The sequence below is a fragment of the Chiloscyllium plagiosum genome, unplaced genomic scaffold (assembly GCF_037043375.1).
Source record: "Chiloscyllium plagiosum isolate Xiang-an unplaced genomic scaffold, Cpla_swu_hap1 HiC_scaffold_3, whole genome shotgun sequence".
Lineage (NCBI taxonomy): Eukaryota > Metazoa > Chordata > Chondrichthyes > Orectolobiformes > Hemiscylliidae > Chiloscyllium > Chiloscyllium plagiosum.
The window spans coordinates 59,425,945-59,567,907 of NW_028270141.1; the positions used below are offsets into that span (position 1 = coordinate 59,425,945).

Consider the following 141,963-nt stretch of genomic DNA (forward strand, 5'->3'; position numbering starts at 1 on the left):
GACCGGGCGTGGGCGCTGGTTCGAGCCGGGCCAGAGTATTGCGACCCGGTAGGCCCATTCCACCCTTACCTGGCCTGATCCAGCTTGCAGATTTAAAAGCTGTGGCAGCTACTGCTCCAGGAATGCTGTAAGCTGGCCTTCCTCTTCCCGTTCGGGAAGGCCCAGCAAACGAATATTTTTTCGACGACCTCGATCGTCATATGATTTTCCAAGGTCGGACTCGCTGCTCGAGAGTCCGGACCTGATCCACAGCCGATTGAGCGGTAGTTTCGGAGGTCGCGGCCTTTAACTCCGCCCCTCCGACTCGGCGCTCGATTTCTTGGATTTCTCGGTCATGCTTCTGCAGCGCGGCCGAGAGCGAGTCCCAACGATTTCTGGATTCTGCAATAAAGGCATCGATCTTCGAATCCAGCTTGGAAATCATTTCTGCAAGGCTTGTTACTGTAGGTAAGTTCCCCGGGGCGGCTGTGGGCGCCTCTGGTGCAGCTGGAGAGGGTGGGGGAGGGGTTCCTGCTTGCTGAGAGCTGCGGGCTCCCTTCCCTTTAGTCATTTTTACTTAGGATTAAATTGTTTAAATGTAATATTACACAACTAATTAAATTACACAACTATTATAAATGATTTGGTGAGCGTGGTAGGGGGTGGGTGACCCACTGTACCCAAGTCTTGGGAGGAGCACTATAGACTCAGACTTGCTGGGTCGCCGCCATCTTGGATCCCCCCAATTCTTTTTTATTCATTATTTTTAACCTATTCATTATAAAAACAAATTTCTACATTTTGCTACATTTATCAAACACATATAGATTACCATAGTGTGAAAAATTTGGTTTGTTTCTCTTGCTTAGAATGTTTTCAGCCATTTCTGGTATGGGCTTTACAAGAAAATACAAAGAAAATTGTATTACAGCTTTCCAATGTGAAGATAGAAGGGCTTAAGTATCATCAAGATAGTAGATGACTATTAACAATTGTTAAATGAGAAGATGATTACAAAACGAGATTTGAATCTGTGGTGGGTCATTACAGCTTTGACTGTCAACTCTTGCTGGTTGAGAAAATTGCATCGGGTCATTAGTCATCCTCTCTTCTTTAACCAAACAAGACTTTTTTTTATTCTGAATTGGCGCCAAAACAGCTCAGTGCCAAAGTAATGAGCGCCAAAACAGTTTAGAGCCAAATTGGCGGGGCCAAATGATCGGCGCCGACTATAACTATTCATGTTATGCACTAACCATCTGACCAAATAATCTGAGGGAATCACTGAAAATGAATAGCTAAAGATACCGCATCTCTTACTACAATCATGGAAAGGTTCAGCTGATTGGGCTGGAAACCACAAAGAGAACTGAGGACAACTTTGTTTGCATCATTTGGCTACTTGTCAAGCTTTCCCAACTGAAGTTCAGCTAGAGTCAGCTTCAGGAAAAAAAGCCGATGTTGCATTGAAACACCAAGAAGTGTAGCTCTAATTCACATTTGTGTATTCACTATGAATTGTTGATCATAATATTATACATTATAAAAAGGGGAGTTATTTATAAATAACGCTCTTAAATCAGTGCAATCAAGTTTCTGGCTTGTTAATTTTTCATAGATGTTCTTCAGAGGACAAATGTGTCATCTCTGCTTGCATTATATAGTTTAATATCCTGTTTCAGTTGGAGCTGACAGATTATCACTGTTCTATGTAACATCTCAACCCATTTACAAGCACAGCTACTGACGTCAGCCCGTGCTACTGGATGTTATATAAACCCTTTGAGATTCTCTGGAGTTAAAGTGCCAGCAATCAGCTGCTGCCAATGATCATTCTCTCCAACTAAATAAGCCTTTACTGTTCCCTATCTTCAGGTAAGTGAGCATCTACTCTTCTTGTGTTCTTTTTGTCTCAACAACTGCAAGCAAACTTGTATTAGAGTTCCACCAGTTTTGAGATTATTATTCAACATGTCTTTTAAGAGGGAGGGGCAACACGGTGGCTCAGTGGTTAGCACTGCTGCCTCACAGCACCAGGGCCCCAGGTTCGATTCCAACCTCGGACGACTGTCTATGTGGAGTTTGCACATTCTCCCCATGTCTACATGGGTTTCCTTCCACAGTCCAGTGATGTGCAGGTTAGGTGAATTGGTCATGCTAAATTACCCCATAGTGTTAGGTGCATTAGTCAGAGGAAAATGGGTCTGGGTGGGTTGCTCTTCGGAGGATCGGTGTGGATTGGTTGGGCCAAAGGGCCTGTTTCCACACTCTAGGAATCTAATCAAATCTAAAAAGTGGTATTTTAAACTTAGCTCATAATCGCTTTGAATTTCTGTAATTTTACATTTAGGAAGTGCATTTACTCCTATCAAGCCAGAGTTTAATTTAACGGTGGCTATGCTGAAATTAGTCAGCAACCAGCAACAGGTGTCTGAACAACACCCTGGGCATGTTGCACAATCCTGCCATTAGTACTTCTTATTCCATTAACTGAATATCAACCTTACACCCTGTAACATTCTTTTCATGAAAAGTCCAAAGCAATTTCTGATATTCAGCAACCCAAACATTTTGCCTTTTAGGGTAAACTCACAACATGTTTCTTGATTTTGATAACTTGTCCAGTTTCTTCATTGAAGGGCAGCAATCCCGAATACATTTGAAATATTAACAGAAATAAGGCAAAATTGCCAACCTCATTTTCAGATTCCTGTTCTCAATGACAGATACCAACTCATTGGGCACAGCAAACATGCATCACTTCACATTTGAAGGTTTGTCCGGACTGACCCAGTAGACAACTTGGTTTCAAATCTGATTTTAATGGACTTTATTGATAGATCAGCAAAGGTTTGCTAGTCCAGTACATCATTGTTCAAAGTAATATGCATTAGTAGTTATTCCACAAAGTGGGGACAAAGAAAGCCAAATTAAATCCAGACTGCTGTGAGAGAGAACTTCAGTTCTCCTGGCGATCTCATTCCACAATACTGTATGACAATGGAGCTGTTTTATAAAATATTTTCATCTAAATGGGTGGTAAACTTTGTAACCATATTGTATGGCAATGATGAAGAACCTGAGAGTGCTGCCTATTCTAGAGAGAGAAAATGGTGGATGCAGGTACAGTTAGAATATTTAAAAGACATTTGGATAAGTTCATGAATAGAAAAAATTTAGATGGATATGGACTAAGCACAGACAGGTGGAACTAATTTAGTTTGGGAACATGGTCGGCTTGGACTGATTGGACTGAAAGGTCTGCTTTCATGCTGTATGACTTTATGACTGGGTTGAAATTGGGTTGGATATTGTTTGTAATTTTCTATGAATTGGTGAGTTCCCACAGCTGGCAGACTTTTCAGATTTGTAGAAAGTTATGCTCCCAAATGTGTCCATTAAATCTGTACCAGCTCTTTCAAAGATGAAGCCAGTTAATTCCACTCTTACTCTCCCCACATTGCTGCATTCTTTCCTCCTCCTAATTCCTCTTTGATGGCTATTATTGAATCTATCTATTCACGTTGTCTGGCAGAGCACTGCGTTCCAAATCCTATCCACTGGTTCTTGGAGTGTGTTTCCTCATGATGCCTCTGGTTCTTTTCCTAATCATCTTCAATCTGTGCCTGCTGGATTTCAACAATTAAAGGTGTAGTTTCTCCTCATTTTAGATTAGATTACTTACAGTGTGGAAACAGGCCCTTCAACCCAACAAGTCCACACCGACCCGCCGAAGCGCAACACACCTAGACCTATTCCCCTACATTTACCTCTTCACCTGACACTACGGGCAATTTAGCATGGCCAGTTCACCTAACCTGCACATTTTTGACTGGGAGGAAACCGGAGCACCCACACTGACACGGGGAGATTGTGCACACAGTTAGTCGCCTGAGGCAGGAATTGAACCTGGGTTTCTGGTGCTGTGAGGCAGCCGTGCCCCAGTTACCTGAACCCTTTATCCTGGATCCAGATAATTGGTTAATAGCAGCAACTCAACTTACTTTGAAGATGGTTTCTTTTTTTCTCTCATTGTCCCAAAGTTAAAGTAATACTTGTATTTTCTAATCAAGTAGCTTTAAGGGCATATTTTACAATGATGAAGCAAAACTGCAAAGAGCATGATATATAATTACGTGAGTAGTACGTTTCTAAAAGATTGAATTTAGTTTCCGGACTGACTAAATCTCTTAGTTATAGAAATAGAAAGTGGGTCATTAACGCCAGTGCTTCACCAGAGGCTCACTGGTGACGACACATCTGAAAACGGACCTTCCAGCTCAGTGAGCAAACTTACATCCAGAGAAGTTAGTGTTTGGCTCGAAGGTTGCAAATATCCGAACATATTTTCAGCTTGCAGTTCTTCATCACTCACTATCAAGAATGAAAGGGTTACAATTGTCTGGTTTAAAGTCACTAACTCATTATGGTATCCTGTTTCCCCATTTTAAAGAAAATGAAAATGCTAATTGATTTATTAAATATAAATTAAATTAAATATATTTTACACCATGTACTATTTATCCTTTTTGGTATTGACTAAATAAGTAGCAGTATGCACATACTCAGCAATTCACTTTTTTTTTGAGCCTTTGGTATCTGAGAACAGAAACGAAAGAGATCGGAATACTTTTATTATGATAACAAAACTGATATCTTAGGAAATGAGACCGTTTGCTAAAGGTTCGTATAAATAACTCTGTTTTATTACAAACGCATGTTGTTAGCAAATGGTAAGTGACTGGACACTAATTCACATTAATCATATTGATATATTGCAATATTACAGCTAGACTATCCATTTACATTACTGCAATGTGCTTTTCATGTTAAATTCGAGTAAGATGGACAGCTGAGCTGTCATAAACCTCCATCAGTTTCTACAATCAGCAAGACATCAAAATAGTATAGTGCGTATAGAGAGGTGGTCATACTGCAGACTTAGACTCTGCAGGCAGGAAGGGAATGGGTGACCACCAGGCAGAGCAGGAAGGCTAAGCAGGCAGTGCAGGAATCTGCTGTGGCTATTCCCCTGCAAAACAGATATACCGTTTTGGATATTGTTGAGGGAGTCGGCTCTCAGGGAATAGTAGCAGTAGCCAAATTCTTGGCACCATGATTGGCTCTGCTGCAGAGGGAGGGAGAAATAGGCATAGAAATGTTATAGTTATAGAGGATTCAATTGTAAAGGGAATAGATAGGCATTTCTGTGACCAGAAATGAGAATCCAGGATAACGTGTTGCCTCCCTGGTACTACGATCCTGGATGCGATTTCAGGGCATTCTGGTGGGTGAGGGCAAACAATCTGTGGTCGTGGTACAACATAGGGAAAAAAAAGAGATGAGTGCCTAAAAGCAAAATATAAAGAACCAGGAAGAAAGTGGAAAGACGACCTCAAAAGTAGTTATCTCAGTGCCATGAGCTAGTCAAAATAGGGACAGCAGAATATATAGAATGAACATATGGCTGAAAAGATGGTGTGAGGAGGAGGGTTTCAGATTTGTGGGGTACTGGGACTTGTTCTAGGGGAGGTAGGAGCTGTACAAACTGGATGGGTTACACCTGGGCAGAATGGGTTACACCTGGGAAGGAATGATGTCCTTCAGGGGGCTACTTGGTACAGTGGTTGGGGAGGGTCTAAACTAGTATAGCAGGAGGATGGAGACCAGAGGAGTAGGCCAGTAGATGCAGAAATTGAGGGACAGGTAGAAAACAAGGCAAACATGACTAAGAACAAGATCAGGCAGGGAAACACTGCTGAAAAGAGCAGGGAGGGGTGGTCTGAAATGCAAGTTGTGTAATAGGCAGGGTGGATGAACTTAGAGCTTTGGTACAGAGACTTGGCTGAAAGAGGGATAGGACTGGCAGCTGAATGTCCCAGGATTTAGACAATAGACAATAGGTGCAGGAGTAGGCCATTCAACCCTTTGAGCCAGTCTCACCATTCATTATGATCATGGATGATCATCCACAATCAGTATCCTGTTCCTGCCTTACCCCATAAGGAGAAAGTGAGGACTGCAGGTGCTGGAGGCCAGAGTTGAAAAATGTGATGCTGGAAAAACACAGCAGGTCAGGCAGCATCCGAGGAGGAGGAGAATCGACGTTTCGGGCATAAGCCCTTCTTCAGGATTACCCCATACCCCTTGATTCCTCTATCTTGAAGAGCTCTATCCATCTCTTTCTTGAAAGTATCCAGAGACTTGGCCTCCACTGTCTTCTTGGGGCAGAGCATTCCATATATCCACCACTCTCTGGGTGAAGAAGTTTCTCCTCAACTCTGTTCTAAATGGCCTAGAGGTTTTGGTGTGATAGAAAGGGATGTAAAAAGAGTGTTGCATTACTAGTAAAGGAGTATCTCTCAGCTATACTGAGGAAGGAATAATCAGATGACTCGTGCAGGGAGGCAATATTGGTAGAACCTAGGAATAGGAAAGGTGAAATTACAATAATGGCAGTACACCACAGGCCTCTCAACAGCCAATGGGAGATAGTGGAGAGAATGTGTAAACAGATTTTGGAAAGATGTAAAAACAGCAGGGTTGTTGTTGTGGGTGATTTTAACTTCCCCTATGTTGACTGGGATTCACTTCGGACTACGGCTTGGAAGAGGCCATTTGTAAGGACCATTCAGGAGGATTTCTTGACACAATATGTAAACAGTCCAACCAGCGAAGTGGTTATACTGGACCTGGTTTTGGGAAGTGAGCCTGGCCAGGTGAGTGAAGTTTCAGTGAGAGAGCATTTCAGGAGTAGTGACCATAGTACTGTGAGATTTAAGATACTCATGGATAGGGATAACTGCAGTCCTCGGGCGAAGGTACTAAATTGGGGAAGGCAAACTACAACAATATTAGGCAGGAACTGGAGAATTTTGATTGGAGGTGGCTGTTTGAGGGTAAATCCACATTGGACACGTGGGTGTATTTCAAATGGCAATTGATACTTGTTCAGGAGCAGCATGTTCCTGCAAGAATGAAGGATAGATATGGCAAGTTACTTGACCTTTGGATGATCAGGTTTATTATGACCTGAGTCAAAAAGGAAAAGAAAGCATAGGAGAATGATCCCAGGGAAGGGAGTGTTGAATTTCTAAGCCAAGTTTCTACTGAAAAGGAAGAAGTGTTATGCATTTTAAGAAGTATTAAGATAGCTAAGTCCTCAGGTCCTGATGAGGTCTTTCCCAGAATACTGAGGGAGGCAAGAGAACAAATTGCTGGAGCATTGAGAGACATCTCTGTATCCATTTGGCTACAGGTGAGGTCTCAGAGAACTGGAGAATATCCAATGTTGTCCCATTGTTTAAGAAGGGTAGAGGGATAATCCGGGAAATTACAGGTCTATGACCCTGGCATCAGTGGTAGGGAAATTATTGGAAAAAATTCTCAGGGACAAGATATATACAAACAAATGGACTTATTAGCAATCGACAGTATGGTTTTGTGTGTCACTAACTTGATCATGTTTTGAGGAGGTGATGAAGATGATTGAGGAAAAAGCAGTTTATTTGACAAGATCCCTCATTGCAGACTGGTACAAAAGGTGAAGTAGCATGGTATCAGAAGTGAGCTGGCAAGATGGATACAGAACTAGCTTAGTCATAGGAGACAGAGGGTAGCAGGGGTAGGATGCTGTTTGGAATGGACGATTGAGAGTAGTGGGACTGGGACCTTTGCTGTTCGTCGTCTACATAAGTTTGCAGACAGTACAAAGATTGGTGGGATTGTGCATAGTGAGAAGGATTGTCAGAGGATATAATCTTGGAGGAGAAAGTGAGGACTGCAGATGCTGGAGATCAGAGCTGAAAATGTGTTGCTGGAAAAGCGCAGCAGGTCAGGCAGCGTCCAAGGAACAGGAGAATCGACGTTTCGGGCATAAGCCCTTCTTCAGGAAAGGGCTGAAGAAGGGCTTATGTCCGAAACGTCGATTCTCCTGTTCCTTGGATGTTGCCTGACCTGCTGTGCTTTTCCAGCAACACATTTTCAGCAGTGTCAGAGGATATAGATCAGTTGGAGGCATAGGCAGAAAAATGGCAGTTGGAGCTTAATCCAAACAAGTGTGAGGTGATGCATTTTGGAAGATCAAATACAGTAGAAATTATACAGTGAATGGCAGAACTCTTAGCATTCATTTGCAGAGAAATCTGGGTGTGCAGGTCCACAGGTCACTGAAGGCAGCAGCGCAGATAGACAAGGTAGTGTTGCCTTCATTGGAATGGCATTGACTATAATGATATGTAAGTTATGCTACAGCTTTATAGAATTTTGGTTAGACCACTTGGAATATTGCGTACAGTTCTGGTCACCACACTACCAGAAGGATGTGGATGGTTTGGTTTACCAAGGTGTTGCCTGGTATGGGTGATTTTAGCTATGAAGAAAAATTAGATAGACTGGGTTTATTTTCACTGGAACACAGGAGGTTGAGGGACGACCTGATAGAAGTTTGTGAATGCCATGGGTAGAGTAGAAAATATGAGGCTTTTTCCCAGGGTGGAGGGGTCAGTTACTAGGGGACACGGGTTCAGGATGTAAGGGAGTGAAGTTTAAAAGAGATATGGGAGGCAAGTTTTTCACACAATTGGTGGTGACTGCCTGATGTGAGCTGTCAGAGAAGGTAGCAGAAGCAGACACAATAGCAGCATTCAAGAAATGCCTGGACAAATACATGAATAGGAAGGAATAGAGGTATATGAATCTATAAGTGAGGACAGTTTTAATATGGAAGGGCAAAATGTTTCGGCACAGGCTTGGAGGATCGAAAGGCCTGCTCCTGTCCTGTATTGTTCTTTGTTCTGATGATGATACATGTCCAAATATTCTTTCTCCCAGTCCCAACTGTTCACCTTTTATCTATCTGTATATCAATTAATCAATCAACTACGATCATCTATTGTCCTTCTAACCTTTCTTACTTCTTGGCATGGTGGCTCAGTGGTTAGCACTGCTGCCTCACAGTGCCAAGGACCCAGGTTTGATTCCAGCCTTGGGCGACTGTCTGTGTGGAGTTTGCACACTCTCCCCGTGTCTGCATGGGTTTCCTCCGGGTGCCCGGGTTTCCTCCGGGTGCCCCAGTTTCCTCCCACAGTCCAAAGATGTGCAGGTCAGGTGAGTTGGCCATTCTAAATTGCCCATAGTGTTAGGTGTATTAATTAGGGGTAAATATGGGGAATGGGTCAGGGTGGGTTACTCTTCAGAGGCTCACTGTGGACTTGTTGGGCTGAATGGCCTGTTTCTACATTGTAGGGAATCTAGTCTAATCTAAAAAAAATTTAATACTGAAATTTAAACATTTTTTTAACAACAGCTGAACAACCTTGACAAATTTAATAATGAAAAAGAATTGAAATGTCAATTCATAGAATCACAGAATGTTTACAGCACAGAAGGTCATTCAGCCCATTGTGTGCATCTAACATCTCAGGAACATAGTCCCACTCCCCATCCTCTCATTGTAGCTATGCAATTTCTTTTCTCTACAGTGTTTATGCAATCTGGATTAAGACCACAAGGTCATAAGATATAGGAGCAAACTTAGCCCTTTCAGCCCATTAAGTCAACTCTCCTATCTGCTATAATGTTTCAGATTTGATTTTGATTTGATTTAAGCTTTTTTGTCATGTAAAGAAGGACAGGAGTACAGTGAAAATTGTACAATATCGCCACACACAGTGCCATCTTAGGTACAAAAGTACTGAGGTACAAAGTAGTAACATAGATCAACAAAGTTAAAAGTGAAACATGACAGTTTTTCCTATTATTAAGTAGAAAAATAAAGAAATAAAGGTAAAACTTCAACAGTCTTTCTTTTCTTTTTATAGATATTTTTATTAGAAATTTAACATTTTTACAAGTTTACAAAAATAAACAAAACTCTCAGATATAAACATTGATATACAATTAGCTCAAATATACAATAACCAAAATTTGACAAAAAAAAACAAAAAAACAAAACAACAAAAAAAACGAAAAGAAAAAAAACACAAACAAACAAAACTCAACTCTCTACTAATCTAACCTACAACTAACCAGGGTGTATATTTAAGTCTCTTACATGCTCGGGATGTGTTAACATCAGATATGATAAAACCCGTATTCGTGCGGGATTCCTCCCCCGAGGGGCCGCGGACCAGCCAGGTCTGTAGTCTCAATTAAATAAAAGCCCTTGTTAGGATAGCCGAAATATCTGTATTTATGTAATTCAAAAAGGGCTGCCATATTTTATAAAATAATTCGGTCTTTCGGTGCACCATATTTGTAAGGAAGTCAAGGGGAATACATTCCATAATTAGTCTGTGCCAATTTGAAAGTCCAGGGGGGCCCTCCGCCACCCAGTTCATCAAAATATTTTTCCTTGCACAGAAAGAAAGAATAGAAAATAGTCTCTTCCCGTACGTGTCCAGGGAGGGAAAGTTCGAAAAGCCCAAGAGGAGAGATACAGGGTCCACTTTTATTTCCGTTCCTAAAATTTCTGTCAGGGTGCTTGCTACTTTAGTCCAATATCTACGGATCTTATGACAGGTCCATAAGCAATGTACAAGAGTGCCCACCTCTATTTTGCATTTAGGACACATTGGAGATGCTCCTGCCTTAAATTTTGCCAATCGAACCGGTGCTATATGGGCCCTATGAAGTATCTTCAGCTGGATAGCCTGGGTTCTGTTACAAATAGTAATTCTTCTAGCATTTTCCCAGATATCATTCCACGTTTCTGTGGAGATTTCTAGTCCCAGATCCTGATCCCATGTTTTAAGCAGATTATCCATATCTCCCGATACTTCATCATGTAGCAAATGATAAATATTACTGACGGAAGATACCCCCACTGGTCGTAGGACACTACATTCTCTATCGGATTTATAAAGACTATCTAATAACGTAGTCTTCTTCTGTATAAAATCTCGAATTTGGAAGTATCGAAAGAGGTCTCCATTGGGTAATCCGAATTTCTGACGCAGCTGTCCGAAAGACATCAGGACCCCATCTTTAAATAAATCCCCGAGACATGAGATACCCCTGGATCTCCAGAGTTTAAAAGTGGCATCTGTTAACCCCGGTTGGAATCCCCATGCTCCCACTATTGGTGCATAGGGGGATGTTTTATGTGAATTACCCTCATTTTGCCGCATTATATTCCAAGCCTTGATTGTATTCAGTATTATAGGGTTTTTACAGTGATCTGTAATGATTTTCCTCTTGTCTGAGAATAAAAGGTTAATAAGTGGGTATTTTACTTGAGAAGCCTCGATGTCCAACCAGATTGATTGTGGATCAGACAAGACCCAATCAGCTATATAACTTAATAGGGAACTTAATTGATATTTCCTAAAATCTGGGAAGTCCAATCCACCCCTTGCCTGTGGAAGCTGTAGCTTCTTCAGCTTAATAAGGGGCCGCCTATGGTTCCAGATAAAGGAACTCAGCCAGCCATATAATTTACATAAAGCTGTCCTTGGCAGCATCACCGGAAGCATTCTCATAGGATATAGGAGACGGGGCAGGATATTCATTTTGATTAGTGCTATTCTACCCAACCAGGAAATTGGCAGGTCTCCCCATCGCTGGAGGTCCTGCCTTATCCTTTCCAATAAATACACAAAATTAGCCTTATACAACTGACCAAATACTGGGGTAATAAAAATGCCTAAATATAAGAAACCCTCCAGGGACCAGCGAAAGGGAAAAAGGGAACCGTCCGCTAAGCGGGGTATCACAGCAAGGCCACCCATTGGCATAGCCTCCGATTTTGAAAAGTTAATTTTATAGCCTGAGAATGCACTAAATGTATTAATAACTTGGATTAAACGAGGTACGGACATCAAAGGGTTACTGAGGAATAGAAGAACATCATCTGCATAAAGGGTAATTTTATGTTTACCTGTACCAATCCTTGGGGCCACTATATTAGGATCAGCTCGTATAGCTTCTGCTAGTGGTTCAATTATTAGCGTGAATAACAATGGCGAGAGGGGACATCCCTGACGGCAGCCCCTACCCACACTGAAGCTATCCGAGCCTAATCCATTGGTAACCACAACTGCTTTGGGATCACTATACAATGTTGAGATCCATTTGGTAAACACCTGTCCAACACCAAACCTCTCCAATGTGTAAAACAAATATGACCATTCGACCCTATCAAATGCCTTTTCCGCGTCTAATGAAACCACTACTCCTGGTATCTTTCCCTGATGACAAGCTTGAATCATATTCAGAGCCCTTCTAACATTATTGGATGATCTACGGCCCTTAATAAACCCCGTCTGATCCTCCTTTATAATATGTGGCAGTATCCTTTCTAATCACAGTGCTAGCGTTTTAGAGAAGATTTTAAAATCTACATTTAGCAAGGATATTGGTCTGTATGATGTACAATCTTCTGGGTCCTTTCCTTTTTTAAGGATAAGAGAGATATTTGCCTCTTTCAGCGAAGGCGGGAGACAGCCCTGACTATATGCATAGTTATACATATCCATAAGTGGACCAACCAGTATTTCTGTAAATTCTTTATAGAATTCAGCTTGAAAGCCATCTGGGCCCGGCGTCTTACCATTTTGAAGGTGCCTAATTGCATCAACTATTTCTTGGGGTGTAAGAGGAGCATTTAGGCCCGATACTTGTTCCGGAGTTAGGTCTGGAAAAGTCAAATTTTTTAAAAATGACTGCATCCTCTTCGTCCTATCTTCACAATCCTGTGATTTATATAACTCAGAATAGAATTTTCTAAAGGTCGCATTAATCTTTTTATGATCATGAGTCAAAATACCCGTACTTTCCTTGATAGACATAATAGTCTGAGGGGCCTTTTTTTTCTTTGCAAGAAATGCTAAGTATCTACCCGGTTTGTCGCCATATTCATATAACCTTTGCTTTGCAAATAATATTTCCCTCTTAGCCGTTTGAGTAAGTGTAGTATTTAGAGCTGTCCTAAGGGCTGTAATCCTTTGCAATTTAATAATAGAGGGTCTATCAGTGTATGCTGTTTCAGCCGCTTTTAAGCGGGCTTCAAGCAGACGCTGTTGTTCTCCCTTTAATTTCTTCTGGGTCGCTGAGTAGGAGATGATCAAGCCTCGCGTGTAAGCTTTGATGGTCTCCCACATCATTGACGGGTTGCTAGCTGTACCTGAATTAATTTCTAAAAAAGTTTTAAATTCTTGAGAGAAGTACTTTACAAATTTACTATCTTTCATTAAGAAGGGGTCCATACGCCAATGCCGAGGGGATGTCCCAATGTTCCTCGCCTTAGTTTCCATATATACAGCAGCGTGGTCAGAAATTGCTATATTACCTATTTTACAGGATGATATGGAATTTAAAAAAATTGAGGGGGCAAAAAACATATCAATTCTGGTGTGACATTTATGTGGATTAGAGTAGAAAGAAAAATCTCTACCCTGTGGATGAAGACATCTCCATACATCTACTAATCCTAATTCTTTGTTCAGATCCATCAATTGTCTAGATCTGGGAGATACTCCTGCAGTACTCTTGGGAATCCTGTCTATTTCCGGATCCATAATACAATTAAAGTCTCCCCCTATAATTATATGACGGGCATCAAAAGCCATCAATTTTGAGAAGGCTTCCGTTATAAATTTAAAGGGGTGTGCCGGGGGGCAGTACAAATTTAAAATCCCATATTCCTCTCCGTTTATGAGAGCTTTAATCAAGATATATCGTCCAGATTCGTCTTTTATCTGCTTTAGGATTTTGAAAGGGAAATTCTTCCGAACAAGAATAACAACTCCCCTGCTTTTTGAGCTAAAAGAAGAAAAAAAGGCCTGATCAAATCCGCCCTGTCGTAATTTCAAGTGTTCTTTATCTGACAGATGCGTCTCCTGTAGGAGAGCTATATCAACTCTTTCCTTCTTAAGATTTGATAATATTTTCTTCCTTTTAAGTGGCGAATTACTCCCTTTGACATTCCAGGTGCACCACTTAACCGATTGATCAACCATAATCCTCTGGGCCAATCCGAGACCCCTCGGGAGGGGGAACCCTATCCAGAACATCCCGGGCATGGAACATGTAAAATTTACAAAAATAGACCCTCTTTAATACACCCACAACAATACAGTAAAAAACTATTTCTAAATAAAAAAAATATAAAACGTATCTAAGTGGAGACTTTCCCCCTTGTTCCCAGGGGGCATCACTTCCTCTCCAAAAATCCCTCATATCCTCTCCCAACCAATGCCCCACCCTTGACCCAGGCACTCCTCAATAAAGTGAGGAAAATTCAAATATAATACAAAGCTAGAGTTAACAGTGAGCACCCCACCCCCACCCATACCAACACCTGGGTATATTTGGTAATGTTAATACCATATATAAACATATAACTATAAAATTACCAGTTCAACAAATAATAATTAAATATGATAATACAAAATAACGAAGGGAAAAACAACCCCGCTCCTAAAGACAGAGGTAAAATCGAATAAGGTAACCACCTCCCCCCACCAACATTAACCAAATCCCCCAGCTTATATATACATATATATACATACACATACATATATATATATATACATACATACACACACACACACACACATATACATACATCCCTCATATATACATAAAATAATAACAGAAAACAACTCCAAGGGGGGGGGGGGGGTGAAAATCAAATCCCTCTCCCCACCCCCCATAATAATGTTAAGCAATAGGGTAAGAAAAAAAAAAGGGAGGGGGATATAAACCAAAACGGGGGGGGGGGGGGGGGGGGGTGAAGGCAGACCAACATCCATTATGTCCTACAGTTTATCTAAGAGAGTCCAAGAATTCCTTAGCCTTTTCTGGTGATCCAAAGTTATATACAGATCCTTCATGGTTAAAGCGTAACATCGCTGGGTAGCGTAAGGAGTACTGTACATTTAAGTCCCTTAAACGCTTCTTCGCCTCGTCGAATGCCTTCCTCTTTCGAACCAGAGCCGGGGAAAAGTCCTGAAATAGCATGATCTTGGATCCTTTGTAGATCATAGCTTGGGGGTCTTTTCCGAGATTTCTAGAGGCTTCTAGGAGTATCTGCCTCTCCCTGTAGCTCTGCAGCCGGAACAGGACCGGGCGTGGGCGCTGGTTCGAGCCGGGCCCGCGTATTGCTACCCGGTAGGCTCATTCCACCCTTACCTGGCCTGATCCAGCTTGCAGATTTAAAAGTTGTGGCAGCCACTGCTCCAGGAAAGCTGTAAGCTGGCCTTCCTCTTCCCGTTTGGGAAGGCCCAGCAAACGAATATTTTTTCGGCGACCTCGATTATCGAGGTCGTCAATATGATTTTCCAAGGTCCGGACTCGCTGCTCGAGAGTCCGGACCTGATCCACGGCCGATTGAGCGGTTGTCTCCGAGGTCGCGGCCTTTAGCTCCGCCCCTCCGACTCGGCGTTGAATTTCTTCAATTTCACGGTCGTGCTTCTGCAGCGCGGCCGAGAGCGACTCCCAACGATTCCTGGATTCGACGATAAAGGCATCGATCTTCGAGTCAAGCTTGGAAAGCATTTCTGCAAGGCTTGCTACTGTAGGTATGTCCCCCGGGGCGGCTGTGGACGCCTCTGCTGCAGCTGGAGAGTGTGGGGGAGGGGTTCCTGCTTGCTGAGAGCTGCGGGCTCCCTTCCCTTTAGTCATTTTAACTTAGGATAAAGTTGCTTAAATGTAATATTACACAACTAATTGAGTTACTAAACTATTAAAAATGATTTATAAATGATTTGGTGAGCTTGGTAGGGGGTAGGTGACCCACTGTGCCCAAGTCTTGGGAGGAGCACTATAGACTCAGTCTTACTGGGTCGCCGCCATCTTGGATCCCCCCAACAGTCTTTCTTAAATGCACTCCCTGAAAGGACTCAGTCTCCTCCGTTTTGGCCCACTCTTCTCAACTCCATTCTCCTGCCTTCTCCCCATAACCTTTCTAACCAAGAACCTGCCTAGCTCTGTTTTAAGTACACTCAATGGCTTGGCCTCCAAAGCCTCTGATGCAATGAGTTCCACAGATTAACTACCCTCTGGCTGAAGAAATTCCTCCTCAACTCGGTTATAAAGAGTCGTACCTTCACTTTGAAGCTGTGCACCCAGGCCCTACTCTCTCCTACTAATGGAAACATCTCCACATTCATTGTATCCAGGCCTCTCAGTACTCTAGGTTGTAATGAGATGCCCAATCATCTTTCCAAACTCCATCAAGTACAGACATAGAGCCATCAAACCAGTTCTTATTCAAGCCCTTCATCCTCAAGATCATTCTTGTAAACCTTCTCTGGCCCCCTTCTAAGGCCAACACTCCCTTCCTTAGATAGAGAACTCAACGTTGCTCACAATTGCAGCCTGATCAAAGGCTTATTTGGCTCTGCAGTAGATCTCTGCTCTTGTATTCTAACCCTCTCAAAATGAATGCTAACATTACATTTGTGTTCCTAATTGAACATTCATGTTAAATCTGGAAATCCAGCTAGATCATGTCCAATGACTCGCCTTTATCTAACTTGCCCATTACCTCCTCAAAGAATTCTGATAGACTTGTCTGGCATAACCTCCCCTTGACGAAGCCATGCTGACTTAGACCTATTTTACCATGCACATCCAAGTACACCGCAATCTCATTCTTAATAATAGATTCTAAAATCATACCAATGGTCACGATCAGGCGAACCAGCCTATAATTTCCCATTTCTGTCTCCCAACTTCTTAAACAGAGATATTATATTAACCACTTTTCAGGTCTCCAGTGATACCTAAAATATCATTGCCAATGATGTACAATTTCAGCAACTATCCCCTTCAGAACTCTAGGGTATATGCTATCTAGTCTGCATGATTTATCCACCTTCAGATCTTTCAGTTTCTCCAGTATCTTCTCATCAGTGATGGTCACTGCACTCACCTTTGCCTCTGACTCTCTTGAAATTCTGGTATGCAACTGGTGACTTCCACCATGAAGATTGAGTCAAAGTACTTATTCAGTTCCTCCATCGATTTTTCATTCCTAATTACAATAGATCCAACCTCATTTTCCAGTAGTCCTATGTTCACTCTTGCTTCTCCCTTATCTTTTAGTTATAGAAAATAGAACATTACAGTGCAGTACAGGCCCTTCTGCCATCGATATTGCGCTGATCTGTGAAATCAATCTGAAGTTCATCTAACCTACACTATACCATTTTCATCAATATGACTATCCAATGACCATTTAAAAGCCCTTAAAGTTGGCGAGTCTACTACTGTTGCAGGTAGTGCGTTCCATGCCCCAACTGCTCTCTGAGTAAAGAAACTACCTCTGACATCTGTCCTATATCTATCACCCCTCAGTTTAAAGCTATGCCCCCTCATGTTAGCCATCACCATTCAAGGAAAAAGGCTTTCACTGTTTACGCTATCTAAGCCTCTGATTATCTTACATATCTCAATTAAGTCACCTATCAACCTTCTTCTCTCCAACGAAAACAGCCTCAGTTCCCTGAGCCTTTCCTCATAAGACCTTCCCTCCATATCAGGCAACATCCTAGTAAATCTCTTCTGAACCCTCTCCAAAGTTTTCACATCCTTCCGATAATATGGCGAGCAGAACTGTACACAATACTCCAAGTGTGGCCGCAGCAGAGTTTTGTACAGCTGCAGCATGACCTCATGGTTCCAAAACACAATTCCTCTACTAATAAAAGCTAACACACCATATGCCTTTTTAACAACCCTTGGGTGGCAACTTTCAGGGATTTATGCACATGAACATCGAAATCTCTCTGCTCATCTACACTACCATTAGCCCAGTACTCTGCATTCCTGTTGCTTTCTCCAAAGTGAATCACACACTTTTCTGCATTAAATTCCATGTGCCACCTCTCAGCCCAGCTCTGCAGCTTATCTATATCCCTCTGTGATTTATCACATCCTTCTGTAATATCCATAACTCTACCGACATTAGCGTCATCTGCAAATTTAATAACCCATTCTTCTACGCCCTCATCCAGGTCGTTTAAAAAATGGCAAACAACAGAGGACCCAAAACAGATCCTTACAGTACACCACAAGTAACGGTTATCCAGGAGGAACATTTCCCATCAAGCACCACAGCTAGCCAATATCTTCTTTCAGTAGTCTTCTTTCAGCTAGCCAATGTCTGATCCAAACCACTAAATCTCACTCAATCCCATGCTTCCCTATTTTGTGCAATAGCCTACTGTGGGGATCCTTATCAAATGCCTTACTGAAATCCCTATATGCCACATTAACCACTTCACCCTCATCCACCTGTTGATCACTTTGAGGAGAAAGTGAGGTCTGCAGATGCTGGAGATCAGAGCTGGAAATGTGTCGCTGGAAAAGCGCAGCAGGTCAGGCAGCATCCAGGGAACAGGAGAATCGACGTTTCGGGCATAAGCCCTTCTTCAGGAAAAAAGGGCTTATGCCCGAAACGTCGATTCTCCTGTTCCCTGGATGCTGCCTGACCTGCTGCGCTTTTCCAGCAACACATTTCCAGCTCCACCTGTTGATCACCTTGTCAAAAAACTCAACAAGGTTTGTAAGGCATGATCTAACCTTCACAAACCATGTTGACTATAATTTATCTAAAATAAAATTTAATTTTTTTATATTACTAACTAGATGATACTCATATTTTAGGTTCACCCCCTCCCCTTATTGGTTTTTTTCCCGTCTGCTGATTTTTAAAGACTTCCAAATCCTTTGACTTCCCACTAATCTTAATCACTTTGTATGTTTTTTTTTGCTTTAATGCTTTTCCTGACTTCCCTTGTCAACCATGGTTGCCATGTCCTCCAGTTAGCATGTTTCTTTTTTCTTGGTATGAATTTCTGCTGTATGCCCCCAGATTACCTCATGCCTTTGTAGCTACCTTTACTCAATTGTAATGCCATTACATCAGACAGGCTCTCCCAGTCAAACTGCAGAGTAAATTCTATCACATTATGGTCCCTGACACCTTGGGGTTCCTTCACCTTAAACTCCCTAATCAAGTCTGCCTCGTTACACACCATCAAATCCAGAATTGCCCGGGTTCAATTCCCGCCTCAGGCGACTGACTGTGTGGAGTTTGCACGTTCTCCCCGTGTCTGCGTGGGTTTCCTCCGGGTGCTCCGGTTTCCTCCCACAATCCAAAGGATGTGCAGGTCAGGTGAATTGGCCATGCTAAATTGCCCGTAGTGTTAGGTTAGGGATAAATGTAGGGGTAGGGGTATGGGTGGGTTGCGCTTCGGCGGGGCGGTGTGGACTTGTTGGGCCGAAGGGCCTGTTTCCACACTGTAAGTAATCTAATCTAATCTAATCTAATTACCCCAGAACCTCCTTCCAATCTCCTTCACCATCTTTCCTATCAGGCTCCCATTCCAATCAACTCTGACCAACTCGGCCCTCATGCCTTTGTAGCTACCTTTACTCAATTGTAATGCCATTACATCAGACAGGCTCTCCCAGTCAAACTGCAGAGTAAATTCTATCACATTATGGTCCCTGACACCTTGGGGTTCCTTCACCTTAAACTCCCTAATCAAGTCTGCCTCGTTACACACCATCAAATCCAGAATTGCCAGTTTCCTAGTGGGCCCTATTGCAAGCCACTCCAAAAAAAAATCTCTCGGACATTCCACGAGCTCCTTTCTTGGAGATTCAGTACCAACCTGCTTTTCCAAGTTCACCATGGAAGTTCCTCAATTATTATAATAGTGCTTTTCTTGCATAGAACATAGAAACAGTGCAGAACAGGAATGGACTCTTCAGGCCACTGTCACTGTGTGAATCATGATGCTGTTCTAAACTAATCCCATCTGCCTGCACATGACTCGTATTCCACTATTCCCTGCCTATTCATGTGTCAAGTAAATGGATCTTGAACATGACTTTTCTATCTCATGACTTATTTTTGCCCCACATCCTGACTACTGCAAGGAAACTTGTACATAACACCCATCAGGATCTTTTTCCCTTTAGGGTTCCTCAACTCTATCTACACTGATTCTATACCTTCTGATCCTGTGTAGCTGCTTGGTATCAATTTAATTTCAGTTCTTACTAACAGGGCAACCCTGCCCCTCTGCCCAACTGCCTGTCCTTTCTATAAGATGTGTATCCTTGGGTGTTTAGTTCTCAATCCTGATCACCTTGCAGCCACGTCTCTGTGATGCCCACAACTGGCTATATCCACCAATTTTGATTTGTGGTACAAGCTCATTACTTTGATTTGTATACTGCACGCACCTTGTCTTTGATTCTCATAATTGTTCTGTATCTGCTCTGCCTGAAGTTAGATTTCTTTCCCTTTCCATACTTATGTTCTATCATAGCTACTCACTGAATAGCAAAGGTTTACCTTACATTAGATTTAGTTCTTTTCTTTAATTCGTCTTTAATTGCTTCTTAACAAATCCATCAGTGGAAACAGTTCCTTCCTATTTTCCCTGTATAGATCTCTCAGGACACTATTATCAAGTATTATCTCAACATTCTCTTCTCTAAGGAGAATAACTCCACATTCTTTAATCTATCTGCATAACTATGTTTTATTTTAAATCACAGACAGTTGAAGCCTGGAATAATGAACTGTATTTAGATAGAGATGTGTGCATCTGTACAAGAGTATTCCATTCATTTCATATGTTGAAAATCACACAATTATTCCTTTTCAGTAAAGTTGGTACATGACTCAATTTACAATGATAATAAGGCTGCAGATAAATCATTTTACATGTCAGTTTTAACTTCATTCATCTACACTTCTGAAGTCCAAACTAAAACAATTCAAGATAAGACCATCTACCAGTACCTTTTCAATACAAGATGGTGCTCCAAATTTACCTGGGTGATGCAGAACCATATAGAATGGGAGGTTGAATCCCTGGTCAATATTAAGTTTAAGTAGCTCTTCTGAGTATCGATACTACTCCAGTATCGATACTGGCATTGAGGGTGATTTGGAGGTTTGGATTAGGAATTGGCTGGCTGGAAGAAGACAGAGGGTGGTAGTTGATGGTAAAGGTTCATCTTGGAGTGCAGTTACTAGCGATGTTCTGCAAGGATCTGTTTCGGGACCATTGCTGTTTGTCATTTTTATAAATGACTGGAGGAGGGGCTAGAAGGTTGGGTGAGCAAGTTTGCGGATGATACGAAAGTCGGTGGAGTTGTTGACGTGAGGAAGGATGTGTCAGGTTACAGCGGGATATAGATAAGTTGCAGAGCTGGGCAGAAAGGTGGCAAATGGAGTTCAATGTAGGTAAGTGTGAGGTGATTCACTTTGGTAAGAGTAACACGAAGATGGGGTACTGGGCTAATGGTCGGATACTTGGTAGTGTGGATGAGCAGAGGGATCTTGTGTCCATGTACACAGATCTCTCAAAGTTGCCACCCAGGTAAATAGTGCAGTGAAGAAGGCATATGGCGTACTGGCTTTTATTGGTAGAGGAATTGAGTTCCGGAGCCCTGAGGTCATGTTGCAGTTGTATAAGACTCTGATGCGGCCGCATCTGGAGTATTGTGTGCAGTTTTGGTCGCCATGCTATAGGAAGGATGTGGAGGCACTGGAACGGTTGCAGAGGAGGTTTACCAGGATGTTGCCTGGTATGGTAGGAAGATCGTATGAGGAAAGGCTGAGGCACTTGGGGCTGTATTCATTGGAGAAAAGAAGGTTTAGGGGTGACTTGATAGAGGTGTACAAGGGTTTAGATAGGGTTGACCATGAGAACCTTTTTCCACGTATGGAGTCAGCTATTACGAGGGGGCATAGCTTTAAATTAAGGGGTGGTAGGTATAGGACAGATGTTAGGGGTAGATTCTTTACTCAGCGAGTCGTGAGTTCATGGAATGCCCTGCCAGTAGCAGTGGTGGACTCTCCCTCTTTATGGGCATTTAAACGGGCATTGGATAGGCATATGGAGGATAGTGGGCTAGTGTAGGTTAGGTGGGCTTGGATCGGCGCAACATCGAGGGCCAAAGGGCCTGTACTGCGCTGTATTTTTCTATGTTCTATGTACTACTGTAAGTTGGCATATTTTTAGTGAAAACTAAATGGTTCTATATTTGAAATTAGAGGGTGGCGTGATATTTAACATTTTCATAGATCTGAGTACAATAGACGGACCCAAGGTACATTTAGAAAAAAATGCTTTAAATAGATGGAGTGATACATTTTGGAAAACTTTGTAATTTGAGTTGAGCACCATGTGGCTTTGTAATAAGACAATTTTAGATGCTGGTAAACAATGAGAGAACTGATTGTATACAAGCCAACTGATTCTGACATTGAATATATACAAAAATTATTTCATTATTGATGGAAAGCAATAGATGTTTGAGAAAGTATTGTGTTATATTGATAACTGAATACAATTTCCAAGAACCTCTTTCCTCAAACTGGCTCTTCAGTGCAGCTTGTTCTGTTTTATGCAACCATTTTTAAATGTGTATCAAAAACAGAAATTGCTGACAGCAAGTCTGGCAGAATCTGTGGAGAGAAATCAAAGTTCACGTTTTGGGTGATCCGTCAGAACTAGGTCTGAGGAAGGATCGCTGGAACCGAAGCTTTAATAGCAATTTTTGCTTTGTTTCTGATTTCCAACATCCACAGTTCTTTCAGTTTTTATTTTTAAATGTGTTATACTTAAATGTGACAAGCTTCAAACTGGTACTAACATTTAAATTAAAAGTGAATATAAGGAAATGAAGATGTTATCATTAATGTTAACTTGAATCCAGATTTATGGGGAGAACGCATCATAGCGATTGTCAATTTCTTAATTGTATAAGTTTCATTTGAGCTAGCAAAGTTCCAAGGCAACAATTATGTACTCAGAGGATTGTTTCTACTTGTAAGTAGACCTCCATAGTTGTCATTAAGTTGTCCATTACATGTACTGTTTTTGATGCCTGCATCAACTGGTTTTCAAGCAGCATCAGAGCTTATAAGAATCTAAAAATGTAATTCTCTAGGCTATGTTTCATATAAATATTTGATTTAAAATATATAAATTCTTTACATAAATATCAATGACCAATGTGGAAATATATATTTTCATTCAAAATCTAAGAAAAATATATGAAGCAACCACAAAAGGAAATATACAACAATATCATGATGTACATCAGCAACACAATTTTGTTCGTTAATCACTGATGCTATAGGATGAGTTTTACAGGGAGGCATATTCTTCTCTACTTCATACACCCACATTCTTTGTCCAACCTACTCCCCACTTTCCCTGGCAGCCCCAGTCAAAAAGTCAGTCAACACCTCATCAACTTTGAAATGGATAGCTCTGCAGTGAGAATAGGCTTGGTGAAGCTTTACTGACAAGTGAAAATAATATTTCCATTCCTCAAGCACAAGAAGTGTTGCCCTCAAGACTTGGAAAAAATCTGATTAGCTGGCTGCTAATTAATTCCAACAATGCCAGAATCATAATCTTTTTCTGATGCCTGGATATACCTAGAAGACCCAGTTTTGTTTTCTGTTTTCTGTCACCCAGCCAATCTCTTATTCATGCAAAAAGCTAAAAGAACTGCGGATGCTTGTAAAGCAGAAACGAGGATAAACGATAGGTGGGTAGAGCTCACAGAGAGAGAAACACAGTTGGTCAGACAATGGAGTAGATAACGATCTGGCTAGGAAGGTGAATAGCTGTTAATGGAGACTGGTAGTGGCTAACAATGGATCGTGTGTGATTACTGTGATTACAAGACCTGGTGTGTGGGAGTGGGGGCAAGGACATAGGGAGAGTTCAAGCCCTAAAGTAGTTAAAATCAGTATTAAGTCCAGAAGGCTGTAGGGTCCCCAAGTGGAAAATGAAGTATTGTTCTTTCACTGGTGTGTTGAAGTGGCAGGTGACTAGAAGTTCAGGGTCATTTTTTTGTGGGTAGAATTTGGGTGTTCTATGAAGCTCAGTCTACACTTCATTTCCCCAGTGTAGAGGAGACCACATTGTGAGTAACGAATGCAGTAGACTAGACTGTATGAAGTAATGCTTTACATGGAAGTTATGTTTGAGCTCTGTGATACTGAGGAAGGCAGTAAATGGGCAAGTTTTACACCTTCAGCGATTGTAGGGTAAGGTGCCATGGGGCTGTTGGGAGAGAAGGAAGACTGGACCAGGAGGGAATAGTCCCTGTGGAAGGCTCATAAGGGATGGGAGGGAAATATTTGTTCAGTGGTGGCATCTCACTTGAGGTGGTAGAAATAATGTTGAATGATTTTCTGGATGTGAATGGTGGTGGGATGATAGATAAGGACAAGGGGGGAACCCTATCATTGTTGTGGGAGAGAAGGGAGGAGGTGAGGGCCAAAACGCAGGAGAACAGTTGGACTCAGTTGAGGGCACTGTCAACAATGGTGCTGGGGAAACTTCGGTTGAGGAAGATGGTAGACATTTCGAAGGCTTCCTTGTCAAAGTTGGCATCGTTGGGACATATGCAATGGAGACAGAGGAACTGGGAGAATGGAATAGAGTCTTTACAGGAAGCAGGGTACAAGGATGTATAGTCAAAGTAACTGCAGGAGTCACTTGGTTTATAGTGGATATTAGTGGCCAGTCTATCCCCAGCAGTTGAAGCAGAGATGTCTAGGGAGGGAAGGGTGACATCAGAGATGGACCATGTGAAAGTGAGCGCTGGGTGGAAAATGGAAGTGAAATCAATAAACTTTCCAATTCCGGATGATAGAGGGAAGCAGCACCCATGATATCATCAATATATTGGAGAGAGAGTTGTTGGTGGGGTCTACAAACCCCACAAGGATCCAGGCATAAGTGGGGGCCATTCGGGTACCCACGACCACCCCACTGTCCTAAAGAAAATGAGAGGAGTTAAAAGAGAAGTCGTTGAAGGTGAAGATGGTCTTGGCCAAGAGGAGGATGGTGGCAACGGTTCAGGCCTTTGTTCCGGGAAGAAGTGGAGAGCCCTGAGACCATGCTGCAGGGGATGGGCATGTAAAGGAATTGCACGTCCATGGTAAAGAGGAGGCAGCTGGACTCTGCAACTGGAAATTCCGAAACTGGCATAAAACGTCAGAGGAATCGTGGATGTAAGTGGGTAGGGACTGAACCAGGAGAGAGGAGACAGTGTCAGGGCAGGAAAAGGTGAATTCTATGGGCAGTAGCAGGCAGAAACAATAAGTCTGCCCAGGCAGTCCTGCTAATGAATGTTTGAAAGGAGATAAGCGAGCTGTGCAGAGTTGAAATGCTGTCAGTTTGGAGGTAGTTGGAGGGGAAGTCACCAGATGAAGTGAGGTTAGTGACCGTAGTTGATACAATGGCCTGCTATTCCATGGTTGGGTAATGGTCCGGGGGGATAGGAATAAGTATTTGAGAGATGGTACTCAGCCTCTGCAATGTAGAGGTCAGTACACCACACTAGACCACCACTACCCTTATCAGCAGGCTTAATAACAAAGTCAGGGTTGGTCTAAATGTACGAAGTGCAGTCAGTTGTGGGGTAGATAGATAAGTTGGATTGGGTTAGGCCAGCACAAACATCGAGGTGACTAATACCACATCAACAGTACCCAATGAACAGGTTGAGTGTAGGTAGAAAGCCAGAGGAAGGGGTCCAGGTGGAGGGGGAGAGTGTTGGAGGTTGGCATGGGGATCTGTGGGATTTGGAGAGGACTCTTGTCCAAAAATAGGCACAGAGACAAAGGGGACAGAAGTAGAGTTCGACGTCATGCGATGCACAAAATTCATTGAGGTGGGGATGCAGAGGGATAAAACTGAGACCTTTGCTGAGCGCAGAGTGTTCAGCATCGGAAAGCGGAAGGTTACGAGGCCTGGTGAATACATGACAGGAGTGGGGTTGGGAGAGGGGACAGAGCCAGAGGGAAGGGGAGGACACGAAGGTTCCAGCGGACCAAGGGTATCTCTGAGTTGTTGCATCTTGTGTGTCCTGATACCTAAAAGCAAAAGTTTCTTGTTAGCATTTTGGATGAGCCAGAGGATGATTTGGAACTGCGGAGAGATGCAACCCTGAGCCATCTTGATGCAATGCTGTTGGAGAGAGAGGTGGACAGTATGCATATGTCGCTACATGGCACTGAGTGTGGATGTGACAAGGGCAGCTGTGTGGAACGTTGAACATGACAGAGATATCAATGATCCTGAGTGGATACAAAACATAAAAGATGAAACTTGAGTTGGTATCCACATAGAATCATAGAGATGTACAGCATGGAAACACACCCTTCGGTCCAACTCGTCCATGCCGACCAGATATCCCAACCCAATCTAGTCCCACCTGCCAGCACCTGGCCCATATCCCTCCAAACCCTTCCTATTCATATACGCATCCAAATGCTTCTTAAATGTTGCAATTGTACCAGCCTCCTCCACTTCCTCTGGCACCTCATTCCATACCCGTACCACCCTCTGTGTGAAAACGTTGCCCGTTAGATCTCTTTTATATCTTTCCCCTCTCACCCGAAACCTATGCCCTCTAGTTCTGGACTCCCTGACCCCAGGGAAAAGACTTTGCCTATTTACCCTATCCATGCCCCTCATAATTTTGTAAACCTCTATAAGGTCACCCCTCAGCCTCCGACGCTCCAGGGAAAACAGCCCCACCCTGTTCAGCCTCTCCCTATAGCTCAAATCCTCAATCCCTGGCAACATCCTTGTAAATCTTTTCTGAACCCTTTCAAGTTTCACAACATCTTTCCGATAGGAAGGAGACCGGAATTGCACGCAATATTCCAACAGTAGCCTAACCAATGTCCTGTATAGCCGAAACATGACCTCCCAAGTCCTATGCTCAATACTCTGACTAATAACGGAAAGCATACCAAATGCCTTCTTCACTATCCTATCTACCTGCGACTCCACTTTCAAGGAGCTATGAACCTGCACTCCAAGGTCTCTTTGTTCAGCAACACTGCATAGGACCTTACCATTAAGTGTATAAGTCCTGCTAAGATTTGCTTTCCCAAAATGCAGCACCTTGCATTAATCTGAATTAAACTCCATCTGCCACTTCTCAGCCCATTGGCCCATCTGGTCAAGATCCTGTTGTAATCTGAGGTAACCGTCTTCGCAGTCCACTACACCTCCAATTTTGGTGTCATCTGCAAACTTACTAACTGTACCTCTTATGCTCGCACCCAAATCATTTATATAAATGACAAAAGGTAGAAGATCCGGCACCGATTCTTGTGGCACTCCACTGGTCACAGGCCTCCAGTCTGAAAAATAACCCTCCACCACCACCACACTCTGTCTTCTACCTTTGAGCCAGTTCTGTATCCAAATAGCTAGTTCTCCCTGTAATCCATGAGATCTAACCTTGCTAATCAGTCTCCCACGGGGAACCTTGCCAAACGCCTTACCGAAGTCCATATAGATCACATCTACCGCTCTGCCCTCATCAATCCTCTTTGCTACTTCTCCAAAAAACTCAATCAAGTTTGTGGGCGGCACGGTGGCAGAGTGGTTAGCACTGCTGCCTCACAGCGCCAGAGACCCGGGTTCAATTCCCGCCTCAGGCGACTGACTGTGTGGAGTTTGCACATTCTCCCCGTGTCTGCGTGGGTTTCCTCCGGGTGCTCCGGTTTCCTCCCACAGTCCAAAGATGTGCAGGTCAGGTGAATTGGCCATGCTAAATTGTCCGTAGTGTTAGGTAAGGGGTAAATGTAGGGGTGTGGGTGGCTTGCGCTTTGGCGGGTCGATGTGGACTTGTTGGGCCAAAGGGCCTGTTTCCACACTGTAAAGTAATCTAATCTAAAAAAAAAGTTTGTGAGACATGACTTCCCACGCATAAAGCCATATTGACCATCCCTAATCAGTCCTTGCCATGTATACATGTATACCCTGTCCCTCAGGATTCCCTCCAACAACTTGTCCACCAACGAGGTCAGGCTCACCGGTCTATAGTTCCCTGGCTTGTCTTTACCGCCCTTCTTAAACACGTTTGCCAACCTCCAGTCTTCCGTCACCTCACCTGTGACTATTGATGATACAAATATCTCAGCAAGAGGCCCAACAATCACTTCTCTAGTTTCCCACAGAGTTCTCGGGTACGCCTGATCAGGTCCTGGGGAATTATCCACCTTTACCAGTTTCAAGATATCCAGCACTTCCTCCTCTGTAACCTGGACATTTTGCAAGATGTCACCATCTATTTCCCTACAGTCTATATCTTCCATATCCTTTTCCACAGTAAATACTAATGTAAAATACTCATTTAGTATCTCCCTCATTTTCTGTGGCTCCACACAAAGGCCACCTTGCTGATCTTTGAGGGGCCCTATTTTCTCCCTAGTTACCCTTTTGTCCTTAACATATGATTATATAACTAACACAAAAACCCTGTGGATTCTCCTTAATTCTATTTGCCAAAGCTATCTCATGTCCCCTTTCTGCCCTCCTGATTTCCCTCTTAAGTATACTCCTACTTCCTTTATACTCTTCTAAGGATTCATTCGATCTATCTTGTCTATACCTGACATATGCTTCCTTCTTTTTCTTAACCAAATCCTCAATTTCTTTAGTCATCCAGCATTCCCTATACCCAACAGCCTTTCCTTTCACCCTGACAGGTGGGCGGCATGGTGGCACAATGGTTAGCACTGTTGCCTCACAGCGCCAGAGACCCGGGTTCAATTCCCGCCTCAGGCGACTGACTGTGTGGAGTTTGCACGTTCTCCCCGTGTCTGCGTGGGTTTCCTCCGGGTGCTCCGGTTTCCTCCCACAGTCCAAAGATGTGCAGGTCAGGTGAATTGGCCATGCTAAATTGCCCGTAGTGTTAGGTGAAAGGGTAAATGTAGGGGTATGGGTGGGTTACGCTTCAGCGGGTCGGTGTGGATTTGTTGGACCGAAGGGCCTGTTTCCACACTGTAATGTAATGTAATCTAATACTTTCTCTGGATTCTCGTTATCTCATTTCTGAAGGCTTCCCATTTTCCAGCCATCCCTTTGCCTCCGAACATCTGCCCCCAATCAGCTTTCGAACGTTCTTGCCTAATACCGTCAAAATTGGCCTTCCTCCAATTTAGAACTTCAACTTTTAGATCTTGTCTATCCTTTTCCATCACTATTTTAAATCTAATTGAATTATGGTCGCTGGCCCCAAAGTGCTCCCCCCCACTGACACCTCCGTCACCTGCCCAGCTTTATTTCCCAAGAGTAGGTCAAGTTTTGCACCTTCTCTAGTACTGAATCAGAAAATTGCCTTGTACGCACTTAACAAATCACTCTCCATCTAAACCTTTAACACTGTGGCAGTCCCAGTCTATGTTTGGAAAGTTAAAATCCCATACCATAACCACCTTATTATTCCTCCAGATAGCTGAGATCTCCTTACAAGTTTGTTTCTCAATTTCCCTTTGACTATTAGGGGGTCGATAATACAATCCCAATAAGGTGATCATTCCTTTCTTATTTCTCAGTTCCACCCAAATAACTTCCCTGGATGTATTTCCGGGAATATCCTCCCTCAGCACAGCTGTAATGCTACCCCTTATCAAAAATGCAACTCCCCCTCCTCTCTTGCCTCCCTTTCTATCCTTCCTGTAGCATTTGTATCCTGGAACATTAAGCTGCCAGTCCTGCCCATCCCTGAGCCATGTTTCTTTAACTGCTATGATATCCCAGTCCCATGTTCCTAACAATGCCCTGAGTTTTCTGCCTTCCCTGTTAGGCCCCTTGCATTGAAATAAATACAGTTTAATTTATTAGTCATACCTTGTCCCTGATGGCCCTGACTGTTTGACTCGCTTCTGTTCTCAACTGTACCCGTCTCAGATTTGGGGGGAATCTGAGCCAGAGGCTGTCATTGATAAATGTTATGTGGCTGTGGAAACAGGTTTTAGCAAATACCTGGTCTAAAACCAAGAGTGACAGGAAAATTAATGTCAGAAGACAAGAAGAAAGATTGGAATGGAAATCCCGTCAGACAGAGGACCAGAACCTCTTCAAGATGGGCATGTCAAGAAGAGAAGTGGCAGTGAGTTAAATACTAAATAAAAACTGAAAGAACTAAAGATGCGTAAAACAAAAACTAAAACAGAAATTGCTGGAGGAGGGAATCCTGAGGGACAGGATGTACATGTACTTGGAAAGGAAAGAACTGATTAGAGACAGTCAACATGGCTTTGTGCATGGAAAATCATGTCTCACAAACTTGATTGAGTTTTTTGAAAAACTAACAAAGAGGATTGATGAGGGCAGAGCAGTAGATGTGATCTATATGGATTCGGTAAGGTGTTCAACAATGTTCCCCATGGGAGACTGGTTAGCAAGGTTAGATCTCATTGAATACAGGGAGAACTAACCATTTGGATTTGGAACTGGCTGAAAGGTAGAAGATAGAGAGTGGAGGGTTGTTTTTCCAACTGGAGGCCTGTGACCAGTGGAGTGCCATGAGGATCAGTGCTGGGTCCACTACTTTTTTTGGAATATTGCGTGCAATTCTGATCCCCTTCCTATCAGAATTTACAAGAATGTTGCCAGTGTTGGAGGATTTGATTAGATTAGATTATTTACAGTGTGGAAACAGGCCCTTCGGCCCAACAAGTCCACACCGCCCCGCCGATGCGCAAACCACCCATACCCATACATTTACCCCTTACCTAACACTACGGGCAATTTTAGCACAGCCAATTCATCTGAATGGCACATCTTTGGACTGTGGGAGGAAACCGGAGCACCCGGAGGAAACCCACTCCAACACGGGGAGAACGTGCAAACTCCACACAGTCAGTCGCCTGAGGCGGGAATTGAACCCGGGTCTCTGGCACTGTGAGGCAGCAGTGCTAACCACTGTGCCACCGTGCCGCCATCTATAGGGAGAGGCTGAATAGGCCGGGGCTGTTTTCCCCACAGCATCAGGGACTGAGGGGTGACCTTAGAGGTTTATAAAATCATGAGGGGCATGGATAGGATAAATAGACAAAATCTTTTCCCTGGGATGGGGGAGTGCAGAACTAGAGGGCCTAGATTTACGGTGAGATGGGAAAGGTATAGAAGGAACTTAAGGAGCAAACTTTTCTTGCAGAGGGTGGTATGTGTATGGAATGAGCTGCCAGAGGAAATAATGGAGGTTGGTACAATTGCAACATTTAAAAGGCATGTGGATGGAGTTTGGAGGGAAATGGGCCAAGTGCTGGCAGGTGGGACTAGTTTGGGTTGGACCGAAGGATCCATTTCCATGCTGTACATCTCTATGACCCTATAATTAAGTTGGCAGCATCTGTGCAGAGAAATCAGAGTTAACATTTTGGGTCCAGTGACATTTCGTCAGATCTGGTTGTAGCTCAGAAAATGTGTGTTTTTATGCAGAAGATAGGGTGTGGGGAGGGGGTAACGAGTAACAATGGGTGGGGATAAGCCCAAAGAGAGAAAAACGCAGTTGGACAGACAAAGGAGTGGATAATAATCTGGTTAGGAGGGTGAATAGCTGCTAATGGAGACTGTGATTAGCTAACAATGGATTGTGTGTAATAGCAAACTACATGATTACAAGTCGAGATGTGTAGTGCTGAAAAGCACAGAGAGTCAGGCAGAGGAGGAGAACTTCTTCAAGGTAGGCATCCTTGGAAGAGGCTTCGCAGTGTGGTGCTTTTTCAGCACTACACTCCCGATTCTGATCTCCAGCATCTGCAGTCCTCACTTTCTCCTAGTTGATTACAAGGCCTGGTGAAGGACGGGTAAGACCTTAAAGTAATTGAACTCAATATTAAGTCCAGAAGGCTGCAGGTCCCCAAGTGGAAAATGAGATATTGTTCTTCTCGCTTACACTGACCTTTGCTGTAGCACTGCAGCAAGCCTGAGACAAAGATATTGGCCAGGGAACAAGTTGGTGTATTGGAGTGGCAGGCGACTGAAAGTGCAGGCAGAATATAGGTGTTCTGTGAAGCGGTCACCCAGTCTACGTTTCATTTCTCCAATGTAGAGGAGATCGCATTGTGAGCAGTGAATGCAGTAGACTAGATTTTGTGCAGTATGTGCTCATGTTTTAACTCCCAGTTTGAAAGGGATGAGAGTAGGTCTAAGACTAGCATTTTGAACACTAATTTTGAACACTTATCTCCTTGCCTAGTATCCCAGTTCCTTTCAGCTGGCTCAACTTTCATGCCAATATGGTTTTATTACCTACTACCTACTTATTGTACAAAGCACATACTTCTGCTTTGTACAATAACCGTGGGCGGCACGGTTATTGTACAAAGCAGAAGTATGCACGGTGGCACAGTGGTTAGCACTGCTGCCTCACAGCGCCAGAGACCCGGGTTCAATTCCCGCCTCAGGCGACTCTCTGTGTGGAGTTTGCACATTCTCCCTGTGTCTGCGTGGGTTTCTTCTGGGTGCTCCGGTTTCCTCCCACAATCCAAAATGTGCAGGTTAGGTGAATTGGCCATGCTAAATTGCCCGTAGTGTTAGGTGAAAGGGTAAATGTAGGGGAATGGGTCTGGGTGATTTGTGCTTTGGGCGGGTTGGTGTGGACTTGTTGGGCCGAAAGGCCTGTTTCCACACTGTAAGTAATCTAAACTTTGTATATGCAACCTTGTCAAATACCTTCTGGAAATCAGATGCAGTATATCAACAAGCTTCCTGTAATCCATGGTTTATGTTGCTTCAAAGAAACCTATTTTCTGCCTTCCTCCCTTTTTGAATAGAGAAGTCTGAATGTCATGATGGCTCAGTGGGTAGCAGCGATGCTTTCAGTATCAGGGACCTGGATTTGATTCCTCATCCCGTATGAGTCTGTAGAATTTTGTACATTCTCCTTGTGTCTGCATAGATTTCTGTTTGGTGGTCGGGTTTCCTCCTACAGTCAAAAGATGTGTAGGTCAGGTGGATTGTCCATGCTAAATTGCTCCTTAGTGTCCAGAGTTGTGCAGGCTAGGTGGGTTAGCCATGTCTGCCACTGCAACTCCAGCAATTTATCTCCTTGCCTAGTATCTCAGTTCCTTTCAGCTGGCTCAACTTTCATGCCAATATGTTTGTTCTTATTAGTGTTCAAAATGCTAGTCTTAGACCTACTCTTCTCCCTTTCAAACTGGGAGTTAAATTCAATAATATCGTGGCCTCTGTTGTCTAGAGGTGGTTTTACCAGTTTACTAATTGTTAATTAAACCTGTCTCATTGTACAATACCAAGTCCAATGTCATCTGCTGTCTGCTTGGATCCACAGCATACTCTTCCAAGAAACTATCTCGAAGGCAGTCTATGAACTTTTCATTGACAATCTGAATTTACTCGCTATGTTAATGAAGTATGTTGATTAAATATTTTGATTAAAATCACCAGTGATTATTGCTGTTCCTTTATCACAAGCACCCAATATGCCTCCTTGTATACTTCATCCTGTGGTTAGAGGGCTGGAAGCACATTCCTACTAGTGATTCCTTTCCTTACTATTCCTCATCTCCACCCAAACTGTCTGCAACCTGATCTCCTAAACCAAAGTCAACTCTAACTATTGCATCTTTGATTAAGAATGCTACTACCTTTATCTAGCTTCCTATTTAATTGAATATCATATACCCCTCAATATGCGTGAGCAATCCTTGTCATCCTGCAACCACATCTCTGTAATGGTTACCAGGTATATATTCACTTCAGTGTGAGCTATTAAATTAATTACTTTGTATGATTGCTGGTTGCAGTCAGACAGAGTATTTAGTTTTGTCTTTTTATTATCCTTGTAACATCACAAGAGTAAAAGGTAAGACTAAAACTGAACCCTTGTGCAGGTTCATAGCTCCTTGAAAGTGGAGTCGCGGGTAGATAGGATAGTGAAGAAGGCGTTTGGTATGCTTTCATTTATTGGTCAGAGTATTGAGTACAGGGGTTGGGAGGTCATGTTGCGGCTGTACAGGACATTGGTTAGGCCACTGTTGGAATATTGCATGCAATTCTGGTCTCCTTCCTATAGGAAAGATGTTGTGAAACTTGAAAGGGTTCAGACTTACAAGGATGTCACCAGGGTTGGAGGATTTGAGCTATAAGGAGAAGCTGAACAGGCTGGGGCTGTTTTCCCTGGAGCCTTGGAAGCTGAGGGGTGATCTTATAGAAAATACAAAATTATGAGAGGCATGGATAAGATAAATAGACAAAGTCTTTTCCCTGGAGTGGGCGAGTCCAGAACTAGAGGGGAAAGGTTTAGGGTAAGAAGGGAAGGATATAAAAGAGACCCAAAGAGCAACGTTTTCACACAGAGGGTGGTACGTGTATGGAATGAACTGCCAGAGGAAGTGATGGAGACTAGTACAATTACAACATTTAAAAGGCATTTGGATGGGTATATGAATAGGAAGGGTTTGGAGAGATATGGGCCGGGTGCTGGCAGGTGGGACTAGATTGGGTTGGGATATCTGGTCGGCATGGACGAGTTGGACTGAAGGGTCTGTTTCCATGCTGTACATCTCTATGACTCTGTGACTATCTGCAAAATGCAAAGTTTATTGCAAATAGACACAGTGAGAGTTCCTGCTTCGCTAAGCTAGACCTGTTAAACTTGTTTATTTTGTAAAGGAAAGGAGATGCTTTCTTGAGACCCAAATTTCAAGTAAACAGAAAGACTGCAAGTTTTACTGACAGGAAACACTGCCGCTGCTTCTTGTGAATATTGAAGAAAGAGAAATGCATAAGCACTGTTGGGTAGACAAACAGACAGAAAACAAGAGTAGCTCTGCCATCTGAAGCCCAGAACAAGTCACAATCTGAAGATCAAGTAAGAATTGTTAAATACGATCACTGATAAGAATAGAGTGGCATCATTTAATTATTTTTGAGTTCAGGCAATGCTATTTTTAGCAAATCAAATAAAAAATGAACATCAGCTGAACTTTGCAATCAGTGGTGAAGTATTGAAATACTGGGAAAGAGAAAATCTCATTACGAAAGAGATAGTAAACAAACATTTTGTGTAGAAAAATATAGACGATATAGTCTAGCGTCAAATTTTAACAAATATTTGGAATACGTTTTTCAAGATAAAACTCATGAGCTTTTAAAAATCTATACATTTATCAAGAAGATTTGTTAATATATATAGGTTTTCAAAAGGTGATTTATAAAAAGCTTATTATTTAAGTAAACTTCAGGGCGTAAAAAGGAAATGTATACAAAGAGCGAGGATGGAAAGTTGGTGAAAAAATATGGTTAGGATTAATAGGAATTGTTCAGAATAGAAGGGATTAGGAATGGTGTTCTTTGGACGTCATTAAATTCTAATTAATCATTAATTGATATGCATTAGCCATAATATTGACATATCGTTTTGTAGGATTCAGTACTAGGGGCATAGCATTCTTTAGCAAAGCAAAAAAGTTCATTTTCTAAAAACAATAAAGATAAAGTCACCAGATGAGATGAAGAGATTAAGGAGGAGAGTCCATTATGTTAACTTCAATCCATTGGATGTCTGTTAGATGTCACTGATTGTAAACCAGCCATCCAGCCTGGATTCCTGAAGAAGGGCTTATGCCCGAAACGTCGATTCTCCTGTTCCCTGGATGCTGCCTGACCTGCTGCGCTTTTCCAGCAACACATTTCCAGATCCAGCCAACTGAGCAAACAGATCGCCCATTAGGTAGGAAGCTTTTGGTGCTCCATTTTAGGAAAGTCCTTAGGTTATAAATGACACAGGCTCACCCATAATGAAAACAACAACAACCTGAAATTTCATATCAGCAGCACAGTGAGGGTGCTTATGGCGAGCCACAAGGTAAGTCTATCAGAAATTTAGCAATCTCTCTGGTGAGAATTCCACCAACATCAATGGAGAGTGGAACAACAACTTGCTGCATTCTTCTTAACTGGGCATTTCCAGCATGGAGAAGCAGTGATGTCATCAGGCTGCCAAACAACCAATCTCAACTGAGGAATTTTCACAAATACCCTCAACCACCCAAGCAGTAAACAAAAAGCAGTAAAATAAAAACTTTTTTATTACATAGAAGAGGATCTATATTTTCTTGTCTACACCTAGAATTTCTGGAGCTAAACAGTTCTGAGGCTGACATTCCTGTCTTCTGAAAGAAATGTGTTTTGCCTATGGACTGTGCTCAGAGATGTTGGTATGGGGTATCCAAGATTGAGGTCTGGAAGACCAAACTGTAAACTGGTGTTGACATGCACCTTCTCTTTCAAGTCAAGACTTCTACACATAGTTATTAATTTGTGAATGGGAGAATAGGAGATTACATAGGAGGTGAGATTAATTAATAAATGAGTGATAAAGAGTAATATTCCATGTGAATAGGCATCTCACAACTCGCAAGTGAGAAACTCATTTCAATGTCCAGGAATCTGATTTCAATATCCAGGACCTTGTTGGAAAATACAACATTTTGGTTTTGATGTTGAGAATGGCCTTCCATAGAATCCATACAGTGTGATTTGGCCCAAAAAGTCCATGCTGACCCTCTTAAGAATATCGCACACAGACCCATCCCTCTCCCTTTTCCCTGTAAGCCTACATTTCCCATGGCGAATGCACCTAACCGACACATTCATGAACACAATAGGCAATTTAGCATAGCCAATCCACCGAACTTGCACATCTTTGGACCATGTGAGGAAATCGGAGCAATGGGCAAAACCCATGCAGACACAGGGAGAGCATGCAAACTCCACACAGAAAGTTGCTCAAGGGTGGAACTGAACCCAGGTCCCTGGTGCTGTGAGGTAACAGTGCTAACCACTGAGCCACCATGCCACCTTGCTTGACATCTCACCCAAATTTCTCACCCACATCATTCAGGCTGGGGTGATTCCACACAAAATATGCCCATGTTAATATAGTATATGACTTGAGAGACAAACCTGAAGCATAACACATGCTTGAGGAGCAACATCTCACTTTAGGCAATTTACAGACTCCAAGCCTCTATCTGTATTTGTGGAATTCAATATTATGATATTACAATCTCTGCTCCTGCACCCTCTCCCTCCCCACCATGACCCTGTATTATTTTGGTCTTGTTTACTCTTCTCTCAGAAGAGAGTACCCATTTTGTCCCTTTTTGTGCCTTCATTTGTGCCAATTTTACATCTTTAGTTCTCTTTCACCTCAATTAAAAACCACATTGTCTTTTGCACTGGAACTCCACAGAATCATAGAATCCCTACAGTGTGGAAGCAGGCCATTTGGCCCAACTAGTCCACACCGACCCTCTGAAAGAGTATCCCACCAAGACCCATCCCCTAACCCTATTGCCATCTGTTCCCCTCTGTCTTCCTCTGCCTCTGTCAAAAAATGTACAAAATACCATTTTACAATCCCTTTCAGTTCTGAGGAAGAGTCAGAGTGGCCTCCAAACACTAACTCTATTTCTTTCTCCACAGATGCTGCCACCCTACCCCATAATTTTCTGTTTGTTTCAGATTTCCAGTATTCACAATATTTTGCTTTTTATACAACCTGGAATTGGTTATGTTCCATCAATTTTATAGAGTTGACTGGCTATGCTTGTCCGCTCCCTGGCCTAAAGTGTTTATATTTTTGAATGTACTGGTGATTATTTTCATGACATGTCTTTAAAACCAACAGATTGTAAATTGTAAACAATGTGATCTTAAATTGGTATTACAGGTTGGTGGTACATTCTATGCATAGTATTACTGCATTACTTTGTCCTGCCTTTCCTTAGCAACAATTTAATTGTTCTTTAAACAAAATGTTCATGAATCTTTTTTCTGGTATAAGCCCACTTATTGCTATGTGAAATGGCTTCAACATCACAATTTGTCAAGTACCTCTGGTTTGACAATTCAGTGCCATAACCACTAGACCTCTCTAAACCATCCTAGCTTTTCTTTTAAATAGCTTTGACTAGTTTCTTGACTCTCCATGGTTTACATGTTTTCCCACTTCATTGTGTCAAAATATGAAAAGATACAAAAAGATACTGGCCTTACACTATAATTATGCTGGTTTTTCTTTACTGCTGTAATTTGTTGCATCAATTGCAAACTCTTCTAATACTCAAAATTGTTTCCAGTTCAACTGTTAATCATTTTCATCTTATTAATACTAAACATTTTGGCATCCTTTTTATCTTTATAGATGTCGTACAGTGCATTTATATGAACTCAATTTGTTTGTATTTTTCAAATTTCCAGCTGTCATCTAATTTCTTGTAGACTCTTGGTATTTTCCCCAACTTGACTTGCTTTTTAAATACTCTTCAAGCTTAACTGTGAAGTTAAGTAGTTTGCATTGCCAAGATTAAATGTAGGATTCTGAAACTTTGTACACAGTTTTATATTTTCTTAGATGAATAAGCTTAATGAGGAGCTGTTCTTCTCAGTGACATTGTTGGATAAGAATAGGCCCAGCTCTGCCACTATGATGGCTTTGCAGTCACTCACCAACGATATTCTTTCAATCAGCAATGTCTGGAATCTATACAAAGATATCTATGTCACATACATAAGTGGCTAACATAAATTTATAATGATCATATGAGAACCACTACAATGCATAAATTGATAACATAACTGTTAACATAGTTTGTAGTCTGTCATGATATTTAAACTTTGAAATAAAGAGAATCGGGATTTCTGTAATTTGACAAGATTTGACCTTTACAAATCAACATTCCAACTTTCATTACTAACTTGCTACTGGATTTAGTGAGGTGTGTGGGATTACAAGACATACGTTATCTCTTAATAGAGCTGCAAAAGATAAAGAAATAGTTCCCGAGAGGTGCTTGGAAGGTTCATTTATCCTAACAGTGCTTGTAGTACTTTGCAAAAATTCCCAATGTGTGTTATTGGATCAGACAAACAACCCTAATGAATGACAGCCGCTGCCCAGGTTGATAGATTTGATTGACCCATGACTACAGTGAGTCAAGGTCTTTCTTATCACTCCACCATCACTACCTCACAATTATGTATCTGTAGTATTAAATAATGCAGCCCACTGCTCTCAAACTTTTATCATACTTGCAGTGATGATTAATGCAAATATTACAGCCCGTCCTTCCTATAGATGTTAGCATCTGCAGAATATATGTAAATTTTTCCAACATTGCACAATTTGGTTCCTTCATAACCTTCTGACAAGTTTGTCCAATACAGGTAGTTCTTCTGTGATGCAGTGGTTGCATTCTTGTGCAAAGCCACATTATAGAAAAATGGCACTTTAGACACAGCGCTTAAGGTGTTGGTGATATAATTGTATGACAGCCAATACACATTTTAAAAATTTGCCATTTAGAAACAGCGTCCCCAAATCGTCAATTGTATTACATAGAGTTTTCTTTGTGGCTTTCCCTTGATATTGCTATTAAAACCTCTGGATATTTCCACGAATGTTTTGTGAAATTTACTTCAGGATATTGTTTGTGTGTTTTGACTTAACGTTTTAGTGCAAAATGTGCTCAAGGAGACTTTTACAAGACAAATTCAATATTTTACATTGATTTATAAAATAGTTATATATTTAAATATACAATTGCCTTTTATATGTTTTTGCAATTGCATTCAATTCATTTGAAAGAATTTCTACTGAGATTATAAGTTGATATATGTTATCCAAGTCAGCTCTTTTTTTTCCACTCTTTTATGGTGATGGCCATTTTATGTATTATTGAAGGATGGAAAGACAGTGAATCAAAATTAAGTGTCATGAAAAATAGTCTAAAAACATGTTACTCGATATCTGAAAGAAAATTATGATTTGTGTTAGGTGAATCCCCTTCATCAAACCTGGCCCTAATGAAGGGTCCTACTCAAAACCTATTGTTTCTTTTCTGCTGTAAATTTTTTGTTTTTCATTTGTTTGTTTTACTTTGTCATAGAAGTAATTATAAATTTAATCATGTAAATATTATGCTTTGGTCCTGTCTTGTAAACAATGCAAGCATTTTCCATAGATGGAGTGTATACACACAAATCCTTACAACTCCCGTGAGTGTTAAAAATTCTGTCATGTCAGCATGTACTTAGGACAATGGGTATACATTGAAAATCAATGCTATCTAAAGTGGATTGCAAAAAATGAATGCAGTGAACATGGTATTTTTAAATTCCATACTCTTAAAGAATATGCACATTTAAACAAAATGATTGCAAACAGTTAAATCAACATAGTCAAAATTACATTTATTGGCAAACCGATGAGTATAGTTTGCAAGTTTTATTTTGGCAGAGAACAAAAAGTTGATTCTAAAACATCTCACTTAATTTATAGGCAGTGAATTTTCTCCTACTTACAAATTTGCCAAGACGTAATTGTAATCACGAACAGAAAATGCTGATAGCATAAAAATTCCTTACAAACATACATATAAATCAGTAACTGAAGTATTGCATTCCTGCCTCTTCTGCCTACTTCACTGTTAAGTAAAATCATTGCTGATCTGATTAATGCACTTCTAGGCTTACCTAGAATCTACCTACTCTCTTTCTGTGGAATCAGAGCTCCAAAGAGTCACAATCCTCTGATTAGATTAGATTCCCTACAGTGTGGAAACAGGCCCTTTGGCGAAAACCGGTCCACACCAACCCTCCGAAGAGTAACTCACCCAGACCCATTTCCCCTCTGGCTAAAGTACCTTACGCTATGGGCAATTTAGCATGGCCAATTCACCTGACTTGCACACCTTTGGACTGTGGGAGGAAACTGGAGCACCCGGAGGAAACCCATGCAGACACAGGGAGAATGTGCAAACTCCACACGGACAGTCGCCCGAGGCTGGAATCGAACCTGGATGCTGTAAGACAGCAGTACTAACCACTGAGCCACCGTTCCCACCGTGTGGGGTGAATTTGTATTTACTCTGTGAGTAAATAATTTCTCCACACATTCACCCTTACAGACACACACACATGCATCCTCTCACAGACTTAAGACACTCTACATTCACATACACGCACATATACACTCTCTCACACTCACAACCCCCCACCCCAGACAGACACACACACACAAACACGACCCACATGCATACATATACGTTTGTGGGGTGAATTTGTACTTGCAGAATTACATTGTACTTTGCTCAAAAACTGCAAGAATTCATGTAAGACTCTGTTATCTCACTTTTTAGATTAGAATTAGTCTAAACATTATGGCACAGAGAACACGGGGGCTAACATCTTCAACATAATATCTGGCTAACACCAATTGTTACAGTTAACCTGCTAATGTAACTTTTTTAAAAAAAAGGTTTTGTGATTTACACATGAAAGAAGTGAAACTATCATGGTACTCGAACAGATGAAAGACTCAACAAACAATCAATGTATAATTTCAGTTACATCACACTGTAAACTTTTGCTATAAATTGTGTCCTCCACAACCACCTGATGAAGGAGCGGCGCTCTGAAAGCTAGTACTTCCAATTATACCGGTTGGACTATAACCTGGTGTTGTGATTTTTAACTTTGTACACCCCAATCCAACACCGGCATCTCCAAATCATAATTTCTCCTTATTCATCTTAAAGGATTACCCCTGCTTTTCAAATGGTGCCCCTAAATCTCCCATAAGTGAAAACATCCTCTTCATATCCACCCAATCAAGACCCTCAAGATCTTATATGTTTCATTCAAGTGGCCTCTCATTCTTCAGCAGACACAAGCCTAACTTTTCCAATTTTTTCCTCATAATACCTAGAATCCAACCATTCTAGGTATTAGTTGTCTTTGAACTGTTTAGTGCAGTCAGGATGCATGGGTTAGCTCTCTAGTACAAAACATACCTTATGGCATAGTAATAGTGTGTATTAGAATAAAAGATCATTCCTCATTTCAGCTTGGCTCGTGAAGTCCATAATTAATTATATAACCAATCAAAGGTAACAAAGTACTAATAAGGTATGAGTAAGCAGCAGAAAACAACCCAAGCAAGTCGATCATTTCTTTCCATCAGCCGTACACTAACCAAGAAGCATCTGAAACCAACAAAGTTTTCAGATATTTATAATATTACTGTTAGCTATCATCTTACTTCTTAGTCCAAGGTATTACTCCATTTTTTATTCCACATGCTTTACAGTGGAATATTAAAATAAGTTACAAGTTGCAATAAAATGCAATTAAATGTGTGATATTCTTGACCATTAAAACAAGGTGTTGCTTTACTCGATTTTTTTGTCGCATCAGGTTGTGTTTAATTTAAATTCTTATGCCTTTATTTGCAGATCACCATCCAGCATGACACCAACTCCTCTGATTTTCCTTTCAGCCTGTTTACTACTTGGCACTCGCACCCTTCCAGCTGTTTGTCGTGCTGTAGATCTGAGTGTCTTCGACAAAATTTATGATCCTAATATCAACACAGCTACTAATGAAGAGAATGACCAATCCCTTTCCTACATCCTGAAGGAAAAGTTACTCCAATCTTTTGAGAAAAATCCCAAGTACATGCTGATGTACTCCCACCTACCTCCAGGTTACCTGCAGATGTTGAAAGATATCTTTGCTAAAGAAGCCGGTCGTTTCCTTCGTGAACCTTCCTTAAATGCAGAAAACCTCATGCCCACCCAAGAAATTGACCAAGATATGGTAGCAGCCTTCGCAGGACGCTCCAAGAGGCCCGTTGACCCACCCAATTCCTTGGATCTCACATTTCATATCTTGAGGGAAATGATTGAAATTGCCAAGAATGAAAATCAATGGATGCAGGCAGATAACAATCGTAAAATTATGGAGACAATTGGGAAGTGATGAATTTAGAATCTGTAATAAGCTCATTCTGTCATCAAATTAAGAGTTTATGCTTTGATATTCATCACATGGATTCCCTCAAAGTCACTAAAAGATGCACTAACCAAATCTGTCTCATGAAACTCCTGTAAATCTGAAAGTAATGTTCAATTCAAACTTACCAAATAAATAGAATATTCATGAAATAATTGCTCATCATGAAATAATTTTGTCATTTATATTTTGTAATAAAAATGATTTTAAAATATTATTTTGATTCAACACTTTGTTTAGTCTGAAAAAACTGTATAATGGTTGTAAAGGGACTGAGGTCATTGAGCTGCATTTCTGGATTCTGTTACATGATTATGTTTAAACAATAAATTCAAAACTAGATGTTTTACAAATAGCTGATAGTTTGATTACTATCTGAATTTAGAATTGGAGCAGAATTAATAAAGTACAAATTAGAAATTGTCTTGTGGATAATACCTTCCAAGTTCACTTTGTACACACAAATATGGAAAATAGATTCTTTTAGATTTGGGGAGGTTAAATTGATATTACTTCATTCATTGGCCTTTTTTATAACATATATTCTAGTTCTAACATGAACAATATTAAATATGCTTTACTTCTGCAAAGAAGAATCCTCCAATAAATTATTCTTAATATTCATAAGCTAAATACAGTGTGTATTTTATGTTGGCTACTACCAGATATATTTCAAAAGGCCTGCATCAAAATACATTGTGATGCAAAGACTTTATTTAATCTATTTTCTAATCAACCTGTTCAGCGATGTTATTACACACCTCTAGAAGAGGTGGAACTTGAACCTGGGCCTTCTGTTCCAGGAGTAGGGAATGCTACAAGAGGGCCCCATGATGTGGAATCTGTCTCAAATGTGCTTTTCATCCTTTCACATCCATCTGTATCATTTCCAATTTTATTAAATGTGCTGCCAACTTATGTATTTTAACACTATCGATATTATAGAATCCCTACAGTGTGGAAGCAGGACATTCAGCCCATTGAGTCTAGATTGCCTCTCCAAAGGGCATCTCACTCAGACTCTTCCCCCCCACCCCCCCACATCCTTGTAACCCTGCATTTCCCAAAGTTAATCCGCCTATCCTGCCATCCTTGGACACTATGGGCAATTTAGTATGGCCGATTCCCCCCAATCTGCACATTTTTGTGACCGTGGGAGGAAACTGGAGCATTCTGAGTAAACCCATGCAGACAGCTTTAAGTGGAACTGTTATAAATTTTACAATATTTGAATTAACGTTTAATTTACGATGCAGCAGACCCTGTAAAATAGTGGATCCAAACCTTAACTGTTTTTTCACGTTGTATTTGATCAATATCTTCCTCTAGTGCATGGCATTCAGTTTACACTTCAGAATTATAATCATTATACATAATCTATGGAAAATGGTTAAAGAAAGTAGGTTGTGTAAAATTTCATAAATGATGGGGATGTTATGTGTGTGTGTGTGTGTATATATATTAGAGAGAGAGACAGAGAGAAAACAGTTGCAAAATAGGTATAATAATACCTTGTGCGTCACACATAAAACATTCATTAGAATGCTAACCTATATTTTAGAAAATAAATTCATATATATTTTAGAAACTGCACTTAAAATAGATTATAAATTTGAGTCACTGTTTCAAAACTGCAATTAATAATTAATCAATGATGATATAAATAAAACAAAGTAAAACTTGTATTCAGAATGCAAGAATTTTAATTACCGGTTCATCATTAAATGACATAGCTGCTTCTTGATTCTGTGGCTTCCATTCCAAGAACAATTCACTCAAGTGTAGAATCCAGACATTGTGGAAACAGGTCCTTCAGCTCAACAAGTCCACACCAACCCTCCAAAGAGTATCCCACCCTATTACTCTACATTTACCCCTGACTAATGCACCTAACCTACATGTCCTTGAACACTATAGGTGATTTAGCATGGCCAAAGCACATCTTTGGATTGTGGGAGGAAACCGGAGCACCTGGAGGAAACCCAGGTGTAAACACGGGGAGAATGTGCAAACACCACACAGACAATCACCCGAGGCTGGAATCAAACCAGAGTCCATGGTGCTGAGGCAGCAGTTCTAACCACTGAGCCACTGTGCCATCCCTGTGTATAAAATTTTAAAACGAAATATTATCATCAATCAACATTGAAGAAGAGTTATATTGTCAGATATATGCAAACAGTAAAATGAAAATTGACTTAATTTGCAGTCAATGACAAACTAAAGTGACAAAAACTGTATTACATGAGATATAATCAATTTAATGACTGTAACCAATGATCCATACTGTTTTGAAGATTTCAGTTATTGCTTTGCCAGTCATTATGTCTGTATTTACAAGAAGTTCTGTAATTTAAAATAATTTCAGCGAAGGACCAACATAGTAATATCATTCAGAACTATCACATTTGCTCCTGTCCATCTTCATCCCATAAACAACATAATGGCAAGGTCAGTGAAGCAGTAATGATTTAAAAGAATCCTTCTTTCCGCGGAATCATCTTCTGTTTTACTTTTCTTTATGAATTTCTTATCTTGCTACTTTTCTATAATGCCATGTCAAGAATCATTTGTAGTTTGTTTGCCTCTTGACCAAAGGGGGATGAAACTCCATAATTTTACTATACATTTGTACTTTATTTTACACATGTCAATCTGCAATAAAATGGCAACAAATTAGTTTAACAAATTATAATGAAGGAAATAACAACATTCAACTATAAAATAAAACAAATAATTGCTGGAGAAACTCAGCAGGTCTGATGGCATCTGTGGAGAGAAACAGAGTGTACATTTTGGATCCAGTGATTCTTCATCAGAACTTCTAATGAAGCTTTACTTGACCTGAAATGTTGACTCTGTATTATCTTCACAGATGCTGCCGGAACTAGTGAGTTTCTCCAGCAATTTCTGTTTTTGCATTCAGCCATAATGTAGCTGTTTAAAAATTCTAAGCTAGCTGAATTATGCACAGGCTTTTACAAGCATAGTAGCCAAATATTTTTTCAAAGGCCCAACATTATAATAGGAACACATTAATATCTTTCTAACATTTAAAGCTATATCTAAACTTTATTACACGACTTAAAAAAACAGAAGTATTTGTCAAATTGCGAAGCTGCAAAACTGTTAATTTCTTCACATAGTTATGATCAGCAAACAAAACTGTGAATAAATAACTTTACTGCTAACTGGCAAATATCAATCTTCATTCAGAACCTAAACAATAAATTATTTTTGAATAAATCATTTCCTAGCATCCATCTGTAAGTCGTTTCATGAGTTTTGTCCTCTTTTTCTTCATTTATTTTCAATGTTGATCTGTGGGTAAGAAGAATAAAATATTACATACTTGTACTTGTTCTTGTTGTTAGAAGGCCAGTGAATCTCAAAACTTTTGCCTTGATGAAATAATTTAGAGTCTGATAAGGAGACAGTTAGGGTGTATGCTGTAAGATTATAAACTAAGAAAGAAATAAAGCTGCAATTTAAATTCTTGTGAAAAGGTTAATTGCAATGTAGATAGAGATATTAACGTTACGGAATAAAGAGAGAATTGATAATTTTTAATTAACCTGTTCAAAGATATTATTACATACCTCTGGTTCAGGTGGGAATGTAACTTGGCCTCCTGGCTCAAAGGTATGGAGACTATCATTGAACCACAAGAACCCCTAATAAAGACAGAATAGATATATCTCCTAATCAGAATCTAGATTAGAGTGGTGCTGGAAAAGCACAACAGGTCAGGCAGCATCCGAGGAGCAAGAAAATCGACATTTCGGGCAAAAGTCCTTCATCATTCCTGATGAAGAGCTTTTGCCCGAAACATCGATTTTCCTGCTCTTCGGATTCTGCCTGACCTGTTGTGCTTTTCCAGCACCACTGTAATCTAGATTCTGATTTCCAGCACCTGCAGTCCTCACTTTTGCCTATTTTTCTTGATCAGCCTGTGTAGAGATGTTACTATACACCTCTGCAGCAGGTATGAATTGAACCTGGGACTCTTGGCTCAGATAAAAAAAATCTTGTGTTTTCAAATAAACCTATTGGACAATAACCGGATCTCGTGTGATTTTTGACCTTGTCCAACCTAGTACAACACCGGCACCTCCACATGTTGGCTTAGAGATAGGGACGTGACCATTGTACCACGAGACCCCAATAGAGAGTAATAGCTGATATAATTGTTCACAGGACTGTATTGAAGATACAAACAAGCAAACAATAAAACTTTTGAAAACTTAATTATTTATTGAATGACTCAAAAAATGTCATTTTGAACGTTAACTTAGGAGATACACTTTCTTACTTTAATGTCTGCATAAGGCCCTAAAATAGAACTCTGGATCAGGATTTGGATCAGAAAAAACTTTACAGTTGAGAAGCTACTGATTCAAAAAGAGTTTCAGAGGTCTGTTGTTTTTGAACATTGACGATCATCAACATCAATCAGAAAACAGATAGCCTATGTATGAGGCAAAAAGAAGTAGATAGCTAAAGAGTTAGATTACAAAAATGGAGATCCATGTTTTACTTTCAAACTTCAAGTTTTGAAGAGTAGAGTAAGAACATGTGGGAAGAATGAAAACTGCAATAATATACTATCTAAGATTCTCTAATCATCAAAAGCACTTTAAGGGCAACAAACTACAAGGAAGTGCAGATACTACTATTTGGCCATACTGTGAATCACAATGAGGCAAATTACAGTCTTTCTGTGACCAGATTCAGTCAGTTGATGTGGAAAATACTAAAGAGTTATATTCTGAACAGCATGACAAAATCTTGCTGAATGTGCAGTAAGAGTTCTAAGCAAATTAACTGCACCCAGTTCGTTCCAGCATATTACACAAGTGAGACATATAAATGCACATGTTATTAGATTAGATTACTTACAGTGTGGAAACAGGCCATTCGGACCAACAGGTCCACACCGCCCTGCCGAAGCGCAACCCACCCATACCCCTACATTTACCCTTTACCTAACACTACGGGCAATTTAGCATGGCCAATTCACCTGACCTGCACATCTTTGGACTGTGGGAGGAAATCGGAACACCCGGAGGAAACCCACGCAGACACAGGGAGAACGTGCAAACTCCACACAGTCAGTCGCCTGAGGTGGGAATTGAACCTGGGTCTCTGGCGCTGTGAGGCAGCAGTGCTAACCACTGTGCCACCGTGCAGTCCTAGACAACGTAGTGATATTGTAAGGGCAACATATTCTCCCTCAGAATCTCAGAGATTGAGTAAGGGATTAAGCTAACATCTGTTTTTTAGCAGGTATTTTGCCATTCAGGAAGCATGTGTGGTCATTCTAGTTAAACCTTGGGAGAGGGTCTTATAATTGAGGTCAAGCACTTCTCTCACTTATTTGCAGACTGCAGGATTGATTATATATGTCAGAATACAGGTCAGTAACGCTTCCTTATCAATAATTATCTTATACCTGATGCTGATCATTGCCATTCAAAATGTTAGGCCTGTTCCAGCAGAATGCAATGGAGTGGGTAATTCACCTACAAAAACAAAAGAGAGACAACTGGTCAGTTGCAAATAGAATTTTAGGTGTGATTTTAAAAAGGAGATGACATGCAATTTAGATACTGGTCAAAGGATTTTCAGTTTGCAATTTATTTTAATGGACCTGTTATGTTTAAGAATTGTTTGTTCCACCACATCTATTATGCTGAAAGTTTGTGCGAAAGGACAAACTACAATGTACACTTATCAGATATTTAGGATTCAAAGACAAACACTCTGTTTCTTCGAATGATTTTGCTAAAAGTTACATGTGTGTCGCTTCACCAAATTAGACTTTAGTTGATGGTATAGTATCTTAATGAAAATTTTTCAAGTTTCTTTGTCTATTTACGAGACTTTCAGATCTTTCTAAGCAATTTTTTGGTGGTTGATTTCATTTAGCCATTACTTTGGGGATGCAGATGTTGGAAAAATAATGACTTTTTCAAGCTGTTTTGACAAGAAGAAATAACTTTGACCGGGTGAATGTCACAGCATTCTTCTGGACTCCAGTTTGCTGATAATGGAGGCAATGTATGAGAATATACACATTTAAGCTGGTAAAATTAGTTTTCATTCATATTTATAAAATAGAAAATAATCCTAATTGGATATCAAAAAGTAACAGTTGTAGCTACTGAATGTGCCAAATCACTAGAATGGCAAGGTCCACACAGCACCTGTTTGTGGAATTCATCAATTATATCATTGAAGTGTTTTAACTTTACACAAAATGTTATGTTGGGTAATCTCTCACTCAATCTATGTTGTAAAAACAACTTCACTTCGGGGGAAGAGATTTCAGTTTAATCAATGGTGTAGTACCTTAATGGTGGTCCTTCAATTGTTAGACATTGAACTTCAAGTTTCTGGTTTTGCAAGGCTTTCAATATCCAGCACATTATTTCACAGAGAGACAGGAACTAATTTCAAAATAATTTATATTCTCTACCAGTTTAAAAAAAAACCTCTTGTACATTACTCATGTGATGAAGTGACAACTTGAAAGTACAAGGAGCGCTTATTACATGCATAGATCAGTTTAAAGAAGCTAATCACTTGTAAAACTGAAGTATCTCTGTAGGAATTCTATGATTATATCTTAATAACACTATCAAGTATTGAGATATCTGAAAACCCACCCCAATAAGTGAGCTTCAATAATTTCATCGCTGAGTGGTCATAATTGTAATATTCTTCTTTTCTGGCAGTTTGTTTGCATCAACAAGTATCAAGTTTGGTGGTTTTAAATAAAATTCATCTGTGTGGTCCTTCCAATTCCGGAAAGTCAACAAATAAGTATTGATATTCAGCTAACTTACATAATTTGATGTAACTATTACATAATCATATTACATTGATTTTTGTCAAAAGCCCTGATTCTTATAGCCTGAGGTCTAATGATTGGAAATAAGATGAAAATAATGAAGAAGAAGCTGGAGACTCAATTGTTACCACTTCTAATTGCTCACCATCAGTTGTCTCTCCATCTTCTTCTGCTCCTCCACCTTCCTCTATCTCTTCTTCCTCTACTTCTTCCTCTTCTTCTCCCTGGTAATCTGTACAATAAACATAAAAGGAATTCATTAAAAAGCTCAGACTTGATGCATTCAGATCATTAACGCCAACTTCTGAGTTCACATGAGTCACAAGCATTACCGGCTACTATGGTGTCTTAAATTGTAATGTATTTACAAGCAAAGTCAAACAAATCTGTTTCAAAATTAGGAAGCTTGAGACTACCATTCTGAAAAATTTCACTCAAAAGTATATCTGCTTGAAATGTTTCTTGCATTAACCCAAACCATGTTATAGCCACAGAAATTTCAGCAGCTAGGAATAGGCTTAGAAATAGGAATACTGGTCCAGCCAGCAACATCCATATCTGGGAGTTATAGAGATGTACAGCACAAAAATTGACCCTTTGGTCCAACTCGTCCACGCCAGCCAAATATCCTAAATTAATCTAGTCCCATTTGCCAGCACTTGGCCCAGACCCCTCTAAATCCTTTCTAATCATGTATTCATTCAGATGCATTTTAAATGTTGTAATTGTACCAGCTTCCACCACTTCCTCTGATAGTTCATTCAACACACAGAAAAAAGTGCTGAGATGTGACACAATGGCTCTATGGTTAGCACTGCTGCCTCACAGCACAAGGGACCCAGGTTCAATTCCAGCCTCAGATGATTAGCTGTCTTAAGTTTCCATATTCTTCAAGTGTCTGCATGGGTTTCCTTCTGATGCTGCAGTTTCTTTCCGCAGTTAAAAGATACACAGAATAGGTGGGGCGGCACGGTGGCACAGTGGTTAGCACTGCTGCCTCACAGCGCCAGAGATCTGGGTTCAATTCCCGCCTCAGGCGTCTGACTGTGTGGAGTTTGCACATTCTCCCCGTGTCTGCGTGGGTTTCCTCCGGGTGCTCCGGTTTCCTCCCACAGTCCAAAGATGTGCAGGTCAGGTGAATTGGACATGCTAAATTGCCCATAGTGTTAGGTGGGGTATGGGTGGGTTGTGCTTCGGTGGGTCAGTGTGGACTTGTTGGGCTGAAGGGCCTGTTTCCACACGGTAAGTAATCTAAATTGGGCGGCATGGTGGCACTGCTGCCTCACAGCGCCTGAGACCCGGGTTCAATTCCCGCCTCAGGCAACTCTCTGTGTGGGTTTCCTCCAGGTGTTCCGGTAAGTAATCTAATCTAAAAAAAAGGTGGATGAGCCATGGTAAATGCTGGGTTATGGGGATAGGGTAAGTGGCTGTGCTTGTGTGGGATGCTGTCTGGAGAGTTAGTGCATACTTGATGGGCTGAAAAGCCTTTTCTTAAGGGGCCCTATGCCATCAATCTCTACAAGTAATATTTGTTATAGTTTTCTGTCTCCAGGTCAAATCTTTTTTTGGGATAGTTGCACCAAGTTAACTTTGTGGCTTGAATTTGTGCTTAGGTATATTATCTTCAAGGACATGATGATCTGGATGACTGACCTCCTCACGGTAGTTTTGGAGCTCCTTGAGGTCTCTCTGTTGTACAATAATGTTGTCCAAAATGTGACAATCTTTAGGTGCACTCATTTTCTTTTCAGTTGGAATATTGTTGGAATATTGTGATTGTGCTGGTGAATCAAACTCACCATACACATAGAAATAAATGGTTATTGGAGTTCAGCAATGCTACAGGCTTGGAAATTATTAAAGATTATAAATTTGCCCTGATGTGGTATTCCTCTGATGATCCTGCTTAAAATATTGTTCTTTAACCTCATCTGTCTGTGTCATTGCTTATGCATGGAATGGTTATGTGTTAAAAGCTAATCTCTAGCAAGAGTGTTCAAATTGAGTCAGTTTATGATTCTTTTGGAATTGAGTTCAACTTAGGATGAAAACACTTTACTATTGTTTGAAACTTCCTTGATATCAAAGACCAAATTATATTATGGGACTGGTAAATCTGAGGACTGGTATAAGAATTTGGAAAAATGAGCTCCAACATATCAACAGGGAAGTTTAAATTCAGTTATTTAGATAAATTTAAAACTTGCATCACTATGTACTTACCAGACTGTTGTAAAACCTAACTAGTTCACCAACAGCATTTAGGAAAATAAACGCGCCACATTAACTCAGTTTTGGAGACTTCAGACTGACAGCATGTCAGTCTTATTATCTTCTGAAGTTAGCTATTCCATTATCAAGATAGCGGTTGACAATATTCTCAAGGATAATTAAGGAAGGGCAATTCACTTTGCTAGTGATGCCCACATCCCTAATAACAAATAAAAGGGGATAGTCTGGACAGCTGGTTTGTGATGTAAAGTGAAACCAATAGCATGGGTTCAATTCTCACACAGTCTAAGGTCACCACAAAAGGTCCCACTTTCTTGATCTCACCCCTCTTTTGAGAAATGCTGACCCACAGGTTGAACTTGCCACCAGCCATCTCTCCCTAACAAGTCCGCAGCCCTCTGAGACCATGGTGACGTTATGTTTTGAATAATGACAATTTTTAAGTAGTAGTAGAGTCAGAGTCCTTAGGGCATGGAGAAAGGTCCTTGGGCCCAAACTGGTCCATATCAATCAAAATGTCCATCCACGCAAACTCAACTTTCCCTGCACTTTGCCCATATCCTTCTAAACATTTCTCAACCATGTATTTGTCCAAATGCCTTTTAAATATCTTAATGTACCCACCTGGCTGTTCATTACATATGCATATCACCCTGTGAAAAAAGCTGCCCCTCAGGTTCCCTTTTATACTTTCCCCTCTAACCGTAAACCAACGCTCTCTAGTCCTCAAGTTCCCAACCCTGGGAAAAAGATTGAGTGAATTCACCCTATCCATGCCTCTCATGATCTTACACACTTCCATACAATGCTCCCTCAGTCTCCTATACTCGAAAGAAAGAAGTCCTACCTTGTCCAACCTCTCCCTATAACTGAGACTGTTGAGTCTCAACATTCTTGTAAATTTCTTCTGCACTCTTTCCAGTTTAATAACATCCTTCCTACATCAAGGTAACCAAAACCGAACACAATACTCCAAGTGCAGCCACACCAACGTCCTTTACAACTACAACGGAACTTCCCAACTTCTATACTTGGTGCCTTGTCTATGAAGACCAGTGTGCCAAAAGCGTTCTTCACTGCCCTGCCTACCTGTGACTCCACTTTCAGAGAACCGTGCACCTGAACTTTAAGATCCCTCTGTTCCACTACATTCCTTCAGGCCTGAGCCATTCACTATGAAATCCCTACCTTGATTTGACTTTCCAAAATGCAAGATGTCACTCTTGAGCTGAAAATGTGTTGCTGGAAAAGCGCAGCAGGTCAGGCAGCATCCGGGGAACAGGAGAATCGACGTTTCGGGCATAAGCCCTTCTTCATTCCTGAAGAAGGGCTTATGCCCGAAACGTCGATTCTCCTGTTCCCTGGATGCTGCCTGACCTGCTGCGCTTTTCCAGCAACACATTTTCAGCTCTGATCTCCAGCATCTGCAGACCTCACTTTCTCCTCAAAGATGTCACACTTACCTATATTAAACTCCATTTGCCATTTTTCAACCCACTTCCCCAGCTTATCAAGATCCTGCTGCAATTTCTGATAATCTTCCTCACTGTCCATGATACCGTCTATTTTAGTGTCACCTGCAAACTTACTAATCATGCCTTGTACATTCTCATCCAAATCACTGATATAGATAACAACAGCAATGGTCCCAGCACCATCCCTTGAGGTACACTAGTCACACGGCTCCAGTCAAGCATCCTTCCAACTTTACCCTCTGCTTCCTACCATCAAGCCAATTTTGTATCCAATTTGCCAACTCCCCCTGGATTCCATGCAATCTAACCTTCCAGAGTAGCCAAGCATGTGGAACCTTATCAAAGGCCTTCCTGAAATTCATATAGACTATGTCTACAGCCCTGCCCTCATCAACCTTCCTGGTCACTTCATCAAAGAAATCAACAAATGATCTCCCACGCACAAAGCCACACTGACTTCTCCTAATCAAACCCTGTCTTTCCAAATGCATGTACATCTTATCCCTCAGAAACTTCTCAACTACCTCACCTGTTAAGCTTACTAATCTATAGTTCCCAGGTTTTTCTTTGTAGCCCTTCTGGATTAAGGGCAAAACTTTCACTACCCTCCAGTCTTCCGGGACTGATTAACGATGATGTAAATATATCAGCCAGGGTTCCCACAATTTCTTCTCGAGCCTCTTGCAGGATTCTTCGATGTATCTGGTCAGGACCTGGAGATTTATCTACCTTCATACATTCCAACACCTGTGATATGGACTGCCCCCAAGATATCAACACTAACTTCACAAGTTCCCAAGTCTTCATCTCCTTCTCCACAGTAAACACAAAGGATAAATATCCATTGAGGACCTCGCCCAACTCCTACAGTTCCATGCATACATGTACATTTTTGTCCTTGAGGGGTCCTATTCTCTCTCTAGTTACTCTTTTTCCTTTAATATACTTAAAGAACCTCTTTGGATTCATCCTAGTCTTCCCAGCCAAGGCTATTTCAAGCCCCCTTTTCGCCCTCCTAATTTCCTTCTTCAGTAAACTCCTGTATCTCCTATATACCTCCAGAGATTCCCTCAATCCAACCTACCTGTAGCTGAGCCATGCCTCCCACTTTTTTCTGATCAGCGCCTAAATATCTCTTATCATCCGAAATTTCCTATTTCTGCCAACCTTGCCTTCACCCCCACTGGAAAATATAGACCTTGAACTCTAGCTATTTCACTTTTAAAGGTCTCCCACTTGCCGGAGATCCCTGTGGTGCAAACAAACTACAGAGGAACCTAGATTCTCCGATCGAGATGGGCGGGCACTATTTCGTTCGGATAATTGATTATTCGGTTAATTGATTTCCTCTGGGGCTCGGAGTTTTCTGTGAGGTCTGCTCCCCATTCAGGAGACTAGGCTGCAGCACACCGAGTGCAAGCTCCAGGCCCCTGCGCTGTTCAACACCACTCCCCCCACCAGCCCCCACCCCACCCCCAACCCCCACCTACCCTCTAACCTGACCCCCAACCCCCACCTGCCCCCTACCTGACTCCAAATCCCGCCTGCCCCCCCAACCCTGTCCACCCCCAGCCCACCCGCCTCAATCCCACACCCCCATCCACTCCCATCCACACCCCCTCCCTGTGTAGAACTTCAGGGAAAGTGCTGAGGGAGAGAGAGAGGGAGGGAGGTCAGTCATTTGTAGACGGTGCCTAGACTGTCCAGGACTTTTCTTGGCAGCATTGCAGTGAGCCAAGTTTGTTTTTAATCATTGTGCCCGTAAACAAAACATACAATCAGGGTTGAAACAGCTCTTTGATGTAATGTTTCTATCGAGACCTTGAGATCTGCTTCAGATAATCCAAAATTTGGATAATTGATATTTGGATAATCGAGGTTCCTCTGTATTCCAATCAATCCCTACAAGGGAAGAGGCAGACAGTGCAGGGACCCCCTGTGGCCGTTCCCCTCAACAATGAGTATACCATTTTGGATACTGTTGGAGGGAAGGACCTACCAGGGGAAACCCACAGCAGCCTTGTATTGAGCCTGGCTCTGTGGCTCAGAAGGAAAGAGAATAGGAGAGTAATAATGATACAAGATTCAATCATAAGAAGAATATACTGGAGAATCTGTTGTCGTGAGCAAGACTCCCGGCTGATGTGTTGCCTCCTGGGTGCCAGGGTCAGGGATGTCTCTCATCGAGTCCACAGGATTCTTAAGGGGGAGGGGGAGCAGCCAGAAGTTGTGGTACACATCAGTAATAATGACATAGGTAGGGAAAGTGAGGTGGACCTGAAAACAAAAGGGAGTTAAAGTTGGGAGCTGGAAGGCAGGACGAGCAGAGTGGTAATTTTAGGATTGCTACTATGGGAGATTAGAAATATTATTTTTGCAGGTGGGGGAGGGGGTGTAGTGGGGGAAGGGGAAGGGGAAGGGGAACATTATACAAACGGTCGTGGAATTCTTGTAGTAAGTAGCATACTTAAGACTAAGACTTTAATGAATATAGAGGGTCTTTTAAAGAAAATAGTTTTAAGCTAGAAAATAACTTTGAAGGGTTGTAGCTGACCACAAAAAGAAGCAGCAAGGGCATTTCACAATAAAGCTTATAGTATGATAAGAGAAACTGGATAAAAGAACAAGCTGTAACAAACAAGGAACAAAGAATGCAGACAAGGACAGCAGGATGGCCAGATAAGAAGTAATCGGCTAATGATAGGATGGGAAAAGGGAGGCGTGATTCCGCAACTTGTAAACTGAATAAGAATGCCAACAGGCTCTGTTTTCGCACGCTTTTCTGCTTGATTGCAGAAGCATCCGGTCCTTGTAAGGTTGTAATAAATTGTTCTTGTTTCCAAGGCTTTGTCTCAGGCTGATTGATTTGTGAGTGAGTTCTGTTTTTCACACTACCATGTGCCATGTGCAAGTGAAGCTAGGAATAGAGCGTGAGTGCAGATGAACACGTGGCTGCAGGGCTGGAGTAGGAGGGAGGGCTTCAGATATGTGGATCATTGGGATACATTTTGGGGAAGGTAGGACATATACAAGAAAGATAAGTTGCACCTGAACTGGAGGGGCACCTATATCCTGGGTGGGAGGTTTGCTAGAGCTCTTTGGGAGGGTTTAAACTAGATTAACAAGGGTTTGGGAACCTGAGCTACGGATCATATGATGGAGTAGTTAGTGAACAACCAGATACAGCGTGCGGAGAGTCTGTGAGGAGGGGTTGGCACTTGATAGGGCAAAGTTGCAGTCAGTGTGATGGTTTGATGTGCATTTATTTTAATGCAAGTAGTATCAGGAATAAGAGTGACAACCTCAAAGCATGGATCAGTACTTGGAACTATGATGTTGTGGCTTTAATGGAGACTTGGATATCACAGGGGCAGGAATGGTTGTTGGATGCTCTATGGTTAAGATGTTTCAAAAGGAATGGGGGAGGTAAAAGAGGTGGAGGAGTGGCATTGCTAATCAGGGATAATATCACAGCTGCAGAAAGGGAGATTGTAGAGGAGGGTTTGTCTACAGAATCAGTATGGGTGGAAGTCAGAAACAGGAAAGGAGGAATCACTTTATTGGGAGTTTTCTACAGGCCCCCAATGGCAGCAGAGACACTGAGGAGTAGTTAGGGAGGCAGATTTTGGAAATGTACAGAAGTAACAGGGTGACTTTAACTTCCCTAATATTGATTGGAACCTACAAAATAATTTGGATGGAGCAGTTTTTGTCAGGTGTGTCCAGGAAGGTTTCCTGATGCAATATGTAGATAGGCCGACTAGAGGAGAGGCCATATTAGATTTGGTGCTTCGCAACGAACTATGCCAGGTGTCAGATCTCTCGGTGATAGTCATCACAACTCCATGACCTTTACAGTGCTCATGGAGAGGGATAGGAGCATACAGTATGGGAAAGTATTTAATTGGGGGAGGGGGTATTACAATGCTATTAGGCAGGAACTGGGATACCTAAATTGGGAACAGATGTTCTCAGGGAAATGCACAACAGAATTGTGGAGATTGTTTAACAAGCATCTGCTGATAGTGTTGGACAGGTTTGTCCCACTGAGGCAAGGAAGGGATGGTACATTGAAAGAACCTTGGGTGACAAGGGATGTGGAATACTTAGTCAACGGGAAGAAGGAACCTTACTAAGGTTGAGAAGGCAAGGATCAGACAGGGCTTTACAGGGTTACAAGGTAGTCAGGAAGGAACTAAAGAATGGACTTAGGAGGGCTAGAAGGGGGCATGAAAAATTTTAGCAGGTAGGATTAAGGAAATTAAGTAATCTAATCTAATCTAAAGAAGATGGCCAGGGTGAGAGTAGGACTGATTAGGGATAGTGGAGGGAACTTGCACCTGCAGTCAGAGGAAGTATGGGAGGTCCTTACCTTGCTTCAGTATTCACTACTAAGAGGGACCTTGACATTTCTGAGGACAGCATGAAACTGACTGATATGCTAGAATAGGTTGATGTTAAGGAGAATCTGCTGAAAGTTTTGGAAAACATGAGGATAGATCAATCCCCTGGGCCAGATGGGATATGCCCTAGGTTACTACAGAAAGCGAGGGAAGACATTTCTGCACCTTTGGTGATGACCCATGAGTCCTCACTATCCACTGGAGTAGTGCCAGATGATTGGAAGATGGCAAATGTTATTCCGTTATTCAAGAAAGGGAATAGGGATAATCCTGGGAATTACAGACCAGTCAGTCTTACATCAGTGGTGGGCACTGATGTAAGAGGATTAGAGAGGATTTTGAGAGACAGGATTTATGATTACCTGAAAAACCATAGTTGGATTGTAAATACTCAGCAAGGTTTTGTGAGGAGCAAGTCATGCTTCACAAACCTTATTGAATTCTTTGAGGATATGACATGACATGTTGCAGGCGGCATGGTGGCTCAGTGGTTAGCACTGCTGCTTCACAGCACCAGGGACCCGGGTTTGATTCCAGCCTTGGGCAACTGTTTGCATGGAGTTTGCACGTTCTCCTCGTAGCTGTATGGTTTTCCTCCGGGTGCTCCGGTTTCCTCCCACAGTCCAGAAAATGTGCAGGTTAGGTGATTTGGCCATGCTTAAATTACCCGTAGTGTTCAGGGATGTGTAGGTTAGGTGCATTAGTCAGGGGTAAATATAGGGTAAGGGAATGGGCCTGGGTGGGTTACTCTTCAGATGGTACGGTGTGGACTTGTTGCACCGAAGGGCCTGTTTCCACACTGTAGGGATTCTAATTCTAATATATAGAGCAGTGGATATGGCGTACATGGATCTTAGCAAGGTGTTTGATAAGGTTCCCCATGGTAGGCTCATTCAGAAAGTATGGAGGTATGGGATACAGGGAAACCTGTCTGTTTGGATACAGATTTGGCTGGCCCATGGAAGACAGAGGGTGGTGGTCACATTTTCCCATTTGTTGATGTCAGTCCTGAGGTAAATGTCACAATTTGACATGAATAACCTCATAAGTGCCTTTAAAAACAATAAGGAAATTGACTTGTTAAACCCATACGTCATTAATTCTCATTCATCCATTTGTAGAGAATTCACATCAGCACAGGTATGAGCATGTAGCCTATTTAGCATTTCTAAACCTGCCACAACATTTATTCACTCTACATTTTCAAAACAATTAAGGGATAAAATGAGCCCTGGTTCTAATTATCAATACTAAAATCTCTTACTAAAACAAAACTTCTCTTTGTACCTGTCTGGAAATTTATCTTTTGTAGCACCTGTTCAGCTCTTCCAAGATTGACTACAAAATGATCCATGTTTTCGTATCCAGGTTCCGTTCTCTCCAACTGAGCTGCTTTTGAAGTATCAATAACTCTAAGAGAATCAGACAATAAAAATTCACATCAAGTCACATATGTGATTTAACTGAAGATTAAGTAGAGGATTTCTTAATTTTGTTTTTTGCAATTTCCACCTAGGAATATTTGCACTGAGTTTGGAATCATAGCTGTAATTAAAAGGTTACATGCACAAGTGTACATTTCTTTGTGTTATGATTAATAATTCAATTTTTTCATTTTCATATGATTTTTAGAAAAAAGTAAGAACCTGTACTGGGACCTGTACTGGGACCCCTGGTGTATATATACAAATAAATGATTTGGAGATAGTGAGGAGGATTGTCAAAGGATACAGCAGGATATAGAGTCTTGAGTGGAAAAATGGCAGATGTGGTTTGATCTGGACAAATTGAACATGATGCAGTTTGGAAGGTCTAATACAGGAGGGAAGTATATAGTAAATGGCAGAATGTTTAGTAGCTTCAATATACAGAGGGTTCTGGGTGTACAGATCCACAGCTCCCAAAAGTGGCAACACAAGTGGATAAAGTGATCAAGAAGACATGTAGCATGCTTGGCTTCAGGGCAGATAGTATAAACTCTGCTCTCCAGCATCTGCAGCCCTCACTTTCTCCATAAAATTTGGCAAGTCATGTATGAAATTTTAGTTGAGCTACATTTGCAGTATTGTGTACAGTTCTGGTCACCACACTATCAGAAGGATGTGGAGGCTTTGAAGAGACTCTAGAAAGTGTTTACTAGCAAGTTGCCTGGTTTGGACGGTATTAGCTATGAGGAGAGATTGGATAAACTTGGATTGTTCTCATTTGAACTTCAAAGGATAATGGTGGCCTGAAAGAAGTTTACAAAATTTATGTGAGGCATGGGTAGAATGAATAGTCAGAGTCTTTTTCCTCAGGGTAGTAATGTCAATTCATAAGAGAAATAGTTTTAAGATAAAAAGAGGTAACATTAAAGGAGGGGATGTGAAAGGCAAATTTTTTTTTCCCCCCACACACAGGTGGTAAGTGCCTGGAATGAACTGCCAGGGGAGGCAATGGAGGTGGATAGAATAGCAACATTTAAGAGGCATCCTGACAGATGTATGAATAGGCAGGGAATAGAGGGATACGGACTGCATAGAGGCAAAAAGTTTTTGGTTTAGAAAGGCTTCATGTGTCTGCGCAGACTTGTTGGGTCAAAAGGCCTCTTGTGCTGTATTGCTCTTTGTTTACTTTAAACTAATTTTCGAACATATAAATTCTCATCTCATCTTTTCAGGAATAGTGGGGCTTTTGCCCGAAATGTCGATTTTCCTGCTCCTCAGATACTGCCTGAACTGCTGTGCTTTTCCAGCACTACTCTAATCCAGAATCTGGTTTCCAGCATCTGCAGTCATTATTTTTACCCACATTTGGATTGTAGGAAAATACTGATTATCTGTATGTGTTCTCAATGCTTATTGCAATATCCTAAGAGGCAAAGCATTGTATTTCTTTCATTTATGAGAACTTGCCAATATCACTCCTCCTTTTTAACAACATCCATACAAATTAGGTATTGATACAGGGAAATATTCTAATTTGGCACAGTTGTATCAGCAAAGACTGTGAAGGATATTCTAAGATTCCATTCAGTATAGTAAGCTGTCTCTTCCATCTCCAAGAGCAACTAGTTGCAGCACTGAAACCTTTCTAAATGCTTGTTTAAAAATGGTCTACCACTATATCGTGCTTAATCTATAAATTAACACGGTTAGTGTAAGTATATACTTCCATGATGTATTTAAGGACATTTGAAGAAGGAACACTTATTTCTGAGTGACAAGGATCAATGCATACTTCTTGCGTGGGAGAAATGCACACTTTCCATCACAGAGACTAAGCAACAGAGACAAAATTCCCCTTGTCATTAGTATTGTTTTGAAACTGCACCTCATTAGTTCACATGTCTGTGAATTGAAAGAGAAGCGGTGCAAGTAAAGATACGCAAGACTGTGTTACGAACAGAGACAGAGGCACTGTGTGAAAGTGAACAAGTAAGAGGATGTGAGGTGCCTCATTAATAAAAGATCAGAATTTTCACAAAAATAATCCTTGTTGGACCACCATTATAGTAGAAAGAATTTTTAATTAAAATTACATACCTCTTTAAATTGACTTACTTTTTAATTAGCTGCTTTGTATTCTGTGAACAGAAGAAATGTATAAAATGACCAGAATTGTAAATAAAAGCAGGAACAACCACCATATTACAATACTTAAAGAGATATAAAAACAAGCGATACACAAACCTGCAGGAACACTGCCATCTGAGGTTCCTCTGTAAACTGCAGAGCTGTTTCCACAAGTTTGCTGGCTCCCTCCAAGTGATCCCCATGCTGTCTCATCAGAGATCGCACATACTGCACTTTCTCCTCCTGTTCACGCGTAATGCATTGAAGCATTTCTTTTTTCCTCTCTTCTAGAATGGCGTACAGAGAATCAAATTTTTCACAAAGGAGTTGTTTTTGTCTTCTGCTGTTATCCTGCAAACATATGTCATAAACATGACTTTCATACCAGGAACAGACTGATGGAGCCAAATAACAGACAATACAAATAAAGCAATGGACAAAACTGACCTTTAAAACAAAAGCTACGTAAGTTATTCAAAATTGTCTCACATCAGGAAGCATTCCTTGTCCAAAAGGGAGTTATCCAAATTTTATCACTTCACAAATGACACTATGTGAGCAATATCTGAGAGAATAGTCACAGGTGGAATGCTATGTCTCAAATCGTATTGTACAGAACACAGTGATACTTATGCACTTATGCACAATTCTTCTAAACGAATTGGGGTCATTACAAACAAAGATCACAAACGTCTGGGCAAGTTCTTCTGTACACCCATCATGGCTTTGGTGGGAGACTGAATTATACCTCAGGAAAATAGTTTGGTTGTTGCCACTTTTCTGCAGCCTCTGCTAATCTTCTGCAAAACTTACGTTGGAAAACCAGATACCACCTATGGAATTTAAGGCCAAAATATTTGATTATGAATATACAGGAAATACATCAATTAATATTTACTCAAACATTTGGTGCCATTAACAATATAGAGATAGCATAGCCTCCTATATTGCAACAGTGTATGTGGAGCCATTTTACAAATAAACCTTGACATCTAATCTCTCATAGAGTCATAGAAATGTACAACATGGAAACAGACCCTTCGGTTCAACCCGTCCATGCCGACCAGATATCCCAACCCAATCTAGTCCCACCTGCCAGCACCCGGCCCATATCCCTCCAAACCCTTCCTATTCATATACCCATCCAAATGTATCTTAAATGTTGCAATTGTACCAGCCTCCACCACATCCTCTGGCAGCTCATTCCATACATGTACCACCCTCTGCGTGAAAAAGTTGTCCCTTAGGTCTCTTTTATAACTTTCCTGTGGTGGTGGAGGATTGTTTTTCTGACTGGAGGCCTGTGACCAATGGAGTGCCACAAGGATCGGTGCTGGGCCCTCTACTTTTTGTCATTTACATTAATGATTTGAATGTGAGCATAAGAGATACAGTTAGTAAGTTTGCAGATGACACCAAAATTGGAGGTGTGGTGGACAGCGAAGAGGGTTACCTCAGATTACAACAGGATCTGGACCAGATGGGCCAATGGGCTGAGAAGTGGCAGATGGAGTTTAATTCAGATAAATGGAAGGTGCTGCATTTTGGGAAAGAAAATCTTAGCAGGACTTATACACTTAATGGTAAGGTCCTAGGGAGTGTTGATGAACAAAGAGACTTTGGAGTTCATAGCTCCTTGAAAGTGGAGTCGCAGGTAGATAGGATAGTGAAGAAGGTGTTTGGTATGCTTTCCTTTATTGGTCAGAGTATTGAGTACAGGAGTTGGGAGGTTATGTTGCGGCTGTACAGGACATTAGTTAGACCACTGTTGGAATATTGCGTGCAATTCTTGTCTCCTTCTTATCAGAAAGATGTTGTGAAACTTGAAAGGGTTCAGAAAAGATTTACAAGGATGTTGCCAGGTTTGGAGGATTTGAGCTACAGGGAGAGGCTGAACAGGCTGGGGCTGTTTTCCCTGGAGCGTTGGAGGCTGAGAGGTGACCTTATAGAGATTTACAAAATTAAAGGTAAAACAAAAAGGATACAAGAAATACTGTGTTCTATATACTTATATTGTTCTTTAAAATTGGTTGTATAAAAATACTAAAAACAGGTTTTAAGACAATTGGAATGTTTGAGCAAGGAGAAGACAAAAAAGGTTGAAAAGACATTTTAAAACTGAAATTGTAGGAGATTTTGGAATTTCCTTAAAACATAGTATGGAAAATTGTGACATAATGTCATTTTGTGACTTGGGCTCCCACTTTCCTTCTGAAATTAGCAGAGATTAGATTAGATTACTTACAGTGTGGAAACAGGCCCTTCAGCCCAACAAGTCCACATCGACCCGTCGAATCGCAACCCATCCAGACCCATTCCCCTACATTTACCCCTTCACCTAACACTATGGGCAATTTAGCGTGGCCAATCCACCTAACCTGCACATTTTTGGATTGTGGGAGGAAACCCACGCAGACACGGGGAGAATGTGCAAACTCCACACAGAGAGTTGCCTGAGGCGGGAATTGAACCCGGGTCTCTGGCGCTGTGAGGCAGCAGTGCTAACCACTGTGCCACCGTGCCGCCCAAAATAGAACATAAACACTTTCTGTTGATAGCTTTCTTTTAATTTCATTGTACACCATTCCATTGCACCATATTACTCAGTGTGGTTTGGGACATTTCTAAATTTACAGACATAAACTTTGGATGGAGGCTTTGCCTTTGGGAGTCTGGACTTTGACTAGTCAGGCCATCTGTTACCTTCAGAGACAATTTGGAAATAGGAGAATCTAAACTGACTCTGATCACTTGCAACTCCAATGTAAAAACACAACTTAAAACCACCAAGCCAGGATATAGTTGTTTCTGAAATTGGAATTGATAAATAAGTTTATAGAGGTTGCTACTTCAAGCACCCAATGATAAATTTAAATGAAGTTTTAAGGGGCAGGACAGCAGACAATGTTTTTATCGCCTTGGGAAATGTTGAAGAACATATAGAGCTTTATTACTACCTTTGAGTGGCTGGAAGAAGCTGGGTTTAAAGCCAACCTGGGAAAAACCCAGCTGGAAAATGGAAACATTCAATTTTGGGCTATGAGGTATTACAGTATAAACAATAAGCTCCTGCAGTTGAAAGGAGGGTACAGAGAGACTGTCAAGATCTGTGGAAGTCTGAAAGGTAAGACAGGTCATGGGATTATTTAATTATTGTAGGAGCGTGTGAGAATTTCATTAAACAGCTGCACCCATACAACAATTGACAAAAAGAGGTGGGACTGGGAGTTGAAGAAATTGTATCAGTTGTCATTAGTTAATGATTAAATATTCAGTCAAGAGAAGGGATGAACACACACAAGCAAAAAAGTCTTTCAAAAACTTAAAGGGAACATATTAGTTTGAATCTGTAATATTTTTGAAATGTGAAATGTACAAAGGAATTCAGAATCATATCAAAACTAAAACAAAAATAGCTGGAGAAATTCAGCAAGTCCAGCAGCATCTGTGGAGAGAAAGAAAAGTCAATGTTTCAAGTCTAATGACCCTTTTTCAGAAGGAATTTAGGGCATGACATATGAAAACCTGTGATATCCAAATGTGAAGAAAAAAAAACAAACATGCAAGAAATGTATGCAATGTTTGGGAACAAATAGGAGTGTTTGATTTCTATTTTAAGAATATTTTAATTGGACAATAAAAGTTCTAAGACTCCTGAATCAGATAGAATTGGAGCAAAAATTCTGGCTCCCTTAGAGTAAAAGGTAGAAAGAGAGAAAAATAACAACATTGTGAATAGGAATAACTCACTTTAGGTATAGTTACATGAGTTACATTAAGTCAAGCGAATTATGGACTGCTTTGTTTTGGAGGTGTGCATTATTGCAAATTAACCCTTTTTGGTTAACAGAATGGATTTGGCCACCTCTCGAAATGCTGGAAACAACCTGGGAGGATGCACATACCTTCCCCACTTTTGACCTTTCATTAAAGCTCCCCACAGTCAAGAATGCATGACATGATCTTGGGATATCGATGCAAACATGCAAAAGTTAGAATTACACCTGAAGTAACCAACATGAGGGAATGCATTGTGAAAATGCAGTGAAGAATGGGTCTCAGACATGTACATCTTCTCAAAAAATGGTTATCCTAGTCTCAAGACCAAGAAAACATATTATAAATGATCAATGTATATCATCCAAAAAGAAACTGACTTTAAAGCAACCAAAGTGCAACTTGTGAGAGAAGATTAAATGGAAATAATAAGGATTTTGGATTGAAACAATTTAAGGGATAACTAGAGAAAATACTGAAGAACTATTTGGATACAGAACTGGCTCAAAATAAGAAGGCAGAGGGTGGTGTTGGAGGGTTGCTTTTCAGACTGGAGGCCTGTGACCAGAGGTGTGCCACAAGGATTGGTGTAGGGTCCACTGCTCTTTGTCATTTTATAAATGTTTTGGATGTGAATATAAGAGGTCTGGTTTGCAGATGACACTAAAATTGGAGGTGTAGTGAAGAGCGAGGAAGGTTACCCCAGCCTCAGGCGACTGACTGTGTGGAGTTTGCACATTCTCCCCGTGTCTGCGTGGGTTTCCTCCGGGTGCTCCGGTTTCCTCCCACAGTCCAAAGATGTGCAGGGTCAGGTGAATTGGCCATGCTAAATTGCCCGTAGTGTTAGGTAAGGGGTAAATGTAGGGGTATGGGTGGGTTACGCTTCGGCGGGTCGGTGTGGACTTGTTGGGCCGAAGGGCCTGTTTCCACACTGTAAAGTAATCTAATCTAAAGAAAGCATTATCTGAATGGCAAAGTTCCAAAGATTGCAAAGGATATTCAGGAAGAACATTTGAAAGACTTGTAACAAACATAGAAGAAATAATAGAATTGTAACTCATAAAAAAGCTTTGAAAGATCACTAAATTACAAGTAATCAATTCCAATCTAATTAAGGAAAGGCTGTGTTCAGCCATAAAAACAGCAGCTAAAATTATCTTGCAGAAATTAGCTGTTTTGTTAAAATTATTTATAATATTAGCAGGTTTTAGCTAAAGATTATTTAAATAATCTCAGAGATAGACCTCAATGTAATCGTAAAACTTTATAATGAAAGCAGAAAGGAAAAGCATTAAAGAGATACCTGGCATATCTTGTCTCATTAGCTAATTAACAATTGGAGGAATTACAAAATTTTAATATTATGAACTTTATAACAGAATCATCTGTCTTTTATATAATAAGTAGTAATGAAATTTTATCAAGCTAGCAAGAACAATAGAATTCAAGCAGTCTTCAGAGATAAGCAAACCAGGAACATGACGGAAGAAGAACAGCAGTAACTTTGGAATGCAACATAGAAAGATCTAAAGAGATTACAATAATTGTTAAAAGACTTAGAGAACCTAGTATAGGAATGCCCATCATTGATCAGGTATTGGTCCCATAGAGGGGAAGGGGATGGCGCACTAACCACATTGTGTATGATTATCATAATGCAAAATGAATAAAATACTGTTTTTGGCTGTAAAGATCAGAGTGTGTCATCGATCTCTTTTCTGATCTGAGCTGAAGATTAAGAGAACAATTGTGTTCTCATGTCAAAGCCAGAGTCAGGGAAGATCCTTTGGCCCTCTCCCTGCATTAACTGGCTTTCGCTTGAATAAAAGTCCATCATGTGCCTGAATCCAGTCTGCCTCCTGAGTCTTTGTCCCCAGTTGGGGAGTCTCGCTCCTACAGTGAGGAAGTAGAACCCACAAGTGAACAAGCTAAACAATTTGTGGGAGAGCTGTGCAAGTAGCTGCATGAGCTGAAACAGGAGATTTGCAGCTCTTACATGATATAGAGGCAGAGGGAAGAGCAGAACAGGCTGACACATCCATTGTGTTAATGTTAATATGGGATGAAGTTAATGGTTAGGGTTGAACCAGACAGGCCAGGAATCACACATAGGTGTGTGGAACCATACATGGTAATTATAACCATTGGTATGCGCGCCTGTGAGAAGATTAGGGGAAAGAGGCAGGGAAACATTGGGCACAATTGAAGCATTTTATTACTAAATTTTTAAGATAGTCTTGTAGAACTAACTTTAACCAACCAGTGATGACTGCAGAAGTTATTTGTTTGATTTACAGAATGTTGATTCTCACACAGTACTCAGGATTTGTTTTCTTAGCAAAGGGAACAAGGAATAGGACCCAACAAATGCCCATACTTTGGATTAGAGTATGCTACACCACATGTAATGTGGATTGCAGCACCCAACATGGAACACTGAACGTAACAGTAGGAGAGCAATCAACAGTGCTTTGCTGTATAGGTCTACTTCGGGATAGACAGGGAAACAATAATGATTTGACATACATGGATACTTGATGAGCACTCTTTGGAGAGATTAGATCATTTAAGTTCACAAATTTAACTCGATTAATGCATGTTTAGATATAAGGAATATGATTTTGATTACTGGTAATGGACTTGTGCTAATTAACATGATAAGATCTTGTATATAATATTCACCATGAACTTGTAACTGGGTCTTAAACATTTCTGACATTACCCTACACTGATGATCCTCATCTTATACTCAAGTACTGTATACAATCTTAGTGGAGAAGATGTTTCCACTAGTAGGAGAGAATAGGAAATGAGAGCACAGTCTCTGAGTGAAGGGACGATTCTTCAGAACTGAGATGTGGAGGAATTTCTTTAACGAGAGGGTAGTTAATCTGTGGAATTAATTGCTACAGAGGGCTGTGGAGGCTAAGTCATTGAGTGCATTTAAGACAGAGATAGTTAGATTCTTGATTGGTATGAAGAGCAAAGGTTATGGGAAGAAGGCAGGCAAATGGGCTTGAGAAACATATTAGCCATGATCGAATGGTAGGGTGGACTTGATGGGCTGAATGGCCTATTTCTAGTCCTATATCCTATGGTCTGAGAATTTAGGGGTCCAGCATCAATGTTGCCTCCATACCTTTGTGTCATCTGCAAACTCAGCAACAATATTCTCAGTTCCTTCATCCAAATTATTAAAGTAAAACATGAATAGCTGTGGTCCTAACACTGACTCTGTGAAACTCAACCAGTCACCATCTTCCATCCCTAATCTCTGCTTCTGCCAGACAGCCAATGCTCAAACCATGCCACTACTATTGCCCCTAACATTATCTTATCAAACAACTTCATGTGTGGGACCTTGTCAAAAGCTTTCTAGAAATCCAAATTGATCACATCCACTGGCTCTCCTTTGTCCAACATGCTTATTCCTCTCAACGAATTCCAAACAGATTTGTCAGGCATGATCTGCTTTTGATGAAGCTGTGCTGGCTCAGACTATTTTACCATTTACTTCCAAGTACTCTGCAATCTCATTCTCAATAATGGACACTAAAGTCTTAGCAACAACTGAGGTTATGCTAATCGGCCTATAGGTTCCAGTCTTCTGCTTCTCTCACTTCTTAAATAGGAGTGTTACCTTTCCCATTTTCCAGTCCTCTTGGACCCTTCCTGATTCCAGTAACTCCTGAAAGATCACCACCAAAGCATCTACAATCCCCTCAGCTATCTCCTTCAGAATTCTCAGCTGAAGCCTATCTGGTCCAGATGATTTATTAGCCTTCAGACCTTTCAACTTCCCTAGCATCTTCATCTTAGTGATGGCCACTACAGTCACCTCTGTCCTCCCTCCTCACCTCAGACTGTCTGGAAGTGTATGCTGCTAGTGTCTATCATGGTGAAAACTGATGCAAGGTACCTCTTCAGTTCCTCTGCCATTTCTTTGTTGTCTAATACTCCTTCTCCAGCCTCATCTTCCAGTGGTCCAACGTCTACTGTTGCTTCTCTCTTACCTTTTAGATATCTAAAAAAAACGTTTGCAATCTTTTATCACACAAATTTCATCTTCTATCCCCTTTTTGCTTTTTTAGTTATCCTCTGCTGGTTTTTAAAGGTCCTCCAATCCTCTGGCTTCCCACAGATCTGCCCCACTTTGTATGTGTTTTCTATTGTTTTTATGGTGTCCCTGACTTCTCTTGTCAGCCGTAGTTGTCTCATCATGCCTTTAGCATGTTTCTTCTTCCTTGGGATGAATGTCTGCTGTGCGTCCCAAATCACCCCCAGAACTTCCTTCCAACCAACTCCACTGTCTTCCTAACTAGGCTCCCTTTTCAATCAACTCTGGCAAGTTCCTCCTTCATGTCTTTATATTTACCTTTATTCAATAATAATATTGTTACATCTGATTCAAGCTCCTCACTCTCAAATTGTAAGGTGAATTATTATAATGTTATATATATTATATTATGGTCACTGAGGGAATCCTTCACCTTAAGCTCCCTCTCCAAGTCTGCCACATTACACATTACCAAATCCAGAATATCCTGGACCGTGGTGGGCTCTACCACAAGTTGTTCCAAAACTCAATCTTATAGGCATTCTACAAATTCCCTTCCTTGAGATTTGCTACCAACCTGATATTCCCCGTCCACCAGCACGTTAACGTGCCCCATGATTATTGTAATAGTGCCTCTTTTACATGCCTTTTCTACTTTGACTTATTTTCTTCCCCACATCCTGACTACTGCTAGGAGGCCTTTACACAAACCTTATCAGCATATTTTTGCCTTTGCAATTCCTCAACTCTATCCACACAGATTCTATGCCATCTGACTCTATATCACTTCTTGTTATTGACTTAATTTCATTTCTTACTAACAAAGCAACACCAACCCCACTACCCATCTGACTGTCCTTTTGATACACATTCCTGATGAAGAACCTATGCTTGAAACATTGACTCTCCTGCTCCTCAGATGCTGCCTGACCGGCTGAGTTTTTCCAGCAACACACTTTTTGACTCTGTCCTTTTGATAGGTCATGTATCCTTGGATAGTTAGTTCCCTGCTCTGATCACCCTGCAGCCACATCTCTGTGATACCCACAACATTGTGCCTACCAGTTCCATTTGTATTACAACCTCATTTATCTTATTTTGTTTACTGCACGCATTTAAGTACAACACCTTCAGTTCTGTGTTGACTGATTCTCCCTCCATCCCCCTCTCCACCTCCACCCCCATCCCACATTAGTTGTTCCTTTATCTGCAGCCCAGATGAGATATCCTGAACTCAGGCGCCAGCCAGGAACACAGCCTTTGTGACTCTCAATCCTGGTCACAGAGAACAGTGTGTATGCCTCTGACTAAACCATCCGCAACTACAACTTACATTTGTCTTTTCTTCCCCTTCTTGAATGGCTCCCTGTACCATGGCTGCTCATCTTCCAGACAAGCCCCATTCTCATCCATACAGGAAGCAAGAATCTCAAAACTGTTAGACCAGCTCAAGAGTTGAAACTCCTTCAGCATTAACCTGTAGATCCCTCATCCTGCCTGAGTTGATAAAGTGTGGCATTGGAAAAAGCACAGTAGGTCAGGCAGCATCTGAGGAGCAAGAGGATGAAGGGTTAAGCCCGAAGCATCGATCCTCTTGCTCCTCAGATGCTGCCTGATCTGTTCTGCTTTTTCCAATGCCACACTTTATCAACTCTGACTTCTCCAGCATCTACAGTCCTCACTATCTCCCTCTACTTGTAATCATACCCACTGGTAATCATACCCTCCATAAGACCATAAGACATAGGAGTGGAAGTAAGGCCATTCGGCCCATCAAGTCCACTCCGCCATTCAATCATGGCTGATGCGCATTTCAGCTCCACTTACCAGCGTTCTCCCCGTAGCCCTTAATTCCTCTAGACAACAAGAATCTATCAATCTCGGCCTTGAAGACATTTAGCGTCCCGGCTTCCACTGCACTCCGTGGCAATGAATTCCACAGGCCCACCACTCTCTGGCTGAAGAAATGCCTCCGCATTTCTGTTCTGAAATGACCCCCTCTAATTCTAAGGCTGTGTCCACGGGTCCTAGTCTCCTCGTTTAACTGAAACAATTTCCTAGCATCCACCTTTTCCTGTTTCTGACCACTGACCAAATTCAAGGCAGTTAGTCTAAGGTGCATGACTCATTCCTGAAACACAGTGTCCAGGTAACTCTCACTCTCCCAGATGTGTAGCAGCATTCAAAGTTGAGATTCCAGCTCATCAATTCTGAGCCAAAGTTCCTCGACCAACCAACACTTGCGACAGATATAGTCACTATGAAACAAAGTAGGGTCCATCTACTCCCACATCATGCAATTACAACTAATTGCCTGGCACCATCTCTATTTTGATTTCTTAGTTCTTATTTCAATTTTGAGAAATGTTGTACTGGTATTTTAGTTGGGAGTCTGTAAATATTTCTTCTATTTACCTTCAATGTGAAAGTAACCCTATAATAAAGAGTCAAATTAGTAGCTATCACCAACTGATAAATTTACATTTTACCTGTGATGTCACTCTGTTGTGCTGAGTCCCTGATTCTAGGGCTTCAATTTATCCTGTTTAAAAAAAACCTTTCCAGCCATGAGCTTAAAAAAAAAGCAAAAAACACCTCTTCCCGTCTGCACAGAATTCCCACATGGTTTCCAAATTCCCTGAATTATATACTAACTTGGGCTCTGTCTCACTCCAGATGAGATCTCTTCTTCCTGAAGGTGTGAAGTTTATTTATCTTGCTTTCCAACAGGCATTTTTTGAAGGCAGGACTTCATCTCTAAAGAGAACTATTTGTTTGCCAAACAACATAATCGGCAAGCGATAGAGCGAGCTAAGCAAACCCACAAAACATGAATCAGATTCCCCCATATTCAACTGTGGTGGACAATTAAACAATACACTGGAGGAGGAGGGTCCACAAACATCCCCATCACCGTTGACTGAAAAGCCCAACACATCAATGCAAAAGGAAAAGCTAAAACATTCACAGCAATCTTCAGCTAGAAGTGCCAAGTGGATAATCTATTTCAGCCTCCTCTATTGGTCCCCAACATAACAGATACGAGTCTTCAGATAATTCAATTCACTCAAGAAATAGTTGGAGTCATTGGATATTACAAAGGCTATGGGCCCTGACAACATTCTGGCAATAGCACTGAAGACCTATGATCCAGAACTTGCCATTCCCCACCTAAGCACTTCCAGTACGGTTATAACACTAGCATTTACCTGACAATGTGGAAAAGTTGTCAGGCATGTCCTGTACACAAAAAGCAGGGCAAATTTAACCCAGCCAATTACCATCCCATCAGTCTACTCTCAATCATCAGTAATGGAAGGTGTCATCAACAGTCCTATGAAGCAATAGCTGTTCAGCAATAACCTGATCATTGATGCCCAGTTTGGGTTCCATCAAAGCCACTCAGCTCCTGATCTTATTATAGCCTTTGTTCAAACATGGACATGACAGCTGAATTCCAGAGGTGAGTTGAGAGTGACAGGCTTGACATCGAGGCTGTATTCAACTGAGTGTGGTATCAAGGAACTTAAGCAAAACTGGAATCAATGGGAATTGGGGGCAAACTGCCGTTTGGAGTCATAATGAGCACATCAGAAAATGGTTGTAGTTGTTGGAGGTCAGTCATCTCAGCTCGAGGACATCTCCACAGGTGTTCCTCAAAGTAGTACATGTATTTGAAATTTTATATCTTCTGCTCAATGGAAGAAGGTGGAAGAGAGTATCACAAGGATGGGAGCTTTCTTCGATTATGTTGGTTGCTTTCCTGAGGCAGTGGGAATAATAGATGGAGCTTAAAAATGTGTGGCTGGAAAAGCGCAGCAGGTCAGGCAGCATCAAAGGAGCAGGAGAATCCATGTTTCGGGCATAAGCCCTTCTTCAGGAATCTATGCCCGAAACATCGATTCTCCTGCTCCTTTGATGCTGCCTGACCTGCTGCGCTTTTCCAGCAACACATTTTTAAGCTCTGATCCCCAGCATCTGCAGTCCTCACTTTCTCCTAGGAATAATAGATGGAGTCAATAGACAGACAGCTGGCTTGAGAGATGGACTGGGCTATGTTCAGAACTCTGTATAGTTTCTCATGGTATTGAGAGGAGCAGATGCCATACCATGCTGTGATGCAGTGGGAGAAAGTGAGATGCTGGGGATCAGAGTCAAAAAGTGTGGTGCTGGAAAAGCACAGCTAGTCAGGCAGGCAGCATTGAGGAACAGAAGTCTTGAAACGTCAGCTGTCCTGTTCCTCGGGTGATTCCTGACTGGTTGTGCTTTTCCAGCAGCACACTTTTTGACCCATGCTGTGATACATCCAGATAGGATGCTTTCCATTTATGGATTTTTAAATATTGATAAGAACCCTTGTGGAAATGCTAAATTGCCCATAGTGTTCAAGGATGTAGGTTTTCTTTAGCCTCCTAAGGAAGTAGATATGCTGTTGTGTTTCCTTGACCACTTCTTTGACATGGGTTGACCAGGACAGATTGTTGGTGATCATCACTCCAAGGAGCTCTTGGCCATCTCCACCTCAGCATCACTGATGCAGACAGAGGCATGCTCTCCACTCCAGCTCTTTTTTGGATTAGATTAGAGTAGATTCCCTACAGTGCAGAAACAGGCCCTTCGGCCCAACAAGTCCACACCGACCCTCCGAAGAGCAACCCACCCAGACCCATTTCCCTCTGACTGATGCACTTAACACAATGGACAATTTACCATGGCCAATTCTGACCTGCACATCTTTGGACTGTGGGAGGAAACCGGAGCACCCGCAGGAAACCCATGCAGACACGGGGAGAATGTGCAAACTCCACACAGACAGTCACCCAAGGCAGGAATTGGGACCCTGGTGCTGTGAGGCAGCAGTGCTAATCACTGAGCCACCGTGCCACCCCAACAAACTCACACTGACCCTCCGTAGAGTAACCCACCCAGACCCATCTCCCTCTGACTAATGCACCTAACACAATGGACAATTTACTATGGCCAATCCACCCTACCTGCACATCTTTGAACTGTGGGTGGAAACTGGAGCACCCAGAGGAAACTGATGCAGACACGGGGAGAATGTGCAAACTCCACACAGACAGTTGCCCAAGGCTGGAATCGAACCCAGGTACTTGGCACTGTGAGGCTGCAGTGCTAAGCACTGAGCCAGCATTTTGCTGACATTTATAGAGAGATTGTCTTTACACTGTGCTGGTAAGCACTTAATCTCTTTCCTAAATTCTGTCTTGCCGTTATTTGAGATCCAACCTACAGGATGGTGGCAGGGTTGGAGTAGAATTTGGCCACATAGTTGTAAATATATAAGGAGTATAGTAAGGGGTTGTGTACGCAGCCTTGAATGAGATGGAAGTGGCTGACACAACTGTTAGTGCCTGTGCAGATGGACAAACATAGTGAGGTGCTGCAAGAAAGGAAGATGACCTTGCAGCGGGCATGTAGGGTCAGTGGTATGGGAGATTGTCAGAGGTAAGAATGAGTGGGGGAAGATACTGCAGGCAATAGTGAGAATGGTACAGCATGAATCTTGGTCCGAGGTGGTACAGTAGCAAAGATAGAATGAGCACAAGGTTACAGAGAGAGATTGTGATAATTACCTGGCACAGAATAATTGACCTTATTTACAGCATAGTCAGTCATTTCTCCAGATTATTGAGACAGAACTGACCTGGGTGGCAATTTCAAACTAGGCGACCCAAGCATTTGGTGGCATGGCCTCCCCTGCTGGTTCTCCAGGAAGAAGAGTTTTTCCTTCACACCATGCCACAACCAGGACCTCCAGACCTCTATCAGAGATTTGCAGTGAGAATTCTTCTTCCCAGACGTCATCAGAAAATATTCTTGACAAAGCAGGTCAGCTTTGGAATGTCAATGCTTATCCAGGTGCACAGCAGACTTTATGGTATAGATGAAAGGGATATCCATCGTTCGATAGATATACACGGAGTGACAAGTTGTTCTGAAAACAGTAGATGGAACTAGTATTGGACATGACAGATGCCTTGGCAGAGGCACATTTGATTAAAAAAAGCGAGAAATTTCAGGAGGCACCTTCACTGCAACAATTTCTCCAAAAATGTTGACATCAGCCCCATGTGACAGCCTCACCAAATATCCCAGAACCAATTGAATGAATGGTTTGCACTGATAAAAGCACTCTGAGTCATACAGCATGTATTAAGTTTGCTCACTGAGCTGGAAAGTTCATTTTCAGACATTTCGTACTCAGTAACATCATCATTCAACAAACTGTGCTCAGAGAACAAACTTACATACAGATCCTCAACCTGAGCTACAAATCTTCTCAAAACTCGTTAAGTCATACAGCTTGGTAACAGACCCTTCGGTCCAACCTGTCCATGCTGACCAGATTTCCTAAACTGACCCAGTCCAATTTGCCTGCATTTGACCCAAATCCCTCTAAACTTATCCTATTCATGTATCTGTCCAAATGTCTTTTAAATGTCATTGTACTCACCTCTACCACTGCCACTTTAACCCCCCCACCTCCCCCCTCCCACCTATCTTAAATTTATGTCATCTAGTTTTGGACTCCCATACCCTAGGAAAAGACCTTGACAACTCACTTACCTCTTATGATTTTATAAACCTCTATAAGGTCTCCCCTCAGCCTCCTACACTCTAGGGAAAGAAGTCTCAATTTATCAAGCATCTCCTTATAACTCAAACCCTCCAGTCTCGACAATATCCTTGTAAATCTTTTCTGCACCCTTTCCAGTTTGATAACATCCTTCCTATAGCAGGGTGACCAGAATTGTATGCAGAACTCCATAAGAGGCCTCACCAATGTATAGCCACAATATGGCATTCCAACTCCTGTACTCAAAGCTCTGATCAATGAAGGCAAGCATGCCAAATGCCTTCTTCACCACCCTGTGTACCTGTGAAGCCACTTTCAAGAAACTATGTACCTGCACCCCTAGGTCTCTCTGACAACACTTCCCAGGGTCCTATGATTATCTGTGTAAAGTCCTGCACTGGTCTTTATGAACAAAATGCAACACTTCACATTTATCTAAATTAAATTCCATCTGCTACTCCTCAGTCCATTGACCCAACTAATCGTAGTTGATGATCAAGCTCTCATTGTATTCTTACATAAACTTCTTCATTGTCCACTATACCACCAATTTTGGTGACACTGGCAAACTTAGTAACCATGCCTCCCTATATTCTTACCCAAATCATTTATATAAATGACAAGCAACAGTGGCAAGTACTGTTGGTCACAGGTCACTAGTCCGAACAACAACCTACTACCATCATTCCCTGTCTCCTACTTTCAAGCCATTTTTGTATCCTCTGGCTAGCTCTCCCTGGATCCCTGTGATCTAACCTTACTGACCAATCTACCATGTGAAACTATGTTGAATCTTGCTAAAGTCCTTGTCAACAAAGTCTACTGCTCTGCCTTTAATCTATCTTCTCAATCACCTCTTAAAAAAAAATCAATCCAGTTTGTAAGTCACAATTTCTCATGCACAAAGCCATGCTGACTATCCTTATTTGGTCCTTGCCTTTCCAAACGCATCCAAGTTCTCAGAATCTCCTTCAATAAGTTACCCATCACTGTCTATAGCAGGCTCACTAGTCTATAGTTCTCCGGTTTTTCCTTGCCGTATCTCTTTAACAATGACAAAACATTAGCCATTTTCCAATCTTCTGGTACCTCACCCATGAACTCATAGCAACAAAAAAAAACAGGTCTTTTGTGTTGGTATGTTACACAAAAAGCAAAACCTTTGGACATAGGCTTAATGTCCTCAGAAGAGGATCACATTTAAAAGGCAAGTTAGAGCAACAACACCAAGTTGTGGCCTGTCCATATTTCCAGAGATACACAACAACACGGTGGGCGGCACGGTGGCAGTGGGCGGCACGGTGGCAGTGGTTAGCACTGCTACCTCACAGCGCCAGAGACCCGGGTTCAATACCCGCCTCAGGCGACTGACTGTGTGGAGTTTGCACGTTCTCCCCGTGTCTGCGTGGGTTTCCTCCGGGTGCTCCGGTTTCCTCCCACAGTCCAAACATGTGCAGGTCAGGTGAATTGGGCATGCTAAATTGCCCGTAGTGTTAGGTAAGGGGTAAATGTAGGGGTATGGGTGGGTTGCACTTCGGCGGGGCGGTGTGGACTTGTTGGGCCAAAGGGCCTGTTTCCACACTGTAAATAATCTAATCTAAAACAACAAGCTTCTTGAAAAGTAAGGAAGAATGAAGATGGTATATGAAGTTATGCAGGTATGGAACTACATAATTCACACGAAATGTCAGTCATACATCCTATACAGGGATGAAAATGTGTTGCTGGAAAAGCGCAGCAGGTCAGGCAGCATCCAAGGAACAGGAGAATCGACGTTTCGGGCATAAGCCCTTCTTCAGGAATGAGGAAAGTGTGTCCAGCAGGCTAAGATAAAAGGTAGGGAGGAGGAACTTGGGGGAGGGGCTTTGGAAATGTGATAGGTGGAGGAGGTCAAGGTGAGGGTGATAGGCCGGAGTGGGGTGGGGGCGGAGAGGTCAGGAAGATGATTGCAGGTTAGGAAGGCGGTGCTGAGTTCGAGGGATTTGACTGAGACAAGGTGGGGGGAGGGGAAATGAGGAAACTGGAAAAATCCAAGTTCATCCCTTGTGGTTGGAGGGTTCCCAGGCAGAAGATGAGGCGTTCTTCCTCCAACCGTCGTGTTGCCATGGTCTGGCGATGGAGGAGTCCAAGGATCTGCATGTCCTTGGTGGAGTGGGAGGGGGAGTTAAAGGGGGAGGGGGAGGGGGACATTTCCAAAGCCCCTCCCCCAAGTCCCTCCTCCCTACCTTTTATCTTAGCCTGCTGGACACACTTTCCTCATTCCTGAAGAAGGGCTTGTGCCCGAAACGTCAATTCTCCTGTTCCTTGGATGCTGCCTGACCTGCTGCGCTTTTCCAGCAACACATTTTCAGCTCTGATCTCCAGTATCTGCAGCCCTCACTTTCTCTCGAAGATCCTATACAGGGAGCATGGTTACCTGCAGAAATATCTAAAGTGTGCAGTGAGCCTAGATCCTCCTAAGTCGCAACATTGAATGCAGCATTATAGAGGAGATTTGGAAGCCAAGAAACTATTTGATATGCCAATTGTGCTCAAAACACATAAATAAGTTTAGATAATGTAGAAGAAATCTTAATCTCTAGGAGGCCTCCCCACAAGATCTGGAAAGATTATCAATGCCTCTATATGTTATACAGACTCTTAGATTTTTCAATTTCTATTTCTGTGCTAAATGCTTTTGCAACAACTAATCTATTTAGATTTTCACTCGTACTGTATGTAATATTATTTTAGAGAGAAAATTGGTTGCTGTATTACTGCTACTATTAAGGCAATGACTAGGATATAAACCACATGATCAGTCCACTTAGTTCAGCGCGAAGCTTGTTAGCAGGAGCTTGCATACATAGTTATCTATGTATGCAAAGTGTAGTCTAAGCAGTTTGAAAACAAACTGAATACACGTTATTCAATCTGTGTGATTTACAAATAACAAGACGAAAACATGATAGCAGTGAATGGTTAAGGTCTACAATGCAATTCCTGAGAGTATAGTGGAGGCAGTTTCAACTGAGCCATCCAAAAGAGAATTAGATGGTTATTTGAAAAGGAACAATATACAGAGTAACAAGACAAAGCAGGAAAATAGCACTTATTTGGAGAGTTGACACACATATGATCGGGTAACTGGCCTCCTTCTGCATTATAACAATTCTGTGAAGTAGCAATTATGGCTTAAGATCACAGTTCTGAAGGGGTTAATTTTGCAGACTCTTGTCAGTTTCACTCATATTGTACTGACTTGGGTGCAGAATTGAGAAGTTCAGCTAGAGACATTAAGGAAGCTCAGGTAACTCTTATGGGAATGAGGACAGCAGTGCTCTAGAGTTTCTGGTCAAAGTACTACCTGATCAATAATACCTCATAGTGTTGTAGCAATGTTATTACTGTGCTACTATGGAGTTCAACACGCAAGACTGTAAAAGGCCAGACATGCATCATTACACATAGAAGTACCTCAACATATCTTTTATGTTGTCCTTCACATATTATCTCATAAATAAAAAATAATGTAATGTATCCCAGTTTACTCACAAAGTTTAAGGCACAAGAAATGAATTGAAAGGTGCAATGTAATTCTGTTCAGTTAAATAGGCACATAAACTTAACAGTGTAGTGTTTCCAAGATAAACTATTGGACTGTACTGAAATTTAAAACAAACCCTTTTGACTTTTCAAAAATTTGACTATTTTTCTCTCCATACAGATTTATTGGAGCTCTTTACAAGTATAACAATAGTTATTGGATTTTGAATTCCATGACCTTGATCAAAACCTGTGATGAAAAACAAAGATTTGAAATTAGATGCTTTTACAACTGTTACCCAGGGACTTCACTGAAAGGTTCAACTGCACACAAAGGCAGAGGTCAAGATTGTGTTCTGATGTATTACCTTTCTTGGTGGATAAATATATTTACAATCTATGCCTAGTTACACAATTTGACACATAGCTTTTACCCTCACAACCTAGTTAGAGTAAACAATTCCCTGACTAGTAAATGATTTGGAAATTTTCTTTGTTCAAACTTTCTTTGATCATAGCTGAGACTAAAAGTTCACCATCAGAGGAATTATGAATGCAGGTCAACCATGTTGCTAGATTTTTGGATCTAATATACTTTATACCAGGGAAAATTACAGTGGTTATAGATATTGGATATTCTAGGTATTGAGACAAATGTACAAATGATTCATCATGCATTTGTCATACATTTACAAATATATGCAATTGGTATTGTTGTGTTCAGAAGGAGCTATAGAACCCAGAGCACCTGTTCCTTGATTTTTGAATATTGAACATAGTCAGCAACACGTTGTGCTTCAGACTGAGTTGTCAGTCTTATGTTTACCGGCAAGTATGATAGAGAAATAAATCTCAACATTATAATGCAATTTCCCCCATTACAGCAATGACTACAAAGTGCATTGGAAACTTCTGAGATTATGAGAGGGACTAAGTAAATACAACTAGTGGTGGATATAGGCATAGGCTAAGGAAGCCTCAAATTGTGAAGAGTCTCCGAATATGAAAAGTAGACAGAATTTCAGGTTTCTTGGCTGACAATTGGTTGAAAATTTAAGGAGGAAGGAACTTCTTTGTTCTGATAAGATGAAATTATGCTCTTATGGTTACACAACTGTTGCATTAAAATGTTCTGCGTGTATATGAAGCACGATCAGAAACCCTTAACTTACAGCCACCAATCAAGAAATGCAGCACTCAGGTTCCCAGGCGCCTGGTTCTCACACTACAACGTGACGATCAAACTCAAAAACCTGAGACAGCCACACCTTAGAACCATAGAGATGATACAGCACAGAAGGGGGCAATTCAGCCCATCTTCGTACACCAACCCAAAGACACCCAGATACCCTTTCAAATTCCATCGTCCTGTGCACGGCCCATTGTCCTGCAGCTTACAGCACTTTAAAGTGCAGATCCAGGTATGCTTTAAAAGAGGTTAGGATCCCTGCATCCACCATCAACTCAGGCATCAAATTATAGATACTCACTGTACTGTGTGTAAAGAAATGTTTCACCTCTAATCCTTCTGCCATCTAGCTTGAATCTATGACTCCTTGTTTTTGAACTCTCTGCCAAGGGAAACAGGTTCCTCCTGTCTACTCTATCTCTAGTCCTCACAATTTTGTATATCTCAATTACATTACATCAGCCTTCTCTGTTCTAGAGAAAACAATGCTAACTAATCCAATCTCTCCTCATGGCTACAATTCTCCAATCCTGGCAACATTCTAGTAAATCTTCACTGCATTCTCTCCAGAGCAATCACATCCTTCCTGCAATGTGGTAATCAAAACTGCACATCATATTCCAGTGTGGCCTCACCAGTGTTTTATACAGTTTCATAAATATATTTCTACTTTTGTATTCCATACTTCTGTCAATGAAGGAGAACATTTCATGTGCCTTCTTTACAACTTTATCTACCTGTGCTGCTACCAGTAGGGATTAGATTAGATTCCCTACAGTGTGGAAACAGGCCCTTCAACCCAACCAGTCCACACCAACCCTCTGAAGAGTAACCCACCTAGACCCATTTCCCTCTGATTAATGCACCGAACACAATGGGCAGTTTAGCATGGCCAATTCACCTGACCTGCACATCTTTTGGATTGTGGGAGGAAACCCACGCAGACACAGGGAGAATGTGCAAACTCAACACAGACAGTTGCCCGAGACTGGAATTGAACCTGGGACCCTGGTGCTGTGAGGCAGCAGTGCTAACCACTTTGCCACCGTGCCGCCCCAAGATCCTGCACTCCAAGATCTTTCTTCATCTACTTCTCTCAGTATATTCCCATTTATTGTGTATTCCCTTTTACCGTTTGGCCTCCCTAAATGCATTACCTCACACTGATCAAAGTTGAACTCAACATCATTAAGAAATCATTATTTTTCATTTGAATGTATTTTATAATGCAAATAGGATTAGATAGAGATAACCCGAGAGTCATGTGCATCATTCAAAAAGTAGGGTCAAGAAGGTGGGCCTTTCACAGTGACCTCAGCCAGCATAGAATTGAATCCATACTATTAATGTCACTCTGTAGCATAAAACAGCTGTCCAGCCAACTGAGCTAACTGACCCCAAAAGACTTTAATGATCTTGTCAGCAATTTTCTTGGAATTCAAGTTCAAGAGAAATTGAAGGCTCATAGAAAGGCTGCACTTACATATGTGGGTTAACCTTGGAGTTACACCTGCAGGAACAGATGCAAAAGGATCATGAGAAAGGTAAGGTAAAGATGTCATAGTCTTACTAGACTTTAGGGCTGCTGTCTCATTAGAAAGACACAACTGATGATGATTTAATCCGAGGGTCACCATCCCTCAGGCGAGTGGACAGATTGAGAAAGAGAGTCTTTCATAGTAAAATCAGCCAGCGTGAGAATTGCGACTGCAGGGACATTTGTGTCTGGACAGCCCAGGCATATTGAGGACCTTCCTGACAAAGGGTTATTTTAAGTCTAACAGTAACAACTGCTCAGAAGAGCAGTTGAATGAAATTAGGTATGAACTGTGGACAACAATGCTGCCAGGAAATCTGCCTGCGTTAAGCATTATGTGCACTGTAATGATAAACTTTGTAGTTTATAATTTGAGGAAACCACAGTCCAAAAATCATTAAAGAAACTTATAAATTTTATGCAGGTTGTATTGCTGCTTCCATTTAGTAAATGCCATTTAATCTACAACCCTTGTGTTGCTGTAGATTAATATTTTTCATACATATTAATTAAGAAATAATTATTTTCATTTGAATGTATTTTATAATGCAAATATGGTTATTGCAAGAAAAATGTTTTTGTTAGATTCTTTTAGTTGCACATATATATGTGCAAATATAAAGCTTTTATATTTTGATTTTAATTGTCTTATTGTTAGAATAATACATTGTTTTGGTAATGCCTCTTTATCTTAATGTAGGTCAGGGCTGAGCCTGTTATAATGTGGATCTCAGGGCAGCTGGCATTGTGTCATGTACGAGTGCACATTCTGTTTAGAAATAATTCAACAAATTTTCCAGCCAAAATGTGACTAACGAACTGGTCAGTTTACATCATTATGGCGACATTTTTATTAGCAGCCATAGGTACAACTAACTTACTGTAAGAAGAAGAATATTTGCGCATAGGTTCTCTTCTGACTGCTTTGATATCCATTGGTCCCCCAGGAGTTTGAACTGAAGTAAGGCATGCAGGGAGTTGGGACATTGCTCATCATTCTAGTAAGTCTCTGGCTTTGTGTTGCTATGACATTACGATTTCATCTTCCCTACCCATACAGTCAGCACTCAGAAATTTCAAGTGAAATTTTACATCATGACAAGGCAAGCATTTGTTTAAAGCTCTAAGAAAATATTTACCCAGGACAAGGTCTCCCTCTATTGGTAATGAATGGCTTATTTGTTAGCATACTGGGAAACTTTTAAATACACAGATTACAGCATAAGATATCAAAATTTTACACTCACTATTTACTGACACTTAGATATGCTTCGGCAATGCATACTGCTCTGTGTTACAATATGGTATTAGCACTATTGCAGTCTAATTTATTGGTGTAAAGTTTAGTCATTTACATGACACTTTTTTAGCTTGAAGACATCCAAGAAAATCAGTCTGAGACAGGTAAAAGGAATGGATCACTTATAACAAGGCAAGTGAGGATCAGGAACTTAAGTAGGGTCATTAGCTGAAATTTTGGGAGTTATAAGCAATGAGTCTCCAATTGACTAACAACATACATGCTGCTCTATTAGGCATCAGCACTCTCAGCAGCCCCACAACCAATACTGGCACCCCTACCCTCACCGGATCTCTATCCTGGACACCCCCCTCTCCCCCGCCACTAATCCCAGCTTCACTCTTGCCAGTAGACCCCACTGTGAACACCACCCCAGCTCCCGCAGACCTCACTTGAGAGGTCTTGAAAATTTTCAAGCCTTAACATGGCATCCCAGTGACAAAAATATCTGGAATATCCTATATAGAATATCAATTCATTTATCATCCTTTTTGTTCCAGTACAGTTAGTTTGATACCACCTAATTTAATTATTCACTGTCAGCACTGCTTTCAGTTTCTCAGATTTAGCACTAATTCTGAAGAATGTAATATGTTAACACACCAAATAATGAGTAAATACAGATATAACACAAAAAAATTGAAGAATATTAACTAGTTAATTGTATTGATAAACAGATTCATTCATACTAAAGTATGCGGTTGGCATAGATTGAATTTTATATATATATATACAGAGGTCACCTTCGAATACTGTTCTTACTCCACATCAATAAGAACATTCAGGTTGACAAACAATGGTTTTAACTTCATTATAAAAAAGCAGTCCCTGTAGTAACGGAATTTACTGCAGTCTGTATCTCTGTCTATTCGTAAGATTAAGTTTGCAGAGAAATTGTTGGAATATGATACTCAATTGCTCTGATCAACGGGTATTGTACATGGAAGAAAACATAGAATTAAAGTTTGAATGACTGCCTCTGTCCATTTCTGATCCAATAATCACCAACTCACTTCTGCCTGATTTCTTAGTTTAATATTTTTGGCTGACCTTTGATGCTTGACGGGTAAACCCAAATTTATCATCCTAGTCTCATTAGATGAAGCAAAAACTGACTCATGGCTCAGTCAGTTTGATGCTGAAGTATTACAAACAATTCACTTCTGAAATTTCAATTTGTTCCCCAATCTCTTCGAGAGCATTAAAAAACTGCCTTTTCTTTTGGCACCAACCTGGCTCTGACTGTCTTTACTGCTTTGTGGTAAATTTTCTTTAATTCAATCCCAAAGATACGCCCTCCAGTTGCATTAAAAACATTTCATTTGCTGTTTAAAGTGGTATAAATAACGTTAGGAAAGACCAACAACTGACTGATTTTTTGGGGTGTACAGTTTGGACCTTTTAGGGGTTGATAGAAAAGTGCACAATTTTGAAATTTCAGCATATAGGGCCAAATGCAATGGTGATAAGCGGTGTGGAATGGTTGAAATTAAAGTTAAAATAGATAATTCAGACCATATGAAGAAGGCATAATTTTTTTATTATCTGTTCCAATATATTGAAAAAATTTCTTGATTATATGTCTTAAATTTGACCCAGCGGACTGAAGAGTTAAAAGTGCGACCTAATGTGGGAAGACTGAAAGTCAAGTATTTTTTGCAGCTGTTGCAACATATTCCAGTAAAGATAACACAACAATCTGTCACAAATGTTGTGACTACATCGTGAAGCAAACATATACATCTCCAAAAACTCTTTACTTACATGCCAGAAATGCTTGGGAGGATTTAAACTAGTAAGGTGGCGGGGGTGGGACGCAGGGAGATAGTGAGGAAAGAGATCAATCAAAGGCAGTTGTTTGGTACAGCTGAGAACAGAAGTGAGTCAAACAGTCAAGGCAAGCAGGGACAAGGTAGGACTAATAAATTAAACTGCATTTATTTAAATGCAAGGGGGCTAATAGGGAAGGCAGATGAACTCAGGGCATGGTTAGAAACATGGGACTGGGATATCATAGCAATTACAGAAACATGGCTCAGGGATGGGCAGGACTGGCAGCTTAATGTTCCAGAATAGAAATGCTACAGGAAGGATAGAAAGGGAGGCAAGAGAGGAGGGGGAGTGGCATTTTTGATAAGGGATAGCATTTACAGCTGTGCTGAGGGAGGATATTCCCGGAAATACATCCAGGGATGTTATTTGTGTGGAACTAAGAAAGGGCTGATCACCTTATTGGGATTGTATTATTGACCCCCTAATAATCAGAGGGAAATTGAGAAACAAACTTGTAAGGAGATCTCCATTATCTGTAAGAATAATAGGGTAGTTATGGTAGGGATTTTAACTTTCCAAACATCGACTGGAACTGCCATAGTGTTAAGGGTTTAGATGGAGAGGAATTTCTTAAGTGCGTATGAGACAATTTTCTGATTCAGTATGTGGATGTACCTACTAGAGAAGGTGCAAAACCTGACTGGTGAGCCTGACCTCAGTGGTGGGCAAGTTGTTGGAAGGAATCCTGAGGGACAGGATGTACATGTATTTGGAAAGGCAAGGACTGATTAGGGATAGTCAACATGACTTTGTGCGTGGGAAATCATGTCTCATAAACTTGATAGAGTTTTTTGAAGAAGTAACAAAGAAGATTGATGAGGGCAGAGAAGTAGATGTGACCTATATGGACTTCTATAAGGCATTCGGCAAGGTCCCCATGGGAGACTAATTAGCAAGGTTAGATCTCATGAAATACAGGGAGAACTAGCCATTTGGATACAGAACTGGCTCAAAGTTAGAAGACAGAGTGTGGTGGCGCAGGGTTGTTTTTCAGACTGGAGGCCTGTGACCAGTGGAGTGCCACAAGGATCGGTGCTGGGCCCTCTACTTTTTGTCATTTACATAAATGATTTGGATGCGACCATAATAGGGACAGTTAGTATGTTTGCAGATGACACCAAAATTGAAGGTGTAGTGGACAGCGAAGAGGGTTACCTCAGATTACACCAGGAGCTTGACCAGATGGGCCAATGGGCTGAGAAGTGGCAGATGGAGTTTAATTCAGATAAATGCGAGGTGCTGCATTTTGGGAAAGCAAACCCTAGCAGGACTTATACACTTAATGGTAAGGTCCTAGGGAGTGTTGCTGAACAAAGAGACCTTGGAGTGCAGGTTCATAGCTCCTTGAAAGTGGAGTGGCAGGGAGATAGGATAGTGAAGAAGGCATTTGGTATGCTTTCCTTTATTGGTCGGAGTATTGAGTACAGGAGTTGGGAGATCATGTTACGGCTGTACAGGACATTGGTTAGGCCACTGCTGGAATATTGCGTGCAATTCTGGTCATCTTCCTATTGGAAGGATGTTGTGAAACCTGAAATGATTCAGAAAAGATTTACAAGGATGTCGCCAAGGTTGGAGGATTTGAGCTAAAGGAAGAGGCTGAACAGGCTGGGGCTGTTTTCCCTGGAGAGTCAGAGACTGAGGGGTGACCTTATAGAGGTTTATAAAATTATGAGGGGCATGGATAGGATAAATAGTCAAAGTCTATTCCCTGGGGTCAGGAGTCCAGAACTAGAGGGCATAGGTTCATGGTGAGTGGGAAAAGATATAAAAGAAACCTAAGGGGCAACTTGCTCACATAAGGGGTGGTATGTGTATGGAGTGAGCTGCCAGAGGAAGTGGTGTAAGCTAGTACAATTACAACATTTAGAGCCTAGAACATTATAGCGCAGTACAGGTCCTTCGGCCCTCGATGTTGCGCCGACCTGTCATACCAATCTGAAACCCATCTAACCTACACTATTCCATGTATATCCATATGCTTGTCCAATCACGACTTAAATTTACTTAAAGTAGGCGCATCTACTACTGTTGCAGGCAAAGCATTCCATTCCCATACTACTCTCTGAATAAAGAAACTACTTCTGACATCTGTCCTATATCTATCACCCCTCAATTTAAAGCTATGCCCCCTCGTGCTTGCCGTCACCATACTTGGAAAAAGGCTCTCCCCATCCACCCTATCTAACCCTCTGACTATCTTATATGTCTCTATTAAGTCACCTCTCAACCTTCTTCTCTCCAACGAAAACAGCCTCAGGTCCCTCAGCCTTTCCTCAGAAGACCTTCCCTCCATACCAGGCAACATCCTAGTAAATCTCCTCTGCATCCTTTCCAAAACTTCCACATCCTTCTTATAATGCGGTGACCAGAACTGTACACAATACTCCAAGTGTGGCCGCACCAGAATTTTGTACAGCTGTAGCATAATCTCATGTTCCCAGAACTCGATCCCTCTATTAATAAAAGCTAAAACACTGTATGCCTTCTTAACAACCCTGTCAACCTGAGTGGCAACTTTCAAGGATCTGTGTACCTGGACACTGAGATCTCTCTGCTCATTTACACAACCAAGAATCTTACCATTAGCCCAGTACTTTGCATTCCGGTTACTCTGACCAAAGTGAATCACCTCACACTTGTCCGCATTAAACTCCATTTGCCACCTCTCAGCCCAGCTCTGCAGCTTATCTATGTCTCTCTGTAACCTACAACATCCTTTGTCACTATCCACAACTCCACCGACCTTAGTGTCATCTTCAAATTTACTATCCCACCCTTCTACGCCCTCATCCAGGTTGTTTATAAATATGATGAACAGCAGTGGACCCAACACTGACCCTTGCGGTACACCACTAGTAATTGGACTCCAGGATGAACATTTCCCATCAACCACAACCTTCTTTCAGCAAACCAATCACTGATCCAAACTGCTATACCTCCCACAGTCCCATTCCTCCCCATTTTGTACAATAGCCTACTGTGGGGAACCTTATCGGACACCTTGTTGAAATCCATATACACCACATCAACTCGTTTACTCTCATCTACCTGCATCCAGATGGGTATATGAATAGGGAGGGTTTGGAGACACATCGGCCGGATGCTGGCAAGTGGCACTAGATTGGGTTGGGATATCTGGTCAGCATGGACGAGTTGGAACGAAGGATCTGTTTCCGTGTTGTAAATCTCTATGACTGTATAATAAGGGGTAAACATAGGACAAACTCTGAGGGGATAAAATCAACGAGGTAAAAACAATGACTGCAGATGCTGGAAACCAGATTCTGGATTAATGGTGCTGGAAGAGCACAGCAGTTCAGGCAGCATCCAAGAGCTTCGAAATCGACGTTTCGGGAAAAAGCCCTTCATCAGGAATAAAGGCAGTGAGCCTGGAGCGTGGAGTGTCTGAGGGGATACTCTACATTGCACACAAAAAAACAAATATGATTAATTCAGCTTCAAAAGATTTCCTACCAACTGACCATCAGACATTAATGACACAATGGTCATCTCGTCTCATTAAACTTCATAAGGGATCATAATTTCGGGCAGCAGAGTGGCTCATTGGTTAGCTCAAAGCACCAGGGACCCAGGTTCAATTCCAGCCTCAGGTGACTGTGTGGAGTTTCCACATTCTGTGTCTGCATGGGTTTCCTCCGGGTGTTCCAATTTCCTCCCACGGGGCTAGGTGGATTAGCAATGCAAAATGCAGGATTATAGGAATAAAGTAGGGGGTGGATCTGGATGGGATACTGTTCAAAGGCTCAGTGTGGACTCAATGGAACAAATAGCCTGGTTCCACACCAAAGGTATCTTGAAAATCCCTCTCAAGAGCCATTCCAACACAAACCTCTTCAATGACTGCTCCTGTGCTATTCGATCAGCCTCCTTTTTTGAGTTTAATCTACCTTGGACTTCGAACTGTACTTCACTCCTCAGTCACAAACATAATTACAACTCTTCACTGACAGCTACCCGCAATAAGCCAGTCCTGCCTCTGGATATATTTAATTGAATGTCATTCTCACTTAGCTGCATCAAGCAAATACTGCTTTTGAGCATTTCAACATCCACTCTCTCAATTGGACTGACCTATTAACGGTCACAGGCTTCTTCTAAATCTCTCACCCAGCGCAAAGCTGGCAAACTTACCACCCACTTTGCTCCCCAGGACAACTTCTGAATCTTGATCCAACAGGGCTGCAAAGAAAAATCTGGGAACGAAAGACCAGTAAGCCTAAAATCTATGGTAGGTGAGTTACTTGAGAAGTTACTTGAGGGATAAGATATACATGCATTTAGAAGGACAGAGTTTGATTTGCAATAGTCAGCATAGCTTTGTGCGTGGGAGATCATACCTCACAATTTGTTAAGAGTTCTTTGATGAAGTGACCAGGAAGGCTGACGAGGGCAGGGCAACAGCTATCATCTGTACGAATTTCAGTAAGGCCTTCGATAAGATTCCACATGGTAGGCTTCTCTGGAATCCAGGGACAGCTGGCATATTGGATACACAATTGTTTTGATGGTAGGAAGCAGAAGGTAATCGTGGAAGGATTATTGTCAGACCAGAGGCCTGTGGAGTGCCTCAGGAGTCTGTGCTGGGAACATTGCTGTTTGTTAAATATATAAATAATTTGGATGAGAATGCCCAAGGCATGGTCAGTAGATGATAATAAAATAGGAAGTACCATGGACAATGAAGAAGGTTATCAGAAATTGCAGTGGGACTTTGATCAGCTGGAGAAGTGGGTCAAGAAATGACAAATGGAGTTTAATATAGATGTGTGTGTGGTCTTGCATTTTGGCAAGTCAAATCAAGATCTTAAGGAGTGCAGTGGAACAGAGGGATCTTGGTGTTCAGGTTCACAGTTCTCTAAAAATTGGAGTCATGGCGGTGAAGAAGGCTTTTGGCACGTTGGCCTTCATCAGTCAGGGCATTGAGTATAGAAGTTGGGAAGTTATGTTGCAGCTATACAGAACGTTGGTGAGGCCATACTTGGAGCATAGTGTTCAGTATGTCACCTAGCTACAGAAAGGATGTTATTAAATTGGAAAAAGTGCAGAAGAAATTTACAAGGATCTTGCCAGGACTCACAAGTCTGAGTTATAGGGAGAGGTTGAACAAGCCAGGTCTTTTTTCTTTAGAGCCTAGAAGACTGAGAAGTCTCCTTATAGAAGTGCATAAGATCATGAGAGACATGGATAGGGTGAATGCACTCAGTCTTTTTCTCAGGGTTGAGGAATTGAGGACGAGTGGGCATCAGTTTAAGGTCAGAGGGGAAAGAATAAAAGGCTGTTCAGAAGGGCAGGAAAAAGATGGTCTATAATCATCGGGGATTCAATCGTAAGGGGAGTAGATAGGTGGTTCTGTGGATAAAAACGAGACTCTCGAATGGCATGTTGCTTCCCAGGTACACAGGTCAGGGATGTCTCAGATCAGTTGCAGAACATTCTGAAGGGGGGGAGGGTGAACAGCCAGTTGTCATGGTGCATATAGGCACCAATGATATAGGTAAAAAACAGAATAAGGCCCTACAAGCAGAATTTACGGAGTTACGAGCCAAGTTAAAAAGTAGGACCTCAGAGATAGTAATCTCAGGACTGTTACCAATGGCACATGCTGGTCAGAGTAGAAATGAAAGAATTAGCAGGATGAATGCGTGGCTTAAGAGATGGTGCAGGTACAAGGGGTTCAGATTGTTGGGACATTGTGATCAGTTCTGGGGGAAAGTGGACCAATTGGATGGTCTACACCTGGACCGGACTGGAATGAATGTACTTGGGGGTGCTTTTGCTAGCGCTGTTGAGGAGGGTTTGAACTAATGTGGCAGGGGGATGGGAACCAAAAGGGGTGGTGAGTGGACAGTAAGGAGGTAGTAACTAAAGCTGGTAAGGAACTAGATAATGAAGTCAGCGTGACTAAGGGGAAGAGTAGGCAGGGAGCAGATGATGAATGCAAAGGGACTGGTGGTCTGAGGTGCATTTGTTTTAATGCAAGAAATGTAGCAGGTAATGCAGATGAACTTAGGGCTTGGATTAGTACCAGGGAGTATAATGTTCTTGCTATTACTGAGACTTAGTTGAGGAAAGGGCATGATTGGCAACTGTTTCAGCAGCAGGAAGAGCATAAGAGTCAACCAGGGGACTGACCGGGACTAAGGTGAGTCACTGTTTAAAAACTTTCCTTGTGAACAGGAGGAGCACATGCTGAGCAGGAATGGACACGTGACTGCTGAGTAAGTGAAGTAATATATTTGGGCAGTTGCATTAACCAAAACACTACTTAAGTAGTGTCTCCCACCCATCTTCCACCTCCATGCAAAAAAAAGGCTCTGTGCGCCGGATTGATAAGGCAACTAGTTTTTTTCAATTCTTTACTTTTCTACAGTCTCTTTGGGAATTTAGAATAGGGGGAATGGCAGTTAAGGCAGTTGAATGTTCCTCGTGCAGAATATGGGAGGTAAGGGTCACGACTAGTGTCCCTGTTGACATCATCTGTGGGAAGTGCACCCAACTCCAGCTCCTCAAAAACCAGGTTAGGGAACTGGAGCTGGATGAACTTTGGATCATTTGGGAGGCGGAGGCGTCTATTGAGAGGAGTTACAGGGAGATAGTCACACCTCAGGTGCAAGAAAGAGGCAGATGGGTTATTGCCAGGGGACAGAAAGGAAACCGGCAGGCAGTGCAGGGAGTCCCTGTGGCCGTTCCCTTCAATAACAATATACTGTTTTGGATACAGTTGGGGAGGACAACTTACAGGGGTGAGCCATGGGGTACAGGGGTCTGGCACACTGATCGTCCCTATTGCTCAGAAGGGAAGGGGGGAGATGAGCAGAACATTACTCATTGTGGACTCCATAGTTAGGGGGACAGATAGAAGGTTCTGTGGGAACAAGAGAGACTCACAATTGGTGAGTTGCCTCCCAAGTGCCAGGGTTTGAGATGTCTCGGATCATGTTTTCAGGATCCTTGAGGGGGAGTTGGAGCAGCCTCAAGTCATGGTCCACATTGGCACAAATGACACATAGGTAGGAAAAGGGATGGGAATTTCAGGCAGAAATTCAGGGAGCGAGTGTGGAAGTTTAGTGTTCGAACAAGCAGAGTTATCATCTCTGATTTGTTGCACCTGCGACATGCAAGCAAGGCGAGGAATAGGGAGAGAGAGGAGTTGAACACATGGCTACAGGGATGTTGCAGGATGGACAGTTTCAGATACCTGGATAATTGGGGCTCAGTCTGTGGCAGATGGGACCACGACAAATAGGATGGTCTACATCTGAACCAGAGGGGTACAAATATCCTGGCGGGGTGAAATTTGCTAATGCTCTTCAGGAGGGTTTAAACTAATTCATCAGGGGAATGGTAACCTAAATTATAGTTCCAGTGTCCAGGTTGAGAGTAGTGAGGTCAGAAATAAGGTTTCAAGGTTGCAAAAGTTCACCGGAAAGTAGGAAGGTGGTTTGAACTGTGCCTACTTCAATGCCAGGAGCATCCAGAATAAAGTGGATTAACGTGCAGCATGGGACTTCAACGTTGAGGCCATTTCGGAGACATAGATCAGGGACAGGAATGGTTGATGCAGGTTCCGGGAATTAGATGTTTCAGTAAGAACACAGAAGATGGTAAAAGAGGGAGAGCACTTGCATTGTTAGTCAAGTACAGTATTACGGGGGTAGAAGGGACATTTGAGGACTCTTCTACTGAAGTAGTATGGGCTGAGATTAGAAACAGGAAAGGAGAGGTCAACCTGTTGGGAGTTTTCTATAGATCTCCAAATAGTTCCAGAGAGGTAGCGGAAAGTATAGCAAAGATAATATCTTGGTAGGCACGAGAGTAACAGTGTAGTTGTTATGGGAACTTTAACTTTCCAAATATTGACTGGAAATACTATAGTTCAAGTTCTTTAGATGGGTCAGTTTTTGTCCAATGTGTGCAGGATGGTTTCCTAACACAGTATGTAGACAAGCCAATAAGGGGCGACGCCACATTGGATTTGGTACTGGCCAGCTGTTAGATTTGGAGGTAGGTGAGCACTTTGGTGATAGTGACCACAATTCGGTTATGTTCACTTTAGCGATGGAAAGAGATAGGGCAAGAGTTATTGTTGGGGGAATGGCAATTATGATGCAATTAGACAAGATTTAGGATGCATAGGATGGGGAAGGAAACTGCAGGTAATGGGCTCAATTGAAATGTGGAGGTTATTCAAGGAACAGCTATTGCATGTCCTTGATTAGTATGTACCTGTCAGGCAGGGAGGAAGCCATCGAGCGAGGGAGCCCTGGCTTACTAATGAAGTTGAATCTCTTGTCAAGAGGAAGAAGGTGGCTTATGTTAGGATGAAACATGAAGAATCAGTTAGAGCACTTGAGAGTTACAAGTTAGCCAGGAAAAACCTAAAGAGAGAGCTAAAAGGAGCCAGGAAGGGACATGAGATATTGTTGGCAGATAGGATCAAGTAAAACGCTCAAGCTTTTGATAGGTATATCAGGAATAAAAAAATGACGAGAAAGATTAGGGCCAATCAAGGATAGTAGTGGGAAGTTGTGTGTGGAGTTCAAAGAGCACTAAATGAAGATTTTTAGTCAGTATTCACACTGGAAAAAGTCAATGTTATCAAGGAGAATATTGACATATAGGCTACTAGACTAGGCGGGATTGAGGTTCACAAGGAGGAGGTGTTAGCAATTCTGGTGTGAAAGTGTGAAAATAGATAAGTCCCCTGGGCCGGATGGAATTTATCCTCAGATTCTCTGGGAAGCCAAACAGTATATTGCAGAGCCTTTGGCTTTGATCTTTACATCGTCATTGTCTACAGGAATAGTGCCCGAAGCTTGGAGGATAGCAAATGTTGTCCCCTTGTTCAAGAAGGAGAGTAGAGACACCCCTGGTAATTATAGACCAGTGAGCCTTGCTTCAGCTGTGTGTTAAGTGTTGGAAAAGGTTATAAGAGATAGGATTTATAATCATCTAGAGAGGAATAAGTTGATTAGGAATAGTCAACACGGTTTTGTGAAGGGTAGGTCGTGCCTCACAGACTTTATTGAGTTCTTTGAGATGGTGACCAGACAGGTGGATGAGGGTAAAGCAGTTGAGGTAGTGTATGGATTTCAGTAAGGCATTTGATAAGGTTCCCCATGATAAACTATTGTACAAAATACGGAGGCATGGGATTGAGGGTGGTTTATCAGTTTGGATCAAAGATTAGCTAGCTGAAAGAAGACAGAGGGTGGTGGTTGATGGGAAATGTTCACTCTGGAGTTCAGTTACTAGTGGTGCACCACAAGGATCTGTTTTTTAAGTTCACTGCTGTTTGTCATTTTTATACATGACCTAGATGAGGGTGTAGAAGGATGGGTTACTAAATTTGAGGATGACACTAAGGTTGGTGGATAGTGCTGAAGGATGTTGCAGGTTACAGAGGGACATAAATAAGCTGCAGAGCAGGGCTGAGAGTTTAATGTGGAAAAGTGTGAGGTGATTCACATTGGAAGGAGCAACAGGAATAAAGAGTGCTGGGCTAATGGTAAGGTCCTTGGTAGTGTAGATGAGCAGGGGGATCTCAGTGTTCGTGTACCTAGATCCCTGAAAGTTGCCACCCAGGTTGATAGGGTTGTTACGAAGGCATACAGTGTGTTAACTTTTATTGATAGAGGGATTGAGTTTCGAAGCCTAAATATCATGCTGCAGCTGTAGAAAACACTGGATCGGCTGCACTTGGAGTATTGCATACAGTTCTGGTCACTGTGTTATAGGCGTAGAGGAGATTTACTAGGATGTTGCCTGGTACGGACGGAAGGTCTTACAAGGAAAGGCTGAGGAACTTAAGGCTGTTTTGGTTAGAGAGAAGGTTGAGAGGTGACCTAATTGACATGTATAAGATAATCAGAGGGTTAGATAGGATGGACAGTGAGAGTCGTTTTCCTCAGATGGGGATTGCTAGCTTTAAATTGAGAGGTGATAGATACAGGATTGATGTCAGAGGTAGCAGGGGCATGGAATGCTCTGCCTGCAATAATAGTTGACTTGCCAACTTTCAGGACATTTTAAATGGTCATTAAATAAATATATGGATGTAAATGGAATAGTGAAGGATAGATAGGCTTCAGATTGGTTCCACAGGTCAATACAACATTGAATGGCCTGTACTGCACTGTAATGTTCTATGTTCTAAGTATCCCAGGATACTGATGCTTCAGACAGGATAGAGAGGGAGGTAAAAGGGGTGGAGGAGTTGCATTACTGGTCAGAGAGGATCTCACAGCTGTGCTGAAGGAGGCCCTCTGGAGGACTCGAGCAATGAGGCAATATAGGCAGAGCTCAGAAATAGGAAGGGTGCGGTAATAATGTTGGGGATGTACTACAGGCCTCCTAACAGTATTTGTGAGACAGAGGTACAAATATATAAAAAGATTATGGAAAGATATAGGAGCAACAGGGTGGTTGTGACAGGAGATTTTAATTTTCCCAACAATGACTGGGATTCACTTAGTTTTAGAGGCCTAGATGGGGCAGAATTTGTAAGAAGCATCCAGGAGGGTTTTCTAGAGCAGTATGTAAATACTCCAACTCGGAAAGGGGACATATTGGAGCTGGTGTCAGGGAATGAGCCTGGCCAGATGGTTGAAGTTTCAGTAGGGGATTACTTTGGGAATAATGATCACAATTCACTAAGTTTTAGAATACTCATGGCCAAAGACAAGAATGGCCTTAAAGGTAGTGCACTAAATTGGGGGAAGGCCAACTCTACTAAAATTCGGCAGGAGCTGGGGAATGTAGATTGGGAGTAGCTGTTTGAAGGGAAATCCACATTTGATATGTGGGAGGCTGTTAAAGAGAGGTTGATTGGAATGCTGTTCCTGTGAAAATGAGGGATAGAAATGGCAAGATTAGAGAACCATGGATGACAGGTGAAATTATGAGACTAGCCAAGAGGAAGAAGGAAGCATTTATAACGTCTTGGTGACTGAAGACAGACAAAGCCTTGGAAGAAAATCGAGAATATAGGACCAATCTGAAATGAGGAATTAAGAGGGTTAAAAGGGATCATGAGATATCTTGAGCAAACAGGGTTAAGGAAAATCCCAAAGCCTTTTATTCATAAGTAATGAGCTAGAGGGTAACTAGAGAAAGGGTTGGACCACTTAAGGACAAAAGAGGAAAGTTATGCATGGAGCCAGAGAAAATGGGCGCGATTATAACAAATACTTTACATCGGTATTCATCAAGGAGACAGGCATGACTATGTTGAGGTTAGGGATGGATGTTTGATTACTCTAGGTTAATCAACATAAGGAGGGAGGAAGTGTTGGGTATTCTAAAAGGCATTAAGGTGAACAAGGCCCCAGGTCCGCATGTGATATATCCCAGGTTACTGAGGGAAGAGAGAGAGGAAATAGTTGGGGCTTTCCAGATATCTTTGCAGCATCCTTGAACTCGGGTGAGGTTACTGAGGACTGGAGAATTGCTAATGTTGTCCCCTTGTTTAAGGAGGGTAGCAAGGATAATCCAGGTAATTATAGATTCTGAGCCTGACATCAGTCGTAGGAAAGCTGTTGGAGAAGATACTGAGGGATAGGATCTATCCCCATTTGGAAGAAAATGGGCTTTTCAGTGATATGCAATGTGGTTTTTTGCAGGGAAGGCCATGTCTTATCAGCTTAATAGAATTCTTTGAGGAAGTGATAAAGTTGATTGGTGAAGGAAGGGCTGTAGATGTCGTATACATGCACTTAAGTAAGGCATTTGATCAGGTTCCTCATGGTAGGTTGATGGAGAAAGTGAAGTCACATGGGGTCCAGAGTGTACTAGCTAAATGGATGAAGAACTGGCTGGGCAACCAGAGACAGAGAGTTGTAGTGGAATGGAGTTTCTCAAAGTGGAGAACTGTGACCAGTGGTGTTCCACAGCTGGGACCTCTTACATATGTTGCAAACAATAGTGGTTTAGAGGAAGGTCTAGGTGGTCTGATTAGCAAGTTTGCAGATGACACTAAGATTGGTGGAGTAGCAGATAGTGAAGGGGACTGTAGCAAATACAGCAGAATATAGATAGATTAGAGAGTTGGGCAGAGAAACGGCAAATGGAGTTCAATCTGGGCAAATGCAAGGTGATGTATTTTGGAAGATCCAATTCAAAAGCAAACTATACAGTAGATGGAAAAGTCCTGGGGAAAATTGATGTACAGAGAGATGTGGGTGTCCATTGTTCCCTGAAGGTGTCAACACAGGTTAATAGAATGGTCAAGAAGGCATATGGCATGCTTTCCTTTATCGGACAGGGTACATGAGTTAGCAGGTCATGTTACAGTTGTATAAGACTTTTGTTCGGCCATATTTGAAATACTGCATACACTGCTGGTCACCACATAACTAAAAAAATGTGGATGCTTTGGAGAGGGTGCAGAGGAGGTTCACCAGGATATTGCCTAGTACAGAGGGCGCTAGCTATGAAGAGAGGTTGATTAGATTAGGATTATTTTCAATAGAAAGACGGAGTTTGAGGGGGGGTCCTGATTGAGCTCTACAAAATCATGAGAGGTATAGACAGGGAAGAACGCAAGAAGTTTTTTCCCCAGAGTGGGGCACTCAATTCCTAGGCGCACAAGTTCAAAGTGAGAGGGGAAAATTTTAAGGGAGAGATGTGTGGAAAGTTCTTTATACAGAGGTGCCTGGAACGCATTGTCTGTGGAGGTGGTAGAGGCGGGCACAATAGAGTCATTTAAGATGTATCTAGACAGATACATGAACGGGCAGGGAACACAGGGATACAGACCCTTGGAAAATAGGCAACTGGGTTAGATAGAGGATCTGGATCAGTGCAGGCTTATGGGGCTGAAGGGCCTGTTCCTGTGCTGTAATTTTCTTTGTTCTTCGGAACCTGAGGGGTAACTTTTTTTAAAACACAGAGGGTGGTACGCATATGGAATGACCTGCCAGCGGAAGTGATTGAGGCAGGTACATTAATAACATTTAAAAGGCATTTGCCAAATACATGGATAGGAAAGGGTTAGAATGATATGGGCCAAGTACAGTGAAATGAGGTTAGAGTGGATGAACATTTTGGTCAGTATGGAGCAGTTCAGTCCAAAGGGCCTGTCTCCGTGCTGTAGGACTCTATGTCTCTATTTACCTGTTTACTAATCCATAGAATGCACATCTTGAGTTCCAAAAAACACAAAGCAATCTATTTAGTCCTCACTGAGTCCAAAACACAGAATCTGCTTTCCCAGCAGACAGCTCACTGTGACATGCCAACCATGGATTCTACATCCCTTTCCTTCTCAATTAATTGTTTCCTTTAAACTCCTCTTCAGTGATCCTAAACTATCCTGTGTGGTCTATTGAAAATTTTGAAATAAACCCATCTTCTATTGCTGGCACAATTGAATGGTACTAACATTTAGAACCAATCAAATTTTGGAACCTGACTGTATTCTGAACAATAAATCTTCATAGAATGATGGAAATGGATTTCATCATACCATGGAAAAGGACAAAGAGTGAGGAAAATTAATTAGTAAAAACCAACCTCAGTGGGGTAAGGATGTACATGCACTCAATAAATTGGAATCAAAATTTGGCAGGAAAATCTGAATGAAGTGCAACCATCAATGAGGAGGTGTTTCTGACTTAATCAAGCGATATTCCTCAAAAGGGAAGGAAAGACATAGAAAACCAGAGCTCCCTGCTCACAAAAAGCAATAGAAGTTAAGACAAAGAAGAAAAGAAAATGGACTTACGACAATTGAGAATCAAGCTGAAAATAAAAAGATCCAAAGGAGAGATGAAGAAATAAATAAGAAAAGCTGCAGTATCATGAAAAGCGACAGGAGGAATATTAAAAGTCTTCAATAGATAGACCAATATAAAGGATAATAAAAGGAGGAACATGGTCAACTTGGAACTAATACATGGAATACACATGGAAGCGGAGACCATGGCTGAGATATTAAAGGAATACTTTGCACCTGTCTTTACTCAAGGAGGAAGATGCTACCCAACCCTGGTGAAAGATGTGATCATTTTGGCACATGAAAGATTTAAAATTGTGATGAAAGTGGTGTTAGTTAGTATTTCTGTGTTTAAAGTGCATAAGGCACTAAAACCAACAATATACATTCAAAGATACTGAGGGAAGTAATAGTTGAAATTGCAGAAGCAGCAGTCACAGCTATTAAGACCTCTTCAGGCCCAGTGCTAATGCTTGAGGACTGGACAGTTGCAAGCATTATGGTCTTGTGCAAAAACAGGTATCAGGAAAAACCCAGAAAGTATAGGCCAGTCATTTCAGTGGTGGGGAAAGCTTCTAGAAATAATAAAATTATCATTAATTAATTATCTAATTAATGGTCATATGAATAAATGAAGATTACATCGAGAAAGTCAGCATGAATTCCTTAAGAGAAAATCATGTTTAATTAACTTGTTGGAGTTTTTGTGAAGAGGTAACAGAAAATCATAAGGCTAATGCAGTCAATGTGGTTTAATAGATTTCCAAAAAATATGTGATTCAATGTGATAGACTTGTGAGCAGAGTTGTAATTCATGGATTAAAAGGGACAGAAGCAAAATGGATTCTAAACTGGCTGAGTGACAGAAAACAAAGAGTATTGGATAATGGATGATTTTCAGGTTGGAGAAATATTTGTTGCAGAATTCATCAGGGTGAATGCTGAGATTGTTGCATTTTCTTGGTGTATGGGGTTTGCAAAGTTTGCATGTTGATACAATATTAAAAAACATCGTAAACCATGGCGTGGATATTGTAGTACTTCAAAATGGCACAGGCAAGTTAGTGGAATGGTAGACAGGTGGCAGCTGAAGATCAATGCAGAGTTTTTTTTTATTTATTGATTGGATGAACTCATCACTAGCAAGGCCAGTATTTATTGTCCACCCCTAAATTGCTCAGAGGGCAGTTCAGAACCAACCATATTGGAATGGCTGTGGAGTCACATAGAGGCTAGACCAGGTAAGGATGCAGATTTCATTCCTTAAAGATCATTAGTGAACTCAATGGGTTTTCACAACTGTTGACAGTGGTTATTTTCTGGTTGACATGAGACTTTTTCTATTCCAGACTTTTATTTCCATTTGTAAATTGAAATTTCTACAGCTGGTATGATGGGATTCAAACTCATGCCCCAAAACAGTAGCCTGGGACTCAGAATTACTAGTTCAGTGAGGTCACCATTATGCCATACCTCCCTTGTAAAATGTGAACTGATTGACTTTGTTAAAAAGAATGTAGAAAGGGCACAATTTCAAAGGTGGCGTACAGGAGAAGAAAGCTGAAATTGGAAAATGAGGAGGAAGTAAATCGAGGAGAAATTAAATTTAGAGAGGTAGAACTCCAAAAAGAGAGAGAACTGAGGCAACATCATATTGAGAAAGGAAAGCTTAGATTAACTGAAGAAAGGAAACAGCTCAGAGGATAATCCTGTTTTCAAAGAGGGATTTGATTTAACTACAAGTCCACACTTTGTGCTTACGTTTATAGACTTCACAGGACAAAGGAGCAGCACTCCAAAAGCTTGTGATTTCAAATAAACCTGTTGTCATGTGACTTCTGACCTTTAGTATTACTCTGGAGTATGAATCTTGATTTTTGTGCTCAAGGTTTAGAGTGAGACCTGAACCTGGATTCAAGATCAGTGCTTCCAACCGGCATGTACTGAGCTACCAACTCAGAAACAGTGAATTAATTTTGTTCCTATTGTTCAGTGAAGAGAACTTGCTACTTTTACAATTTCTGGCATACGTGCAATTCTGCTTTAATCTAAATTGCGGAATGTGAATATCGTTTGAAAGAGCTAAGCAAGCCATTCATCGAGACAAGTAAATGGTGTAAAGTATTCATCTAATTTTGAAATTCAGGTGCATATTGAAAATTATCAAAACATAACTGTACAATTATCACCTGATTGGTTCAAATAAGCTAGTTACAGTGAGTTGTCTCTAATTTATTTTAATATAAGACAGACTTCACAGCTTTTGTGTTGTGAATATCATGCACACATTTGGAAGATATTTTCTGTTAACTTTTCCAGGTAAGTGAATAAGAAACATATCATTTTACCTCTATCTTAAGAAAATACTCAAATAAACTTAAGTAATTGGTCATTCTTAACAGATTCTTGAGTGAGAGTCTGAATGAAGTTGTACCATCAAGTTTTGTTTTGAAGATAATTATTTTGGTGATATTTTTCCTGAATAAATGAACACGAACTGAAGTAACCTTCTTCTAAATATTCATGTGTTTTTAAAATCAATGTTTTTAAATATATTCTCTACTCTCCATTAATACTGTTACTACTTATTATAGGTTCGTTTAGCTAACACAAAATCAAACAGTAATGACTACAACATTATAGGTCCATGTACAAACCCAGGTTCTAAACTCATTTGCCTTAACTGTTACATATCTGTTATAAGGAATGGGTCCTCAAGGTTCATAATTTCTGGATTACTGCCCAAACCACGTGCAAATTGGCTTAGGGATAAGAAAATTAGGGAAGTAAATGTGTGGTTAAGGAAGTGGTGTAGGAAAGAGGTGTTCCATTTCATGGGACATTGGCATCAGATTTGGAACTGGGGGGGGATCTGTACCGATGGGACGGTCTCCACCTGAACCACTCGTGTTCTAGAGAAAGGATAAATAGGGTGGTCACTAGGACTTTAAACTAGTGAGTCGGGGGAAGGGAAATGGAAAACGACAGGAAGTATGATGGCAAATAAAAAAGTAAGCAGCAGGTTAGCATGTGTGCATGAGGGTTTAAGTACAAGGCAGACTATGAAAGAAGCAAAAAGGAAGGATAACTCAGGAGGTATTATTAGAGATGTTGGAAATCATGAGGGTAAGAAAGCTAGCATAAAGGTAGCATTCGTAGCAAGGTTGATGAGTTAACGGCACATGGTTACAGAATGGTCATGACTGGGAGTTAAATATACAGGGGTACCAGACTATTCAGAAGAATAGACAGGAAGATAAAGGCAGGGGGAGGGGATGTGGTGTAGCTCTGATATTCAAGGATGACGTCAGGGTGGTGATGGGAGATAATATAGGTTCTATGGAGATTGAGGTTTTGAATCCATTTGGGTGGAAATTAGAAATTCTACAAGGAAAAAGTCACTGATAGGCATGGTCTATAGGCCACCAAATAATAACATCACATTGGGGTGGGCAATAAACAAAGAAATAATTAATGCCTGTCAAAATGGTACAGCAATTATCATAGGGTAATTTTAATCTACATGTAGATTGGTCAACTAGCTCAGTCAGGTAACCTTGAGGAGGAGTTCATTGAGTGTATCTGTGATAGCTTTCTTGAACAGTATGTAATAGAATTGATGAAGGAGCAAGCTATCCTAGATCTGGTCCTGTGTAATGAGACAGAAATAATTAATGACCTCTTAGTTCGGGACCCTCTTGGAAGGAGTGATTACAGTATTGTTGAATTTAGAATACAGATGGAAAGTGTGAAGATAATATCCAATACCAGGGTCCTGTGCTTGAACAAGAGGGACTACAATAGAATGTGGGACAACTTGGCTAAAGTGGACTAGAAACTAAGATTTTATGGTGGGAGAGTTGATGAACAGTGGAGGACTTTCAAAGCAATTTTTTCAAAGTGCTCAGCAAACGTATATTTCAGTGAAAAGGAAGGACTGTAAGAAAAGGGATAATCTGCCATGGGTGTCTAAGGAGATAAGGAGGGCTATCAAATTGAAAGAGAAGGCATACAAAGTGGCCAAAAGAAGCAGGAAACTAGAAGATTGGGAAAACTTTAAAGGTCAACAGAAAGCCACAAAAAGAGCTATAAAGAAAAGTAGAATAGATCATGAGAAAAAACTAGCACAGATTATAAAGACAGATAGCAAAAGTTTCTATAAATAAAGAGTGGCTAAAGGAAATGGAAAGTGTGAAGATAATATCCAATACCAGGGTCCTGTGCTTGAACAAGAGGGACTACAATAGAATGTGGGACAACTTGGCTCCTCCTTTAGAGGATGAGAGAGGAATTTAGTTATGGGATATGATGAAATGGTCGAGGCATTGAACAGGTATTTTGTATTGGTCTTCACAGTGGACGATACTAATAACGTGCCAGTAATTGACAAGGAGACAAAGGTCGGTGAGGACCTGGAAACAATCATTATTACAGAGTTGCCTTAGAATTGTGTCCTCCACTATCACCTGATGAAGGAGTGGCGCTCTGAAAGCTATTGTGCTTCCAATTAAACCTGTTGGACTATAACCTGGTGTTGTGTGATTTTTAACTTTGTACACCCCAGTTCGACACTGGCATCTCCAAATTATTGCAGAAGAGGTAGTGTTGGGCAAGCTAATGGAGCTAAGGATTGATAAGTCTCCTGGTCCTGATGGAATGCATCCCAGGGTACTAAAAGAGATGGTGGGAGAAATAGCAGGTGCACTGATGGTAATTTTCCAAAATTCGTTGGACTCTGGGGCAGTCACAGCAGATTGGAAAACAGCAAATGTGATGCCATTATTTAAAAAGGGAGATAGACAAAAGATGGGGAATAATAGACTGATTAGCTTAACCTCTGTAGTGGGAAATATGCTTGAGTCTATTGAATAGCAAGGCATCTCAATAAAAATTGTCCCATTGCACAGACGCAGCATGGGTTTATAAAGGGCCGGTCAAGTTTAACAAACCTTTTGGAATTCTATGAAGACATTACGAGCAAGGTGGACAATGGGGACCCAGTGGATATGGTGTACCTAGATTTCCGAAAGGCCTTCGACAAGGTGCCGCTCAAGACGCTACTGCATAAGGCTGCATGGCATTAGGGGTAAAGTATTAGTGTGGATAGAGGATTGGTTGACTAACAGGAAGGAAATGAGTGTTATTCTGGTTAGCAATCAATGACTAATGGTTGCCTCAGGGATCAGTGTTGGGACTGCAGTTATTACAATTTATATAGATGATTTAGAGTTGGGAACAATGTGTAGGGTGTCAAAGTTTATGGATGATACTAAGATGAGTGGCAGAGCAAAGTGTGCAAAGGACTGCAAAACTTTGCAGAGGAACATAGACACAGTGAGTCAGTGGGCAAAGGTCTGGCAGATGGAATATGATGTCAATAAATTTGAAGTCATCCATTTTGGTAGAAGTAATAGTAAAAAGGATTATTAATTGAATGGTTAAAAGTTGTAGCATGCTGCTATGCAGAGGGACCTGAGTATCCTTGTGAATGAATCATAGAGGGTTAGTCTGCAGGTACAGCAAATAATAAGAAAGGCAAATGGAATTTTGTCCTTCATTGTTAAAGGGATTGAGTTTAAAAGCAGGGAGGTTACATTGCAGCTGTACAAGGTGCCAGTGAGGCCACACCTGCAGTACTGTGTGCAGTTTTGGTTTCCTTACATGACGAAGGACATACTGGCACTGGAGGTGGTACAGAGGAGGTTTATTAGGTTGATTCTGGAGTTGAGGGGGTTCGCTGATGAGCAGAGACTGAGTAGACTGGGATTATATTCATTGGAATTCAGAAGATGAGGTGAGGTCTTATAGAAACACATAAAATTTTGAAGGGAATAGATAAGATAGAAGTAGAGAGGATGTTTCCACTGACAGGTGAAGCTAGGACAAGAGGGCATAGCCTCAAGGTTAGAGAGCGAAGATTTCAGACTGAATTGAGAAGGAACTTCTGCACCCAGAGGGTTGTTAATCTATGGAATTCATTGCCCAGTGAAGTAGTTGACACTACTTCAGTAAACATTTTTAAAGTTAAGGTAGATTTTATTTGAACAATAAAGGAATCAAGGGATACAGTGAGAGGACAGGTAAGTGGATCTGAGTCCACGAAAAGATAAGTCATGATCTTATTGAATGATGGAGAAAGTTCGAAGGGCTGGATGGCCTACTCCTGCTCCTTATGTTCTGACCCTCCGAAGAACATACCACCCAGATGCAGTCCCTATAACCCTGCATTAATCATAGCTAATTCACCAAGCTTACACATCCCTGGACACTACAGGCAATTTAGCATGGACAATCCACCTAAACTGCACATCTTTGGATTGTGGAGGGGACACACAGATATGGGGAGAACATGCAAACTCCACTTAGACAGTCACTCAAGACTGGGATCGAACCTAGATCAGTGGTGCTGTAAGGCAGCAGTGCCAACCACTGTGCCACCGTGCCACCCTTTATTTTTCATTTGTCCTTTCATAAATCAACTTAAAGACTCTCAAATTCCAAAGGTTTGCAAGGAAATGGTTGTAATGACAAATTCAAACAGTATCGTTCTTTACTTATTGACACTATACAGCAACTTGCATTTGTTTAGTGGCTAGAGCATCACCTTCTCAAAGACAACTTGGGTAATAAATGCTGGCCCAGCCAGTGACATCCAATGATAGATTTTTAAAATATTATTAAGCATCTCCATGAGTGTTATCAAAATTTTAGACTAAGCTAAATAAAGAGATATGAGGACAGATTACCAAAATTTGTTTGAAAAGGTGGGCTTTACAGAGAATTTTAAAGAAGTATGACCGATAGGAGTAATGAGAGGGAATTCCAAAGGTTTGGGCCCAGGCAGGTAAAAACATGGCAAACAATAGCCAAGTGAACATAATTTGGCATATGTAAAAATTGGAAAGCTAAAGTCATGAAAAACTGTGGGACTATAGGAGGTTACAGAGACAGAAAGGATCAAGGCCATATTGAGATTTTGAGAAATATGAAATAGAGTTTCCTGGAAAGGAAGCCATTATACTAGGAAACACAGGTGTGATGGAAGGACCAGAGTGAACAACTATTGTAAACTTGGAAGCTTTATTAATTGATGGCACTTCTTCAGTATTAATTAGATGATAACTCAAAGGATCATTATTTCACATCTTTAGTTGTGACGTATTGCTGTCTGTCAACTTACCTCAATGGTTTTACAAATCTCTTCCAGCTGAGTTATGATTGCCTGGATTCTGTCATTTCCTGCCACCAGCATTGCAATACCATCACTGAGCTCAGTCTGCAAAAGAATAGGAAGAGGCTAGAGTATAGGCCATTCTAGTCAGCAAAAGTAACAGAATTGAATAATCTTACAGATAAATTAAGAGCAGAGATTTTTCCTAATGCTCTATTTGAGCTACACCAAAAGTTTGAATCAAAAATAACTGCACTAGCACTGAATTTACACCAGGCCGAGGATCAAACAACCAAGTGCATAGCAACAGGTGTTTCCAACCCGCCAATCAACTATGCCAAGTGTTCACCCTCTCTGTCGATGCTTTTCTCACTCAACAATTTTTTAACCTTTGTTGGTTCCCTGTTCCTAATTGTCTTGTTCAACCTGCTTTTTTAATTAATTAGTTTAATCTGATTTTTGCTTCTCTTTCTCTTTCCCTTTACTGAAGCCATGTGCAATTGCATCTGTCAATCAGCAAAGAGATGAAGGGAGCAGTCTGGAGAGTTAAGAAGTATTTGTTCCAGTAATGAAATCAGACATAGGAAGCATCAGGAATTGGACATTCAGTCCCTCAAGTCTGATTTGCTATTCAAATAGATCATGGCTAATTATATTCTTACCTATGTAGACAAGGTGGAGGGTTGTTTTTCAGACTGGAGGCCTGTGATCAGTGGAGTGCCACAAGGATCGGTGCTGGGTCCTCTACTTTTTGTCATTTACATAAATGATTTGGATGCGAGCGTAAGAGGTACAGTTAGTAAGTTTGCAGATGACACCAAAAGGGGGAGGAGGGAGGAAGGAGGGTGGAGGGAGGGAGGAGGGTGGAAGGGAGGATGGAGGAGGGTGGCGGGAGGTGAGAGGAGAAAGGGGAGGGGGAGAAGGAGGAGGGTGCGGGGATGGAGGGAGGTGGATGGGGAGGGAAGGATGGAGGGAGGAGGGGGAGGGAGAGGGAAGAAAAGGGGCATGTGGGGTGAGGGGGCGTGGAGGGGGAAAGGGGAAATGAGGAAACTGGTGAAATCCACACTGAACCCATATGGTTAGAGGGTCCCAAGATGGAAGATGAGGCGTTCTTCCTCCAGGCGTCAGGTGGCTAGAGTTTGACAGTGAAGAAGGCCAAGGATTTGCATGTCCTTGGCAGAGTGGGAGGGAGAGTTGTTCAGCCACAGGGTGGTAGGGTTGTTTAATGCCCTTATCCCAGAGAATTCTCTGAAATGTTCCGCAAATTGGCATCCTGTCTCTCCAATGTAGAAGACACCACATCGAGAGCAATGGAGACAGTAGGTGACGTGTGTGAAAGTACAAGTTCAATGGTTCATCAACTTCATAAACATCTTCAACTCTGACCTCAAGTTCACTTGGGCGGCACAGTGGCACAGTGGTTAGCAGTGCTGCCTCACAGCGTCAGAGACCCGGGTTCAAATCCTGCCTCAGGTGACTGTCTGTGTGGAGTTTGCACATTCTCCCTGTGTCTGCTTGGGTTTCCTCCCAAAAATGTGCAGGTTAGGTAAATTGGCCATGCTAAATTGCCCATAGTGTTAGGTGAAGGGGTAAATGTAGGGGAATGGGTCTGGGTGGGTTGCGCTTCGGCAGGTTGGTGTGGACTTGTTGGGCCGAAGGGCCTGTTTCCACACTGTAAGTAATCTAAGATCCCATACTCCTGAATCCTCTTCCTGCCATTCATCTGGATCATCTTGGACTCCTCCTTCCCCTTTCTGGACCTCTCCATCTCCATTTCTGGTGACCAACTCAACATGGACATCTACTTGAAACCCACCAACTCCCACAGTTACCTGGACTACACCTCCTCTCACCCTGCCTCCTGTAAAAACGCTATCCCTTACTCCCAATTCCTCCACCTCATCTGGAGGACCAATTCCACCACAGAACATCCCAGATGGCCTCCTTCTTCAGGGACTGCAATTTATCCTCCCAAGTGGTCAACAATTCCCTTCAAAGCATCTCCTCCACTGCCTGCACCACTGACCTTGTAACCCACCCCTCCAATCACAATAAACACAGAACCTCCCAGTCCTCACCTTCCACCCCCATCAACCTATGAGAAAAACGCATCATTATCCGCCATTTGTGCTACCTACAAGCAGACCCCACCTCCAGGGATATATTTCTTGTCCCACCCCATCTGCATTCTGCAGAGACGATTCCCTCCGCAACTTCCATGTCAGGTCCACACTCCCCACCAACCTACCCTCCACTCCCGGCACCTTCCCATGTGACTGCAAGTAATGCAAACCTGCACCCACACCTCACCCCTCACTTCCCTCCAAGGCTCCACATCCGACAGAGATTTACCTCTATCTCCACACATATCATGTGTTCGTTGCTCTCGATGTGGTCTCCTCTACGTTGGGGAGACAGGACGCCAACTTGCAGAACATTTCAGAGAACATCTCTGGGACACACGCATTAAACAACCCCATCGCCCTGTGGCCAATCACTTCAACTTCTCCCTCCCACTCCATCAAGGACATGCAAGTCCTTGGCCTCCTCCATTGCCAAACTCTAGCCACCCATGCATGGAAGAAGTATGCCTCATCTTCTGCTTTGGGACTCTACAAACACACAGGATCAATGTTAATTTCATCAGTTGCCTCATTTCGCCTGTCTCTACCTTATCCCAGTTCCAACACTCCAACTCGGCACTGGCCTCTTGAACTGTCCTACCTGTCCATCTCCCTTCCCACCTATCTGCTCTACCCTCCTCTCTGACCTATCACCATCACCCCCACCTTCATCAACCTATCACATTCCCAGCTACCTTCTCCCCAGTCCCACATCCCCTCCCAATTATCTCTCAGACCCCTTGCCCTCCCCACCCCCATTCCAGAAAAAGAGCTCATGCTAGAAGCGTCAACTCTCCTGCTCCTCAGATGCTGCCTGACCGGCTGTGCTTTTCCAGCAACATACTTTTCAAGTTTGATCTCCAGCATTTGCAGTCCTCACATTCTTCTCATGGTTTGATGAGAGCTTCTATAAGGCAATACATTTCTTTTCTTGTGCTCGAGCCCTCTTGAAACCTTTGCCTTCCTAACTGCCAACTGAATCTGCATGTTATTATTAAGAGAATCCTAAACTGAGACTTCCAAGTCCCTTTGTGCTTCAGATTTCCAAAGTCATTCCTCATTTAGAAAACAGTCTATACCTCTATTTTTCACACCAAAGTTCATTACCTCACATTTTCTCACATTGCATTTCATCTGTCACTTCTTTGCCCATTCCCCTTTCCTGAAAAGTCTTTCTGCAGGTTCCCCACTCCTCAACACTACCTGTCCCTATATTTGTGTCTTCTACAAACTTAGCAACAATGTCCTCAGTTTCTTTGTCCAAATCATTCAACTAAAACATGAATAATTATGGTCTCAACACTGACCCCTGTAGAATTTTAATAGTTACCACTGCCATCCTGAAAAAGACCCCTTTATCCCCATTCTCTCCCTTCTGCCAGTCAGTCAATTCTCTATCCTTGCCAATACCTTGCCCTAAACACCATGGGCTCTTATCATATTGAACAGCCTCCTCTGGCTCACCTTTTCAAAATTCAAGCAAATCACTTCCACAGACTCTCCTTTCAATAGGTAATGAGCAAGTTAGGCAAAGAATTCTAACATTTTTAGGCCTCTTGATGAACTATGCTGACTCAGCTTTACTTTACTATGTAATTCCAAGTACACTGCAATCTCATCCTTAATATGGAACTCTAAAATCTTATCAATGACCAAGGTCATACTAACCAACCTATAGTTTTCTGTCTTCTGCTTCCCTCTTTTCTTAAACAGGGATGTAACATTAGACATTTTTCAATCCTACGGTACTTTCCTGACTCCAGTGATTCCTGAAAGATCTTGACAAGTGCCTCTACAATCTCCTCAGCTATCTCCTACAAAATTCAGGGTCTGGTCCAGGTCATTTATTCACTGTCAGATATTTCAGCTTCCCCAGCAACCTCCCCTAAGTGATGGCCACCTCTACCCACCTGGCTCTTTTGAAGTTCTGGTTTGCTGCTGATGTCCTCCACTGTGAAAGCTGATGCAAAGTACGTATTCAGTTCCCCCATCATGTCTTTGTTCCCCATGGCTCCTCCTTCAGCCTCGTTTTACAACAGTTCAATATCCATTCTTGCCTTTCTCTTACCTTTTAGATACCTAAAGAAAAACTTTTGAAATCTTCTTTTATACTATTAACTTGGTTACTCTCATGTTTCAAGTTCTCTCCCTTATTGCTTTTTAAATTATCCTTTGCTGGTATTTAAAGGGCTTCCCAATCCTTTGGCTTCCAACTAATCTTCACTACATTGTGTATCTTTTCTTTTGCTGTTATGATGTCCCAGACTTCCCTTGTTAGCCATGGCTGCCTCAGCCTCCACTTAGTAAGTTTCTTCTTCCCTGGGGCATATGTATTCTTTAAATGCAAACAAAATATTAATAAGATACCTTTTGACGTTTGTAGACATTTTGAAGAGGTGCCACTTCACAATCTTTGTGCGCACCAAATACTTTGCACATTGAGCAAGTTGGAGCCTCACAAGTCAGGCAGTAAATATTAATCTTTTCCTCTTCATGCTCTTCACACATTAACTGCTGGTCAGATTTGGTATGCAGAGGCCTGAAAGAAATTAAAGTTACGCTATGACTATAATTTTCAGAAATAAGTTGTTTCTCCTGAAATGAATGCACCTCCTCCACCAACACTGACCCACACCCATAATGCAGATGAAACACATGCCCAAACAAATACATCCTCCACTCCCAACTCAACAATTCCAGACCCAACACACATCCCAGACCCAGCCTCCACAGCAGATCCAAATGCTCCCAGCACAACCTCCATCCTACCCCACCCTAACGTACCCCTTTCCTCAGCTCCTTCAACACATATTGGAAGTGGGCGGCACGGTGGCTCAGTGGTTAGCACTGCTGCCTCACAGCACTAGGGACCTGGGTTCGAGTTCCACCTTGGGGGATTGTGTGGAATCTGCACATTTTCCCTGTGACTGCATGGGTTTCCGCCAGGTGCTCTGGTTTCCTTCCATGGTGAATTGGTCATGTTAAATTGCCCATGGTGTTAGGTGCATAGTCAGGGGTAAATACAGAGTACAGGAATGGGCCTGGATGGGTAACTCTTCAGAGGATTGGTGTGTACTTGTTGGACCGAAGGGCCTGTTTCCACATTGTAGGGAATCTTAAAAAAAATCCATCTTCAATTTAACCAGGACCTTTAATCCCAGCATGAACCTCAAAATCTCACTCCTGACACAAATACATCACATTCCCCATCCACATCCTATAATTCTCCAATGTTCCCCATCTCAATTTCTTCTTTCTTCAACAAACAGTCAGACCCAGCTTATTCCCATCTCCACAAACTCAACATAACCCACCCACTCATCCAACCAATAGCTGCCCATACTTCCATTTCCCTCCTTTATTAACACATTCCTCACCACCTCCACCTCAAACAATACACTCTCAATGATCTCCAATGTCACTTGCTCCAATTTTGCCAGAATCGTAACCGTTGCCATTGCATGTACTCATAAAGCACTTCCAATATACATGAAAACATCTCAAATCAATTTTGTGGAAGACAAAGTAAGTTTAGTAAATTAAGGGCAATATGGTGGCACAGTGGTTGGGACTGCTGCTTTACAGCACCAGGGTCTCAAGTTTGAATCCAGCCTGGGTAACTGTGTGGATTTTGTACATTCTCTCCATGCCTGAGTAGGTTTCTTCCAGGTACTCTGGTTTCCTCCCACTATCCGAAGATATGCAGGTTAGATAGTTTAGACATGGTAAAAACCCCAAGCGGGGTTATGGGAGGTGAGGTGGATCTGGGTGGATGGTATTCAGAGGGTCAGTGCAGACTTGATGGGCTGATGGGCCTCTTTCTGCACTATGGATTCTATGAGATAACTTGGTTTAAATTCTGAACAGCATAATTGCAGAAATGATATTTTGGACAGATTTGTAAAGCAAAGTGTCAGAAATTGTTCACTTTGACCAGCAGTTAACTGATTTATAGTTAGTGTATTTTTAAACATGAAAACATTCAAAATCATTAGTATAGAAGTTGGGAGGTCATGCTGCGGCTGTACAGGATATTGGTGAGACCACTTTTGAAATACTGCTGTAATTCTGGTCTCTCTGCTATAGGAAATATGTTGTGAAACCTGAAAGGGTTCAGGAAAAACTTACAAGGATGTTGCCAGGTTTGGAGTTTCTGAGCTGTAGGTAGAGGCTGAAAGGCTGGGGCTATTTTTCCTGGAGCATTGGAAGCTGATCGGTGACCTTAGAGATGTTTGTAAAATCATGAAGGACATGGATAAGGTGACTGGCTAGGGTTTTTTCCCCAGGGTAGGGAAGTCCAAAACTAGAGGGCAAATACATCAGCTCAGTGACACAATAACACACTAAGCCTTAAATTTGAATCCAATGCAATAACGTAATCTGTTATCTGGGTTCTACCTGAAATCAAACTAGATGATCTCAATACAGTTCCTAATGAGTGCAAGTCAATATTCACCCTTAATTTAAAAATCATACAACACCAGGTTATAATCCAACAGGTTTAATTGGAAGCACACTAGCTTTCAGAGTGTCGCTCCTTCATCACAACCGCCTGATGAAGGAGTGGCGCTCTGAAAGCTAGTGTGCTTCCAATTAAACCTGTTGGACTATAACCTGCTGTTGTGTGATTTTTAACTTTGTACACCCCAGTCCAACACTGGCATCTCCAAATCACCCTTAATTTAGGGTATTTCAGTTTTCACAGAAAGGAAGATAGTAGAGAAACAAAAAAAACTGTGCAGTAGGATGTATTCTGATATGATTGGAATTAATATTGAGTGGAGTGTGTTTATCACTGAGCTGATGCCACACCCATTTTGGATTGCTTAATACCACTACTGAGCACAAAACGCCCATTGTACAAGCTAGCATTCATAAAGAAATAAAGAATGGGTGTGTTACACTTAAAATTATTTATTTTGTTCATTGCACTTTCACATATAGTTTTTTTGACTCTGATCTGTATAATATGGATCAAAAATTTTGATAACACCTATGTTAAATGTTCAGTGAACAAAACAATGAGCTTATAAAATAATTCTGAACTTTTAGCTACTTGCACACTGTGAATTACTATACAAGTATACAGTTACTACAACTAGAGCAAAGTGAATGTTGTGTAATTCATAAACTTTAGTTAATAAAACAGCTGCACATTAATCAAAAACTTAGATGAATATAATTGAGGGTTCATATAAAGATAAAATGTGAGTGACTAATAACTCACATTGGAGAGTTATCATTTGCCATAATTGACTCAATGATAAGTATCGGATTCAGTAAATCCTAGCTTTAAATTCTCTTGCTAAAATAAATTAACCTGCTAATATTCTCAGTTACTCATGGAACCTTAATGTGCATACATTGGCTGTGGTGTTTTCCCCAATTACAATAGTGACTGCACTACATTAACTGCAAAGCACTTGGAATGTCCTTGAGTGAAGGACAAAGTTTGAATTCTCTTAACAGTCAACATTTAGACTATTTACCCATCACTGTTATTTGGAAAAAAATAATAACAACTGCAAACTAGATAGACTAATTGAGATGAGAAGTTTCTGAAGAGAAAAGTAAAATAACTTTATCACTGAGAATTCAACTTTATATTTAAAATACCTTATGTTGGTGATTTGTTTGACTGCGTCAGACCATGCAATCGGAAGTCATAGCTTCATATTTTAAAAATGCTTTCATATGAATAGCACTGATGATGGGCTCTGTCATACATCAGGGAACTTTTGGAGGAGATGTGCTGGTAGCAAACAGCCTTATTTTTGAGGATTTCACAAATAGCATTTCTACTTAAACATACACGTCTGGTGTTAGATGTTCCTCCTTTCATCCATTAATCACAGGTCTCTTAAGTAGGCTTTGATTTAATGCTCCAAAGAAAATAAGACATTGGAACTAGAATTATTTGTTATTAAAAGCAGAGACCATAATATCTTTTAAAAGAAAACTGAAAATTAATTTTGGAACAATATAGGGCCGTTAAAAGTGATTAAGCCAATAGGAGTAGTTTTGAAATGAACTAATAAGAAGACAGAGTGGAAATCATCCGTATATATCCATAGTCCTCTGTTGGAAACCTCTTTAAAAAAAAAACTTTAAAAAAGACACAAAGATCATAGTGTAAATGCTCATTTCAATATGTGTCATTTCATCATTCCAAATAAATTGAACACAAAGATTTCCACCTTTTCATTCTGTAGTTTTATGGTTTCAGACTCAGTTCCCCATATTACCTGACTTACCACATTATTCCTTTTCCTCAAACCTTGTTAGTCTCTTAATTTAAAAATTGTGACCATTTCCTACAAAGTACTATTTGGATTCCCATTGTGGACCATTCTACTGTATTCCCAAAGGGATTTGATATTGTTTGTTCACACTTTAATTCCAGAGTGTGGTTGGTAGAAAACCTACTTTTATTTTACCTCAGCCAAAAGAACAATGCAGGAGTACATGATCATAAGAAAATGGTCTCCATGTTTGCAGACCATTAACTAAAGCACATCCATTCTCAGTTCAGCTTTCTCTATTAATAAAGCCCATTACGTAACCTGGATGATTCTTGCTTGTAGATGTCAATGATATTTTCTACCAGGAGATTTCTCTGCAGGCCATAAACTCCATGGCGATCCAGTACTACTTCATGTCGGCAGGAAGGACAGCGAAAGCGACCCCCTGAAGGCACTGTCGTGGAGCCTCTTGACTGCCAGAATGGGTTAGAAGCCTGGGAATTACATTCCAAATGAAAAAGTGTTAAAGAGCCCTCAAAGAGTATTCAGCTACATAGTGTGTTACTCATAATCCTTTGCCTTTTGTCAACTTTTCTCTTTTTGTAGATTTTCTTCTTTGTTAATTTTTACTTCAATGGAACCATGCAGTTGAATACCAGTGTTATCATCCACAGGTCAAGCAAGGAGAAAGATTTTTTTCATTAAAAAAGGGATGTGCTGAACTTGAACATATTTTCTCCCCCTCACTATATTTGTGATCTGACATATTTTCTTTTCTCACTTCTCATTCCCTGTGTCCCTTAATGTGTAGTTCTGCCATACAAGCAATCTCAGGCAAAGCAAGCCTAAAAATATTAAAACTGTCTTATCAAGAATATGTTTCTAAAGATTAGTTTGCATGGACTTAAAATGTTCATATGTTTACATGAAATATAAATACATTAAGCAGCTACTGAAATGTTCCAATTAATTAATATTGCATGAATGTTAATAACTATACCATGGTCAAATTTTGGTAAGTTCTGAAACACCTACCTGGAAAACATCATTGGCACATTTTCTACACAAGTTATGTTGACATGGTAAAATCACAACCGGTTTTGTGAACATTTCCAGACAAATAGGACAAATAAGTTGTTTCTCCAAACTGTCCATTGTCTGCGCGCCTCCAAGCATTGGTTTGAATCCTACTGCAAGGTTCATCCCCAAAATCAAGAGATTCACTCAGTTAGGTAGAATTTATTTTTTCCTCTCTCTTCAGAGCTCTGGTTTTCCTACCCTGTGCTCTCAGCTGAAACATCAACTGTCAGGCAGCCAGTTAAATTTAGAAACATTTCACATTGCTTTTCTTTTAACCCACAAGTCACATGGACTAACAGTTGTGGGCCCTGCATTCCTCATTCCATATTTATCTCCTGAAATGTGAGACTGAGATTTTGAAGAGCCATTTGTTGGGCAGCTCTTTCCTTCGTCAAGTGATGTTTAGTCATGCAGTATACTACAGATTAGATTAAGTACCAAAACAAAATTGAATGCAACTCAAAAGTTTCTGAAATCAACTCCCTAAACTAAGCTTTAAATATAAAACCTGGAGTTAAGTCCAATGCAACTTGTTATCCTATATACAGCATTTTTTTCTGCTCAACAATATTGAATATATACACATTTATTGAATATATTGAAACTTGTTGAATATATACATTTGCTTCACTTTGCAACATTAACCTGATTTCATGAATAATCGATGCACAAAACAGGTGAAAGGTTTGCAAATTAGTTAATTAGGAATTACAGTCCTTAGACTAATCAACTGAAATCATCAATTAACACAATGATGACATCACAATTAAGATGGGTATAAATATGTAATGAGAAAAAAACAATACCTACCAAAGCAATGCCACATCTCTCAAGAGAATGTTATTAACTACTCATTTTTCATGAAAGACTGCAATGCCAAATGATAGGAATGGTTGTCCCTAGCAAATGCTAAGAAGGATTTCGCTGAAAGTAGCATCGAAGGAGGAATGACATGCTGGTCTGATGCACATAAAGTTCAACTATTTCCAAAACATATAAGTAAGCTATTTCTTGCGATGGGCAGTCTCCTTAGGGAACCGGATCTCTCCTAATTAAATCTAACTTCACCTCCTCTTCAAAATCATCCAACCTTTACTGTCCTTAGAATTAGAATATCCATTATTAACACATGTACTCAAGTATAGAAGTAAAGGAGTACAGTGAAAAGTTTTATAATGTCACCTCTTATGGTGCCATCTTAGGTACAAGTATCTAGGTACAAATCTTAGGTATAAAAGAGGAATAAATAAGTAAAGTAATTGCATTACTTTACAGTGTTTAAAAAATAAGTTAGAAATAAGATATAGTTAAAAGATTTATATTACAGTCAGATAAACAAATTACAAATAAACATTGCATCACAGTAGCTCAACACACAGGCTTCCACACGTGGTCTGACCACCTGCACTAGATTCCAATCCAATAACCATCCTGCTCATTTCTAAACCTTTAGTTCACACCACACCAGCCCTCAGGTGCTCAAAGGTACGTTTCCTTTGAGACTGCTTACCTGAGCGGGCCTTCAACCGGAACTCACTCTGCACGTCAGTGCTTCATTATTTATATGCTATTCCTTCACGTCTTCATCTGTAGATAGGAAATTAGGTTCCACATAGGTTGATGGCATCTAGCTCTATCTTTCCACCACTTTTCTCTACATTGCCAATGACTATGCTGCCCTTATAAATTATCATTCCATATCCAAACATCTTTTCCTTCCACAATCCTTGAGTACACATTGCTGTTCAAATCTGTGCTCATTTTCTCCAACACTCCATGTTTGATAATTTCCTCTCTAGCAACAGCATGAAGCAGCCTTAACACAGTCACAATTGATATTCTCTGACTGTGGAGCAGCATAAGTACATAACCGCCAAAAAAACCCCAAACCCCCCATCCTGTGCAACCTTTAATTTAACTGGCTTTACCATCCTGCTCCAATTTTTCACATTAATTATTAAGCAGGGATGGATTGCTCTTAGTCATTTCCACTTTTATCTAATTATATACTGAACATCTTCAGCAATGGAGTCTCTTCTTGACCCCAATTCTTGACACACTTTATTATTTATATGCTACTCCTTCACATCATCATTTATAGACATCACATTAGATTCCACATAGATGCCATCTATCTCTATCTCTCCATCACTTATCTCTACACTACCAATGACTATGCTGTCTAACTTTCTATCCCACATCCATATCTGAAAGGGCTGTACTTGCCTCAGGAACTCTGAAATCATCAAATTTGACACTTGCCATAAATTCCATCTCCCTAATTGATGACTGCTTATGATTCAAGTCAACTGTGTGCAACCTTGGCCAGCTCACTTGACCTTGAATTGTGCTTCTGACTTCATATGCTCTCCATTGCACTGATGATCTAATATCATCTCCATGACATGAACAACCCTTGCCTCACCATACCTTTTGTTCATGCTCTCACCTCCAAACTCAATTATTTAAACATGCTTGACTATCTTCCCCATTTTCTGCCTACTTAAGATGTTATCTTATCCAAACCCTGCTGTTAGTCTATCAGTTCACACTAAGCACTGTTTATCCCTGCTCTTTGTCCTTTATTTGCTCTCCTCTGTACAACTGGCCTATAATTTCCCATCTTCTGTCTCCCTTCCTTAAACAAGGGAGTCACAATAGCTATTCCCCTGTCCTCTGAAACAATTCACCACCACTCTGTTCAACCCCCAATTCAGTGATTCCTGAAAGATCACCACTAATGCATCCACAATCTCCTCAGCTATCTCCATCAAAATTCTGGGGTGTAATCCATCCGATCCAGCTGATTTATTCACCTTCAGACCTTCCAACTTTCCTAATACCTTTTTCATAGCGATGGCCATTTCACTCACCTCTGCCCCTAACTCTCTTGAAGTTCTGGCATGCTATTGGTTTCTTCCACTGTGAAGACTGATTCAAAATACCTATCAGACCCTGTTGCATTTCTTCGTTCCCCCTTACTACTTCTCCAGCCTAATTTTCCAATGGTCCAGTATCCACTCTTGCCTCTCTTTTACCTTTCATATATGAGAAAAAAAACTCTTGCATTCTTTCTTTTGTATTACTAGCTAGCTTAGCCTCATAATTCATCTTCTCCCCACTTATTGCTTTTTTAGTTATCCTCTGCTGATTTTGAATGGCTTCCCAATCCTCTTGCTTTCTACTAATTTTTGCCATATTGTATGTTTTTTCTTTTGCTTTTATGCTTTATCTAAATTCCCTTGTTATAGATGCCTCATCCTTAACTTAACATATCTATTCTTCCTTGGGATAGAACTTTTATTTTGTGATTTTTAAACATGTGACAAAAGCAGCAAACACAGCGCATAAATAAGCCTCGAAAATAATTAATTCTATATGAAGAGTGCAGATGATGTTTAGATCAACTACTAAATTAATCATAAAAGCAGAATGTGCTGAAAATACTCAAAATGTCTGGCAGCATCTATGGAGAGCAACATAGCTAACACTTCAGGTGGCTGACCTAAAACTAAATGTAAAACTTAGTTTATATGTCTTTGGGGCTTTTTTAATCATTGCCAAAGTTGTAGGTAAGCACGTGGCACAAAATCAGCTAAAGAACTGGATGAGATGTATGAGTGAAATGGACTTCATTCACGTTGGGTGCATAAACAAAAAAATCTTGAAAAACATATTGGAAGCATGAATGATGAAAATTTGAATAAAATAACTGAAGAGTGGCAATGGAGAAAAGAAACAACAATTGTAGAATATCAATGTAATTTTAAAAGACACAAAGTGGATATTTCTTCAAATCCACACAAATTTCATAAGCCTCTGCATACTTATTTTAAGAAAATAGTATTAAATTAAACTAGCTAAAGACAATGCAACTGTGATAATGTTTTTATTTTTTCCAGAGATGAGAGGGCACTGGCAAGAGCAAACCTTTTGCTCAACCTAAATTGCCTTAAAAATGTGCACTAATTTTATATTTTAGGAACTAAATGCTATCTAAGTTAGAGGCACACAGTTCTCACAGGCCTTCACTCTCACCACTGTCTAAAGCTGGTGATGAGCATGCTTTAAGGTTGAAGGCGAGTCTGTCTGTGTTGCCTGCCATTACTTGGAGCTTTTATCAGAAGGGAACGGTGCAGACTAAGAAGCAGCATAAGGAATGGTTGAAGGTCACTGAAGAGTGGTGACTGCTGAGAGGTCACAGCTCTCCTGAAGGTAACGTCAGGGTGATTTCACCAGAACCAGAATGAGCTTGAGTAAGACCAGAGCGAGTGCCATTCTGCCACAGAACAAGGCATTAGTTGAAGGCTGTGTAACCATCATAGAATACACATTAATTCAGCTAATAAATCTGAAATTGGAATCTAGTCTTGGTTATGGTGAGACAAAACTATCATTGATTATTCTGACAACCCATGTTGTTCATTTATGCTCTTTGGGAAAGGAAATCCACCGTCCTTACATGTGATTCCAGATGTACTGGCAGGTGACAGTTCGGCCATATGATCCTCTGTTTGTTGCTGCATTTCTAATCAGTTTTGTGTCACCATAACCAAAGGTCCATCAGCAGCCTCAGGCTCGCTCAGGGTCTGGCCTCCACAAGTTATGTCACTTAGCTGTCACAGCCCCTAACAACTGTTCTGGAGTGCCTAAGATGTGCTCACAAATTGTCACCCAAATTCTAAGCACAATCACACTAAGGTGACTATAACTCCACTGGTGGAAGGTGCACAGGTAAACTGTAATATTATCCTTAGAGGCTTCAACACTCTCTTTCTTGAGGTGGATTACAGGGTTGCAGATGACAGAACAGATCCTCCCTTTGGAAAGTGAGACTTGAATTAGAGAACACAAAGAATTAGGTTCATGTTAGTCACAATTCCACTTTTCATCGATTTCTGACATCTGTTTTCTGCCCATTGGTTGGTACCAAGCTTGTAGCTACCTCACTTGCATACTTCAGCACTCTGGTCTCAGTATTTGGTAATGTCCCAGGTGCTCTGTCCTCTGGATCATTTCACTATCACCACCTTTGCTATCATCATTATGTTGAGTCATTCCTTCACCCATCTTTATATTACGGGTTATTTTTTCTATCAAACAGAAGGGGAGATGGGTGTCTGACCTACTTATCAGAGTGCATTCTTCAGTCAGATAGTTGGACCTCCCAGGTAACCTGTTTTCACTTCCACTCGCACCAGTTTTACCGGGATGCAAATAAGAAAGGCAAAGATTGGCCCACAGAGTTTGCCTTTTAGGAAGGGAATTCTAAAGACTCATTACCCTCTGTTGAAAGGAACAGCATCTGATTTTTAAACTATGATCCCATTTCTAAATTCTCTCATAAGGGGAATTATCCCCTCCATATATACCCTGTCAAGACTCCTCAGGATCTTATATATTTCCAAGACACCCTCACACAGTGCAAGTGTTAGGTTAGCTAAACCTTCTATGGACTGCATCCAACAAATTTATATCCTTCCTTAAACAAGGAGAACAATTCTGTACACAATATTCCAAGTGTGATTACTCCAATGCCCTGAATACCTTAAGTATAATCTCCTTACTTTTGTACTTAATTTCCCATTGCAATAAATGATTTCATTCCATCTGTTACTTGCTATACCTATATATGTGATTGTATGATTCATGCACTAGCATACCCATTGCATCGCAAACTGCTGTAATCTCTAATCATCCAGATAATGTTTCTTCTTAAATTTAATCTATTTTTCTAATCAACCTGTTCAGAGATGTTATGACGCACCTCTGAAGCAGGTGGGATTTCAACCTGACCATCTAGTCGAGGAGTAGGGACTCTAGCACTGCACCACAAGTAAACCTGCCAAAAATAACAATTTCGCACCTTCTTACAGCATTCTCTATTTGCCATTCTCTTTATTTTCCCAACACACTTACTTTTCTACTTATCTTTGTGCCATCAGCAGACTTAGTAACCACACCTTCCATTGCATCAACTAAACCATTAATGTAAACTGTGAAAAGCTAAGGTCCTGCACTGATCCCTATGGCATACCCATTGTCACATCTTGCTAACCAGAAATTAATTCTTTATGTCTACTTTGTTATCAGTTAACTATCAAATCTTCTACCCATACTAATATGTTACCCCCTACACAGTTTTTATTTTCTACAATGGCACCTTATAGAAATGTAAGTACAGTATATTCACCAGCTCCACTTTATCTGCAACATGTTACATCCTAAAAGAACAATAAATTTATCGAACATGATTTCCCTTTCACAAAACTATGTTCTCTAATTACCTCAAATTATTCCAGATGCCCCACTTTTCCTACTATTTTCCCTATGATAGATATTAAAATAGTTGGCCTCTAGTTCCATCATTTGTCAGCTCACAACTCCAACAATTTACTCAGCACTACTTCCCTTTTGATTATTATTTTCTTCAGTTCCTTCCTCTCTTCCATTTCTTGATTCACAGCTATTTCTGGGATTTAACTTGTATCCTCAATGGTGAATCCTGACACAAAATATGAATTTAATTCTTCTATCATTTCTTATCTCTGTCTAGACCACTTTTGTACCCCAGTTTCCTACACCTAGGTTTTCCTTCTCTATTATATTAATAGTATCATTACATAAGAGAGTCATTCCTCGAATTTTTCTAAGTCCCCCTCCCCTCCTACGGGTCATATGCCCTTCAATATTCAGGTACCAATCTTTGTCATCTTGCACCCATAGTAATTCCATTGAATAGCATGGGGAGATAACAAAAATCTCTCATTAGTTGTGATTTTCATAATACCAATTAGATTCAGATTGGAAATTAGTGAATGTAACTGATTTATTCTAAAAGGAGGGTGGACAGAAATGAGGAAACTACAGGCCATCTAGATTAGTATCTGTCATAGGGACAATGTTAGAAGCTAATATTAACAATGCTATGTCAGGGTACTTTGAACAGTTCAAGAAAATCAAGCAAAATCAACATGATCTTGTGAACGGGCTAAGCGATCCCATAATCAATGGATAGAATTTGAGCTCTGTCATCCAACTTCACCTAGTCATAAATGAAGGCAGATAAGTAGACAACTAACAGGAGGAAGAGACTATGCAAACATTAGTATCCTTAATGATGAGTGAATCCAGCATATTATTGCACCACAGCTTCCTTCTAAAATCCCTGGTACCACATCTACAAACATTCACCCCCTTCACTTCCAACAAATAGTAGCAGTGATGTGTTCTATCTGATGCACTTCAGACATTTACCAAGGTTTCTTAGACAGCATTTTGAAAATGCACAAAAACTCCACTTAGAAAGACAAGGGCAGCAGATATTTGAAGAACAGCACCACTTGCAAGGTCTCTTTTAAGGCCCACATATATTTTCTGACTTGGAAATATATCACTTTTCTATAAGTACCCTGAGTCAATATTATGGTACTCTTGGATGTAGATTTGCTCGCTGAGCTGGAAGGTTCATTTCCAGACATTTCGTTACCCTACTAGATAACATCTTCAGTGGGCCTCAGAGGAAGCAACACTGAAAGTTCCTGCTTTCTATTTATATATTTGGGTTTCTTTGGGTTGGTGATTCATTTCCTGTGGTGATGTTATTTCCTGTGGTGAGGTCCCTTCCCGTTCCTTTTCTCAGCCTGTGTTGTTTGGGTACCCATTCTTTTTGAATACACAGTATAGGTGATTTTCCTCTGCTCTGTGTAGTTCCTCTGTGCTACAGCTTGTGTTGGCTCAATGAAATTACGTTCTGATGCATTATTTGGGTACCCAAAGTACACAGTCTGCTGATTTCTCAGCAACAAACCCAAACAAGCAGACAAAACGCGTCCAGAAACCCTAGCCACTGTCCCCTACATCAAAGACATCTTGGAAATGACTGCCAGACTACTCAGACCCTTTGGCATCATGGTAGCCCACAAACCCACTAACACACTAAAAAAGCAGCTAATGAACTTGAAAGACAACAAACAAAACAAATGTCATTTGCAAAATACCGTGCAAGAACTGTAACAAACACTACATTGGACAAACAGGCAGAAAACTAGCCACCAGGATACATGAACACAAACTCGCCACAAAAAGACATGACCCTCTCACACTAGTATCCTCACATACGGAAAATGAAGGACTGGGACAACACATCCATCCTAGGACAAGCCAAACAAAGACATGCACGAGAATTCCTAGAAGCATGGCATTCCAACCGGAACTCTATCAACAAACACATTGAGTTAGACCTCCATCTACCACCCCCTCAGAAAAGAAACAGGAAGTGACTTCACCACAGGAAATAACATCACCAACCCAAAGAAACCCAAACATATAAATAGAAAGCATGAATTTTCAGCATTGTTTCACCTGAGGTCTACTGAAGATGTTACCTAGTATGAAACATCTGGAAATGAACCTTCCAGCTCAGCGAGCAAATCTACATCCAAAACCTCAACCTAAGCTACAAATCTTCTCAAAACTCGCTTATGGTACTCTCTTCCAAACACCACAGTATGCATGTCCCTAGAACTAGGGACTGTTATGGTTCAAGGCAGCTCACCACCACCTTCTCCAGGTAGTATTGGCCAATTAGTAATGGCCAATAAATACTGACCTTGGCAGCAACACTCACATCCCTTCAATGAATTAAAAGAAGTTGATGATGCAAATTTGGTAATTTTGATCAGATAAAGAAATCAAGTTTTGAATTCTGTAGCCCTCTATAATAATTACAGATATTTTCTTTAATAAAATTGACTCCAGGCTTTGTGACCAGAATAAAGAAAAGTGAAAGGATTTTTGAGAGTTATGTTAAGCTGTGATTGACATATATAAAAATATCATTGACGAATTGAGTATTCATATAGTTGAATCTGTATTTGTAAAAGTGCAAAGTTACATTGGAAATTAACTGAGAAAATTTACACTGGAAAGATTTTGGAGATTAAGTTAAACATCATTCAAATTCCTTTTGTGACCACAGGAATGGTACACATGGGATTCAAGTGCTCAGTATTAAATAATGTAAATTGCATTCTTGTACAGATAGTATTAGTTAAGACAAATAGTTTTACACAGTTACTATTAGGAGTCAAGAGAAGGTTCACAATTTTGAAAAGCAGTACTTGCTTTTCAAAATTGTTCAACTTCTACAGATTCAACTTCTTTTCAAAATTCAACTTCTACAGATTATGTAAATTGGACATAGTTTATGAACAAACACATACGTCTTCAAAAAGACTTGCTTGCTTGAATTATTTGTACTTGATTTTTTTTCCCTCGTATTAACATATTAAAGCTAGAGGGTTCTAACTCTATTTGAAAAGTGTAAGTATCAATTTCATTACTTTAAGTAATGGCAAAGTAGACAATTGTTCACATAACTGAGAGGAATAGGTGAGACTGCAGGTAAGATTTATTCTCCCTTAACAACTGCTTCCAAGATAAGATCCTGAGCCAGAATGTAGGATTATATCTGCATGCTGAAAGAAAATTTTCAAACGTTACTTGCCACCTGCCAGCCTGGACATTGGACAAATATTGTTGCATTTGAACATGGATTGCCTATATATCTGAGTCGTCACAAAATGGTGCTGAACATTGAGCATTTATGGCGAACATCCCCAGCTCTGACCTTATGATGGAAGGAAAGTCATTGATAAAGCAGCTGAAGATGTTGGGCCTAGGACACTCTCCTGAGGACTTTCGGCAGAGATGTCATGGAGCTAAGATGAGGTATCTCCAATAACCACAACCATCCTTCTATGTGATAGGTATGACCTCAACTAGCGAAAACTTTGTTTCCTGCTTCTCAATGATTACAGTTTTGGTATGGTTCTTTGATGCCACACCTTGATTTCAAGGTTGTCACTGTCACCACACCTCTGGAATTCAGCTCATTTGTCCATGTTTAGCCAAGGCTGTAATAAGGTCAGAAGCTGAGTGGCCTGGCAGAACCCAAACGGGGCATCAGTGAGCAGATTATTACTGAGCAGGTGCTGCTTGATAGTACTGTTGATGTCATATAGAATTTAGAAGAGCACAGGAATGGGCCCTTTGGTCCACAGTGTTGTGCTGAACATGATGCCAAATAAACTAATCTCTTCTGCCTGCTCTTGGTCCACATCCCTCCATTCCTTGCATACCCACTTGCTTATCTAAAAGCGCCTTAAACACCCCTATCATATCTGCCTCTACCACCATCCTTGGCACTGCATTCCAGATATCTACCACTCACTGTGTAAAAATACTTGCCCCTCACATATGATACAGTCATACAGGATGGAAACAGACACGTCAGTCCAACCAATCCATACCAAACAGAATCGCAAACCAAACTAGTTCCACTTGCCTACATTTGGCCCATATCCCTCTAAATATTTCTTATTCACGTACTTATCTACAAGTCTTTTGAATGCTGTAAATGTACCCAGATCCACCACTTCCTCAGGAAGTTCATTCTACACGCGAACCACTATGTACAAAAAATGCCACTCATGGCTTTTTATCAATCTTTTTTCTCTAACCTTAAAAAAAAGTCTTATTCTCGAAATGCTCCACATTAGGAAAAAGACACCTTACCTATACCCGACGTGATTCTGTAAACCTCTAAGATCACTCCTTAACTTCCTATACTTCAGCAAAAAACATCCCAGCCTCTCCAGCCTCTTGATATAACTCAAATCTTCCATTTCTGGCAACATCCTGATAAATCTCTTCTGAATCCTCTCCAGCTTAATAATATCCTTCCTATAACTGGGCGTCCAGAACTGGACACAGTACTCCAAAAGAGATCTCACCAACATCCTGTACAACACCAACATATCATCCCAACTCCTATACTCAAAGGTCAGAGAAATGAAGGCAAGCATGTTAAAGCCTTCTTCACCACCTTACCTATACGTGATGTAAACTTCAAAGAATTATATATCCGAACATGGATGTAGGTTTGCTCGCTGAGTGAGCAGACTTACATCCAGAACTTCAACATGAATTACAAACCTTCTCAAAACTTGCTATATCTGAACCTCTAGAGCTCTCTAATCCACAACACTACCCCAGGCTCTATTTTTAATTATATAAGTCTTGCCTTTGTTTGTTTTACTAAAATGCAAATCCAACTTAAACTCCATCTCCTACTCTTCAGCCCATTGACCAATTGATCAAGATCTCTTTGTTATCTTAAATAAACGTCTTCACAAACCACTATATCAGCAGTCCTGGCATCATCCACAAACTTACTAACCATGCTTTCTATATTCTCTTCTAAATAATTCATATAAAATGACAAACAAAAATGGACTAGCACCAATCCCTGTGGAATACCGCTGGTCATAGACCTCCAGTCCAAAAAACAACTCTTCACCATCATTCTGTCTCTTGCCATTAAGCCAATTTTGTATCCAATTGGCAAGCTCACCCTGAATCCCATGTGATCTAACTTTACAATTAATCTATCTTAGTAAAGCATTTGACAATGTTCTGCAAGATCCAAGTAAACAATGTCTACTGCTTTGCCCTCATCAATCTTCTTGGTTACTTCCTCAAAACTCTCAATCAATCACCTATTCCTAGCAAATGTCCAAGCTAGCAAAAACAAAATAGATGAACTCAGATCTAGACTTACCTTCCAGAGGGAACCAAAAGACTGCTTTGTGTTCTATTGTAGAAACATGGCTCACTCCTACCATACCTGACTGTGCCTTGCAAGCTGAGGGGTTCTCCATACATTGCATGGACTGCACAGCATCCTTGGGTAAGGCAAAGAGCAGAGAGATATGCTTCCTAACCAACATCACCTGGTGCTCAGATGTGGCAACCCTGGCGAGCCACTGCTTCCCGGACCTAGAATACCCTACAGTAATATGCCATCCCTACTGTCTGCCGCGTAAGTTCACCTCTGCCATCCTGACAGCAGTCTACATTCCACAACATGCAGATGTGAAGAATGTCCTGGATGAAATTTACACTGCTACAAATGCTCTGGAGACAAAATTCCTCAAATCCTTATTCATTGTTGAAAAGTGTGTTGCTGGAAAAGCACAGCAGGTCAGGCGGCATCCAAGGAACAGGAGAATCGACGTTTCAGGCACAAGCCCTTCTTCAGGAATCCGCATCTCCAGCATCTGCAGTCCTCACTTTCTCCTTATTCATTGTGGCTAGCAACTTCAAACAGGCCAACTTTAAGAGGGTGTTGGAGTTGAGAATATGGTGCTGGAAAAGCACAGCAAGTCAGGCAGCATCTGAGGAGCAGGAATGGGAGGGGGAGTTGAAGTGTTCAGCAACAGGGTGGTGGGATTGGTTGGTGCAGGTGTCCCAAAGTGCAACAGATACAGTAGATCTACTATTGCAGCCAATGTGGTCTCCTCTACAATCAGAGAGACAGTGCGCCAACTTGCGGATCATTTCAGAGAACATCTCTGGGACCCTCGTACCAACCAACCTCACTGTCCTGTGGCTGAACACTTCAACTCCCCCTCCCACTCCACCAAGGACATGCAGGTCCTGGATCTCCTCCATCGCCAATCCCTAAACACCCGATGCCTGGAGGAAGAACACCTCATCTTCCACCTTGGGACCCTGCAACCACAGGGGATTAATGTGGGTTTCACCAGTTTCCTCAATTCCCCTTCCCCCACATTATCCCAGTCCCAAGCCTCCAACTCGGCACCACCCTCTTGACCATAGTCTTTCCAATATATCTGCTCCACCCTTGTCTCCGACCTTCTCCCTCACCTTCATCTACCTATTGCATTCTCAGCTACATTCCTTGTCCCCCAAGCCCCACTTACCTCCCATTTATCTCTCAGCTCCCCTGTCCCACAAGCCTCAATACTGTTGAAGGGCTTATATTTGAAACATTTTCACATCTCATCCACATCCCGCACCTCCGCCCTCAAATCCCACCCCGCCAACCTTAACAAGGACAGAACCCCCTGGTCGTTACCTTCCACCTTACCAAACCTTCGCATAAACCGTATCATCCGCTGACATTTCCGCCACCTCCAAATGGACCCCACCACCACGGATATATTTCCCTCCCCACCCCTTTCCACTTTCCGCAAAGACCGTTCTCTCCGTGACTACCTCGTCAGGTCCACGCCTCCCAAAAAAACACCCTCCCCTCCTGGCACCTTCCCCTGCCACAGCTGCAAATGTAAAACCTGTGCCCACACCTCCCCCCTCACCTCCATCCAAGGCCCCAAAGGAGCCTTCCACATCCATCAAAGTTTCACCTGCACATCCACCAATGTCATTTATTGTATGTGTTGCTCCCGATGCAGTCTCCTCTACATTGGGGAGACTGGATGCCTTCTTGCAGAGCGCTTTAGCGAACATCTCCGGGACACACCCACAATCAAACCCACTGCCCCGTAGCCCAACATTTCAATGCCCCATTCCACTCTGCTGAGGATATGCAGGTCCTGGATCTCCTCCACTGCCACTCCCTCACCACCCGACGCCTGGAGGAAGAGCACCTCATCTTCTGCCTTGGAACACTGCAACCGCAGGGCATTAATGTGGACTTCACCAGTTTCCTCATTTCACCTCCCCTCACCTTACCCCAGTTCCAACCTGCCAGCTCAGCACCATCCTCATGACCTGTTCTACTGCCAATCTTCCTTCCCATCTATCTGCTCCATCCTCCTTTCTGATCCATCACCTTCATCTCCACCTACTCTTTGCTACCTTCTCCTCAGCCCCACCCCCTCTCATTTATCTATCCACCCTGGAGGCTCCCTGCCTTAATTCCTGATGAAGGGCTTTTGCCCGAAACATCGATTTCCCTGCTCCTCGGATGCTGCCTGACCTGCTGTGATTTTCCAGCACCACACTCTTAACTCTGATCTCCAGCATCCACTAGTGGACCGAATACCCTGTACCACTACAACACAACCATCACAGACACCTACCACTTCATTCCCCATTCCACATTCCAGAAAATCAGATCATAACACTGTGTCCCACCTCCCAGCTTACATGCAGAAGCTGAAGTGGAGAATCCTTCACAGAAAGTAGTACAATGCTGGTCTGAGGCAGTGAAAGAGTTTCTCCTGGACTGCTTGGAATTGGTGGACTAGACCACACTCAAGATCCCTCAGTGGACAACCTAGATGAGTACACATCACTATCAAAGACTTCATTAACAATTGCGTGAAGGACTGCATGCCAAAGAGGTCAATCCAGTATTCCCCCAAACTGGAAACCTTGCATGAACTGGGAAATCCACTGCCTACTGAAGACCAGGCATGCAGCATTCAAGTCAGATGATCCAGGTCTATACACAAAATCGAGATGTGATTTCCGCAAAACCATGAGAGATGCCAAGAGGAGGTACTGGACCAAGTCAGAGGCCCAAACCAACCATATGGACACCTGTCACATGACATAATGGGAAACAAAATGGAGCAGAGCCAGACAGCAGACAAAAACACATCCCTCCCTGATGCGCTCAATGCATTCAAGCAAAATGCCAAGGGCACGGAGTCACATTTCCATGACGCACCTGTTCTCTCTATCACCATTACAGTCGTCATAGAGATGTACAGCACAGAAATAGACCCTTTGGTCCAATTTGTCCGTGCTGACCAGATGTCTCAAACCATCTAATCCCACCTGCCAGCACCCAGCCATATATCCCTCCAAACCCTTCCTATTCATATCCCCATCCAGATGCCTTTTAAATGTTGCAATTGTACTAGCCTCCACCACTTCCCATTCCATACACGTACCACCCTCTGTGTGAAAAAGTTGCCCCTTATGTCTCTTTTATATATTTCCCCTCTAACCCTAAACCTAGTCCTGGACTCCCCCAGCGAAGGGAAAAGCCTTTGTCTATTTATCCTATCCATGCCCCTCATGGTTTTATAAACTTCTATAAGGTCACCCCTCAACCTCTTACGTTCCAGGGAAAACAGCCCCAGCCTATTCAATCTCTCCTACAGCTCAAATCCTCCAATCCTGGCAACACCCTTGTCAATCTTTTCTGAACCCTGTCAAGTTTCACAACATCTTTCCTATAAGAAGGAGATCAGAATCGCATGCAATATTCCAATAGTGGCCTAACCAATGTCCTATACAGCCGCAACATGACCTCCCAACTCCTGTACTCTATACTCTGACTAATAAAAGAAAGCATACCAAACGCCTTCTTCACTATCCTATCTACCTGCAACTCTACTTTCAAGGAGCTATGAACCTGCACTCCAAGGTCTTGTTGTTCAGCAACACTCCCTAGGACCTCACCGTTAAGTGTATAAATCCTGCTCGGATTTGCTTACCCAAAATGCAGCACCTCACATTTACCTAAATTAAACTCTATCTGCCACTCCATCTGATCAAGATCCCATTGTAATCTGAGGTAACCTTCTTCGCTGTCCACTACACCTCCAATTTTGATGTCATCTGCAAATTTACTAACTGTACACCAGTCTTACTGAGAATCAACCCAAGTAAAGTGACGGGCCCAGGCAGAGACACAGGCCATGCACTTAGATCCTGTGTGGACCAGCTGGTGGAGACATTAACTGACATCTTCAACCTCTCCCTCCAAGAAACCAAATCCTCACCTGCTTCAAGATGGCCACCATCATCCCAGTAACAAAGAAAGCACATGCATTGTACCTTAATGACTACTGCCCAGTGGCTCTGACCTCCATAATCACGAAGCGCTTTGAGATGCTGGTCGTGGCCCACACCAACTCTCGCCTCCCAGCCTGCCTCAATCCCTTGCTATTTGTCTACCAATGAAACCAGTCCACATTGGATGCCATTTCCCTAGCCCTACCCTAATTCCTGGAACATCTGGATAACACAGACAGCTATGTTAGACTCTGACTCATTGATACAGCTCCACCTTTAACACCATATTCTCCTCCAGACTAATGTTAAAACTCCGAGACTTAGATCCTGGCTCTGCCCTCTGCAACAGGATCCTCAGCTTCCTGACCATAGACCACAATCAGTGAAGGTAGACAAATGCACCTTCTCCACGATAACCTTCAACACTGGTGGGGTGGAGGAAGGGGCTACAAAGATGCATTCTCAGACCCCTGCACACCCACGACTGTGTAGACAAATTTTGAATGAACACCATCTACAAGTTTGTTGACACCACCGTAGTAGGACAATATCAAACAATAATGAGTCTGAATACAGAAAGGAGATGGAGGACTTGGTGTCGTGGTGCAATGATAACAACCTCTCAATGTCGGCAAATCAAAAGAACTGATCATTGACTTCAGAAAAAAAGGGGGAGTGCACACCCCCATCTGCATCAAAAGAACTGAGGGGGAGAGGATCAAGAGTGTCAGGTTCCTAGGAATGATGATAACCAACTACCTGTCCTGGACTTCCCAAGTAGTTGCAACAATCAAGGCTGCACAGTAACGCCTCTTCCTCAGGTAGCTTAGGAAATTCTGTATGTCCATAAGGACCCTCACCAACCTTTACAGACGCACCAAAGACAGCGTATTATCCAACAGCCTGGTATGGCAACTACTCTGCCCAGGATTAAAGATTGTGGATTAAAAATTATGTGCACAGCCCAGACCATCACGGAAGCTAACCTCCCGTCCATGGATTCCATTTACACTCTCGTTACCGCAGAAAGGCTGCCACATCATCAAAGACGCCTCCCACCCCAGTAATGCCCTCCTACAACCACTTCCATGAGGCAGAAGATCCAGAAGCTTGAACAGACACACCAACAGGTCCAAGAACAGCTTCTTCCCTGTCGTATTAGACTGATGAATGGACTCTCTACCTTCAAATAATGTTGATCTTACTAATGTTGATCTTGCTTTACACACCTCCTGTGCAGTTGTAATCTGTATTTCTCACTCTGAGCATCTGTAAGCCCTTGTCTACTATGATCTATCTGTACTGTTCACAAAACAAAGCTTTTCCCTGTACTTGTAACTGCATTAAATCAAATCAAAATCAAGTCTGAGAGACACGACTCTCCATGCACAAAGCCATCCCTATCATTCTTGCCTCTTCAAATGAGGGTGTAACTACGAAGATGAACAAGGGACAGCCAGTGGATGTAGTATACCTGAACGTTCAGAAAGCCTTTGATAAAGTCCCACGTAGGAGATTAGTGACCAAAATTAGGGCATATGGTATTGGGGGCAAAATACTGACTTGGATTGAAAATTGGCTGACTGACAGGAAGCAAAGAGTAATGTTAAACGGGTCCCTTTCGGAATGGCAGGCAGTGACCAGTGGGGTACCACAAAGGTTCGATGTTGGGACTGCAGCTGTTTACGATATACGTTAATGATGTAGATGAAGACACTAAAAGTAATACTAGCAAATTTGCTGATGACACAAAGCTGGGTGGCAGGGTGAAATGTGAGGATGACTTTGACAGGCTAAGTGAATGGATGGATGCATGGCAGATGCAGTTTAATATGGGTAAATGTGTGGTTATCTACTTTGGTGGCAAGAACAGGAAGACAGATTACTACCTTAATGGAGTCAAGTTAGGTAAAGGGGCAGTACAACAAGATCTAGGTGTTCTTGTACATCAGTCAATAAAAGCAAGCATGCAGGTACAACAGGCAGTGAAGAAAGCTAATAGCATGCTGGCCTTCATAACATGAGGAATTGAGTATAGGAGCAAAGAGGTCATTCTGCAACTGTACAGGGCCCTGGTGAGACCACACCTGGAGTATTGTGTACAGTTTCAGTCTCCAAATTTGAGGAAGGACATTCTGGCTATTGAGGGAGTGCAGCGTAGGTTCACGAGGTCAATTCCCGGAATGACAGGACTATCATATGTTGAAAGATTGGAGCGACTGGGCTTGTATATACTTGAGTTTAGAAGGATGAGAGGGGTCTGATTGAGATGTATAGGATTATTAAAGGATTGGACACTCTGGAGGCAGGAAGCATGTTTCCGCTGATGGGTGAGCCTAGAACCAGAGGACACAGTTTAAAAATAAGGGGTAGGCCATTTAGAACAGAGTTGATTAGATTAGATTACATTACGTGCACACCGACCCGCCGAAGCGCAACCCACCCATACCCCTACATTTACCCCTTACCTAACACTACGTGCAATTTAGCATGGCCAATTCACCTGACCTGCACATCTTTGGACTATGGGAGGAAACCGGAGCACCCGGAGGAAACTCCACACAGTCAGTCGCCTGAGGCGGGAATTGAACCCGGGTCTCTGGCGCTGTGAGTCAACAGTGCTAACCACTCTGCCCACAAGACGTTGAGGAGAAACTTCTTCACCCAGAGAGTCGTGGATATATGGAATACTCTGAATCAGAAGGCAGTGGAGGCCAAGTCTCTGGATACTTTCAAGAAAGAGATGGATAGAGCTCTTAAAGATAGTAGAATCAAGGGTTATGGAGTTAAGGCAGGAACAGTATACTGATTATGGATGATCAGCCATGCTCATAATGAATGGTGATGCTGGCGCGAAGGGCCTACTCCCGCATTTATTGTCTATTGTCTAAATGCATATAATTCCTATTTTTCAGAGTCATTTCCAACAACTTGCCCTCCACTGAAGTCACACTCACAGGCCTACTGCTCCCAGACTTCCCATTACATCCCTACTTAAACAAAGGCACCACATTAGCCACTCCCCAGTCATTGGGCAACCATTCCTTTAAGGGGCCCCGCAATTTCCTAATTACCCAGAAAGTCCTGAGATACACAAGGTCAGGTCTGAGAGATCCATCCATCTTTATAGTTTCTAACACCTGCAGCACCTCCTCTTCTGCAGTGTAAACTGTTTTCAAAACATCAATATTTATTTCAGTATTCTCTAGCCTCCATTTCTTTCTCCACAGTAAACAGTGAAGTGAAGTATTCATATAATATCTCTGCCGGTGACCCTGGGGGTGGCGTTATGGGAGATTGAAGCCAACCAGCAGCATCGGAACAACCCCCACTCTCACTGTGAGAGAGGGGCTGGTGGCTGAGGATGACGGCCTGGAGGAGGATTCAGACTTAGTGGTGGGCACGAGGGATGATGCAGAGTCAGTCATAGAGTCATAGAGATGTACAGCATGGAAAAAGAGCCTTCGGTCCAACTCATCCATGCCGACCAGATATCCCAACCCAATCTAGTCCCACCTGCCAACACCCATCCCATATCCCTCCAAACCCTTCCTATTCACATACCCATTCACATACACATGCCTTTCAAATGTTGGAATTGTACCAGCCTCCACCACTTCCTCTGGCAGCTCATTCCATACACATACCACCTCTGTGTGAAAACGTTGCCCCTTAGGTCTCTTTTATATCTTTCCCCTCTCACCCTAAACCTATGCCCTCTAGTTCTGGACTCCCTGACCCCAGGGAAAAGACATTACCTATTTACCCTATCCATGCCTCTCATAATTTTGTAAATCTCTATAAGGTTACCCCTCAGCCTCCAACACACCAGGGAAAACAACCCCAGCCTGTTCAGCCTCTCCTTGGAGCTCAAATCCTCAAGCCCTGGTAACATCCTTGTAAATCTTTTCTGAACCTTTTCACGTTTCACAACATCTTTCCGATAGGAAGGAGACCGGAATTGTACACAATATTCCAACAGCTGCAACATGACCTCCCAACTCCTGTACTCAATACTCTGACCAATAAAAGGAAAGCATACCAAACACCTTCTTCACTATATTATCTATCTGCGACTCCACTTTTAAGGAGCTATGAACCTGCACTCCAAGGTCTCTTTGTTCAGCAACACTCCATAGGACCTTACCATTAAGTGTATAAGTCCTGCTAAGATTTGCTTTCCCAAAATGCAGCACCTCACACTTATCTGAATTAAACTCCATCTGCCACTTCTCAGCCCAATGGCCCATCTGATCAAGATCCTGTTGTAATCTGAGGTAACCCTTTTCACTGTCCACTACACCTCCAATTTTGGTGTCATCTTCAAACTTACTAACTGTATCTCTTACGCTTACATCCAAATCATTTATGTAAATGACAAAAAGTAGAGGACCCAGCACGATCCTTGTGGCACTCCACTGGTCACAGGCCTCCAGTCTGAAAAACAACCCTTCACCACCACCCTCTGTCTTCTACCTTTGAGCCAGTTCTGTACCCAAATGGCTAGTTCTCTCTGTATCCCATGAGATCTAACCTTGCTAATCAGTCTCCCATGAGGAACCGTGTCGAACGCCTTACTGAAGTCTATATAGATCACATCTACTGCTCTGCCCTCATCAATTTGTTCCTTCTTTGTTACTTCTTCAAAAAACCCAATCAAGTTTGTGAGACATGGTTTCCCACGGACAAATCCATGCTGACTATCCCTAATCAGTCCTTGCCTTTCCAAATACATGTACATCCTGTGCCTCAGGATTCCCTCCAACAACTTGCCCACCCCAACGTCAGGCTCACTGGTCTATAGTTCCCTGGCTTGTCCTTACCACCCTTCTTAAACAGTGGCACCACATTTGCCAACCTCCAGTCTTCCGGCACCTCACCTGTGACTATCGATGATACAAAAATCTCAGCAAGAGGCTCAGCAATCACTTCTCTAGCTTCCCACAGAGTTCTCGGATACACCTGATCAGGTCCTGGGGATTTATCCATCTTTACCTGTTTCAAGACGTCCAGCATTTCCTCCTCTGTAATCTGGACATTTTGCAAGATGTCACATCTATTTCCCGACAGTCTATATCTTCCATATCCTTTTCCACAGTAAATACTGATGCAAAATATTCATTTAGTATTTCCCCCATTTTATGCGGCTCCACACAAAGGCCGCCTTGCTGATCTTTGAGGGGCCCGATTCTCTCCCCAGTTACCCTTTTGTCCTTCATGTATTTGTAAAAACCTTTTGGATTCTCCTTAATTCTATTTGCAAAACTATCTCATGTCCTATTTTTGCCTTCGTGATTTCCCTCTTAAGTATATTCATACTTCCTTTATACTGTTCTAAGGATTCATTCGATCTATCATGTCTATACCTTACATATGCTTCCTTCTATTTCTTAACCAAACCCTCAATTTCTTTAGTCATCCAGCATTCCCTATACCTACCAGCCTTTCCTTTCACCCTGACAGGAATATACTTTCTCTGGATTCTCTTTATGTCATTTCTGAAGGCTTCCCATTTTCCAGCCATCCCTTTAACTGCGAACATCTGCCCCCAATCAGCTTTTGAAAGTTCTTGCCAAATACCATCAAAATTGGCCTTTCTCCAATTTAGAACTTCAACTTTTAGATCTAGTCTATCCTTTTCCATCACTATTTTAAATCTAATAGAAATATGGTCGCTGGCCCCAAAGTGCTCCCCCCACTGACACCTCAGCCACCTGCTCTGCCTTATTTCCCAAGAGTAGGTCAAGTTTTTCACCTTCTCTAGTAGGTACATCCACATACTGAATCAGAAAATTGTTTTATACGCACTTAAGAAATTCCTCTCCATCTAAACCCTTAACACTATGGCAGTCCCAGTCGATGTTTAGAAAGTTAAAATACCCTACCATAACCACCCTATTATTCTTACAGATAGCTGAGACCTCCTTACAAGTTTGTTTCTCAATTTCCCTCTGACTATTAGGGAGGCGGCACGGTGGTTAGCACTGCTGCCTCACAGCGCCAGAGACCCGGGTTCAATTCCCGCCTCAGGCGACTGACTGTGTGGAGTTTGCACGTTCTCCCCGTGTCCGCGTGGGTTTCCTCCGGGTGCTCCGGTTTCCTCCCACAGTCCAAAGATGTGCAGGTCAGGTGAATTGGCCATGCTAAATTGCCCGTAGCATTAGGTAAGGGGTAAATGTAGGGGTATGGGTGGGTTGCGCTTCGGCGGGTCGGTGCGGACTTGTTGGGCCGAAGGGCCTGTTTCCACACTGTAATGTAATGTAATCGAATCAAATACAATCCCAATAAGGTTATCATCCTTTTCTTATTTCTCAGTTCCACCCAAATAACTTCCCTGGATGTATTTCCAGGAATATCCTCCCTCAGCACAGCTGTAATGCTATCCCTTATCAAAAATGCCACTCCCCTTCCTCTCTTGCCTCCTTTTCTATCCTTCCTGGAGCATTTGTATCCTGGTACATTAAACTGCCAGTCCTGCACATTCCTAAGCCATGTTTCTGTAATTACTATGATATCCCACTCCTATGTTCCTAACCATGCCCTGAGTTCATCTGCCTTCCCTGTTAGGCCCCTTGCATTGAAATAATTTAATTTATTAGTCCTACCTTGTCCCTGCCTGCCCTAACTCTTTGACTCGTTTCTGTTCTCAACTGTACCAGTCTCAGATTGATCTCTTTCCTCACTACCTCCCTGGGTCCCAACCCCCCACCCCTCCCTCACCTTACTAGTTTAAATCCTCCCGAGCAACTCTAGCAAATTGCTATGCCAGTATATTAGTCCCCTTCCAATTTAGGTGCAATCCGTCCTTCTTGTACAGGTCACCTCTACCCCAAAAGAGATCGCAATGATCCAAAAGTGTGAATCTTCTCCCATACACCAGCTCCTCAGTCATGCATTCATCTGCTCTATCCTCTTATTCCTGCCCTCACTAGCTCGTAGTACTGGGAGTAATCCAGATATTACTACTCTCAAGGACCTCCTTTTTAAATTCCTGCCTAACTCTCTGTAATCTCCCTTCAGAATCTCAACCTTTTCCCTTCCTATGTCATTGGTTCCAATGTGGACAATGACTTCCTGCTGGCCCCTCTCCCCCATAAGAACATTCTGCACCCTCTCTGAGACATCCTTGATCCTGGCACCAGGGAAGCAACACACCATTCTGATTTTTCGCTGCTGGCCACAGAAACATCTGTCTGTACCTCGGACTACAGAATCTCCTAACACAATTGATCTTTTGGAAACCGACGTACCCCTCGTTGCATTAGAGCCAGTCTTAATACCAGAAACTTTGGCGTTTGTGCTGCGTTCCCCTGAGAATCCATCACCCCCTACATTTTCCAAAACAGCATACCTGTTTGAAATGGGTATATCCACAAAAGACTCCTGCACTAGATGCCTACCTCTCTTACCCTTCCTGGAGTTAACCCATCTATGTGACTGTATCAGAGACTTCCCCCCCCCCCCCCTTCCTATAACTGCCACCCATCACATACCTTTGCTGTTGCAAATTCCTCATTGCTTCTAACTGTCTCTCCAACTAATCCATTCGATCTGATAAGATTTGCATTCAACAGCATTTATGGCAGATATAATCTGCAGTAACCCTTAAACTCTCTTTAAACTCCCACATCTGACAAGAAGTACATATCACTCTACTAAAGGCCATTTTTGCTCCTTCATAATCTACAGACCCAGAAAATAATATCTCTTATTCCTCTGCAAAACACTTCCCCAGGTTAAATTAATAGTTATGGCTTATATTTTAAGTTACTCCAATGACCTGTTAGACTCCCTGGTGGCCCCTTCCGAGATCCCCCTCATCCCCATCGAGGAACTCTGGGATTTTATCGAGGGTACTTTTGATCACCACAATAGAGGTAAAGGTACCAAGCAAAGGTCGCTGCAAAATACTGGCTGAACTCCAGGGGTATCTAAGGTGAAGGTGCCAGCAAGGTAATATGTATAGTGGCCAGGGTTGGATGCTTACATAGCTGCATTGATGGAGCAGTGCCATCAAGGACAAACATTGGCTCCAGCAGTTGCCCCACATGTGTGGGAATGGGCAGGAAAACCTAGATGGGGTTGCATGTCGACTACGCGAACTTTCACAGGCTCATTATTCCTGGTCATTGCGGATGCCCATTCAACGTGGTTGGGCATGCATAAAGATTGTTCTGCAAACTTAGGGATGACAATTGAGAAGCTGTGAGCATCGCTCACAATACACTGAATTCCAGAAGTACTGGTCATGGACAATGGAGTGTCATTTACAGGCAGGGAGTTTGAATACCTCCTAAAGTCAAATGGCATTCGGCACATAAGAACAGCTCCATACCATCCATCATTCAATGATGTGGTGGAAAGTCCAGTCCAAACACTGAAGGCAGGCTGAAAGTAGGAGCCAACAGTGTCAATTGAGAACAAACTGTCAAGTTCCTGTCCGATTATAGGATCATCCTACTCGCAACAACAGGGATAGCTCCAGCAGAATTGCTGATGGGGAGAAGACTCCATACCAGGTTAAACCTGACATTCCCAGACCCCAGGAGGGGTAGTAGGAGGTGGAAAGGGGGCGAAACAGCAGGAGTACCAACGCTGACCACATGCTGCTGCTAAGAGAGGGAGATAATTTAATTCAGGGGACAACCTTTTGTGCTGTAACCATGGAAATGGCCCTAAATGAATAAGAGGCAAGGTTGACACGAGGTCAGATCTCAGCACTTGCAAGGTTAGAGTAGGTGATACAGTCCTGAATAAACATGAATCACCTGAAAGCTGTTATCTGCAAATGGGGCAGGAGCAAAACATACCTGGCCCCTCAGAACAGCCAGCAGGCCTGTCAGAAACTGTAGGTTTTCCCCATCTCATGTCGAGCAAACCTCAGAGTACGAGATAGATGCAGTCTTGATGTAATTACCACGGACAGAAGAGGAGTGAACCTCTCCAGAGATGCTCCGGATGCAAGAGGCAAGCTACCATCCAGCACACGTTGCCTGTGTCAGTGTCTGAATCAGAGGAACTGGACTTGGGGGTGAAAATGTTGCAGGAAAGATTGCAAGCCTTTGCAACCAGGCCTACATCCGTGGATGGGTGTGTGTGAATATAGTGATTGGTTTCCCATGGGAGACTGGTTAGCAAGATTAGATCTCATCGAATACAGGGAGAACTAGCCATTTGGATACAGAACTGGCTCAAAGGTAGAAGACAGAGGGTGGTGGTAGAGGGTTGTTTTTCAGACTGGAGCCCTGTAACCAGTGGAATGTCACAAGGATTGGTGCTGTGTCCACTACTTCTCATCATTTATATAAATGATTTGAATGTGAGCACAAGAGGTACGGCTAGTAAGTTTGCAGACAACACCAAACTTGGAGGTGCAGTGGGCAGCAAAGAAGGTTATCTCAGATTACAACGGGATCTTGATCAGCTGAGCAAAGGGGTGAGGAGCGGCAGTTGGAAATTAATTTAGATAAACGCAAGGTGTCGCATTTTGGGAACGCAAATCTTAGCAGAACTTATACACTTAATGGTAAGGTTCTAAGGAGTGTTGCTGAACAAAGAGACCTTGGAGTGCAGGTTCATAGCTCCTTAAAAGTGGAGTTGCAGGTAGATAGGATAGTGAAGAAGGCATTTGGTATGCTTTCCTATATTGGTCAGAGTATTGAATGCAGGACTTGGGAGATCATGTTGCAGCTGTACAAAATATTGGTTAGGCAGCTTTTGGAATAGTGCGTGCAATTCTGATCTCCTTCTTATCAGAAGGATGTTGTGAAACTTGCAAGGGTTCAGAAAAGATTTACAAGAATGTTGTCAGAGTTGGAGGATTTGAGCTATAGGGACATGTTGAATAGGCTAGGGCTGTTTTCCCTGGAACGTCGGAGGCTGAGGGGTGACCTTATAGAGGTTTATAAAATCATGAGGGGCAGGGAAAGGATAAATAGACAAGGTCTTTTCCCTGGGGTGGGGGAGTCCAGAATTAGAGGACATAGGTTTAGGGTGAGAGGGGAAAGATATAAAAAAGAGATCTAAGGGGCAACGTTTTCACACAGAGGGTGGTGCGTGTATGGAATGGGCTGCCAGAGGAAATGGTGAAGGTTAGTACAATTGCAACATTTAAAAGACATCTGGATGGGCATATGAATAGGAAGGGTTTGGAAGGACATGGGGCCAGGTGCTGGCTGGTGGAACTAGATTGTGTTGGGATATCTGGTTGGCATGGACGAGTTGGACCGAAGGGTCTGTTTCTGTGCTGTACCTCTCTATGACCCCCAATCAGGAAAGTCTGGCTGACCAACATAAGCAAGGGATGAGAATCTCCTCAGTTCAGGCGACTGACCCTGAGCCAATGTACTGTGCACAACTAAATAAAAAGTGACTTATGATAGGATACCAGCATCTGTACAACTATTTCAGGTATCAACCTTTATATTCAACAAAATACTGAATAAAATCAGACTCAAAACCATTTTACCTGATTCCATAATTTATGCCTCATTAACATCATGTGCTATGATGTTCCACATACTGATAATTTGACCTTTTTTTTCCAACTTTGCTGCTTTGATTTTTCAGAGCACCCTGAGACTATGTCTCGTATTAACTACCTTATTAACCAGTGAATACAAAGACACCATTTATTCTCTCAAAACTGTAAATGAAGGTACAAACTTCAAGCTTCCCTTTAACCTTCTAAAGTCTGTTCTCCTCACACCCCTTGTCATTATGGACCTTTCTGTCTAGCTATAACCCATCATTTCTAGTGTGCTAGTAATCTTTACTGTGTCTTTCCCCAACACTATTATTCATATAAGTGGATCTTTGATTTGTACACAGTATTCATCTTGTAGTTTGAATTTTTAAAAAACCGTCACGTTCTTCCATGAACCAATAATACCTCCATATATTGACCTTACTTACCTTTTTAAAGCTTTATCTCAATTGCCATCTTTAAAATAATATGTACCTGCATCCCTCGATCTTTTTATTGCTATACTGTGAACAAGCTTATCATTTAGGTAAAGGTTCTTTCAAAACCCTTTCCTGTCACACACTTTCAAAAACAGAATTGAATTTTCACATTTTA

General features: G+C 41.6%; 2 protein-coding genes across 2 annotated transcripts; one reads left to right on the top strand and one right to left on the bottom strand.

Moving 5' to 3' along the window:
• The first annotated feature begins 1,830 nt into the window (after positions 1–1,830).
• ucn1 (urocortin 1) lies at positions 1,831–43,411 on the top strand. The gene is made up of 2 exons (XM_087975972.1): positions 1,831–1,854; positions 42,056–43,411. Exon 2 carries the CDS (start codon positions 42,069–42,071, stop codon positions 42,579–42,581), a length of 513 nt encoding a protein of 170 aa, XP_087832098.1. The 5' UTR covers positions 1,831–1,854; positions 42,056–42,068; the 3' UTR covers positions 42,582–43,411.
• An 886-nt stretch (positions 43,412–44,297) lies between these two features.
• Positions 44,298–115,516, bottom strand: trim54 (tripartite motif containing 54). The gene is made up of 10 exons (XM_043682147.2): positions 115,260–115,516; positions 114,546–114,718; positions 110,350–110,521; positions 105,869–105,964; positions 61,249–61,482; positions 61,120–61,142; positions 58,865–58,989; positions 49,613–49,699; positions 48,067–48,136; positions 44,298–45,935 (listed from the first exon to the last, which is right to left on the bottom strand). Exons 1-9 carry the CDS (start codon positions 115,425–115,427, stop codon positions 48,087–48,089), a joined length of 1,128 nt encoding a protein of 375 aa, XP_043538082.1. The 5' UTR covers positions 115,428–115,516; the 3' UTR covers positions 44,298–45,935; positions 48,067–48,086.
• Positions 115,517–141,963: the final 26,447 nt, after the last annotated feature.

Excerpts from the sequence above, each read along its gene's own strand:
- ucn1 (XM_087975972.1), top strand. The coding sequence starts at position 42,069 with ATGACACCAACTCCTCTGATTTTCCTTTCAGCCTGTTTACTACTTGGC.
- trim54 (XM_043682147.2), bottom strand. The coding sequence starts at position 115,427 with ATGAACCTTGCAGTAGGATTCAAACCAATGCTTGGAGGCGCGCAGACA. Across the intron at positions 61,143-61,248 it reads AGATGGCAGTGTTCCTGCAG|AATACAAAGCAGCTAATTAA; the intron begins GTTTGTGTATCG and ends TTCTGTTCACAG. Across the intron at positions 48,137-49,612 it reads AGATGGAGAGACAACTGATG|GTGAATTACCCACTCCATTG; the intron begins GTGAGCAATTAG and ends TTGTTTTTGTAG.